The sequence below is a fragment of the Embiotoca jacksoni genome, unplaced genomic scaffold (genome assembly GCF_022577435.1).
Source record: "Embiotoca jacksoni isolate LCO1_2020_lvr unplaced genomic scaffold, fEmbJac1.0.p SCAF_113, whole genome shotgun sequence".
In the NCBI taxonomy this organism is placed as follows: Eukaryota; Metazoa; Chordata; class Actinopteri; family Embiotocidae; genus Embiotoca; species Embiotoca jacksoni.
The window spans coordinates 176,708-310,000 of record NW_027185245.1 but is presented as its reverse complement, the minus strand read 5'-3'; the positions used below and the strand labels follow the sequence as shown (position 1 = coordinate 310,000).

General features: G+C 41.4%; 13 protein-coding genes across 21 annotated transcripts in view; 6 read left to right on the top strand and 7 right to left on the bottom strand.

Annotated features, from left to right (window-relative positions):
* Positions 1-6,173, top strand: part of cbx4 (chromobox homolog 4 (Pc class homolog, Drosophila)) — an 8,018-nt gene extending 1,845 nt beyond the window's left edge. For both annotated transcript variants that reach the window (XM_069143744.1, XM_069143745.1), the window contains 2 exons: positions 1,741-1,807; positions 3,202-6,173. In XM_069143744.1, coding sequence (XP_068999845.1) covers positions 1,741-1,807; positions 3,202-4,614 — 1,480 coding nt within the window. In that variant the 3' untranslated portion in view covers positions 4,615-6,173. The remainder of the gene's footprint in view (positions 1-1,740; positions 1,808-3,201) is intronic.
* A 5,681-nt stretch (positions 6,174-11,854) lies between these two features.
* cbx8a (chromobox homolog 8a (Pc class homolog, Drosophila)) lies at positions 11,855-15,538 on the top strand. 2 transcript variants are annotated; one of them, XM_069143742.1, is made up of 5 exons: positions 11,856-12,072; positions 12,206-12,249; positions 12,742-12,807; positions 13,115-13,181; positions 13,664-15,536. In XM_069143742.1, exons 1-5 carry the CDS (start codon positions 12,004-12,006, stop codon positions 14,522-14,524), a joined length of 1,107 nt encoding a protein of 368 aa, XP_068999843.1. In that variant the 5' UTR covers positions 11,856-12,003; the 3' UTR covers positions 14,525-15,536. The 2 variants fall into 2 exon arrangements, with proteins under 2 accessions (XP_068999844.1, XP_068999843.1); XM_069143743.1 differs by lacking the exon at positions 12,742-12,807 and having other exon boundaries at positions 11,855-12,072; positions 13,664-15,538.
* A 2,190-nt stretch (positions 15,539-17,728) lies between these two features.
* LOC138194745 (meteorin-like protein) lies at positions 17,729-24,947 on the top strand. The gene is made up of 4 exons (XM_069143704.1): positions 17,729-17,823; positions 21,285-21,694; positions 22,987-23,046; positions 23,607-24,947. Exons 1-4 carry the CDS (start codon positions 17,738-17,740, stop codon positions 23,933-23,935), a joined length of 885 nt encoding a protein of 294 aa, XP_068999805.1. The 5' UTR covers positions 17,729-17,737; the 3' UTR covers positions 23,936-24,947.
* A 2,165-nt stretch (positions 24,948-27,112) lies between these two features.
* On the bottom strand, positions 27,113-28,769 carry aqp8b (aquaporin 8b). Its single transcript, XM_069143701.1, has 5 exons — positions 28,513-28,769; positions 28,044-28,170; positions 27,706-27,920; positions 27,279-27,413; positions 27,113-27,163 (listed from the first exon to the last, which is right to left on the bottom strand). Exons 1-5 carry the CDS (start codon positions 28,767-28,769, stop codon positions 27,121-27,123), a joined length of 777 nt encoding a protein of 258 aa, XP_068999802.1. The 3' UTR covers positions 27,113-27,120.
* Positions 28,770-31,049: 2,280 nt separating this feature from the next.
* Positions 31,050-54,633, top strand: arhgap17b (Rho GTPase activating protein 17b). 3 transcript variants are annotated; one of them, XM_069143740.1, is made up of 21 exons: positions 31,051-31,431; positions 35,817-35,856; positions 42,657-42,761; positions 43,411-43,487; positions 43,936-44,047; positions 44,247-44,323; positions 44,462-44,564; positions 44,985-45,053; positions 45,209-45,290; positions 45,791-45,918; positions 46,524-46,635; positions 46,726-46,807; positions 47,016-47,096; positions 47,609-47,722; positions 47,829-47,920; positions 49,252-49,387; positions 50,203-50,487; positions 51,087-51,208; positions 51,293-51,706; positions 52,769-52,820; positions 53,405-53,493. In XM_069143740.1, the coding sequence occupies exons 1-20, from the start codon at positions 31,379-31,381 to the stop codon at positions 52,774-52,776; spliced, it is 2,292 nt and encodes a 763-aa protein (XP_068999841.1). In that variant the 5' UTR covers positions 31,051-31,378; the 3' UTR covers positions 52,777-52,820; positions 53,405-53,493. The 3 variants fall into 3 exon arrangements, with proteins under 3 accessions (XP_068999840.1, XP_068999841.1, XP_068999842.1); XM_069143739.1 differs by lacking the exon at positions 52,769-52,820 and having other exon boundaries at positions 31,050-31,431; positions 53,405-54,633; XM_069143741.1 differs by lacking the exons at positions 50,203-50,487; positions 52,769-52,820 and having other exon boundaries at positions 31,053-31,431; positions 53,405-54,633.
* A 498-nt stretch (positions 54,634-55,131) lies between these two features.
* On the bottom strand, positions 55,132-61,463 carry slc5a11 (solute carrier family 5 member 11). Its single transcript, XM_069143700.1, has 15 exons — positions 61,405-61,463; positions 60,481-60,552; positions 60,107-60,211; positions 59,949-60,008; positions 59,753-59,857; positions 59,465-59,570; positions 59,248-59,328; positions 58,955-59,160; positions 58,130-58,265; positions 57,522-57,629; positions 57,264-57,414; positions 56,528-56,696; positions 56,179-56,394; positions 55,544-55,718; positions 55,132-55,424 (listed from the first exon to the last, which is right to left on the bottom strand). Exons 2-15 carry the CDS (start codon positions 60,547-60,549, stop codon positions 55,192-55,194), a joined length of 1,920 nt encoding a protein of 639 aa, XP_068999801.1. The 5' UTR covers positions 60,550-60,552; positions 61,405-61,463; the 3' UTR covers positions 55,132-55,191.
* Positions 61,464-62,585: 1,122 nt separating this feature from the next.
* Positions 62,586-89,408, bottom strand: grid2ipa (glutamate receptor, ionotropic, delta 2 (Grid2) interacting protein, a). Of its 5 annotated transcripts, none has more exons than XM_069143733.1 (23): positions 88,953-89,408; positions 87,106-87,359; positions 86,675-87,007; positions 86,426-86,580; positions 76,765-77,040; positions 75,801-75,886; positions 75,589-75,658; positions 74,917-75,213; positions 73,493-73,644; positions 73,084-73,254; positions 72,523-72,641; positions 72,263-72,410; positions 71,330-71,658; positions 67,646-70,045; positions 67,406-67,493; positions 66,856-66,945; positions 66,448-66,644; positions 66,187-66,342; positions 65,752-65,838; positions 65,492-65,621; positions 65,193-65,311; positions 64,922-65,086; positions 62,586-64,157 (listed from the first exon to the last, which is right to left on the bottom strand). In XM_069143733.1, exons 1-23 carry the CDS (start codon positions 89,032-89,034, stop codon positions 64,077-64,079), a joined length of 5,985 nt encoding a protein of 1,994 aa, XP_068999834.1. In that variant the 5' UTR covers positions 89,035-89,408; the 3' UTR covers positions 62,586-64,076. The 5 variants fall into 5 exon arrangements, with proteins under 5 accessions (XP_068999834.1, XP_068999836.1, XP_068999835.1 ...); XM_069143735.1 differs by having other exon boundaries at positions 67,646-70,033; XM_069143734.1 differs by having other exon boundaries at positions 72,535-72,641.
* Positions 89,409-90,141: 733 nt separating this feature from the next.
* Positions 90,142-97,844, bottom strand: e4f1 (E4F transcription factor 1). The gene is made up of 14 exons (XM_069143732.1): positions 97,705-97,844; positions 97,301-97,434; positions 96,157-96,241; positions 95,296-95,477; positions 95,090-95,210; positions 94,842-94,994; positions 94,405-94,592; positions 93,953-94,186; positions 93,615-93,726; positions 93,280-93,497; positions 92,961-93,159; positions 92,696-92,859; positions 91,485-91,544; positions 90,142-91,328 (listed from the first exon to the last, which is right to left on the bottom strand). Exons 1-14 carry the CDS (start codon positions 97,799-97,801, stop codon positions 90,954-90,956), a joined length of 2,322 nt encoding a protein of 773 aa, XP_068999833.1. The 5' UTR covers positions 97,802-97,844; the 3' UTR covers positions 90,142-90,953.
* A 1,261-nt stretch (positions 97,845-99,105) lies between these two features.
* On the top strand, positions 99,106-103,224 carry narfl (nuclear prelamin A recognition factor-like). Its single transcript, XM_069143730.1, has 11 exons — positions 99,106-99,182; positions 99,766-99,861; positions 99,953-100,096; positions 100,197-100,326; positions 100,443-100,577; positions 101,074-101,192; positions 101,302-101,431; positions 101,516-101,588; positions 101,693-101,830; positions 102,129-102,286; positions 102,525-103,224. Exons 1-11 carry the CDS (start codon positions 99,117-99,119, stop codon positions 102,764-102,766), a joined length of 1,431 nt encoding a protein of 476 aa, XP_068999831.1. The 5' UTR covers positions 99,106-99,116; the 3' UTR covers positions 102,767-103,224.
* Positions 103,152-107,156, bottom strand: LOC138194766 (hydroxyacylglutathione hydrolase-like protein). The gene is made up of 8 exons (XM_069143731.1): positions 106,651-107,156; positions 105,967-106,031; positions 105,746-105,863; positions 105,487-105,595; positions 105,096-105,199; positions 104,749-104,850; positions 104,476-104,555; positions 103,152-104,144 (listed from the first exon to the last, which is right to left on the bottom strand). Exons 1-8 carry the CDS (start codon positions 106,753-106,755, stop codon positions 103,994-103,996), a joined length of 834 nt encoding a protein of 277 aa, XP_068999832.1. The 5' UTR covers positions 106,756-107,156; the 3' UTR covers positions 103,152-103,993.
* Positions 107,157-108,827: 1,671 nt separating this feature from the next.
* On the bottom strand, positions 108,828-112,954 carry LOC138194763 (hydroxyacylglutathione hydrolase, mitochondrial-like). Its single transcript, XM_069143728.1, has 9 exons — positions 112,841-112,954; positions 112,110-112,294; positions 111,313-111,377; positions 111,035-111,152; positions 110,833-110,941; positions 110,634-110,737; positions 110,267-110,368; positions 110,076-110,155; positions 108,828-109,967 (listed from the first exon to the last, which is right to left on the bottom strand). Exons 1-9 carry the CDS (start codon positions 112,905-112,907, stop codon positions 109,868-109,870), a joined length of 930 nt encoding a protein of 309 aa, XP_068999829.1. The 5' UTR covers positions 112,908-112,954; the 3' UTR covers positions 108,828-109,867.
* A 110-nt stretch (positions 112,955-113,064) lies between these two features.
* fahd1 (fumarylacetoacetate hydrolase domain containing 1) lies at positions 113,065-114,538 on the top strand. Its single transcript, XM_069143729.1, has one exon. The coding sequence runs from the start codon at positions 113,342-113,344 to the stop codon at positions 114,002-114,004; it is 663 nt and encodes a 220-aa protein (XP_068999830.1). The 5' UTR covers positions 113,065-113,341; the 3' UTR covers positions 114,005-114,538.
* A 7,102-nt stretch (positions 114,539-121,640) lies between these two features.
* LOC138194742 (heparan sulfate glucosamine 3-O-sulfotransferase 6-like) overlaps positions 121,641-133,293 on the bottom strand; it is a 13,556-nt gene continuing 1,903 nt past the window's right edge. The window contains exon 2 of the mRNA XM_069143699.1: positions 121,641-123,098. Within this exon, the coding sequence (XP_068999800.1) occupies positions 122,480-123,098 (619 nt within the window). The 3' untranslated portion in view covers positions 121,641-122,479. The remainder of the gene's footprint in view (positions 123,099-133,293) is intronic.

Here is a 133,293-nt window from a genome sequence, read left to right as displayed (position 1 = left end):
AAGCAATATTCCCTTTGTGCGTCAAGCCACTATTATTTGTTTGTAATCATATTTTACAAGTTAATTTGCAACCATGAGGCAGGACAGGTGGTTTTTTTTTAGAAGATGAGAATGCACTAGGGAGTCTTGACTATGTGTCAAGGACACACACTCGTCGGTTTGTTGTGGTTTTACTGAGGAGGCCAAGCTGCTGCCTGATCCGTCACTAACAGCTGGACTTGTATTTCATAGATAAAGAGAAGAGCAGTTTAACACCAGCGGTGTTGACGCGTGCAATTAGCTTCACTTTTTGATTTAATGTCATGGAGATTTTATCTTTGGAACTAATAACCTGTTCTCAATTGTGGGTCAGCATGGGTTTACAAGAGGCCTGGAAAACCATTAGAAACACATGAATGGTCAATCGAGGTGGTTGAGATGTTAATTTTATTCAAATGCCCCTGTCATTATAGCACAACTGCATCCTGTCTGGGTTGCTGGACCCATGAGGCCCGGGAGATGTTCTCTCTCTGTAGGCCAGCAGGCCGCTCATGGGACCCGGATAAAGACATGATGGCTGGGGAAAGGAATTCGCTTTTCTGAAAAGGCTAATTGACACGCAGTGCTCTTCAACGTTTCCAGTGTACCGCTCTCATATTCCCCCGTAGCCCGCCCGCCCGGCTGGCTGGCTGGCTGTTGTGTGTGTGTGTGTGTGTGTGTGTGTGTGTGTGTGTGTGTGTGTGTGTGTGTGTGTGTGTGTGTGTGTGTGTGTGTGTGTGTGGCTGGCTGGCTGGCTGGCTGGCTGGCTGGCTGGCTGGCTGGCTGGCTGTGTGCTGATGGTCATGGAGTGCTGCCTCTGCCGCTGTGTGTGTGGATTCCTCTCTGCTCCCAGTGGATGGGGGAGGGGATTCGACAAGGGAGTCTGTAATTGCCAAATCTTCTGTGAATAGGGGTCACCCCGTTAGACGCTGCTTGAAATCGTACAGATTATAGCAACGTGGACCGTTTATTGTGGCAATTTTCTGGCAGCTCTGATAGTTTCAACATCTGTAGCAAGGGGCCAACAATAGGCAGGGCTTTACGCATGCCTGGTGAAACCTGCCTACAGCTGGCCTTCATCCACCACCGCTGGTTATTTATGAGCCAATGATGAGTCAAGGTTTATATCGGGGAGCAATATTTCACTGGCGGCCCGCTGCTTGGTCTGCACACTGCAACTACAATAACATGTTTCCTTCTCCTCCACGAGATGTTTGTTATCAGTCTGATATTCATCACCCCCGCAGTTTCAAAGTGTGTTTCCCCGAGCCGGTCCACAATGTAGTATTTATCCCATTTCATTTGTACCTCATGACCCTAATTATAAATTGAATGTAAGGAGAGGAAGGCTATGCTGCAGGAGGGAGGAGGTTTGAAAGACAAGGAGAGATTCTCCCTGTTCTTGCCTTAATTGAATTTCTCCAGGATAATGAGAATATGGAATGGGCCGATTACCATGGAGAGCTATGCAAATAAGGACCATAATGCTTTGCAGCGGGCCACGTGGGCATTCATTAGTCTTTCCGAATCGAAATCCCACTTTTGACCTTGAGTAGGTAGAAGAAAATGAATGAATTCTCCCAATGTTAGATCTGTAATTGTATGTGATGTAATTAGATTTTTAATGTAGAAAGGTGTCCGGAAAAGAACGTGTTTTTATAGAAGGTAGATATTGATAAGAGAGTTAATGTAATTAAAAGTAAATATCTTTTGTTTTCACAGAGAAAGGCAGGAGCAGCTGATGGGATATCGCAAACGGGGGCCGAAACCAAAACATCTTTTACTCCAGGTAATTGAATCATCACCCAACATAATCGTTTCTGTAGCAACGTCCAGCTTCTCCAAACCTGTTAGTTTTTGCTCCGAGAGGCCGAAAGGGGAAGTGTGTGAGAGCTGTTGTCATTAGAGTTATTTATAGGCTTCTTTGAGAGAGAGTGCGATGAGGGTAAAAGGCTCTACAGCTGGATTTCTTTCTGCGCTCATCGTGAAACCCGTTTTGTTGCCCGAGGTTATGCAAGTGTCGCTTGAGTGCGCTCCTCTTATCCTCTTACATGTTCATAATTTCCTTATGCTAAATAGCTCTATATGCAAAACTCAGTTTCTTGCTGAGCCTCTGTTATTGTGTTCTTTTGGCTCCTGAGTGAATCTGCATCAGGACACCTTGTTTTCTATCATTTCCCAGTTTGTAAATACAAAAAAAAAAAAAAAAAGCCTGAAAGTAGCACTCCGTCGCGCTCTAACTATCTTAGCTCAGGCATTTACAGGACCATATTCTGAGCCAAAATGTGATTATATATTTTTGAGAGACTCGCAGCTGATTTCTGTGCAGTGTCGGTCTTTAAGAGGCACAGCTCTCTGCTGGAGTCACACGTGGCCGGCAATCAGGGGATGGAGCGTGACATGTCTGGTGGCACCTCGCTGACCTGAGGTCACACCCAGAGTGTCTTGTGCTTTCCGCTGCGGTGCCCGTCTGACGGCCCCGAGGTCAGGTCTGTACAGGGGGGAGGGGATGGAGGGATGGGGGGATGGGGGGGGGGGGTGAGGAGGCCATAAACGGAGTCCTGATTGGATATTTTATTTTTTTATTTCTGCTGGGCTTCAGCATTCTGCAGACTTTAGTTAGAAGTGATGCAGCAGCAGATTTGGGTCGGTCTACTTCATGTCCTCTCTGTGTCTCCGGAACAAGTCTAAGCAAATTCATTCAAAGTTTATTTAAGATTCTTGGTGCCATTTGAGGGCGAGCCTCATTTACAACCGCCCGGAAATTACAAACGCGGGAAAACAAACAATACCAAGCAAACGGCAACAAAGAAACATACATAATCAATCAAGTAAGAGGTTTTTCGAAGGTTAGTCTGAGCACGAGGACTGACCTTGATGATGTAATAGTGATGTCTTCACGGTTTTCTCAGCTTGGACTTCGGCACCACATCTGCAAACATGCATTCAAAATTAGCAGTGTGAAGTTTATCGCCTTTGAGCAACCAACTTTACGGAAGGGGAACAATGAGTCACTTTAAAATACCTCTTATGTTGCCTCATTTTTATTTATATCACACAATTAGTTATAGAGCCTCAAGTTCCAGTCCTGTTTCTCAAACTTTCTTTATTTTGTTTCCGTATTCTTGAGATTTTGATGAATGCAGGCAAACTGCTAACCCTGTGTCTCGTCTCTTCTTCAAGGTGCCCTCATTTGCCCGAAGATCGAGCATTCCTGCAGGTTTTGAGGAAACGTGTCAGGATGCAGAAGGCAGCCTCAAGTCTGAGCCCATCCAGGTGCAGCGCTCGCAGCCTCAACAGTACCAGCTGAACAGCAAAAAGCACCATCAGTACCAGCCCAGCAGCCAGGAGCTGCCCGCTGACAACAGCAAGAAGAAGTTCATCTACCAGCTCAACAGCAAGAAGCACCACCACTATGAGCCCGATCCAAATATGTACGACGCGCAGGCTTCTCGGCTCAAAGAGGTGGTCAAAGTCCAGGAACCGGCCAGTAAACCAGCAAATCCTGGCTGGAACTTGCCTCTGGCCCTGCAGCAGAAATGGGTCCGGGACAAAGACACCGGCTGCTTGAGCAAGGTCAAAGAGCTGGCAGTGGAAGTGAGGAAACCAGCTGTTAAAGAAGCAGAGAGCGAGCACGCCCTCAAACCCAATCCTAAAGATGCAACCCTGCCGAGTGCTATGAGCAGCAAAATGAAGATAATCAAAAACAAAAACAAAAATGGACGTATTGTTATTGTCATGAGCAAATACATGGACAGTAACAAGGTTCATGGAGCGAAGGGTAAACACGGGGAATCGTCAAGAGAAGAGAAGCCCCAAAACACCAAACCGTCGGAAAACAATCCAGCACACATGACCAAAATGGTGGAGCACCCGGAGAACGGTATCCCCAAAGAGATCTGCAGCGGCAGTTCCCTCTCCGCAGCGGAGCATCCCATCAAGTGTTCCCCGAAGGACCGACACTTCTCCAAACCTTCACCGAGCACGGCTGAGGAATACAACACAGAGGTGGCCCGCGGTCAGGCGGATTTACCGGACGACCTGCCCCTCCAGCTGACCGCCAGCTCCCCTCCGACATCTTGGGCGGTTGACACCAACATCCCGACGCCAACGGCCGTCGACCAGATCAGGATCCCTTCCTTCCCCGGCGACCGCAAGCGAAAACTCTCAGACCCTGCGGAGGACAGGAGCGTCGCCAAAGTCTACCTGACTTCGAGGAGCTTCAGTGTGCCCAGCACCGTGGTCACACCGCCTCAGGACAAACCCATGGACCTCCACTGCAGCGGCCCACGCCACAGCAGTACGTGTACATATGAGGAGACGGGCAGCCAAGAGGAGCCGATGGACCTCAGCTGCCCAAAAACTAAGAAGCAGGTCGACGTGGACGTACATCCGGAGCAGGGGCAGGAGCCGGTGCCGGTGCCGGAGCTTCCCGTTAAAGACACACCTCCGGTTTCGGAGGACACGCAAGAACCTACAGAGAAATCTAAAGAAGCACCTGTTAAAAAAATCTCCCCTTTTATGGGAAATATCATCATCACTGACATCACCACAAACAGCCTCACCGTAACCTTCAAGGAATACATCTCTTTCTAAGAATCTGTTTATACAATGGGACTACCTACCGGTGACCGATCGGACGATCATGTTAATATGTGCATATGTAAAAACGTCAAAATTTTGTATATATGGAAATTTATAATTTATCATTCAAATTCAGTATGTTTCTTATAATGTTTTATACTGTAACTCCTCTGTGATGTTGTAGCCAAGAAAGTGCCCTCGAGGATTTGAGCGAATGCATTCAGGTGGAGGTATTCCACAAAAATTTAAAAAAAGAATCCGTTTATTTGTCATATGGAGCTTAATGGGATACTTTTTGCTGTTGTTTCATACTTGTACCAAACTTATAACCTGAGATGTATGAAGGTTTATACATATTTTGTATTAATAATATCACTTATTTTGGTCCTGATAGAAGACAGAGAAAGGTGAGGTGATCAAAGATCGCATTGAAAGCACTTAATTACATTGTCACGTTTGCTTGTGTCATTACTAGTAGAGAAACAGCTAGTCTCTTTAAGTCTTATTTCACAGGTTGTTTGTTGACAGAGCCTCAGACTGAATCGGCATATATTGTTTTGTTTGTGGCTTGCTTTAGAAAACTGATAAGCCATGACATGCACACCTAAAAGGCAGGTGCGTCTGCATACAGTGTAAACACAGTGACCAACGTGGACACATTTGACTGTGTCGACAACCTTAAAGCGGTTTCCGAGCCTTTGTCTTTTGAATGGTTTTCGTCTCCATCTTTCAGATGCGGGACCGTCCGCCACTGCGAAACTGATCTACGAATATATTGCACATGTAGGAAACATTTTAGGGATACAAATGACAGGTATATCCTCAAAGGTCAGCCAAGAAAATGTCGTCATTTATCAAACATGTGACTTCCCGTTACGATGGCGTATTGATTCTTACTATAATTAAGGTTGTGATTTATCACTGTTGACCTCACATACTGCTGTAGTTACTTTAAAATGGAGTCTCCTCTGGTGGCTTACTGACACACAGATTTACAATATTCATCTCATTTCGCTATTAAAGCTCATTATATGATCTGAAGAAAACACGTGAGCACTATTTAGTTTTTCACACACACACACACACACAAAAAAAAAGCTACCAGGGTCATTAATGTTCTAGAGATTAAATGTGAGTTGCGAGGCTGACTTTGTATACTGTTACATGCAATCCAGTGACTGCAAGCTGTTTTAACTATGCTGCTGAAAATTCAAATATCAAAGCTGTTGGATGTAACCTACATTGGAGTCTGAATGGCCTTCTACGCACATTTAATGCAAAACCAGTAAGAATGCTATAATAATAATAATAAAAAATAAAAATTAAGAGTGCATATTTATTGACAGTTACAAATGTTTGCTGCGTCACAGGCTGCATGTGATTCCATTGAACAGTGTCACCTTTTTGAATGAGTTTGTTTTGCGACTTTTTGTTACCTTTCTTTTAGTTCCTCTTTCTTGCACTTGCTTCAAAGTCAAAATGATTGTTATAAAGTATCAGGAGCTGGCTGACTTGTTGTTGTTAGCACAGCTGGTTGGTTGGTATGTTTCACAATAAAGAAAGAGATTTGACCTATTTTGTTGCGTTGATATTTGCAGGGTGGGGGGGTGGGGGGGGGGGGAGAGAGACTGGGAATGTTTGAACATACTTTATTTTACAGGCTAACGTTTCATAGTTTTCTTTAGCGCTCCAGTAAAAGATTTATGTCTCATTGTTCTCGCCCTGCAGCTCCTCTGAAGCCTCTTCGCTGGTGGAAAGAAAGAGTGGAACATTAAACACTAGAAACACTAACTTGGTTGTGAACCATGAATAGGAAAACAGATCAAGTTGCATAATCACAAACGATCCTGCACAAAGGGCCCTCTGTATTGCATAACTGCACCGGTCACTTGTATTATTAAAACCTTACCCATGCATTATTTTTCTATTGCAGCTTGACCCCTGAACAGGAATGTAAACATAACGGCAGAACCTGAGGAGGGCAGGGAAGGGCTCTTGTATAATTGTGTCCAGGGGAAAGGCTTCATGGAGGGTGAGCGCAAGTGTGTATGTACAGTGCAGCACAATGGCAGGGAGGGCTGAGTAATATGACATTTAAATATAATGTGACTGCCAGCAGGCGTACCCGGAACATTGGGTGTGTTGTTATAAAAGGCCTGCCTCACAATGACACTGCAATCCTTCCTACATTATTATCATGCAGTAAAATGTAGATAAACAAGTCCACAAGTACAATGGAGCACATGGGGGGGGAGGGGGCTGCAGATGTGCAATTGTGCGCGGCTCAACTTTTACGAATGAACTTTAAATACTGACCTTTCTTGACACTGCCAAATGTTGTGGGCCTCTTCCAGTCTTTATGTGGACCACCGAGGGGCCTCCAGCCTGGACTGACGGTCTGTGGACTGCAGACGGAAATAGTTTTTCGGTCATACCGGGATCTCGAAGTGATTTGAAAGATGAACTGTTGAATGCTTCGAGATACAGAAAGGCCCGGGAATGGGTGAGGCGAGGTGTCTCTTTTAGTTTGGTCACGGTAGCTGCCTGTCAAAGGATGTGTACTGAGAAAACTGAAACACCTTTAAAAGAGCTGAGAGGAACTGAAAGAAAGTGTGTAGAAAAGAGTTAAAATGAAGGATTGATTTGGAGCTGTTCTATATTTTTCTTAATTCATATCCTAAAAGATGAAATTGACCAAAGTTGATAGTTTTCCAGCGCTTTCTTTTATTTTAAAATGTATAAATCTTCTCTGGGATCTTGTTCATCTTGCCAATTTAGAGTAAACTGACTCTATAGCTCTCTGCCTTGGAAGTGCACGAAATCAACATGAAGAAAATGATTTCTAAATCCTAAAAGACAGTTGGGTGGAACCCGAAGGCACCAGAGGCAACACCATCCAATGCCTTCACAGATTTGTAATCTGTTGCATCTCATGTGTCTGCCATGTATTGGCACTGGGCTACAATTTCAGAGAAATATCTCAAAATCAAATTCGACTCATTCTCGGCCTCTGTCGAAATTTGCACCAATAAAATCGGCCATTTTCTCCTGCTTTTGTTTTTTTTCTCTGAGACTTTGTGTTAGAAATGGTTACTTCTAAAATTGAAGAATTGAGCTTGAAGTTCACCTGACGCTGGCAATTAATTTAATGTTGGAATTCAATTATTAATTGACTGTTGAATTGTTGATGTATTTTCAGTCAATCTGGGTTTTGTGAGCTTCTGAAATCTAACACGGGCAACCAAAAAAAAAAAAACAACAACAACAACAAAATTGAGAACCAATCAATTAATCCGAACAGGCCCAAGGGAGGCTGTCTGAGAGCCAAACCAAACACACATGACCTGAAGCCATTTTCTAAGAACTAAAACTTAGTTGATATCGATAAAACCAGAATTTTTTTAAAAACCCATGAAAACACCGCATGTCTCTCCCTGGTTATCTCTGTAGGCCTTTCATGGCTTTGAACCAAACTATGTGACTCAGTCATGCATCACTATAGGAAACCGAAACACCGTCGAGCAGGGGAACATATTTATAGACCAAGTGTGATGTTTCACATTCCCCCTTTATCATCCTACCAGCAGCCGCAGCAGCAGCAGCAGCAGCTTTGCTGCCCATGCAAGGTTGGTTTCAGATCCGTTCTGTGCAGCCTCGCAGGATCATGTCAGCAGCAGGATCCTTTCTCTAATTTAGATCCCTGCGTGCGATCCGCCGGAGGCCTGTGGTCTCTCAGAAATTGCAGGAATATTTCAGATGAATGAAATGAAACGTCGTTTCAGTTATCAAGACGTTTTTTTGTTGTTGTTGTTTTGTTTTTTTGTGTGGACATTTTCTCGATTCACTTGCCAAATGAACAAAAGTGGAAACAGAATTCTTTGTCGCATTCTCATCAAAGACAACCACACACAGATCACAAATAGATCCAGCCTATAAACTCTAAATAGTAATAAGAAATGAGAGGAGGAGCCGTGGTCGGGCGTCCCGGGGCCGCTGCAAAAGGATGCTTTCTAATTCAGAACATGCACCGAAATATGACAAAGCTGCAGGTCAGAGCCGCACGGCTCCACACCTTCTCTCTGGCGGTTTTGTGTCTGAGCCACCTTGAGCAGAAAATGTCGCCCGGTGAAAGTAGGACAGTGAACAGCGAGCTGTGTGCAGCAGTTGCCCAGAAACCAGAGAGCCAATAATGTTCTCACAGAGCCAGCTCTGTTTATTCATGTGCGGCTGTCGCCATTGCGGCTCCTGCAGACTCACTTTTCACCGAGTCACAGCCAAATATGGAGACGCAGAGCAGCGGCGGCGGCGTCGTGCAGGATACGAGGCTGCCTGCTCTCTTGCACAAACCGTGCAGCTTATAGCCATTCTCGTACCGACAGGAAATGTCGGTCTACAGGCTATGACTATCAAAATGGTGGTTCATATTTCGACGGCAGCCACAACGCATCTTTTGTCCGCGGCGCGCCCGCCTTTGTCTGCGCCACTGCGGGGAGAATTTAAACAAGACAGAAATCAGCAAACATACGAGCCCGATCATTCGTTACGTGCAACACGATCGACATTAAAGACGCGGCGGCTCGCACCTCTCTCCGCAGGACAGGGCTGCCTCTTTCCTCATGCTACGCGTCAATTTGACCCATCTGCAATCTGATCCCGCATCTAATTAACCTTACAAATGATTAAAAAAAATGAATACAAAATCTCCCCGTTTGCTCCCAAAGGTCTCATTTTAGTTTCATTTATGTCCGGATTTTATGCATTTATTGGTTGATTCGACACAACGGAGAACACAGATCAAGATCAAAAACGAGAGAAATTACATTTATAGGTTATATTTTTAAGTCATACTGAAAATATGCGTCAGATAACTTCGACCATTTCTGTATTAATGTCACCTTTTAGGTGTGTCCTACTATAAAAGCTGCAGCGTCGCTAAAAAAAAAAAAAAATTAAAAAAAAAAAATCCCCACAAGGGCCCTAAAAAGGTGTTGGCGGTCAAAGGGAAATATTTGTATACAGAAAGTCAGTCACGGCATCAACTAAAAGCTTTTTCCAGATAACCGGTGAGGAGACTCCACACCTCTTAATTTGCTCAATCATTAAACCCCGTACAGGCCTGCACAGGTTGCGCAGCCTGCGCCTTTTGGTTCTCATTTTAAAACCTGCAAAGTGGATGAAAATAGAAACAAGAAATCTGAAGTCAATATATGTCTAGTATTGGGTCCGTGCTGTGTTATGTTGAGAGCATTTTGGATTATGATTTTTGTTTTTTTTTAATAAATTGTAATCTTTTTGACTTTCCGTTCATTCCAGTGGAAAGAATGTTGTTGATGATGGCCTGGGAGTTTATTCAGTTTATGACTGCGAAGATTGAAATATTCGGATGTTTCTGTGGGACACACGTGTTATTATTATATTTTCATTTGTTCTTTTAAACGAATAGTCGACGGGTGGAGAAAATTGTGCCTGAAGCGTAAAACCACACGCAACCGGAGGTCCTCACACTTGTTTATTTCATGTTTGTGAGCTAAACGTGAGATCAATTTCTAGAGTGAATGTTATACTTCCATATAGAAGATATTTAATATATTACAGAAAAGCCTGACTGAGGGGCAAACATAGGCTTTACCCTAATAATAATAAGAATATTAATAAAAAAATAATAATAGTAATAATAATTATAATAATCATAATAATTGTATACTGTTTTCAGAAATAAAACATGTATGTTAAAGGAGCCCAGTTCATTTTACTTCACAAACAACAAATACAAATATAACAAAAATAATTATTCCTTTACAATTAATCTACTGCCTCGTAAACATTATTTAGGCTTGCATGTTGAAATAACCATGTATACATATGAGAGGAAAGGAAGACAAAGATTAAAAAGACAAGGTTGCATCAAATGAGACGTATGTATAAAATATGTTTTCGTCGGTAATTTCAGACACCGATGGTCTCATCACGCCGTGTGCGTTGTTTTACATTAAATGAGAGAGCGTTCAGCGGGTTTAACTTGCTATTTCACTGCAGCACAAATTACAAATTGTGTTGGCAAAACGCCTGGCGAGGTCTGGTCTCCGCTGAAGATTCACGTTGGCTCATTCTTTTTTTTCTTTTTTTTTCTTCCAAGATTCAAAAGTGATGCAGGCGTCAAGCAGTTTTCTGTCATTTAGAATAAAAACTCATATGAAACCAGCTGTTCAAGATCATTCTGCTTGTTTTTGCGGAGAAAAGTACATTAAAGCGCGAATTTGATATTCAGTATAGTTCCTCTCACAACGGTTTTTCTTTTGTCAGTTAAAGCCCAATAAATCGAAATAAACGTGCTTCCAATTTGGCTGCAGTTCGTGCGCTTTACAGTCAACGTTATGCGTCACAAAATAAATAGCCTCTGAAAAAAATGATTAAAAGGCCACCTACTCAAACGTATTTTTTAAGAACTGACGTATTATTATTTTTTAAATTTTTAACTTCATTGTGTCACCAAAGCAATCTTTATGCTTCTGCAGCTCAGACCAGAGGATGGCTGTCTTCTGTTTCAGGACAGACGCCGTGCAAATCACAATTCAGCAATAATGCGCACACTGACAGGTAAGCGTGGTCAGCGTGGGCCCCTTTGAGATTCAAGTGAACCTCGAGGCTGCTGAAACTAGGTTTACTTAAATGTGTTGTCTCAGATTATAGTAAACAAATCATTTGAAATAACTGACGACGACGCTTTAGGTCATCAAAGTGTGTCTGGGGGGGGTTACTCAGGCCGAATAAGACCTGCGGGGCACACATTTTAAGCAGGCACGCGTGAGCTATTTATGAAGATTTTAAGTTTTAATTGTTTTTCTGAAGCGTTCATGACTCTGTATGTATAATATTTACAGATGTTTTGTATAATTGAGCGGTTTGGGTTTTTTTTGTTTTTGCTTTTTAAATCACGTTTGTCTTTTGTTAAACAAATTCCGTCATTGACTTATTTCGATTTATTTTTTTATTTTTTTTTATGCCAGTGAAATAAAACATGATTTTTTTTTTTTATTTTTTTAAATTTTTTTTTTTGGTAGTAGGGGCTCTTTGGACCCCTTCAGCGATCTCGGGGGTCAGTGGACCCGCTCCGGGAGCCTCTGACTTCGCTTGCTCCCCGGTGCCAGACATTCCTGTACAGCAGCCAGAGCAAGCGGGACTCCTCCCCTCCACTCAGAAACCCGGAGCACGTAGCAACAAACTGAGCCAATGTGCTCCACTGCGATCCGTCCTACCGACTGCGGTGCCTGGCAACAGAAAAAGACGTGATGACGTCCTCTCCAGATTGCGTATTATGGGATGTACGGAATTAAACAACCCGGAGAGGACGAGGGGAAGCCAAAAATAATAAAAGAGACAGAAATAAAGGAGGTGTGAATCATGGAGCTCTCGGCAGTTGGTGAGAGCGTCTTCGCAGCTGAGTCCATCATTAAACGGCGAATCAGACGGGTATTCGCTGCTTCTTTTTTTTTTTTCCACCCACAGGCTGTGTCTTCCACACCTATTACGCAAACATGTGTTTGTGCATGGCCGATAGGCAAACCTCTGATAACCCGAATCTTTCACGGATCTGTTTTTGCAGGGTCGTTGGGAATACCTCGTAAAATGGAAGGGCTGGTCTCAGAAGTGAGTATAATAACCGAGGCAGTGAAGGACAGCGCTCCATCCTGGCTGCTCGTACAACTGCACCACCTCAGAGTCTCTCGTTACGCAGCTTGTGGATGTTTTTTTTTTTTTTTTTTTTTTTGGTATCCCTTTCATGTGCTCTGTGTACGGCCGTGCAGTCCGTTGTGTGTCCGGTGTCTTGTGCGCACCACTCCGATGTTGAAAACGTGTGCGCCTCAGCCCGGTGGGCTGTTTTGTCAGTCCACACTAGCTTTAGCAAGGGCTGGGTTCACCATGCGCCACTGTCCGCTACGTCATCTGCAATTGCAGCTTCGCGCAGCAAGATTGCTTTGATATAAAAAAAAAAAAAAAAAAAAAAAAAGAAAGAAAGAAAGAAAGAAAGAAAGAAAGAAAGAAAAAAAAAAAAGTATTACCGCGTGTGAGCACGCGTTCACGCGTGATCTGCTCAACCTATGGTGCCAAACAGCTGTCCTCTCGGTTGTTGTGACACAGGTATAGCACTTGGGAGCCGGAGGAGAACATTCTGGATGCACGCCTCTTCGCCGCCTTCGAGGAGAGGTGAGGGTTTGACAGCGCAGCGGTAGGCCTTCTCTGCCAAAAAGGAGAAGACACTCTGCATCACAAAATGTCCTTTTAAACAAGTTATTTGGTCGAAATTTTAGTCTTTAAATTGTTTGGATTCTTAATTGAACTTATTTCTTCTTCTTCTTCTAAAAAAAAAATCTATTCAAAACGTGTTCAGTGTCGCCTCGTTGTCTTTGGCCCTGAACACGGAAAATGTGATTTTCCGATTTAATTAAAGACTTAATAAGAAATAATTAAGCTTCGGGTTGTGATGATTCTTTTCATTCTTTTTATTCATCAGGGAGCGAGAAAGGGAGCTGTTTGGACCGAAGAAGAGGGGACCCAAACCAGAGACATTTCTCTTGAAGGTGGGTGAATCTTTTGATTCTCGTTTCTCGGGTTTCTCTTTTTTATTTTCTTGTTTTTCTGAGACGTGCAAGAAATGGTCCAGAACGTGAATCATTTCAGTGATTTGGCAGCTACGGTCTCATACATTTTGAAACCGTTGTACTGTGGTTCAGTTTCACTCAAAACAAGTGGAATGACAACTGTAACCAATAGGAACATTTGTCATTTACCTCTTTGATTCTCATGAGGTAAAGTTGAGCACAGGGCTTGAACATTTTAAGAATCCATAACACGTAGGATAAATGATTACGTATCAGACTTATTTACCTCTTCATATAGCCTTGAAGTCTTTAGAAAAGAAAGCCACTCTATCACGAGGCCTTTGAACACCCCTTTAAACCAAACAAGTGCTTCTCTTCAACCTCTACATTTCCTCAAGAAACGCCTAATTTTCATCTCCGGGGAAACCTCCCCTCTTAAGCATGATTTGCTTTGTCCTCAGGCCAAAGCCAAAGCCAAAGAAAAGACGTATGAATTTAGAAGAGATGCTCCCAGAGGGATCCAGGTTTCCTACCCCATCCCGGAGCCCGTCGTAACACCGAGGGCCCGGGAGGGTTTACGCACCGTGGTTCCCACAATCTTCCCACCGAGCGCGGTCAACAGAGGGGAGAGCGTCCACGTCCGACCACCGGAGCCGGAGAGGATGGCCCGACCGAGTCCACCGGCCGCTCTCACGGCCCAAGAACCCGCGCGGTGCCCCAAAAAGAGAGGGCGCAAACCGAAGGCGCTCTTGCATTACGAAAGAGAGGACGAGGGAAGGTCGGCAGAACCGGACGCCAAACGGAGCAGGGCGCCGGAGGAGCCGGAGTCGCACGGCGTGTCCAAGCTGTCCCGGCACCCGCATCGTCACGGAGAGACGTCAGAACACAGCCTCATCCAGCTGACCAAGAGGTTTCAGGAGAAGACCACGATAACGCCCAAACCCGGCAGCGAGCAGCAGAGACGCGCGGGATTGTCTTACGCCTGCGGGCTCGGTCCAGACGTCCGTAAAGGCGGTCAGCGGGAACACAGGACTAATTGCCTGAGCGGGATGTCCGTTCGGCAGCCCGGTAAGCCGAAGCACCCCGCGGAGCACCGGGGGCCTCGGGCGAAGGAGTGCCGTCCTCCGAGGGAGCGACCCGCCGTCGTCCTCACCTCACGGCCCGAGCCCATCCACGAATCACCCGCGCGACCAGACTCCTCCTGGGCCCCGTGTCTCACCAACCTGGACGCTGTGACCGTGACTGACGTCACCATGAACTTCCTGACCGTCACTATCAGAGAGAGCAGTACGGACAAAGGCTTTTTCACAGATAAGAGATGAGTATTTCACGTGTAGTTCAGAGGTCATTGTTGAACGAGCTACTAACACACAAGCCCACTGTAATACCAGCCTATATTTTTTTCTATGTAACGTGTACATATCTACAAATATTTAATACGCTGCTGAGAAAATAAAAAAAAAAAAAAAAAAAAATGAAAGTCACGTTGTAAGTTTAGGAGGCGGTGTCGTTGATCCTTTTGCTCCTATGTCGTGTTGAGATCGTCCAGACTGTTTTTGTCATCGTTTCCAGAAACTCTTCCAAGTGTGAACAACCTCATCCGATCACTGGCTTTGTGGAATTTACGCCGCAGTCTTCTGTGAGAACGTACTCTGACGGAGGGTCCCAAATAAAACAGGATCTATTATGGGGTTTCATTTATGACAAAGTGAGGATGAAATGTAACACAATTTTCACTTGTCTCTGCGCTCTTCTTCACTGCTGGTGTTGACCAGAAACGCCATGCGTAGAGAGGCTTCGGGGTAAGAGGTTGAAATAATTATATCCATTTTGTTTTTATTTACCAACAATAATTATTAGGCTTTTTAGAAAGCAGGATTATACCAGAAAAGAAAAGTTTCGGAAAGTGATCTGTATGAGAAACCTTCAGCATATTTGCAGGACCTTGCAAAAAAAAAAAAAAAAAAAAAAAAAGATTTTGTATGCATTTCTTTTTGCATCTCATTTAAGACTAGTCTAAGGCCTAATCCTTTTTATGCTTGATGGAACATTTCATTACATGTTTTTGTAGCCGTTGGAAACCTGCGGGAGACGGGCTTTACAAGTTTCTCTGCAGAACTCCCATTAAAAAAAAAAGTGGTCACAATTTCCTTCTGGAAGTTTTAATCTGCATTACTTATTCTACAACAATTAAAGGAACAGAAGGGCATCGTGCAGGAGAAAAACAAGAACGCTTCAAAAATGTTTATCATTTTTTTTTAAATAGACTATTTCATATTAACTATATTTTTTTTAGGGCAGCACTTTTGCCCACACATACACTTAAACTTTTTTTTTTTACTTGACAAAAAGTGAAATGTTTCCGTGACCCCTCCGCTTCATTTCAAGCACTTGAAGGACTGATCTCAACCTGAAGAGACACTGAAATGTATTTTACTTTTACAATAATTGGAATTAAAAGCAGGAATTTCAGTCGGTGGAATACATCTCATGAGAATTAAAACAGAACTTTGGAGCTTTAGTGAACCTAATAACAATATAAAACCAACATTTTCTTTTTGTTTCCTTACCAGCGCTATTATCTTCTTCATCGTCACCATCACTAACGCGCAGTGACTCCAAAAGGTCGCGTCAGGCCCTTAAAGCTGATAGCGAGTCTATAGCGCAGTTAGTTTTAACAGTTTTTTATATATTTTTTTTTATAATTATTACGCAACCAAAACGCACTAAATGAATGTAAAAGGATTACTTAATTGTCACTACTAAGCCATTTAGCTGTTTTACTATCAGAGTACAGAGCCCGCGGGCTGAACCGCAGAGTGCGACCCCGTGTCCTTTTGGCTGAAGGCGTGTTTAATAAAAACCCAGCAAATCAGAGACCCAGCAATAATTTAATTTCCCCTTTTTTTAATGCGTCAAACTGTGTTTTTAGAGGACACTTTAAGATCACAAAGAGACCATGATTTTTTCCACTTAATGACATGCATCACTTTGGTCCATTAGGCCTACTGTAGCTATATGAAGGATCCAGGCTCAATAAGAGGCCGTTTCTTTCAGGTACAAAGCCTCCATTCATTTCACTTTGCTTTGTCCCCCAGTGACACATGACCCAATCTGACCGTCCGGTAAAAGGACTCTGTTTAGTTGTTTTTTTTTTTAGCTCGCAAACGGTCATTTTAATTTGAAAGGAAGCTGTTTACAGACTAATGTCCATACGGGAAATAAAAGTGACGCACAATTTTCTAGAAACGTATTTAAAAAAAAAAGAAGAAGAAAAAAAAAAGAGACAAACAAATAGACTACTTTACAATTAGTGCCTCATACACTTAATCAAATTGTCAGTAATCAGTACTCGGTGCAATTCCAGTCTCGTGATGACAAATGTGATTAGATTTGCCCATATTTTCAGATGTTATGTCTCCAGCAGCTGAGAAAACATCTGGCCGGATTCTCCATATGAGTGCAATTTACTCAACGACATACGCATCCAAAACCTCCACCCTCTGATCGGCCCCACGGGGCCGTTATAATCTAACCGTGAGAGAGAGGCTGCCACCAGCCCTCAGAGGTCTGCACTGTTCCGCTCCACAGGGTTCACCTCCACAAGATGTCGCCACCAGCAAGACCTTGAAAAGGTGCCAAATTATTTTCCCGCACAAAGACCCTGCAGGTAAAAAATTAAGCCAAACTGCTCATCCTTAGAGGATTAATCATCGATGAAAGCCAGTGACGCATTGAGTCTTTGTACACACGCACCATAGTAAAGGTCGCCGAGTTACACATTGTGACCAACACCAAGTTGGGTTACTTCGGCACACGAGAGCCTGCAGCAGAATTTGCCTTCCAGATGTGAGGAGGCTGTGCGTTGCCATCGTACTGCCACTAGATGAAGCTCAAGAACCGAAACACTATTTTTACTCCTTCGTTTTTTTAAATTTTTTTTAAATTTTCATCTCATTTTAGAAATCATGTTCTTCTTAACGCAATCCGTGATATGACATGAGGCGTTTCCCACTTGATGATTTTTTTGTAATTTTAAAGAAAAACAAACAAACAATTTAAAGAAATTTAAACTGTAAGGGATGAAGAGCCGAGTATAGTTCAATGATTCCAGTAAATGTTAAATAATAAACCCCGGTCGGTCTTTAGGAGGGAGTGAATTACTGAGCAGAAAAGGCGCACTGATGTCAACAGATGGCTGAATTCTTTCAACGTGATTTGTCTCTTTAGAGAGCAAAGACAAAGAACTGCAGAGGCCAGCAGTCCCCAACAACTGGATCAGCCCTAATTAGAGCCTGAGAGAGTGTGTGGAGTGTGTGTCTGCGTATGCGTGTGTGTGTGTGTGTGTGTGTGTCAGAGAGAGAGAGAGAGAGAGAGAGAGAGAGAGAGGCGTCTTTCCCTTTCAGAAGCATCAGTCACATTAAACCGAGCTGCAGCAGGACGCGTGTACTCTGGTTCTTCGCGGACAAGGTCATACTCTGTAGCTATGCTCTGCGTTCCGCTTCTTTTGGGATTCTCGCTCTTGTGTGTGCGAGATGTTGCCAAATGTGATTCTCTGGGTGTGTTTTGTGGCTCTTCGGTTTCACCACTGCGCCGCTGATCTGTGCAGCTGGACCGGAGGGTAAGAAGCTTTTCTCATTTCAGCATCGTCTAGGCAACTTTTCGACAGGTAAATTATTGATTTAAAAGTGGTATTTTTGAGGGGTTTAAAGCTGTGACTATAACGGATGTAAATGTTTAATGAATTCATTTCAGCCTACACGCTTTATAGACCAATTAAAAAATTATATTAAATAGGTTACAGGTTGTACCTTTGTACTCGCTTCTTTTTAAATATATATATATATATATATATATATAAAAAAGAAGTGCAGATAATTTAGACGTAAATCGAGTCATTAGGGCCCGAGCACCTAATGGTGCGATAGCCCTTATGACGATTTAAAGAATTCAAGGAATTCTTGTTCCCTATTATTCTCGTTCCTTAAGCTTAATCGCCTTTTTGGAGGCTTTAACATACGAAAAAATGTCTCCTCGGGGATTAATAAAGTAACTCCCTAACCTAACCTAACCTACTTAAAAACTCATGACACTTTGAACCCGCGTCAGTCATAGCGAAAATTGACTTACAGTAGTGGTTTAGAGACTGGGCGTGGCCAAATGGCTCACTAGCGCCCCCTAAACTGCAGGTACGGCACCTAGTTTCACCTTCATGCATGAAATTCGGTGGTCATTTAGATCATACCTACATCTAAAAAAAAAAAAGTCTCCTGGCACTAAGACTTAACCCTCCTGTTGTCCTCGGGTCAAAATGACCCGCGGCTGTGTTCAACCAAGTTCTATTTTATTTTCATATTTTTTGGGATCATTGGTGACAAGGAGGCTGTGAGGGTTTCTTTAAAGAATGATGACCAATGATCTCAAAAAAATATAAAAATATAGAAATAAAATAGAACTTGGTTGAACACAGCTGCGGGTCATTTTGACCCGAGGACAACAGGAGGGTTAAACGTAACATGAAGTCCGCCATTTTTAATTTAGTCGCCATTTTTGGCGATTCGCACGTCACACTTTTATTTCATATTTGTGACGACATGCTATAGTATAACTTTTTTTTTAATCATATTTCGGACGCCCCCTATCGAGTACTTCCTGACTGTGAGATGACAACGCTAACAACTGCAAAATTGTGCTGCCTTTCAATTCCCGCCTGGGACATTCTATGTGGAATTTGCATGTTCCTGCATAAGTAAAAACCTAAAAGTAAAATACGGATGACTAACTTATGCATGTAGTCCATGATGTAAAATAAATATCACGTATGTAGTCGTAAACATGACAAAGTCACACTACAAGCAAGAACATGCAATCCTCCACAGACAGAGTTCCAAGCCCCTTATCGAACCGAGTACTTCCTGATCGTGAGATGACAATGCTGTCTTGGAACTGCACCATTTTGCTGCCTTTATTGCATGTTTGTCTGACTTATATAACTTTTAAATATATTATTGAAGACAGCATGGTGGTGTAGTGGTTAGCGTTGCTGACTCCCAGTCAGAAGGTTCCAGGTTTGATTCTTGCCCTTGATGTGGCTTTTCATCTTAGATGTTAATGTCATCCTTTCCAGGGCGAGTCGCGAACCTGGAATTTTCTGACTGGGAGGCAACAACTCTAACCACTGCACCATTGAGCGCTCTTCCACAACATGTTTAAAAGTCATATAAGTCAGACAAACATGCAATAAAGGCAGCAAAATGGTGCAGTTCCAAGCCAGCGTTGTCATCTCATAATCAGGAGGTTCTGGGTTTGATAGGGGGCCTGGAACTTTGTGTGTGGAGGATTGCATGTTCCTGCTTGAATGTAATGTTTCACATTATGGACTACATGCATAAGTTAGTCATCCATATTATGGACGACAACCTTTACTTTTAGGTTATTAGTTTTGTAGGAACATGCAAATTCTACATAGACAGCCCCAGGCGGGAATCGAACACTGTACCTTTAGACTGCGAGACGACAACACTGACAACTGCACAACTATGCTGGCTTCCATAACTTGAACGAAAGTCAAAATTATAGCATGTCGTCAGAAATAGCACAAAAAAGTCATACTTCTTTAATGTCGTCCAAAATGTGCTAAAAAAAAAAGTCATACATGGCATGTTGTCCAAAGTATGACTTTTTTTCACATTTGGTATGACATCAAAATCATTACAGTTCTCCTCCTCTCATCTCCTTACTAAAACAAACTGTGCACTGGAGCAAACCAGAACCAGCAGAAATACCATAAGTGGCAGGGTTTGCGGAAAACGTGGCCTTCACAATAAAACTTTCTAATTAAATGTTCTTAACCAATGGAAGTGATTACATATTACTGTATGCTACAGAAAATGTATACATATGTCAAGTTGTAAGAGACTGCACTTTGTTTTTGTGAATAAAGTAGGCCTGTGTGTTGAATTAACTCGAATTAAACATCATCTAAAGCTCTTATTTTGACAGCTGATGTAGTCTTATTCTATTTTAACAGTCCCAGACTAGGTGCATTCAACTTTATGTGGCACAGGGCTGACTTAAAGTGATGCATTTTGGACTTACAACATTGCATGATGTGTGTGAATAGACCCATTAGAATGCTTTAAATGGACCAATCAGACAGCAGGATAGAATAGACAAATTTAAATGCTAATTTAAATAGATCAATCAGATAGCATAATAGAATAGACCAATAGGAAAGCATGATAGAATGGACCAATTAGAATGCTAGTTAAAATAGACCAATCAGATAGTAGGGTAGAATAGACCCATCAGAATGCTAGTTTAAATAGACCAATCAGACAGAAGGATAGAATAGACCAATTAGATAGCAGGATATAATAGACCAGTAGGAAAGAAAGGTAGAATACACCAACTGTATTTTACACATCTAGACCACATTGGTCCTGGTCCAGATCTAAAACTACTGTACATGGACGGGTCGAACCTGGACTAGATTATCATAAACTGTGTAGCTCAGAGCTCAAAATCATTAACCTTAACCTGCCCCTTAAACACAGAATTGAAAGCTAGGAATGAGAAACTGACTTCTTTCCTTGATTTTTTTACGATTACCGCCTGGACACATTCGTTTTTAATGGTTGTAACCCATACTGTCATAGAAGCATCGCAAATTCAAATAGTAACATCTAAAAATATCCATAACACTACAGCCTCAACCACAGCACAGCAGCAGTTAAAGTCCAAACAACAACTAATATAACCCCAGCTTCACCGGCAGCAGACAGAGTAGCTGAAGCTCTGTTCTGAGACTAGAAGCTGAATACTGTCAGGGATAGGCCTTTTAACATGAATGAGAACTAAATGTTTTAACTTGTCACATCCTCTTTAATTCCAGGAGTATCTGAGTTTACATCAAATTACATCGAAATTTTTGAGAAAATCCACCAAAAAAATCAAGCATTTTTTTACATAACAATAAAAAAAACAAAAAATCCTCGCAATCCTGGAGAGATTGATTAGTAACGATACTATCCATGTCATAATTCAAATTTCCGAAATCATCATTTATCTCGTTGGGTCCAGCGGTTTTGCAGCTGGCCTGGACTCCAGGATTGTGCTCCAGGTGCGGCTCCGGTGCACAGAGGGCTCGGTGAGGTGGGTCTACCCGGGTCAGGCCCTCAGGGTGGTACTGGAGCCAAACCTGTCCTCCTCCCAGCGCACCACCGCCTGCATCAAACCATCTCCCTCCTTCGGTGGAGCCAGCGTCTTCATTGAACGAGCCGGGCGGCTGGAGCTGCTGGTGACGGGGGACGGGCGTCCCGAGCAGCAGAAGCTATTCTGTTTCCGGGTAGATGGACCGCACAGGCCCGCGATCTACATCCAGGCGAGCCCACAGATTGACGGACACTGGAGCAGACGCACGATGGGCTTCAGATATGAACTGCTGGGCAACAGCAGTGCTGCACCCAACCATGGCCACGGCGGCCTGCAGAGTGAGCAAACTCTTTTTGGTACATCAATCACCACTTGTCAGCTAAATATATGGTGGAGTAAAAAACACTTTTACTACTGCACCACATTTCAAAGTTGTACAGTATAAAGCAGCGTAAAATGCGAATAGCTTCTAAATCAAGCGTAATACATTTGTAAGTGCAGCACTTGTTTCTTTCCATGACTCGCTACAAGCTTTAACAAGACCAACTTTTGGACTTTTAGGTCTCGAAAAATCGCTTTGACTCATTGGATGATATAACCTCTTTGTTCTTATGATTTACAATTGATCTACAAGCTTTAGTAAATCATTTATCAACCATTAATAAATATATTAGTAACAAATTATACAAACGGGGTGTTTGATCAGAAAATGTCACCAAAAAGTTTAAAAGCCATGTGTTGCAAAAACTGTTCTTTTTGCAGGCAGTTCAAACTGCTGATTCAGCGATGTGTTATAAAGACTTGCTGACCACTAAAAATCTTTAAAAAGTGGAGGTTATTTTATTACGGACTCCTGTCTTGCTGACTGGAGCATGCAGCTGCTGGTCAGTCTTGTGTTTTGTCTGGTTGTCTGGTCTCCATCAGCAGACAAAGCAGAGGGGACGGAGCAGATCACAGGGTGGCTGGAGGGCACCAGGCCAAGGGGCCTGAATTGAGACTGCAAATACTTCGCAGATTCCACAAATGCCTTATCATTGTGCGTGTCTGTTTATTAGGATTTATCCATGTGTGCGGGCCTCTCCCAATGTGATGATGTCATTATGTGTCCATAATAGACAGCTGCTGGTTTATCTTTTCTGCATTGGCAGTCTGGTAAAGTATTTGACTCCTGCAATGTCCCGCGTTGGCACTGGGTCATTCAATTAGGTAGATACAATACGAGTCAAACACGGGGTCAAGACTAGTCCGGGTTTTGGTCTGTAGGCGGTGTGGTGGATAGAACACTTAAAAGGAGCACAAACACAGGGGCAGCATTCCTTCATCTCACCCCCGGTTCCTTCAGTCTGTGTTGTGAGGAGAGATGAACTGCGCTGGTATGCGCATGGGTCAGACTTTAGGTGAGTGAAGTGGTGGGGAGGAAGAGTGTCAGTCACTGTCAGCCATACTTTGCATCATGCACGGTTTGAGAGCGATAGTTAACTATTGAGGACATGATTGATGCAGAAAAGTGGGTTAGGTAAAAAAAAACAAAAAACATCAGATTAGAGATATGAATCAGGATTTCATCTCTAATAATAAACTACATGGAAAACAACAACTTCCTAATTTTCTGTTCTGATTTTCTCCACAGATTCATGCCGACCCTGCAATGACACTGAACTTCTCATGGCCATCTGCAACAGTGACTTTGGTGGGTATATATAATTTAACTCTACAACAGGGCTATTAAAACTCAATAGCAAGAGGGCCGGATAGGAAGATCACAGGGGGCTAGAGGACCCCCAAACAGGCATCTTCCTGCAATAGAAAATTACAAACAGGCAGAGATTGAATAGCCCTGCTCTACAAGCTACTACCATATTAATCATATTCTTTCTGACTTTTGCGAAGCTCCCGCTGCTGCTACAGTACTTAAATATTAATGAGTCACAAACAAACTGATTTTTCAGCAGCTCAGTGTAGAGGAATTCAAACAAATGTCAAAGATCTGCTTAATGGTTGGGACCTGTTGTTTTGACTTGTTGACAGCAGCAGAGCAGAAGCTTTTAAGTTTGATACCAGCGCTTTCGTGTCAAAGGCCATTTTAAGAGGGAATGCAGATGAACAGCATATAAATGGCACGAGAGAGAAAAGTAAAGGACATGTTGGAAAAGTTCAAAGATTTCATGAGAATTTCTCAACAAAACAGTTTTCATGTGATTTTCTTAATGCTTAGTGTACAGATGTGTTTCTGCTTCCTTGTTCTTTCAGTGGTTCGAGGCTACATCAAGAACGTGTCCCACAACTCTAAACGTCAGACATCATTGGTGGAGGTGTCGGCAGGGAGGGTGTACTGGCAGCGCAGTGGAGTGTTTGAACAACAAGTGGGTCCACCTCGGTCATCTCTGTCCTGGTCGGGACACATCCACACACTCCTGCAGTGCCATGTGAAGCCTGGGGATGGGGAGTTCCTCTTCACAGGCTCGGAGCACTTCGGGGAAGCCTGGTTAGGGTGTGCCCCGCGGTACAAAAACTTCCTGTCTGTCTACCACGACGCCCGGACGGCTCGTCGGAACTCCTGCGACTTCCCTTTGGACTGAGGGCGTGTTTCGGTCTGGCAGTAATGAGCTCAACAGGCAGCAACTGTGGGATCTCTGTAATGCTGTCATGTGCCAGCGAGGGGTGGCATCCACCGCCACCAGCAGGGGCGAAGGGACTGAAAATGCTGGTGGTGAAAAACAGGTTTGGAGGAGCAGAGCGGGGGCAAACAGCAGGGCCTCCTGCACTGAGGCTCAGAGAGGGCCAGCCTTTGTCTCTCTCCCATCACTGCCCTCGCTCCTGGGAGACTAGGGAGGGGTTGGGTTGCTGCTCTCTTTTTGTGCCTCTCCCTGCATCGACTGTTGTTCACTTTGCTGGCTCTGTGTGACAATTGCCCTCTGAACTGAGGTGGGAGGGAAGACTGAAGCACAGCCATTTATTATCACCACTTTGTCTTGGTGAATAGACTAGAAAATAGAAAATTTCAAAAATATTAGGTTTGTATAATTTGTATGTGTTGCAAACTGTACGAGGCATTTGAACTCTACTTCTTTGTTTCCAATTCAGTATTAAAATGCTTATAATTCAAAATAATTTGTTGGACATACTGAAAAGTCCACTGTAGTGATCACATTTATTGCCACTGGAAAATGTGGCTGCATGAAATCTTTTAGTAACAGACTTTTTGGTAAAAACATAGCTTAGCTTTGATTGGACAAAATAAATCAAATAGTCTACATGTCTCTCTTGCGCTCTTTCATCAGCTTGACTCAATATTTTAACCCTCTCAGCTAAACAAGAAGAAGGTAACATGTACAAGGCAAACTTCTAGTCCATTTTGATGTCCTCATTTGTCTTTTCTTTTGCTTGCCCTAATAAACTCCAAACAAACTCCAAAGATGTGGTTTGAGGAATCGGATTTCTTCACAAATTTACTGTTCATAATATGTTCAAATACTGTTATATAAATGTTTTGTATTTTCTATTTTGTGGTCAGTTCATAGCTGTGTGATATTGAACTGATTAGAACTGAACTGATCTGAATGAACACTGAATAAAACGAATATGATCTTGGCCCCTTTAAGACTCTGTCCTCTTTTTGATCGGTGGCTTTGTCATGGCTTAAATGAATTCACGCCCCCGTTTCTCGTCATATGCATCATAATCTCTGGTTTTCGAGGAGAAAGGGATTTAATGCTGAAGAGTTCTACAAGCATACTTCGTCCTTGTTCATCACATCTTTTCCTCAGTAATCAGACTCTTATGATGATAAAACAGCCCTTCCACAAAATGAAAATCCGAATTTCCTTAGATGGAAACAGCTCTGAGCAAACTGAATCACTTGTGAGTTGTGTGGCCTCTGCATCACGGCCCAAGAAGATGAATGGACAGATGCCAGGCCCCTAAAGCCCGGGGATCCTCCCCCTCAGCCCCTACCAAGAGAAGGGAACAATTAATTGACTTTTAAAGCAACTGCTTTCTGAGCCCTTTCCACACTTCTCCTTGGCTGAGCAGGGCTCACAAATTGGTGTGTTGAACTTTTTATGAGGACTAAATAGCTGCCAATGAAAGTGTAAATGACTGTGTGGTGAATGGGGCTCACACAATGGCCCCGCAGTGACAAGGCCTCTGGCAGACATAATGACCATTGTCACGGCTGCTGTCATCTAGAAACCATCAGGGCTCATGAATCCAAGACGCCAGAGGAGGGCAGATTTTTACTCTTAACTCCATCCACAAATTCTTTTCTCGTATTTCTGCTGTTTCACATCATAGTTCGCATTTCTTTTAATCACTACTGTTGGATCTGCTTCAGATAAAACATGTTTTCAGACAAGCAACTTAGATTTAACGTGTGCTCAGACTCAAAAAATGTATCCGTGACACAATGAGGATACATTTTGTTGATCTTATGTGTATTTTTAGCCACAAATAATTATTCTTCTGCTGGCACAGTTTTAGACCAATGGAAAAAGTACGAAAATATTTTTTCAAATAAAAAGCATTTCCTGCCAGTGTATGAAACACATGGTTAAAGGTTATAAAAAATGTAGTATTTTGAAAATCGTTGCTAAAAAAAAAAAAAAAATTCAAGCAGTCCACAAATGTTTCTCCAGCTTGAACTCTCCTCCCTCAACATTGTCCCAGGGGGCCACCATGTCAAATTTCCAAGCAAAATATATAGTCTCTCTGCAGGCTTTGAGAACACACAATCCTCATCTCTGGCTATTTCAACAGGCTCTCATGGGGATCCAGCGCTAGGAGGGCTCGGCCCCGAGCTGCTGCATGGTGCACCGGCAGGAGTCCACCCAGACTGGGGGGTAATTGGTTTATCCCACCGCCTGGCCTGCTTTCCCATGTGGGCCACTGCTGCGGGGAGGCCCAGGGGTACAATATGGAAACAGCATGATACCCTCCAGTGTTGAGCAGGCATTCACTGCTCCTGCTATAGAGACCAGGGACAGCGGAGCTGGAGCACAAAGCTGAGGCAGAGATGTCTCCTGGTTTTGAAAAGGTTGCCATTTGGTCTCCTTTTAAAAGTGGGCAGCATTTGTGGTTGCAAATGTGAAGTAATTGAATTTTGACTAAAGCCTTTAAAAAAAAAAAAGAAGAAAAAAAAAAAGAAGAAAAATATTCCTCTCAATTCTAAAGGTGGGGTGTTTGAGAGCTTTTCTAAAGGTCTACTTGTAATTGTCATCAGTCCTGCACCTGCCTGAACATTAGATTTGTATAATGTCCTTGTTGTTTTAAATGACACACAGAATCAAGGTATTACAATGACATGAGAAGAATGTATTCCTCTGAATGAGAAAGTGAAAAGTTCAACATACAAATCAATGCCTGATCTCCAGACAAACAACTTGTCCTACTTTTAGATTTCTTTCCTCGTTTGGACAGAGAGACGAGTTAACTCAGTTTAGTAATCACCTAAGACTCTGTTTGACTTTAACTTTAGTGACAGTACCAGTATGATATTGAATTAACCTGTAAGCTTTCAGCATAATTTTGTATTTTAAGTTTTGTTTTATATTCATCAAACTGCAACATTTGCAGAGAATTAAAAAAAAAAAACAAGTTACACAGAATATGGCGACAAAAAAAACAAGAATCTTTGATTGTATAAAAACTAGAATTTTATTGTATTTAACAAAATCTAATCGCACATGAAAATATTGTGGTGGCATTAAAGAAGGAAGATATTACTTAAGGAGATGCAGACACTGTGATTTATGATGTACTTGTAATCTTATGTCAAAATGAGTCGAATCTTTCTGTCTCCAAGAAGAAATCTAAAAAAAAACAACAGGTTAGTGTTTTCAGTCAGTAATGAATCTTTAATATGTATACATTCAATCAATACTTCGATTACTGCATTCGTATTGTAAATTTAGATGTTACACTCACCGAACCAATGAAGCTGCTATTAAAGCTCCTATAATGGGCCCGACCCAGCAGACCCAGTGATAAATCCAGTAGTTGCTCACTAAAGCTGGACCGAAGGCTCTGGCTGGGTTCAGGCAAGCGCCCGATATACCCCCTCTGATAAAACAGGATGTTTCCATTATTAGTGAAGAAAATGATGCTATAAATGTGAAAAGAAATAATCTTTTATAGTTTTCAGGAGGGAATCTGCTACAGATAAACAACATCCAATGATCCTATCCGAGATCAAATTGGAAATGTGATGAACGATTTTAAAACATACATTTGAACAAACATGTAAAATGCCATGAATGCATCTACAGTAAATTATGTCATCCAAATAAAGAATTTTACACAAAAATGTCCCTCATACCAAAAACCGTTGCACTTCATTGTAAAAATGACTCACCCAGCGAGGATGATGCTGATAACAGTGCAGCCCACCATAAAAGGCACCATGGGGTTTCTGGTCTTGGGGTTCAGAGCTCCCAGCAGCACCACCATGGTGACCAGGCACGTCATGGCGATCTCTCCAAACACAGCGCGTCCTATTTGACTGTCTGACTGCAGCAGATCAAACGCAGCACCATGGACCTTTGCGTAGTTTTCACTGGAGGTCATCAACTGTTGGCAGCAGTCACGCATATAAATCAGCTGGGAAGAGGGGTAACTTATGTACAAAGATGACAGACAAAGATTTGTTTAAAAAAAAAATAAAAAAATAACACACAAATGTGACAGGTTCACCTTTGCCATAGCAGCTCCGAGCACCCCTCCAACCAGCTGACATGCCAGATACGGAGCCACCATATTCAGCTCCATGCCTCCACACAGATAGATGGCCAGGGTGAATGCAGGGTTGAAATGGGAGCCGCTGAGGAGGCAAAAAAATAAAAAATAAAAAAAAATAGAGAAAACTTAAAACAATATTGTCTCCAAACTTGAAACTTTTATAACAGTGATACAAAATTCACAGATCTGGGACTTTATTCACAGCCCAGGAGTAGTTTAACCAACTGAATCCTATAATTAGTCATGAGTGATTTATTTACTATAACCCTGGCTATAAAAGGGTTTATATTATGTGGCACTGGTTAGTAACATTGCCCGAAAAAGACTTTATTTGTACATCCAACAAACAGGAGAAAATTCTACTCATGGCAGATAAAACTGTGCATATTTCATTTTTCAAAAGGACATTAAAGATGATCCTCACCTGATTTCAGCCATGCAAGCCACAATGACAGCCACAGCCAGGCCGTGCACCAGAGCGGGCTGAAGCCTCCCCGCTGACTCATTCTCTATGACCGACACGCACCCGATGAACACAAAGAAGGTAGTTCCCACCAACTCGCCCAGACAGGGCTGATATAACCTCTCAAATTTGTTTGGAGGTCTGGCTGGAAGCTGCTTAGACTCTGAAGTCATCAGAGTGACCCCAGCCTCAGTCATCTCCATCTTCTCATCAGCCATGATGAGTCTTCAGTGACACTGACTGCGCTCACAAATATCTCCATGACGGTGAATCTCATCTGCAGCGGTGTGCAGGGTTAAAGTCTGCTCCTCTGACCACTCATGGACTCCTTTTTCTCATTAATCAAAGACATCACCGCATGCCTTCTCACGACAGGAGGGCACTCGGTAAATATTTCATGTGTTCGCAGAAAAAGTTTGAAACTAGTTCAAAGATCAGCAAGTTTTAGTCAATGATTGAGATAAGGTACTGCGAGGTTACATTAACATGTTTTCATAAGCTACCTTTCCATGACACAGAGCAGGGTCCACGGCACCGAATATGAAGGCTACTTGTTAGTTATAAGAACAGAAAACAGCAAATTTAGTAACTTAAAAACAGCCTGGCGAAGGATACATACGAGAATGGTTGCTAAATGTTTACCTCAGATTACTAAAGTTAAAATGCATAATTTCATGATACAGCAGATTTCACGCATTTATTAATCACTCTTACAAAAAAAAAAAAAAAAAACATTATTTAAGAATTGCTACTGCTCACATGAGAGTAATTCTGTAGTACAAAGAACAGATTGTGAGGTTGGGTGGAGATATTGACAAATACTCACCAACTCCTTTCATTGCTACAGGGAACATAAACACTGAATTTAATGGAGCAAAGGATGACTTTAAGGCAAAGCGAGCTTATTTGTATAACACACAACAAGGCAATTCAAAGTGCTTCGCATAAAACCGTTAAAAGCATCAAAACATAAGCCAAAAGAAATCTGCATCCTGCTCCTCTGTTTGCAGAATGAAAATCCTCCTCTTTATTGTTTCCACAGTGCATAGATGTCCACTTTCCCGGAATAAACCAGCGCACAACTAAGAGCGCGACATGTAAAACTACTTTTCCTTGTCGTTTTAAGGCGGTTTGGCGTCCAGTCTCAAGGTGCATCGCGGCCTCCTACGACATACAAACATTTAGCGCCAAACCAGGTCAAAAACCAACTTTAACCTTCCGGGGTCAAACCACCTGACAGCCGTGAGCTTCCTACCTTTATACCTGGGCAACACATTAGTACAGCTACACCCAACGAAAAAAATAGTGAATAACAATTCAATTCTGCTTATTTCAGCAACGCATAGGCTCCTGCAGGTAAATCGGAGCTGTGCCCTTTCACTGGAAAATAGATTATTACAACAGATTACAGGCCTATATGACTATTATAAATGTTACGAACTCTATAACAAGATATACAAGATCTGGAATCGTAGTCTTTTAAAGTACTTAAAAGACTCTACAAAAAAACAAAAAAATCTGTCCATCTGCAGTATACAAATTATAGTTGTGGAAATAAGATAACTTCGGCAGATAAAAGTCCAGTCAGTTTATTAATAAAACAACATACTTTGACCAAAGAGCTGCACAACTTCAGACAGAATTAAAACACACTCGACAGATTTAAAACAAGTTAGACCATCAAAAACACAAAATAAAAGTTTACTAAAGACACACACACACACACAAAAAACCGATTTAAAACCAAAACAACAAACAAAGGTAGCCTGTATGAGTAGTCATTAATACTGTAAAAAAAAATAAAAAAATAAAAAATGAAATATTAAAAAAAGAAAACAATTCTGCCCGGAGACGAGGCTGTGAAGAGTGAAGAAGGCTTTGTTGGTGTCTTCATTATCCTGATGATAAAATGATTCAGTTCAGCGAAGAAAGAAACTGGTGAGCAGAATCCGTCATCAACGAGCAGCGGACACAAGGTGGCAGCAGATCTCCGCGCAACAGCGTGGAGTTGGGTAACCAACTGATCTCCAATCAGTCAGGGAGTCAGAGACCCTACGGCTGATGCGATCCAGACTGACCCCGGATCAGTATTCACGGAGTCATTGTTGCTGCTTTGTTGGTTACAATTTTTTTTTATTTTTTTATTATAGGCTCCAACGTGCTTAAAACAGCTTTCTGGAGACACGTAGTCAGTGTAGCCTAATTTGTTATATATATATATTTTTTTTTTCACATTTCCGCATTTACTATTAGTAGGCAGTTGTTTACTTTAAGATAGGCTAATTAGAGAAAGTAAAAACTTTGATGTGATTTTTTTTTTTTTTTTTTTTTTTTTTTTTAAAGCGTTTAGCCATTTCATGTAGAAGCCTATGGCCATGACGGACCAATAGCTAAGTCTGAGAGGGTTTTTTTTTTTTCTTTTCTTTTCTTTTTTTTTGGTGCCAAGGTATCACATGTCACCCCCGGGCCATGCTTCTTACAGTCGGGAAGTAAAGGCACTTCCTTCTTCCTACCACACTGGTTGTTCTTGAGAGCAGTCGGTCTCACAGACGCGTCTTGACGCCGGGGACCAAATGTGGACCCGGGGGCCGGTCGGGGTTTTGTTCCCTCTGACTTCTCTGCTCGTCTGAGGCGTCTGACAAGCCGCGGCGGATGACAACGGGTTCGGTCAGGAGTAGCGTTTCAGCTGTAGTGATATAAAAGTGGTCGGAGTGTGCAGCCCTCTTTCTGCCACAATGGCTGCGACGTAGCGCAACTTTTCTTTGGATCGGTGGTGCCGTTATAACTTTTCCAGACTTGTTGGAGACGCCGAGAGAGACGCGCAGACATGAAGAAGCAGTTCAATCGCATGAAGCAGCTCGCCAACCAGACTGTTGGAAGGTGGGTGTTTTAGTTTGACAACAGCACTGTTGCGAGCTGATATTACAGAACAGGCCAACCGTATGTTGTTTCTATTTAGTGTCATCTGTCTTCTTGTTGTGGGCGGTGTCGGAAGGGCTGGGCCACGGTTTTCTCTTTTAAAAAAAAAAAAATAAATAAAAAAAATACCTGGACAGTTGATTAAGTTTTTCGGAAAGTAAATCATCAGTTTGCAGTAAAATAACGTCAACACGACACTAAACTTCCCCATATGTCACAAGGACTTTCATCTACATGATTTTTTTTTTTTTTTTTTTTTCCCTTAACACTGCAGGGAGTTGAATGATGTTCCAGATGTGTTTTAACTGAGTATTTTCTCTCATTATGAAAAATAACTTTTAAACTCTCCTATTATCTCAAGACTTAGAAGTGTCTGTGCGAGCAGTAACTGTCATTAGATTTAAGTCTTCAGCTAAAGCTTTTTTTTTTTTTTTTTCTAAATTATAATTGAATCATCTGTCAACTAGTTTTTAGCTGAATTGATTGTTTACTCTTGAACATATATGTATTGATACACAACTGAGAAAAGCAGGAAGTCGTAGCATTTATTATTCCAATTATTTGAGACAAACTATTTATTTACTGTCACAGTAGTTAATTGGTTAATTGCATTAGCTTCTATTATAGGAATTTAATTTACTCGGTGCCTGTAGACAGCAATCATGAGCCCACCGCTCTCTCCCCCCAGCTCCTCTTTAATAACATGGGCCCCACCTTTGACTACACACGACCAAGATGGTGTTTCTCCAGTTGTAGACGTGTGCACAAACGCATGTTTCCTGATGTATGATGATACAGGCAATAATCCGTAAACCATCCTGTCCCGTAGTCTCGGTCCCAGCAGACCTCTCCAGCCTCATCCTTTCATCAGCAGTCACACAACGTCTCCAGTTGTTACTGTATTAATGAATCAATCAATCCACAGATATGGGGGGGGGCTGATAATGTTCCTTTAAAAGGACTTGTGGGCACTGGCCTTGGATTCCTCACATACATTGCTCCACATGTTGTGTAAGAGCTGTAAAACTCAACAGAGCTGAATGACAGCTGACTTACTGATTGGCAAAGTTTGTTGGCTCACACACGGCCTCTCTGGATTACTTTTGTTTCACTGCTTGCCTAAAAGAAAATGGGAGTTAGAAAATAAATGGATGAGATTAGTGTGTTTTGATAAAAGATTTGATAAAGCTGTCCAGTTAGGGATCGTAAGAAACAACCTCTAAGGTCGAATCACGGTCAGATTCAATGTTTGTTCCAGTCATTTGAATTAAATATAGCTTTGATTACATGTAATTAACCATAATTATAACGGTGCAGATGAGACCTTCTAACTTTATGATTGATATTTTACGTAAACATAAGTTCACACGGGTCTATTTTCCACCACGTCCAAGGCTTTCTGTTATGTGTGTCATTGTCTCATGAACTTTCAAATCAATGATTAATATGTTGCCAACAAATACACTACACAGACTTATCACCTGATTTGTGACAGAGACAATCTGGTTCACACAGCATGTGAATCTGTGTTTCACCCAGTTTGTGATGATTTGTGGTTTTCTGTTTGGCACAGGAAGGGCCAGGCACACAGGGTTTTTTTGTGGACTAAGCATTTCCATGGTTGTTGACTGGGGACAAACACAGCAGAGGGCCGGGGGACGTCACACAGCCACAGAGGGGTGGTTTTTATAACAAAGAGGAAGCCAATTCGATTTGCATGAGATTAATAAGAGGAAGCAGTTGGTTTTACATGTGACAATGTGATAAAAGAAATCAAGGGAGCAATGTCAGTCAATCTGTGGCGCACTCTGGAGGATAAACGTACACATTTGACCAAAACTTAGACAGTGGGGCGTCCGATAATACATGAATTTGAACAGATTTTTTATATTTTTGGATTGCGTGTCATTGATCGGTTTTCATACAGGCTTAATAGTTAAAAGTCTGTGCACTGCACACACTCGATTTGTGCATGTTGTACTTTTTCTTCTTCTGCTTTCTGTGAAGTTTTCTTCCAGAGTCTGGGCTCCAGCATTGTGGGAGTCTATTCTTGGAACAATAGCTGCCGGCCAGAGTCGAGCTGTACTCCAGTCAAATCAATGCTAATTCAGTATTGATAAGAACCTAAAGATTGCTCATGTGGCTTTTTCCTTCAGAGACAAAGTGAGCCAATAAAGCCTAATGTGTAACGTGATCATGCAGCTCAGTGTGCAGGTATTCATGTCTGCAGATCGTATATCTAAAACAAATGGCTTATTTGCTCTATTTCTACATGACACTGATTTATTTGTATGCATTTTTGTATTTTCTGTTTTAAGTTCATTTTAATCTGCTAAGGGAAGAAAATCCTTTGGTGTGCAGGACATGATGCTAAAGAAATCGTAGAAATCAAGAAGCCACGGTACACAGTCGGCTCAGGAGAGCTTTTATTGTTTATGAATTTTTGGTACCAATGCTGAAACAGTACCTGGGTTTTTGGTAACAATATCTTAACAAAAATTTTTTTAAGCACATTTCTATGAGAAGCAAAACCAGAACTTAGACAAAACAAAAAAGCAGAGCAGTCTAAACACACAAGGCTTTGATAAAGTAGCCTAAAATTAGCAAAATTTCATGTGAAATCTGAAACGCCAGTGTGTGTGATCAAAGAATAAGTGCACAAGACCACGAATCCAACCCGACTTTGATGTTGACTAAGTGCTGGCATCTCTGCAGAAAATTCAATTTCAACAGATCTCATAAAAGACATCTCAAAAATGTCGTGTTTTTTTCTGACCAACGATAAAAAATATAGACATTTTCAATTTGAAAAACTACAGAAAACTAAAAAAATACTTTCATTTAAGAAACTTGCACCAGTACATTTGTGATATAAAATAAAAAAAAAAAAAAAAAAAATATTTGCACGATTAAATGATCATCAGAGTAGTCGCTGCTTACTTTGGAGTTTATTGAAAAATTGTTTCAGCTCTTTAAGCGTTTGATTCGTGACCCTTTATTATAGTTGGTGCAACAGACATTGAGTTTTTGGTTAATACCAAAAAAAGTGTCATCAAAATTAAGCTTTGATGCCCAGGCCTGATACTGATAACGTCACTACAGTAAGTTTGACCTGTACTTATACTGAGTGTCCAAAAGCAGAGTTATTGATCAGCTCCTACTGAAAACTGTTTTTAAAATCATAAAAAAAAAACCACCAAAAAACAAGACTCCCATGACTTATCATTGATTTTCAGCTTTTGCAGAGATTTCAAAACATCTGCTGGCAACTCAAATATCTGACCTGCTGAATTAAAATCTGCGCTCATGGTCCGAGCCGGAGACGGCAGATGTCAGCCTGAGGCGTTTTCATCATTTCATTTATCAGTGAGGATATTTCAGGCATGAGTGAGTTAAGCCTGCGCTGCATGTGGAGGGTGTAACATGAAGATCTTATTTTGGAGTCTTACAACAGCATTAGGTAACAACTCCTGCGTGGGAGAGGGCTAATTGATCCCTGCGAGATTCAGATCTATAGTGTGGGCCTCGGGGATTTGTGTGCGGAGACATAATGCGCGTGTGCGTCGGTGGGTTTGTTAGATATTGATAGGGTGCGTGATGACCTCCGTTTGTTGATCTCGCAAGATTCAAAACCCAAGAACCGCCGAGCTGCGACTGCCCTCTTTTCCAGAGGGAGCCCGAGGTCGCATAAAGAAGCGAATGTGTGTAATGGTTCGGACGTTTTGGAGGTCATTTTGTTAGCGTTTCCTAAGGGTTTTGGAGTGATGTCACCGTGATATTTTCCGCAGACTCTGCTACAATGTGCAGTGTGTTTGGTGTGTTTTAGGCATCAACAAGCCACTTGGCAACTCCCACCCTGCTCTACACAAACACGCACACCTTCCTCTGTTGCCATAACAAAGAAGGTTCAGATGACACAACAGGAAGTGTGTTTTTTTGTACAGGGTGGAGGAATCCCAACAGGTTCAACATGGCATTTCTGTAAACATGTTGAATGTGTTGGCACAAATAGTGGCCAGTAATTCACAATATATTCTCATATTCTTCCCGATACATGCGTCATATTGTTTTATTGTGGATTTGAGCATCTTTTGGACTGTGTAATTTGCTACAGGTTCACACAGTGTAAGCTGCAGAGAGGTTGAGCTGGTCTGCTTTAGTCTGCGCAAAACCTGTTTTTGTACAGCAATTTGGGTCACGGACGGCAATCAATAATAGTACAAAAAAAAAAAAATATGGCAATAAATGCCGTACATACACCCATATACATAAATATAAGTGCACAGGTTAACAGCAACATGACTGTTGCCATTGTCACATATGTCCTTTTGTGTTTCTCCCCGCAGAGCTGAGAAAACCGAGGTGCTGAGCGATGACCTCCTACAGGTAAATATCACTTTCTCCTTTCATTTAAGGTCCATGCACATCAATCGTCAGACGTTGATCGTATCCGGTGTCACGGTGTTGACAGTATTCTGGGATGACACTGAATGGTCATGCCATTTCTGGGTTGTAAAGAAACATTTTAGCTCAACATTTGGTTAAAAAACACACACAACAGTATGTGTTGTTGAAGGAATACTAAATCTCGGTTATTCTTAAAAACGGACCCGTGAGTTTTGTTGTCAGATTGTCGGTGTTCTTTTTCCAGTCCTTGCATTTCGACTGCCGAGTGCTTAAAAAGCTTTTCTTCTGTTAACCGTCTTTGCATTCACAAATCTCACTTCACTTTGTGACATAAAACTGAAAGCAACTTTCAGCACATTTATTTTGTACGTGTGGGTTTGTCGTGAACTAATGTGTTGGTGAAATGGGACATTTAATAGGGTCAGACTTTTGCTTTTTACAGACGGTTTGTAGAGCTTAGTATTTATACTTTACATCGATCAACAGTCAGTTCGCTGGCAGTCAATTTTGATAATCATTTCAAGTAACATGCTTAATATTTCTGGGCCCCAAATTCTCAAACATAATGATTTGAAGATTTTCTTTGTCTATGTGGTCGTCAGCTGAATGTATTTGGAAAGGGGCAACGAGAAAAGACTGTTTACACCAATTTTTTCCACCAAAGTAGAAAAAGTAAGAACATTTTAATGTCACACTGCGATTTTGTATGAAATTAACCATGTATTGTTGCCGCTAATACGTTGCCTGCAAGAGAGTTTATAAAATGTTTATTGGTTCGTGTTAGTGATATAGTGTCTGTGACACATGAAGGGTGTTATGTCCTGTTCTCTGCCCCAACACCATCTTATTTTAAACTGATGTGTGTGCATGTTAAACCAGCTCGTTTAGATCTCTTTTTCTGGAAGAGTAAAATGCGGAAGTTATCAGAGGACTTCGAAGTTCCCCTCGAATGCTCTGTTAAAGCCATCATGCTGGAGCAGCTTGTTGATGCCAAGTCTCTCTGCAGCTCTGCTGGAGTACAACTGCTGGGCATTAAAACACCACTGGGTAGTTTTTCATTCAGTAATGCCTCACCAGCTCAAGTGTCTCCTGGTTTTCTACTCAAGGCAAACTCTGGCAATGTTCTGTTATCTGGAAATCACACTGCACGTGTGTGTGTGTGTGTGTGTGTGTGTGTGTGTGTGTGTGTGTGTGTGAGTGTGAGTGTGAGTGTTGGGGGATGGGAACACCCTTGCTGGTAAAACTGTGAGATCACTTAGGAATAGAATGTGGAGGATAAATATGACAGAAACTGAGAGAGACAGAGCATGTTTCAGAGAAGAAAGGAGCTTTTGTGGGAGGAAGGTGAAGGAAGGAAGGGAAAAGCTTTCAACAATCCTCATTCAGTCGTGGAAGTCAAAGTTTTATGGCGTGCAGTGGTGAACTATGAACCTTGTGTGCTTTACACACATGCAACACAAACACTTAGTGCAGAGGAAAATCAATATTCCTTATTGAATATGAATAAATACACAGACGCTTGTTTTGCTGCATCTAACTCAAACAGCTTTTCTCTTGAACAGTACTAATAGTTCAATTTCGACCATTGTCCATGAAGCACAGAGCGCACACTGACCCAACCCTTCCACTGAATGCGTTTTCTCGTCTTTGGTCACGAATGACCCGAGCTTTGTGCTGCGTTGGACATTCCTGAAGCTCCGGCTCTCGGTGAGGAATGTGATTGTCAGGATGTCTTTTGGCCCTTCAGCTTCAGGTTGCCTGTCAGAATCTGTGACAAAAAGACGTCGGTCAGGATGTATGGCGCGTGCATAGTTTTAAAGATCTGCTGCCTGATTACAGTCATCTCTGTGCAATGTTCAGCTTCCAGTTTCCTGATTCACAGACCAGTGAATCCGTATCAGCGTTGTAATTTAATCACGCTGCCTGGAGATGTTTTTTTTTTCCCCCCTCTTTTTTTTTTAAAAAACATGAGCAGAGAAAGAATGATTTTTCCTATCCCCCTCTCCACAAGCTGCTACAGCCCCCTTCTATGAACAGTCCAACTTGAAATTTGACTCGATGATTTCTGTGGTGCTGTAGTAGTCTTTTCCATTTTTCCATAGTCTTTTGCATTGGGTAAGGCATTTATCTTGTTTGGACACGTCCCGCCTCGGTGGGAGAGTTGAGGAGACTGTCAGACTGGATTACATTTTTCTGCCTGGTGGGTCTAACACTGGCGAGAGTCAGACTGGAACTAGTCCCATATCTCAGTACTCGAATACAAGTGAGGATAAGATGGACCGTTATTGTGGGAGACACTGGACTATGTATGTCATGCTGTATGTTAAGCAGGTGTCTGAGCCAAACAAAACTTGTTGAGTGTGAGTTGGGATTGACACCTCTCTCATGTCTGTACACCAGCAAGAGTTAGCAGATAGTTATCTTAGCATAAATTTGAAAAGGGGGAAATGACTTTAATTCTGTCTATCCACCATCCTCTCTAAAGTTAAACTTTATACCTTGTTTGTTTAAGTGTAAGAATTTTTTTTTTTTTTTTTTTTTTTTTTTTTTTTTTTAACGACAGGTTATGACAACTTTTAGTTTTATTGATTTGGGATTGAGGTGCGTATGTGCAAATGGTGTTGCCAAGTATCACTCGCATATCTGAATTGGTTGCTCCACCAAAACAATTTTATTGAATTGTTTTGACCTTTATTGCTGATGAAAGCTGTGTGCTATATGAGAGGAAAAATAACAAGGATTTTCTATCACTTCTGACTTTCTCACTGAGTGATAATTGTACATGTAAATAAAGCCTAAAATGCAGCACAGCCATTGTCTGTAAATTATGTGTTTGGGGATTTTTCTCAGACCACATTGTGATGATAAAATCCGAATTTTTAGCAGTGCAGAGCAGCAGCTTAGAAGTGACCGCTGGAATAGATGAGCTTTGTTTCAGTCATTTTTTTTTCATACTCGTGTTGTCGTCTCGCAACAGAAACTGAAAATATGTAAATAAGCACAGCTTAGCTGTATTAAAAATAAATTGTATGTGAGCACAGTGCGATGTAAAGGCCTGACTTCATTTATCACAACAGAGAAAATGTGACTAGATGACACATTAGAGTTGGAGGGCAGAGTCTGTCACCTTCAGACAGATGTAGTTGTTTACTCCTGTCTCCAGTCTCTCTGCTCAGCGAAGCCGAGAGGTAGCAATCTTTTCACCCTCGCAGAAAATGTGAAACTAGTCCTTTAAACAAACATGACTCTTTGGACTACATTTGGATCGTGTTTCTGCTCTGTCATCAGCTAGTCAGGCAGTTAACCGTCCTGCCAACAAGGTCAGCCAGCTAGTCATCTGCCAGTGAGCCAGCCGTCAGTTAACCAGCGACTCAGTCAGCTGAAGCAGCTCCAAGCCAAAAAAACAAAACTGTATCCACCCGCCCGGTTCCTCTGTGACTCACTAAATGTTCCATATTTTTTTCTGCGCCAGGTCAGGTTGCTCTGCTCACTGTTTTCATTGCTTTCTGCAAAAAAAAAAATGCTGGCAATAACTGGCCTGTAAACCTTTGGACAGCTTTGTAACGGGAGGGTGGAAGGGATCGTCTCTGTTCTGCTAATGGTCAAAGTGTGTGTGGGCTTGTGTGTGCGCAAGACTCTGTTTCCTTAATTGAGCTTCTCTCAGAGGAAATTATCTCTTGTGAGCACAGTAAATCCTGCAGACTAACTGAAGGCTGAAGATCATTGGACTTATGTTATTAGTTATTATGTTATGTTTGATACACAGACATACAAATCAGATTTTCAGAATAACAATTAGCTGGCAATCTTTGAAAAACCCTGAGACTTGTTTGACTGCACTTCCTGCTTTTCTGAAGGTGTTTCCTCTCGAAGCATTTGGAAAATATCCCAATAGTGTGAAGTCAAAACAGACTCACGTCCTTGCTCTTTTTGTGAAAATATAAAAAAAAAAATAAAAAAAAAAAAATGAAATGAAGGTAAGAAACATCCTCATATAATAATAAGTAATTTCCTGCTGCCATCTTTGTTTGAAATAGGAAAAAGTGTTAATCATCTGTTCAACCCTGTGAATTGAATGTGTTGGGAGGCACAAACTCTGTTAAATGTACATCAATCACATAAAGACAAGCACAGAAATGAAAGGCTATTTAAACTTTGAATTATTTTAGATGTGGATTATGCAAAAGAATCTGTGATTCAGTACATGATGATTTGTGTATTTAGCGTGTGTCCTTTTGGTGTACTCTCACAAAAAAACAAAAAACAAAACCTTTTTATCGACCCAGACAATGTTATTACCGAGCGTCCACCGTGCCGCCCACGCTGCAGTCGCTCGGGCTTCTTTCTTCCCGTCTTGGCATCAAGTGTTGGAAGTCTGGTTTCAATCGAGCCGTCACCAGATAGAGTTAGGCTTCCATGCATTAATCAGAGCGGCGGATCAGCTGAATGGCGAACAAATCAATTGGATCCATGCGAGGAAGCCAAGTCCAGCTGTGGTCTGGCATGGCACAACCGCTGCAGGAAAGAGGGAGGAGGAAAACTGTCTGAGAGGGAATCTGACGGCGTAAAGGGAGCAGTGAATTAGTGAGGATAAAAGTAAAGGAAGAAAGATGGGATCAGACGACAAATAAAAGGCCCTCAGATGTAGTTGTGCAGCTGGATGTTTACACTGAAACAGGAAGAGGAAGTCAATACTTACGACAGGCAGCTACATGTGTTCAAAATCAGCACATCACAACTTGTAAAGACAGAACGTAAGTGATTTAAATTCATGGTGTTTATAAATATCTCATTCAAATACCTTCATTTTTTGAAAACTAATACACACTTTTCCTTTTTTCTACATTTTCTACATTTTGACCATATTAGTGATGTTGTACGCAAATTAAATATACATATTTTACTTTACATTACTGCTGACCATTTTCCAAAGCGTAATCATTAGACCTTGTAAACCCACTGCCTTCACTTCATTTTAATATCTATGGAAGGAGGATTGAAACTGGAGATGTTAATGTGACATGGTCATGAAATTATGAGCAGGGATTGGAAACTCTTGGTCGTGGTGCGTTCAAGGAAAAGCTGACATTTGGGAGCACAAAATTAGATACCAAATGACAAGATTTTCCATTCAAAAAACTGCAAAATTCAATTTTAACTTTTAGCGTTTTTCATTACGGATCTGCTAACTGTGTCACTTATTGCTGCAGTGGTCATTTAATATATAGTACATCGTTTGTAAATGATCTGTTGTATTATCACAATAGTTTTACATGTATACACAATTGCCACAATTATCCTAAAGCCAAGTCATTATAATTTCCACACGTCATCAAAGGTTCAAAAATTCTAAAGTAAAATCTCTGGTGCTGGACTGCAGAGCTCAGTTATATCATATATTCTGTTTTTAGACCATGAGACCAACAGAGATTCTGTCATACTGTTAATATAACAAGAGATATAGATGGGAATCTATATCTCTTGTTATATTATGGCAAATCAATTAATATATTGCAATATGGAAGCTTTAAGTGATTTGATGGTTTTTGAATTTGTTTTGTACTGTCCAAAAACTCTGCACTTTTCTTATTTTATCCATGAACCTTTTCTAAACTGACTTTCCAGAAAGTGTAACTCATGTAAGTAAGTCAAGTAAAATTAATGACAAAATTGTAATTGTACAGGTTAAGCTATTTAAAGCATTGCTGAAATAGTAGATACTGATCTTGTTAAGCAGTTTAAGTATCGGTCACAAACAAATTCAGTTTATGTGTTCATGAAAATACACAACTTATTGTTTATACTTTAATTTGCATAAACTCCCGTACAGCAATCAGTTCCTGCTGTGAGGTACAGTCGATGTTATTCACATTTTAAATTTGGGGAAAAGTAAAGTGAACCTTTAGATCTAGACGCACTGTAAGCTTAGAAAACATGTGAAAACAGACTGAACACAAGGAAACATTTTCACCAATTTGACAACACGTGCAGCATTAAGAAAACAATGTTTGTTGTTGCCTTGGTGACTTGTGAAGTTACGAGTAGATTAGCCCACGTGGTTTTGGAAAATGACTTAAAAAAAGTAATTAGTTGTTTGTTTGATCACATGATTCAGATAATATTCCACATATCTGCAGGAAATCCTTCAGCCTTTCTGTCTTTAACTGTGTTTTCTGTATTTGGAGCCAGTTTCAGTGTATATTCTGCTCTGGAAAAACAGGCTGTGGTGCTGTGAAGTGTACTGCAAAGTGTGCAGTTAAGAGGTTATACATGCAAAACCACCAGTGAGGTGCTTATAATACCTGCTCATCAAGTATAATCAGTAGATCAGGCCTGCGTTCCGAACGGTTCATCCATCTTCCTTGATCGTGTCTCTTCATATCTCACGACCAAAAGCTTTCCCTGTTCTCAGTAAAGATCGTAATCCAGTCTGTGGTACTTATCACCACCGACTCCTTCCATCTGGCTGTTAGCACTACCTGTTGTACCGAGCTACACAAACAGCGCCTACATCCTCCATCACCTTTCAATAACAAGAGCAGAATGGAAATTTTGGAGATGCATGTGTGCTCGTGCAGCATCTGTGTTTTGATTTGTAGGCCTCACCTGCGTTGTTTCTGTTGAACGGGAAGATGTGTGTGTTGAGAGGATGAAACTGCTGTTACACTATTTCCTTTATCCCGGTTTATATCAGTCATCTGGACTCTTCCTACACCAGGCAGGTTTTGTTTGAACTGATGTTATAACAATGCACTTTTGTGTGTTATGTGCATACGCAGATCGAGAGGCGGATGGAGCTGGTACGTTTGGTGTCACACAACACGCACAAGAGGCTCGTGACATGTCTGCAGGGTCAGCTGGGCACAGACACAGAGAAGAGACATGTAAGAAGCACTGTATCACCCTCTGCTTTTACTCTCTCCTTCGTTCTTCCTCTCAGCAGCTGAACTTTGAACTGGCCAGTCATAACCCAATTTCATCATCATCTTAGCAACTTGTCACATTTTTGCTCTCTGTAGCGTATAACTCCTACACAAATGAAATAATGGTGAATCACTGTGACACAGCTGTGCGGTAAGTGCTAGCAAGGACCTGCTATCTTGTGCTGTGAACACGTAGCATCTTTTCTTATATAACACATAGATACGAGCGAGACTCAGGAGAAAAATATTCAGCTTTGGCCTCCTGCCAGCTTCACTATCCCTGAGCAGCAAATCCAGCCCACATGGCCAATAAAACTGACAAAACTCAGAGGGAATCACTGTCACATTACTTTGTCATACATTTCATTAATTTTCAACCTAAATCATCTGGACAGCGCATTGTTTGACACATGGAATAAATTGTTAAAGTTATATAAATAAGCCAGCAGCTCATGGTAGTTAAGGAAAATTTTGTCCGACTCCGTCTTAGATGTTGATCGTTGTGTTGTCTTTTAGCCTTTTTGTGAACCAAAGTTGAATCGGATCCAAATCAGAAAAAAACACCGTTTTTTTCAATAAGATTAATGTTTATTTTCTGGTATTCTTGCAGAAAAAGCTGCCTCTGACAGCTCTGTCCCAGACCATGCAGGAGGGAGGCGGTCAGCTCGGAGACGAAAGTCTGATTGGGTGAAAATTTATTACATACACGACTAATTTAAGCATCATTTAACATTTAGAATGAAATGGAATCACATTGATCCTAATAATTGAAGTTAAACATGGAATATGATTACAATCATGATAACAGGGGAACTCATTGTTTCGGTGTATATATGTCTATATTTGTTTCTTTCTTTCTTGGCTGTATATATATATCTATTTATGTTTTATATGTCTATTTTTGTCTGTCTGTTTTTGTTTTTGCACACTGAGAGAACAACTTACAACCGGAGTCAAATTCCTTGTGTGTATTAACATACTTGGCCAATAAAGCTGATTCTGATTCAGATTTTCATGTGTCTCTTTGTGTTATATTTACTAGAAAATGTTAGTAATTGTGAGAAAAGTAGTGATAACTGTCATATTTGCCATTATTCCTCTCTGTGTGTGTGCGTGCGTGCGTGTGTGCGAGCAGCAAGATGATGGATGTGTGTGGGGAGGCAGAAAGCAGGTTAGCCACTGAACTGATGCAGCATGAAATGCAGCTCGAGAGAGACATTCTGGATCCTCTCAACCAGGTGGCAGAGGTAAAAATCGAATTGCAATTTCTTTATTTAGGTTGTACATTTTGGTATTTGTTGTGTAGGACTTATCTATTTTAAATAGTTTGAGTGGGATTCATGGTTTTTTGTTCTTTATAATTCACATTGACAGAAATGTTCTTACAGGAAAGTTACTGTATGTGTACTCGTGCATTTTTAATGATCCTCACTGTTTCTCTCGCAGGTGGAGATTCCCAACATACTAAAACAGAGGAAGCAACTCGCCAAACTGGTCCTCGACTATGATTCAGCAAAGACAAGGTGCATTTGGATTTAAGTCTAAATACTTTTCTGCACTTTTAGGATTTTGAGAACAAGTGTGACTGTTACCATGGATCTCACACTTTGTGTGCTTACTGTAGACATACCTAAGTGTCTAAATAATTTCTCGGCCTGCAGGTGGTACCAGGCAACAAAGTCCAACAACATGGCCATGGCAGCTAAGGTCGATTCTCTCAAAGACGAGATGGACGAAGCGCTCAATAAAGTAGAAATATGCAAGGTAGATTTTGTTTTAAATCTCTCCGTCAGTGCAGAGTTTTTAGATTTACCACTCAAAACAGACTGTATAGTGGTATGACATAATGGTGCTATAACAATCCCAGTGGTTTATGTATGCTGTATATACAGAATTTAATGGAGGCATGTCTAAACTAATAGCTGTACATTCTGGTCAGGGCCTCTGTATAAGGTCGGGATCATATCTAATGAACAGGCTGAACAAAGGGAGCCCTGTAACAGGATTGGATCAGGACAAACATACCTATACACATTATTAGGACCATGTAATTAAAGGTCATTGCTTTGTCATCTGGAGTTCATCTGTGTCTTAATGAAGAGTTTATTGGTAAAGCCCAGCAGAGGGTTTAAGGTTGCCGTCAGGCTTGCCAAGTATGGAAAAATATGTTTTTTCATCTCACAGGACCAGCTCTCTGCGGACATGTATAACTTTGCTTCCAAAGAGGGAGACTACGCACGCTACTATGTCATGGTGAGAACACCTCGGTTTAGTGGTAATGGTTTGGAACTAAAATGGAAATGTGATGCAAATATGGTCCGATCTTCTATAACAGTCTTAATACCTGCTTCATATATGCCAGAGTTTTGTATACGTGATCTGTGTTTATGTTTGTGTGTTCATACTAGTTATTAGAGGCCCAGGCAGACTACCACAGGAGGTCTCTGGTTGCTCTGGAGGCAGCTATACCAACCATCCAAATACAGCAAGGTAAACAACAGAACATAAAAAAGACATTTATTAAATATGCAAACAATATAAAAACACAACCTGTGCATTTTTCCTTGTGGTACAGTTGTATTGTAAAACCCAGAAATGACTCTGAGCTGCTGTTATACTGGTCGACAGTGTAAATTATAATGCAGCTTTCTCAAAAGAAGCAGAACATTTCACACTGTGGATGTTTATTTACTGAAACCTAGAGCAGTGTGGAGGTACCAAAAAGCAATAGCCAGCAGTTTGTGGTTCTTTTTTGTGTGCATGCATGTGCTTAACAAAGAAAGTATCACAGTGACATCTGAGCAGAAGGATGTAAAGTGAAAGTCTGACAAAGACAGAAGAAAAGTAGTTCTTACAACGTTGATTTTCAAGCTGAACATTTTGAAATGTAGGAATATTTGCTGTTAGATACAGAACTAAAGAAGAATGGTTGACAGACATGACATAGAGATAAAAACTGAGAGGACAGGGATGATGCTCCTCTCACCTAGACTCCTGGATGGAGAAGCCGGCGTTCGGCACGGCGCTGGAGGAGCACCTGAAGAGGAGTAACCGTGAGATCGCTCTACCCTTGGAGGCCTGCGTCATGATGCTGCTGGAGACTGGCATGAGGGAGGAGGTATGGATGTACTGATAGAGAAGGAGATACATCGCTAAAGTAGGGCAAAGTTGAGGGTTAATTGAGCAGAATTTGGACATGAATTTGTAGTCATAAAACTTTCCCGCTCCTCTCTGTTTGAGCTGGAAGGAGATGTGGGTCATGTGGACTGCTCTCTACAAATGATGGCATGTACAATCTGGAAACAGCTGTGGCCAACTTGTGGTCAGCTAGTCTTGGGCCTGCGGGAATAAGAAGTGTGTGTGTGTGTGTGTGTGTGTGTGTGTGCGTGTGTGCGTGTGCAGGCAGGCATCTGTTAACCATTAGCATGTTCGCTGTTGCACTCTTTAAATTTAACAATCTGACTAGACTCTCCGTTGAGTCCGACCTAAGACATTTTCATGAACGGACACAAGGCTCTTTGTCTGTTTGGTGCTCATCCTGAAAGAAACACATCTCTGTTAGTAAGAAAGCAAAATCCTCTTATAACATTCTCAAACATTTAGTGGATGGTTTACTTTACTTCTCCTTTCCTGCTACTGACCCGGACTCACTTCTTTAGTTTGAGGATGCAAATCGGTCCCTTGTACTGATATGTACTCACTCTCTCCATATCTTCCTTTCAGGGTCTCTTCAGAATAGCAGCTGGAGCTTCCAAACTGAAGAAGCTAAAAGCAGCGCTGGACTGCTCCACCTCGCAGCTCGAGGAGTTCTACTCTGATCCCCACGCAGTCGCTGGTACAACCTCCTCTACAAATCCATTTAAAGTGATACCATCTGCTTCAGATCGTTTTCTCAGAGCATTTTGTTTTTTTTCTTCATACACAGGAGCCCTGAAGTCCTACCTCCGGGAACTTCCTGAACCTTTAATGACTTTTGGCCTGTACGACGAGTGGTTACAGGCCTGCAAGTAAGTCAGCACGTACACGTCTCTTAATATCCTGTAAAAAAAAAAAAAAAAGAACAAAAAAGAACATGGTTACCAACACAGAGCTAATAAACTTTAAACACACACCTGAAGTTGTCTGTTTTCTTGTAGTCATGTAACAGGCAAATGTATCTGTGTGTGTGTGTGTGTGTGTGTGTGTGTGTGTGTGTGTGTGTGTGTGTGGTTTCAGTGTGTCTGACCCTGACAAGAGGCTTCAGGCCTTATGGGTGACATGTGACCGTTTGCCAAAGACTCACAAAGCCAACCTCAGGTATGAGCATCTTCACCTCGGTTTTACTCTCCTGTATTCTATTCTGTACATGTTGTATATAAAGCTCTTAAGAGTTTATTTATGTTCCATTTCTCACTTTGATTAATACAATTAATACAGCGTTTAACAAATTGTTAAATAGATATAGATAAGGCATTTTGATGCCTTATGGAACATCTCATTAGAGCACTAACTTCCCCAAAAGTGGGGGTCATGACCCCACAAGCGTTTCCAAGATAAATATGAGGGGTCAAAGATAATTAAAGAGAAAGGGTGATTTGTTTTCTTTGTGAAATACTTTTAGTAACCTGCATCTAACGATCCTTCAAGTAAAGGTCACGCTGGTTAAAGCACCTGGAGGTCACGTCCACATCAAGCTCATTATTTTTGCTTGAAGGGGTCAGAGGCCTAAAGATTGAGAGCCACTGCCTAAACATTTTTGTTAACAAGTGTTAAACAACAACAACAGCATTTTTATGGAGGTTCTAAAGCAGTTTGAGTCTCTGTTGCAGGTATCTGGTGAAGTTCCTGTCTAAACTGGCTCAGGACAGTGACGTCAATAAAATGACTCCCAGCAACGTTGCCATAGTCCTGGGACCCAACCTGCTCTGGGCAAAAACTGAAGGGTGAGCATCTTTTACACTGTTCACCTCATCTTTATGTTTTTCTTGTAACCAGAACGAGCAGAGATGATTAAGCTAACCTTGTCTGCATTTCTTTGTTCGTACTCAGGACGCTGGCAGAGATGGCTGCAGCTACCTCTGTCCATGTCGTGGCCATCATTGAGCCCATTATCCAGCATGCTGATTGGTTCTTCCCTGAAGGTAAACATCTCTGCCTGTTGTATTTGTAACAACACTTCTTCTCTCCATCTTAACTAATTCAGTAGAACTGAAAAGAAAATGCATTATTGGTAATGTACTCTGCACGTTGTTTGGCATGCATATTTCTGATGATAACTGTCTAAACATAGACAGTGTGCTGTTGTATCAATGTCCATTGAATGCAGCTGTAACAGAAATATTTGGAGAACATTGATTTGGGATGTTTGGTCTTTGGTCTTGTCTAAAGAAAAAAGGTCCTTCTTCCTCTGCTCTCCTGATTGCTCTTTCTCTGACAACATATATAATACATAAGCTCAGGATCATCCTCTGTAGGTTGCCAGTGGGCATTTGGAGAAATGCTGGAAGTCAATGAAGGACGTAAAAGTCACAGAGACAGAGAAGAGACAGACCGTAGACCATATCAACAATTCAAACAGCTGCATTCCACTGCTTCCGGCTACATTTTGTTGCAGCTGCGACACGGCTGCTAAAGCTGATCGGAGCCACTTTAGACAATACTATTCCACCAGGAGCCCAACGATGCATTTCAGAAACAGCCCAGAGGCAGATCTCCACTCCACTGAAAATACGTGGCGAGTGTATTTCGTATTTAGTAGTATTTTTGATGGAGTCAAGCTGCACAGAGCAAATCAGCCTGGCACCCAAAAACACCCTGTGCAGACTCCCCATCGCGCATCTTGGTCTTTGGTCTTTTAAGTAGGAGAAGAAATGCGTTCTACTCTTACTAACAAGCGCTGTATGTGAAATATAAATATGAAATGATTATGAGAATGCATTTTTAATAAATAAAACACAGCCACCTGAATTAACTTTGTCTGAAGGGCTGCGTAACAACAAACTCGGCAATATCAACGATAAACTGAAAGAAAACCATTTAACTACATAGCGGACTAACCCACATTAGAAGCACAAAAATCTAAGAAAAGTGGCCAAATCGGCAAGTCAGTAAAATTCGACACTCGGATTCTGAAACGCTCCAATGAGGTCATGACGACGGGCAGGGTACGAAACAAAACGGCATCGCAGGAATGACACCATAGACCCGTGTCCAGAGAAATCCGAGGGCAAGAGTCGAGACCCACGCTGGCTGCTCTCGGGCTGTGCTCAGGCATGACGGTGCTTTGAGCACATTACCATTCAAGGACATTGTAGTCACAATGACAATGTTATCATGTTGACGTCTGCAAGTATAATGTTTATAGTGTGTGTGTGTGTGGGGGGGGGGGGGCAGTCAGCAGGGGATAGGCTCCAGCTTGTACAATTATAATCTTCACCATTTCTTATCTATCTGCTTCTCCTCCTTGCTCCAGAGGTGGACTTCAACGTTTCAGGCATGTTCGCTATGCCCACCCATCCAGCCACCCCAGACCCCGAACCTGGCCTGGACAGGAAACGCCCCGGCAGCCTGGGGCAGGACGGGGACAGTCACACCCCCCGTAAAGACAGGTACCTGTCTCGCCCCAACCTCAGCCTCAGCCTGCCCCTCACCCTCCCGTCCCGTCCCAAGACACTGAGCAGGCAGGAGTCACGGGGCCCAGCTGTGTCGGCCCTTTATGTAGTGGCCGACGAGTCCATCACAGTCACTGAAACGCCCACTGAAGATCTGCCCAGTCCAGACTTCAAAGCTGTGCCTTAGTCCCATGAATCCAGTTATTAATAAGTAAAAGAAGGGAATAATGTCTTGTGTTATTTGTGCACCACATTTGTTTTATGTCGAGGTAATTTCATCACAAGCTAATCAGTTATGTTTTCTTCAAGGATGGTACAGAACATGATGAAAAAGTCGTTTTCTTTCAGATATCTTTATGGAACACAAATCATTTTCAGCAATGTTGGGACACCATTTTGTCCAGTTTTATTTCTCTTGTGCTACTGTTGTGTACTCTTGTGTTATCTCCTTAATTTCCAATTAAAGCCTAGGTCTCACTCTAGGTTGCTGGTTTTATGTTTTGTGTGGGCTTCCTGTGTTGCATTTTGTCTGGATGGTGTGGCATCTGTTTCCTCTGTCCCTGCAGTGGCATTGCAGTTCAAAGTTGGTCTGTTCAAAAGGTCACTGTCACGTGGTCTGATGTCCTCTTTGGGTTCTTTCTGAACTGGTTTCGCTGAACTCAGGAAGTCGCGTCTCTTTCTGTCTCTCGCAACATTTCTCACTGCTCTCGCTGGTTTTATTTTTTGTCTCTCTCTCTGTCTCTTGCTCCTTCACTCTGTCTGATGGCGTGTGGTTTGCTCTCCTGAACTCTCTCCCCTCTCCCCCTTCCTAGCACTGTTAACAAACAGCCGGAGCCCATTCCACGCAGAGCCACCACTGTAAATAGAAAGCAGTCACAGCTAACCTCACCTACCTTCCAAACCCCATTGCCCCCTCTGGAAGCCGGGGGTCCTACCCAGCTTGAGCCGCAGCCCCAGGCTTGGTCCCTGGCTGCAGAGGCTGAGCTGCCTGGCCTGAGTGGTGCTGGTATTGGTGGTGTTGGTGGTCTGGGTGGTGGGGTCCAGGTAGCCACAGTGCAGCCTCAGGTTGTAACCCAGCTCGGCGCAGAGGAGAGCAGGTAAGGAGCGAGCTGAGGTAGCAACAATACTCCACCGTCTGCTCGCAGCCAATCAGCCAATCCGGAGCTCGCCCACCCTTTATGTTTGTCGTGTGTTTAATTTTTTTTTAATTTGAGTTTACGGTTCCCATACTGAAATTCATAAAACAGAAAATCATGGGAATAACAATGTCTATAATGTCTCGCTTTCGATTTGGCTTCATTAATACAGAACGTGATGCAGTGAAGATCATGTTATGCTTTGTTCCCTCTCCTCTGCTTGTGATGATTGACAAAATGTTCCTATTTTTAATGACATATTCTCCTTCCTCCCTGCCTGCTTGTCAGCGTGTTTGTCTGGGTGTTTGATTACTGTGTGGCATTATCTGAGTTTGCATGCAACACATTACAGAACACTTGTTCAGTCTCTTGATTTTGCATCCTCGTCCCTGTTCTTGTTGTTCTTCACGTGATAACCTTCATCAATGAATGGAAAGACGTGCAGTTTGTTTTGTATACTATGCATGGATTCTTTCACCGGTGTAGCACCTGGTCATTGAATGTAGAGAGCAGATGGCACGTAAATGGTTTAACATTTTGAACCTGTTGTATTTCTACAGCCCAGCCCGTGAGCTGATGTCCACCCCCCCGCCCCAGAGGAATGGTTCAGTCCATCTTACAGTAGGAACCCCACACACTCAGGGCGGATCTAGAGGACCGAGTCCCCACACGGTCCGCAGAGGTGAGAGAATGTACATTTCTATTGTGATTATTTAATAACGGTAATATTGTAAATTACACTGAGTAATTATGTTCTCTTCTGAAGGCACCAAGAAGCAGGCGCCAGCTCCGCCCAAACAGGCCAGCCCCTTCGCCTCGCAGCTCAGTAACACCCACATCCCCGGTTCCCCTCATCACCCACCCATCACACCCCGCCGTCACCCCAGCAAAGAGGGCCTCATCCATGCCCCGAGTCATCCCCCACCGCAGCCACCTCAACCCCACCAGGCCCAGGGGGAGTCAGAGCCCTCTCCCCCTAGGACCCCCACCCCTCCTGACACTCCGCCTCATGATGGATTGCACTCCAACCCGCTCTCTTCCTACCACTCTGGGTCTCTCCCCCGCCCCTCTAGGCCTGCTCCGAGGCCACGGCCCCGACCCAGCATGCCGCCGCCCCCACAACCTGCAGCAAATGACGACGGTAATGGCATCTGCAGCTCGGCCTCCAAGATCATAACAGGTAAACCGTCTGTCCCGTGTGCCTCGCAAACACTGTTTTTCTATATTTGTTTTGTAAAATGATAAATTTATATCGTAAATGCAGAAATCAAGAAAGCTTAGTCATATGTTAGTGTAATTATGCTGTAACAAAAACATTATTGGAAGAAGTTGTTCTATGTTTGTATGTGTGTGCAACACGTGTGCTGAATGATCACGGTTATCTAGTGGAAATTTTCATCAAGCTCCAAATAGAGCAGGTTCTTCAGTCGATACTGTCAGTGGTGGTGTAGTTAAATAAAAACTAGCCACACTGTAATTTAAAAAGGTACAGTCAAAGTCACACGTTCAAAACCCTACTTTAGTAAATATACAGAAGTGGTAAGAGCATCATGCACTTTTGAAATGAAAATATAGTATTAAATTATTACTGTATTATTGTTATTACAGATTCGTGGAATACTTAAAAGGTCCTTCATACATGAATTACCCTATAATTGTACATGTATTTTTTTTTTTTAATTAGATTTTGTATTATTAATCTGCAATTGCAATGTAACTGCAGCTGTTACATAAAAGTGCACAAAGTACAATATTATCATGGATGATTATAATGATGTCAATTTTAAAGTAGCAAAAAGTGGAAAACAAACTACAGAACTTGAGCAAATACACTCGGGACCACACACCTCTTAAATACAGCGGAGTACTTACTCTGGAGTATTAAGAGGCATAAAATTGAAATAGTCAAGTAGTGACATTCTACCACTGAAGATACTCAACAGTGAAAGAGTTTATCGTTTGTACAGGTGGGTTTTTGAAACCATTTTTATAAAAAGATTTTGCAATTCAAGATGTAATGAAGAACACGTCATCTTCCGTGATGTTTAGGCGTTGCATCGACTGAAATCACTCGCTGTCCGTCTTCTGATACTGTATGCACTTCAGTATTGAGCGATTTCAGTTTCCTCTCAGGGCGCTGCTATATTTAGCTCCTCGGCTTTTGGTTTCACTGCCTCATAGTCGCACTCTAAATGGAACTGTGGTGATCTGAAGCATGACAGGAAATGTGTAAATATTACAGATGTCTGAGCTGCCGGCCTGTCTGTAAGATGAGCTTTGAAAGGCAGGCAATGGTAAGGACCTGATTGGCTGATGTGCTGGGCTTGCTTTCGTGTCCGTTGCATGTTTGAGTCTGTGTGGGGAAACCAGACCTGCAGGCTTTTTTTTCTCCTTTTAGTGTAAGATCGCATACTGTATACTGAATAGTTATGTCTAATGGGATGTGTTTTTGCTGCACTTTAACGGCTTTCCAACAACACTCACATGTTCATGATTCCCCAGTGTTGAGGTTCAGTGGCTTTTGGTTGCTAACAGTTTTCTGTGATAACTAACCTGCCCCTAAAACAAACTTGTTATTCTGTATGTGCGTTCTCTTTTTCTTGCACCGATTTGTCTAGAAGTTCTGTTGCATTTAAAGATTAACACACCAAGGAAACTCTTTTAATAACTGCATCCGCCTCTAAAAAAAAAAAGTTACTTAACTGATATTATATATGCAGAATTGACCAGATTTAATTTCGAGAGCAATCCTTGGTGTCTTACTGAGTGTGGAAAGGTGGCACGTGTGTGTGCTGCCAAGTTTGAAACTGTGTGTATGCAGCTTAGCTTTGGTGTATTGACTTGTTTGCTGACTGGTCCCTCTAACTATCCTGTGCAGATGGAGGCCTGGTCCTGAAGGGGTTCGCAAGAGCTATCATCCCCGAGGTGATTACAGACCAACAAGGGGAGAGCTCTGCTGGTCACGAGCCTGCCACCACCCCAGACACAGAGCAGGCAGAGAGCACTGCTCTGTGAAGAGAGAGGGATCCTCCTACACGCAGCAGGTCCAAATTTGAATGTTTAGAATCAAATTTCAGACAGGTAACCCAAAGTGCACCAGTGCATTCCAGCTCTTGACGGCTCCACTCACATGATGCCAAAAACAAAAGGTGCCTTTTCACAGACTCAAACCAGAAACCTCATCTCACAGTGGTGGTCCAGACCACAGCTCTCCTGTCCAGCTGTCAACTTTCTATATTATTCCATAATATTTCACACTGAACTCTTTCCGCTCCACATACTGCTGGGTATTTTCAAATTGGACTGCAGAGGCAGTGCCTTGCTAGGCACAAAGCTAATTAAACATAGAACCTCAATAACATAGCAGCTCAACTCGAAGAGTGCTGGTTAAGCTGCAACGCTTTCTTGTGCCTTTTAAAAACAAATCTTGCTGTCAATACTAAAGATTCAATGATACGAATTCTTTTGGAGACAAAACTGTAAATCTGGTTTTAGCAACAGGTTTTTACCACATAGACTCTTTAATTAGTATTTTTTTTTCTGCAGCACAGTGTTGAGATATTTGAGTTTTAAGAAGCCAATGATTATCTATTTATCATGATGTTCTTTTTTTTTTTTTTCCCAATTTAACACTTTCAACTGGCTAAATGTGATGTCCAGCTTCGACGGGCTTTGTGTCACACTTCAACAGCATACCAAAGGGCCAAAGCAATTTTAGCTCAAATTTAGAGCTGTTCGGCTTATGTTGTGGTTGCTAATGACCAAATATTTTTGGCAAGAGTGCAATATAAAGTGCAGTCGTCTTCCAGTGGTGTCCCCAGCACGTAGGCTGCCCTCTTTGGTAATTTGGGCAGTTTTACTTCATTATATCTAGTAATCTAGTGAGTTGGAATTAAATGTTTTCCCTCCTGAATTTTATTTGATTTCCACTGACCTGATTGACAAAACTGAAAAATTAATTTGATGCTCAAAAAAGTGATTTTATCATTAAAAGAGATTTTTTTTTTTCTTACCAAAAAGATTATAGCTGTTGTAACTGATCTCAAACTCAAAGCAATGACCAAAACACAACCAAATAAAAATGTCTTTGTGTATAATTTCACAAGCTTTGCCTTGTAAGGGTATTTTTTTTTAATTATTATTTCTCAGCATTTATATGGTGTTTTTTCTGCACATAATGCATCATACAATGCATCATTACTCTTGATAATTAAAGATTGTTAAAATGTTAAACAGTGTTTTAGCTTTTTTTTTTTCATTTTCATGTCATTTAGCAATATTTTGCCATAAAAATCTTCAAACTAAGCTGTACAAAAAAAACCCCACCCGCAGTCAGTCATCATAGTAGGCTTGAATATATAAAATTAGATATTATAAAAAATTTTGACCACTATTTTTCAATGCACCTCAAAAAGATTAGAAAATTACAAAAGAATTATAAAAGACTAGATTTTACAGACTGTTGTATAGAAGTTGTAAAGAAGTCTTCAGGTTAGTTGAATTTAAGGATTTATTTCACTCATAAAAGATGGTCAACATCTGTGTATTTTAAAGGACTGGACATTTCATTGTCTACATAGTGAAAAAGAAAACATTCAATTCTGTACACAACCTTTTCCACCGCCCATACACCACGTGTCCATTTAGAGTGTCATAACTTGCCCGTCAAGCCCAGTAACTGATGATAAAGACGGTTACAGAGAGGCTAATGAGGAGGTTTACGTTTACAATGATTCGTAGCCTTGGCTTTTCCTCCAGAGAGCAGATAGCATGTTCAGGTTCAGGAGGAATCACAGGATCGTCATCTCCCTCCTTGCGTCGCTCCATCCCACACAGCCAGTAGAGGGCAGACATCAGCCTTGACTGACTGTGGACGCTGGACACGGATGATGCAGAGTCTGGAGAATTTAACGAGAGAGACAAAAAATACATTGAATAGTTTTGTGGGTGGGTATGGTCATTCACCGGCAAGCATGACAAATGGAAAAGAGTCGTGAAAAGCAGGACACGGACCCACCTGTCCTGTGATGGCGTGCGTTTCCATTGCTGTGCTCCTGCTCAACGTCCACAACTCCCATCTCATCCGTCTGACTAGAAATCCCCTGTAAGGTCGTCATGCTCCGCTCCACTGTTAACACCTGCTCTTTGGGCTTCACCGGGTCAAACCTGGTGAACCACGTCAGACGACTAATCTGTATAATAAAACGTGCAAGAAATTAACCTTCCAAGAACTAAGAAAATGTATTATTTGATCTTTTTTTTTTTTTTTTAGACATTTCAGATGTGACTAGATAATGAATGGGCTGGAATCAAAAAATAGGTTAACACTTTTTTTTGCAGACCTCAAATGAGGGCATTTTTGGCCAGAGTTGTAAATCAGTGTATTAAAAAGTCGTTTACCTTAAAATATACCTGAGGTGTTATTACTGGTACCAATAAGCACATCCTTGTATTGCTTGTATTATGTGTAGTGGCATTAATGTGATATGTAATGTTGTTTTCTAAAGTAAGATATGTATTTAGGTTTGCGGTGAGAAACACTACACAAAAAAAAACAAAAAACAAAAAACAATTGAATAGACTGCAAAAAAAAATTCAAGCAACCGAGAAATTTTGCCTACAACGTCTTAATGGACCCGACAGTGGCTTCACCTGCTCTGGTTTAGGCTCCTCTGTAGCCAGGCTGACGACGACCACCACAGCCAGGGTGATGATGGACAGCAACATGGAGAAGTAGAGGTAATGGACGTATTTCAACACCCCTGGCCTGTCATCCTCTTCATAGCACAGAGGAGTAGGGTAGATGAAATCCAACAACATGCGAATGCAGCCCACCGTGAGACCGATAGCCAGGCCCCAGAATGCACCCTGCAGGACGGAGGGAGTCAAACACCAAGTGGTGTACACAGTGCGTTGTCAGAGTGTCATCAGAGTACTGTACATACAGTTACTTGCATTACATCATCTCCAATGTCTCGATCAGTCCTAAACACCACCTCACCTTCTCATTAGCTCTCCTCCAGAAGCAGCCAGCGAGGAAGATGATGGAAACGGGCGGCTGAAGGTAGGTGCTGATGGACTGGATGTAGATGAAGAGCTGGCCACCCTGACTGGCCTGAACAACAGGAATCCACAGCACAGATACCACAACGAGCACAAGCACGAACACCCTGCAGCGCACACATTAAACATCAGATGTGCATTAAATGCAACAATATACAGTGCAGTTCTGCAAAGACGCTCTTTACTGATAATCTGATTGCAGGACGTTGCCAGAGAATGGAAAACTGAAGGCAGTAAACTCTGAACAGCACCATACCTTGGGTAATGAAACAGTATGTGTGTGTCAAGGTTGGAAGATACAATCTGGAAAAGTCATCACTTAGGAATTATGTGGAAAGAGGGATTCTGGTTTGGGTGCAGATGACAGAAAAATGTAAAACTTGGAACATGCAATTTGGTGGATGATTTCATCTGAAGTGCATTATAATGCCATACGTGGTTACTTTTCAAATGTAATCTATCCAAGTGGGAATGAAATACTAGTCATTGTATAAGCCTTTAACTAAAGACCTGTGGAAAAAGCTGACAGCAGGGTGGACTACTGCAGAGAAGCTTTTCACAAAATGAAATTTTATGAGTCCAAAAATGCAAAACTTTTCACAGTTGTTACTCTCTGCAGGCTTAAACTGGTGTATCAGTATATGTTATACATGATGCGTGTTGTGCTCGCATACCTGCCCACAATCATGAGCTCCCATTCAGAAGCGTGGGATCTGAAACTCTTCCACATGTCCATGGTAAAAATGGTGCTGGCACTGTTGAAGATGGATGTCATAGAGGACATGAGAGCAGCGATCATCACAGCCATCATTAAGCCACGCAGTCCTGGGAGGGAAAAGCACACAGATGGCCATAAAAGAGATCGTATCTGTGTGTGTATCAATGAAGCAAAAGGCAGGACAGGAGGTGAAACAACAGAAAAAGTCTCTCACCTGCAGGCAGCAGCTCCATGACCAGTTTGACATAGGCGATGTCTGAACAACCCACCGGGTTGCCACAAATCTGTTGGCACAGCTCAGGCTCCGCACACGCTACTTCATCTATACACAAAAAAAAACACGTCACTCATGCTGAGATATCAACAATACTCTCTTCACCTGCCACGGGATAAATTAAAAAAAAAAATTAATATTAAATCCCAAAGAACCAGCATTACCTGAGTGCAACCATACGGTATGTTATGTGACATTAAGATATGTATATTGTCATATGCACAGTAAAAACACAGGCAGTTACACCATACAATGAGGTTCTTACTTTGCTAGTCCCTCTTTCTTTTATATAAAAAAAAATATATATATATATTTAAAACTTTAAAGAAATATGTAAAATAAAAGAATATGAGAAGAAATAGTTCAATAAAAATGTACAGTATTGTACACATGTAAAAATTTTAATTATACATTGATCTTTCATAGATGAAAGACATCTTGCCCTGTTAATGAGGTTAATGTAAATTCTATAATATGTTATATCTTTATTTCAAGGACATTTTAAAGCAGCACCCTGGATTGATAAAAGTATGACTTTTACACTGTACCTGTGTAGAGTATCCTGCTGATCATGCCAGGAAGCATGATGGCAAAGAAAGGCAGAATCTTCAGGTAGGCGGCCATCAGGGAGCCTCCTTTGGCGTGGGTCAGAGTCTTGGCAGCCAGGGAGCGTTGCACAATCACCTGCAGACAATCCCAGCCAAACTCAACTCTCAGTTAACTCCCAGTGGGTGTTGGTTAATGAGTAATTAAGACATACAGCAGTATGAAACTACAATTTGATAGGGGTTAATCAAGTGGTTACTGTTATCACTCAGGAATCTGTTATGTATCAGGGCTAAAAGTTTTATCTGCCTAAATAGATACAATTGCTACACTGATAAGACAGTTAATCCTCATTAAAAGTTCCCATGCCTTCAGGTTGGCTGACTACCAGCCTGATATAAAAGGAATATTTAAACTCTCTGCAGAGCAAAATATACCAATTTCTGAAGATAGAGATCTTCAGATGAAGACTCAGAACCTAACTTCACAGATAAGTGTAGAGCACCATAAACAACATGGAAACGCTAAATTATACTTTGATCTTTCATAGATGAAAGACCTCTTGCATTTTTTGAAGTAAATTAAGTTTAAATATATATATTTTATATCCACTTAAGCCACTCAGGGCACTGTGGAAACCAGAAGTCAGGCTTGCCCATACATCATTTGAGAGTTTTTTTTTTCTTTTTTCTCATAACTTGATTTGTGATATCTGCTTTTGCTTACTTTTCTCTTATTCTGTCTTTTTTATTCACTGTATCACTTCTATATACCTTCCATTTTCTCCTGTATGAAAGGTGCTACACAAATGATTTTTACTGTAGTACCTGATCAGAGCACCAGTACCACATGGAGGGGATGGACATGCCGATGATGACACCAGGCCAAGGCAGGTCAGAGTTAACCGGGTCTCTGAATATGTGGAAAGCGTCGTCTCGGGGGATGCCACAGGTGGAGTTAGGCACGCGGATAGAGGGGATGGCGTTGGCGTAACCCTCCATCAGAGCGTTCCAGCCTCCAACTTCCGCAAAACCTCAACGTGGAGACTACAGGGTCAGATAAACTGGAGCATAAAGTGCTGCAGATGGGAGGGTGTCACGTTTAGTAACATGTGACTTACTGAAGCCCATGAGGGTGAGAGCTCCTGCCAGCATGATGGCAGTTTGAACTGCATCCGTGTAGATAACTGCAGCCAGACCACCTAGGACACAACATACAACATGTAATGTGCTTCTAACTGCCAGTGCAAGACAGAACAAGCAACAAGCAGGACTTTAGGATAACTGCAATGTCAAAGCAAAGGTTTTTAAAAATGGTGACAGAAGGAGAAGAGTCACCTGTTACAGTGTAGAGAGCAGTGATTGACAGCAGCAGCACCACAGCCAGGTAGATATTCCATTGTAAAGCGAGTTGAATGAACACTGCACCTGCGTACATGTCCACCTGGTCAGAAACACACACAACGGATGAGATGTGTCGCTTGCAGTGCGAACTTCAGAGAGGAAAAGTGATTAAAACAAAATGCAAAAGATTCATAAACAGGCACACATACATGCAGGGATGTGGTTATATTTCAAAACATGACATTTAAATTCCTCAAGAATTAATGTGGATTCGTATCATACCGATATTTTTGTGAATATGTAAATAAATAAGGACAAGACAGCAATAAATAACTGCGTTCTTCTACCACCAAAGCGCTTCTGTAAATATTCTGGCATTGTCGTCACCTGTAGAGGAAAGAGATCAAAGATGATTGTCAGGGATTAAATATATGAGATCATGCATGAGTTCAAGTGTGAACCTGTGTAGGAAACTCACCCCAGAAGCGATATAAATTGGGAGGAAGAGCCATCCCAGCAGCAGCACCATCAGCATCCCCTGTTCATTAACAAACATCTTCACTTTAAAAATGACCAATTCTTCATATCAAACTAATTTTTATATTAATATGTTATAGATTATATTCAGTCTCTTACATTCCATTCATAAGCAATTGCCCCAATTCCTGCTGCAGCTCCTGACCCTGCCAGACCGATGAAATGCCCACTGCCAATGTTGCTGGCAAACAGTGAAGCGCCCACCTAAATATAGATGAAAGAGTCTGAATCAGGATCAACTTGGTTTATACTGCTTTGAACCACAGAATATTTCGTCTCCTTCTGAGTTTATTAGTGTGAATTATTAGAAATAGATTTTCCATTCTGGTCTTGTTGGAGTTACTGTGGCTTCCTACAAGTCTGACAGCAATAAACACATATTTGATTTGAAAATGTGTTTTTGTTATGATTAGGCAGTCAGTCAGTGTGGATGTTATTTTATTTGACATAAGTTGTTATGGTGTTTGACTCACTGGCCACCAGGTCATGCTTTTCCCAGCCAAGAAGTATCCATCCACAGTGCTGCGCTTCGTCCTCCACATAGACTGGTAAAAATAAGGGAAACATTAAAGAAGCTCTTAAAGGTAAAAGTGAAGAAGAAATGTCCACTGCAGGAGAGGGAATTTATCATCAGGAATCCTATTTGTGTTAAAGAAAAGCTCAGTCAAACTCCTGGTACTGTAGCAAGTTTGTCTGATTTTCTATTGTTTAATCAAAGTTGTTGAATAGTTGTTTGAGTTAATACAGAATCAAACCTTTGTGTAAATAAACCACAAACTCCAACCTTCTTGCTGTGAGGTGACCAGTGCACCTCTGTACCACTCCTAATACATTTTAACATGAATGTAAAAGGCATTTTCCTTGTTTTGTCATGAGGCAAATGGCACGTTGATTCTACATCACAGAAAATAAACAGTAAAATATAATATTCTGCTTCGCATCTGGTCAGGTTGCTGCACGTCTGTGTTTTGTCTCATCAATAATATCGTTTCTTTCGTTACGATAATCAAATTCCTTCCCTATTTAACAGAATCATCATATTTTCTCCTTAAGTTCTGATTGTTCATACAACATGGAGAGAAGTTGCATTACAGAATGATCAATATAGGTTATCAAAAACTGGGAGGAGGGAGAGAAAGGGCAAAAGATGAGAAAGTGGAATGTTCTTCTGAAAAAGCTTGTATGAAACAGTCCATTTCTGTTCTTGTTGAAGGATATTTATAGTAAGGAGGCAAAAAGGACAGAGCAGCAATGATGTGTGCAAATTTCCACCCAGAATATTTTATATTTCAAGCCATTACATCTCAGTTAATAGAAGCATATTGACTGCTTTTTTAATTTATCTGACAGAAAATAGCTTACTGTGTAAAACTTCTGGTATCAGTATCTGTACTTACCCAGAAGCCAACAGCCAGCACCAGTAGGAAGTAGACTACCAGCACCACTATATCCACAGTGACCAGAGTACCTTTAACCCCTGGAGAGGGAGACGGAAATGGGGTCATGCTGGCCCCGTGGTTGCCTGCTGCTAGGTCAAAGGTCATCTAGAATTCAATCCAAATTAAAATGGTTTCTGTTTGTAGTTTGCAGAGTGATGCTTAGTATGCATTTAAACAGTTGATTCAACTATTAAATGTTTAAGCTTCTTTCTACAACTTGATTACATTTGACAGTTTCATAATTACTTTTCATGAACACACGTTGTTAAGACATGAATCAACATGAAAAAATTGTGAATCCATGTTTAAGAAAATTTTGCTAAAAATACTTTTGTACTTTGTATTAATATAAAATACAGGATGGACGATTTCTTTTTTTAGATAGCAGTGACTCTGTTTTTTCCTGTCTTTAGGCTATGTGTTGGACAGTATTCTATGGATAAAACAAACTCACCTTTCAGTAAGTAGTCACAGTCTGTTTACTTCCAGCTGGTCTGCCAGGAGCTGACTTCTCTGGCCCAAACAATACAGCATGTCACCAACTCCCTGGAAACAATCCCATGTTCCTCACAAAGCTTCTTCCGCACTCCGGAGGATCAAACTCCACTTCCACCGTGTGTACGACAAGGTTTAGTTAAATTGTAAGGGATTTATTACTTTCACGTATTCATAACACATGCCGTTTACAGAGCACACCCCTTCTGCCAGTAAAACAGTTAAATGATTGCAGAGTGAGTTGTAAAGTCATCTTAATTACATAAAGGAAGTTGGCAGTGATAAGATCATATTAAAGCAAGAAAAAGGGAATGTTTGTCTGTGTCTGTGTGTGTTTATGTCCAGAACAGAGACATCCAGATACAGGCTTATTTCTCAACAAACAAATTGTCATGTGAGATTATGCTGCAACATGGCAGATAAACTGGTTACAGCAAGAGCAGGTAGTTGTAAGCAGGCTGGGAAGACGTGTGATTTTATTTACAAAATAGAAAGCTGGAGGAAATGCAGACACAAGTGTAGGAGGCCTTTGATGTTATCCCCCTTGTACTGTCAGTGCATCCGGTGTTATTTCTGCATAAGACATTTCTATTATTTTTTTTCATCAGAAGGCTTAAAATCAAAAAAATTCAGGCAAACGTGGGTCTCATACAACTCTTTATATTTGTCAGAATTAGGTTACAATAAAAAATACAGACTTAACACTTTATAGGCCTTGAATGGGAAGCAATGCTTTAGAGGTTTATATTCTGTAATTTAAGCAGGAAAAAAATAACTTACAGTACACTATCAGGCTGCAGAACATTACTCTTACCATGATAATTTGACTTATAATTTAAAAAATATCACTTAAAGCCTTAGTTTGTACACAGCATATCTGAGAAGCTGGTATGCCGCATTATTAGTTGTTTGAAAATTATGTAAAATGCTGCATCTGCTACTCTAAACCCAATGACGCTGTTGTCTGCTTCTGAGTGGTATAACGCTACGATCAATCCATACAACACATTCAAGAGAAATACTTGGGTAATATATTAAAGTAACAAAGTGCTTCATAAACTGTAGCATATGCTTTCTTTATATTATATTATTCTGCATAGTCCACACACACACAATATATCACATTTACACTTTTAACACCTAACAGTGGAAGACAGCTAAACATTCAGGTATTGCACAGTGCCCGCTGTAAGGTCCACATCATCACGTTCCTGCAGTCTGTTATTAGTGTCTTACTGACTGGAGCCAACTTTAAAAAATAAAAATAAAAATAACTAAAACAGGTATTTTTTTCTTTTATAAAAACAAACAGTAAGTACTAACTCGCACTGACAATGTCTCGTATATAAAAGTTGGATTAAAAGTTTCATACAAGAGTAAATGGCTTAAAAAAAAAAAAAGATAATAGGGCTACAAGTGGCATGGTACCAATTTGGAAAACTCCGCTGACATTGAGGCATAGATACAATGCAGTAAATGAAACACAACCTGTCATCAGGACAGCTGATGTCATTAAGTATTTAAGTGATCCTTAGTAAATAATTTATGTTACATTCAGTGTGGTGGGTGCCTTACAAAAGTAAAGAACATGTAAACTAATCGGAAACTGCTTTTAGGGTTTCTTCTGAACCACCAAGTTTATGTGAATATCTATTTCAGGATAAAACGTTTAAATCTATGTCTTATTTGTGGATATGTCACAAAAGATATTATTTTGTAATTGTCATAGCGCCCTACGCAGGTGTTCAATGACCTAAATTCGGTCTTAAGAGAAATATAACTTAAACTACAGGATGTTACTGATTAACTATCATTCAAACAGTAGAGATACATAATCTTGACAGTCAAACATGGTTGTGTTCTGCTGACTGGTCTTAACCATTTTAGCCTTCAATACAAGAAGATATATATAGTACAACACTGGTATAAAGCTAAATTATCCATCGTGGATGCAAAAGACTTGAATATTTTATTCCAAAGTTTGTCCTTCTTCCAAAAAAACCTTTGTTTTTTTCTTAATATTGTACACTGAGTTGTGTGGTTGTGTTTGAACATGTTACATTGTTTGTGCCTGTGTACATGTGTATATACTGTATGAACTGCTGTATGGGGTCATCTCCGATGGTGGATGTGTGTTACCAGGCCAGCGGGGAGGCCATTCGTGGACTCCGGGGGCTCTTCGGGTTTTCTGCAGCTTGCTTGTCACCAAGAGCTCTCTGTGGTAAACAAACCAAAAGGTTTTGAGGATATTTCTTCTTTTTCATTACTCCAGTTTGTGAATAATACTTTTTTGCTGTGTATATTTATATTAATGGTATATTTTAGATTCAGTGTTGTTTTTTAGGTTTGGGTATTTACATTTTATACCTTGGCCGAAATTGCCATTATTTTAAGAATGATTAGAAAGAACATTAAAAACTTCAGTTGATTAAATTTCTTTTCTGATTGATGAATAATTACAACTGATTTCAAGCAAAACACAGATGCCTTTAATTTTAAGTCCATTTACTTTTCAAAACAAGGAAGTATGTCTGTGAATCCTGCTCTCTTTAATCAGACTTGGCTTCTGCAGAAAAAAAAAACATCCAGACTCAAGGGCCTGGCAGGCTGCGTCATGCTACCAGATACTGACTATCATCTCGGTATCTTACAGTATGATCTTGCTGGTGTACATGATGTAGCTCATTATTAGCACAGTACTCCAGCAGATAGTTTTCTCTTTTTGACCTAAAGCTGGTTGTGCTCATTACTTAACAAACTGCAAGGGCATTCATAAAAACAAAACAGAGGCAGAGCAGAAAATGTAGCGAATAATGAGGTCGTCATCAGTTTATCTGCAGTTAATTAGATTACACATCACAAGGAGCAGAGAAAGAAAAAAATAATGTTGGCAGATAGACTTGAAATGCAGATAGACTTGACTGTACATGTGAGAGGAGGTATCATTTGGCTAAGGAAGGGCTGGATCTTACTTGCTCACCTCAAACTTGGTCATGAAATCTGAAAAGATGCCAAAGAAGGCCTCAGTGTTGGTGGCCTTGCTGTCCTCTCCGAAGTAAGTGGCAGTTTTGCTATACTCTTCCATGGCTCTCTGCTGCAGAGAGTCCAGAGACTGGATTGCTGGATGAGTATTTTCCAGAAAGTTCTGCAAACCTTAAAGTCAAGGGACAACAGACGTTTCACCTCATCTGCTACATCGTATTTCTCTGTGCTCTGTTCTGCTATTTGGCTACTTTTTGTTTGAAGGATACACTCATGACGACAGCAAAACGGTCCTCAGCCGTCGCCTGCATCTTCTGACAGGCTGAGCGAATGTCCTGGATGGTTGTATGAAGGTCATTCAGGTCTGACGTAATAGTCCTCTGATTGACTAAAAGACAGGTGTGTGTGTGTGTGTGTGAGAGAGAAAGAGAGAGAGAGAGAGAGAGAGAGAGAGAGAGAGAGAGAGAGAGAGAGAGAGAGGAAAGCAGAGGTAAGAGGAAAAGGATAAATAATGTCAAAAATAAATATGACATTTTTAAAGGGGCAAAAGTCAAATGTATCTACCTACCTTTTGCTGCAAGAGGAACCATGGTAAGATCTTTGGAAAAATCCAACACATCAGGAAAGTGTTGACACAATGACTTGACCAGAATATGCAGAAATGTGGACTTCCCATCCACTGTTTTAGTTGTGCTCAGCTGTCGAGGACACAGTGGAGTTTTTCAATGCATAAGCATAATACGATGAGACAGAAAACAAAGATTTCATTGAAATACACAAACATCTGGTCATATGTTTAAATATCTATCTATCTATTGTATGACGTACCTCTGTAAGGAAGTTGATCTTGAAGCCTGTAGTCTTGTTGGTTTTAGGCTGGCTGTTATTCAAATAGTTTCCCATTGCCAACACAAACTAAAGGAAGATAAAATGCAATACGCAGAACTACATCACTACCTTAGCAGTAATTCATCTTTAAACTTCTTCTTCGGCAATCAAAGTCAAAAACGCAAAAAAAAAAAATGAAGATCTGGTAAACTGTGCCCAGTTCTAATTCATGGAAAAAACATAATTCTCTGTTCCTCAAATGCGATTACGAAAAACCTCTCCCACAGTGCAGGTGATTGATGTTTTTTCTGTCCAAGTGTCTCAGTATGACAGAGAGTTGTGAAAGAAAACACTTCAACACCATCATTATAATATATTAAAATGAACCGTAAATAACATTTTCATTTTTAATCATTTTTCAGAACAGCAGGTTACCTCTAGTATCTTAGCCAGCTTCTTGCTGGTCTTCAGCTCCATGGAGGCCTTGTAGATGCAGTCGTACGCTCCCCTCAGCTCCTCTGTCTTCTCCTGAAGAGAACACTTGAAGAGGAGGCTCTGCAGACGTGTCTTGTACTCCGGTACTGATAACATCTGATGAATAGGTAAATAAGCAAAATACAATAAACTCAATACAATAGGACAAGGTGTAAGATCACACAAAGAAGGATTCGTATTCATGTGAAAAAAAACCTATACCTGCAACACAAACTGGTCCGGCTCGCTGAGTTTGCTGGGGTCCTGTCTGTACGTGTCATATTTTTTTACCTCCTCTGCATCAGGGGCGTACAGCAACAGCTGTTTGATGTGAGTTGGCTCCAGCCTATCTGTGACCATGTTCAACAATATCTGACGGAGCTCCCCAGGAGATAGCTTCAGGTGGGCTATCAGGATGGCTAGAGGTTGAACACCACAAAGAAAAAAGAAAAATGCTTCATTCTGAAACAAAAGCGAGCCTATAAATGAAGGATATCAGAGAAAAATAGCTCTTTATTGATATAATTTTCATCTTGACATTTTAATTTTTGATAATATTTCAAAGAAGGAATACTATATATATATATATGGCAACAAACACATGCAGCAACAATAAGAAATCTTACTTACAGGCATTGTAAGCCTTCTTATGGGACAGAATTTCTATAACATCTTTCTTCTTGAAGGTTTCTAGTTGGAAGGATGGTTCTGGAGCAGGCACTAAAAATTCAATCAGTTTTGAATGTCAAATTATATGGAGGTACGTGTAAGAGGCTGGGCAAACAAAGGGAGAAACACATTTAGTATATATTTTCAATTGATTTCTTAAAAGCAAATTAAGAGGAGTACGACAGGGAGTTAAACTGAAATCCTAAAATTACAGTCCAAAACAGTGAGTTCAGGGTTGAAATACATTCAATGATTAAATAATTACACATCAAGGATGAATTTATCAAAGAATCTGGATATGATGTTCAAAAATTTTATGATGTAAATGTTTCTGTCAAATCAACCAAATTAAGTATCTGCCATATACTGCATAAATAGGTCTTACTCTCAGATTAATCTATAATTCTTAACACAATAGTTTATGGTCTTTATCTGTGCTTCCATTTGCAGATATTCATACAGATGTCAGTACACTTGTACATGTACAATTCTGACATACACATGTACTCACTGGAGCCCTTCTGTGTCCCAAAGTGCAGCTCCAGATCCAGATACTTCACCATGTCATGCAGTTTTTCATAGTCAGAATTTGCTCCCAACTACCGAAGACATGCAAAAATGTGAAAACTAAATGTCTGGATTCTATAGTTAAAAAAACAAAAAAACATTTTTAACTTAGAATTCAAAATGTGAAGTCTGTTGCATTTTTTTTTTTTTTTAAAAGCCTTTGTCCTAACCTCACACAACTCACCTGTCCCCATATAGTCCCCTCTGAGTTTTCCACCTGCTCCCAGCGCAGCCTCTTCACGCTCATGTGGTTGGAGTCCATTCTGGTGAAACGGCCTCTTGGCAATGGTGGAGGGGAGCAGGGTGGGGGCAGGGGTGGAGGTGGAGGTGGAGGGGGTTCAATATGCTCCGTGGGATCCGAGAGAGAGTGTGGGAGGGACTGGGGCTGGCCCTGGTTGTGGGACTGTTTGTGGTGGGACTGGGATTGTGACTGGTGCTGAGACTGCAGCAGGTGATGTGAGGGCTGCGACTGCGGACGGGCGGTTTGGGTGGAGGACTGGACTTGGTGCTGGGACTGGTGGTGCTGGGGCAGGGGCTGGAAGATGGAGTGGGTGGGCTGGTGCGGCTGGAGGGGCTGAAATGTGGAGAGGAGCGGCTGGGGCCTGTGGGGCTGCTGGGGAGGATGGATGACGTGAATCTGGTGCTGGTAGTCCTGAGGAGGAGGCTGCGGGGTCATGTGGTGGATATGGTGGATCTGGGGGGTGCCCGAGTGTTGGTGGGTGTGCTGGATAGAGTGGGGTCTCTGGGGAGAGGGTTTGGTGGGCTGGGGGTGATGGGTTTGGTGCATCTGCTGCTCTTGGTGTCTCCCCTGCAGTGACACCTCAGTTTGATGATGACCTTTAAGACTTCTCCGGCTCTGATGGGAGTGGCTGTCCCGGGTCAGCTGAACTGGGAGGGAGGCGGGCTCTTGCGGGGATTGATGCAGAAGCTCTGTGGAGGAGTGATGGGGCTTGGGTTGGTGCATCTGATGGGCTTGATGGAGAAGCTCTGTAGAGGAGTGGTGGGCCTGGGGTTTGTGTATCTGCAGGAGGAGCTCAGTGGACGAATGGTGGGGTTGACCCCGATGCATCTGTTGAGCTTGATGGAGAAGTTCAGTTGAGGAGTGGTGAGGCTGCATTTGGGCCACCTGGTTCAGCAGCTCTGTTGAAGAATGATGGGCCTTGGATTTGTGCATTTGGTTCAGCATTTCTGATGAAGAGTAGTGGGAACTGGCTTGCTGCATCTGCTGGAGCACCTCAGCGGATGAGTGGTGGGCTTGGGTTTGCTGCAACTGGTGGAGCATCTCAGCAGAGGAATGATGCGCTGGGGCTTGGTGCATCTGGTGGAGCATCTCTGCTGAGGAGTGGTGGGGTTGGGTTCTTGTGCCCTGATGACTTTGATAGATGGCCTCAGTATACTGACCTTGTTGGTTGGGGTGGACTGTTGGTTGGGGTGATGGTTGGTGAGGAGGAGGAGCTGAACGAGACAGACGTCGGTGATGATGACTCTGGTGGGTCTGCTGCTGCTGTGCTTGGCGCATCATATAAAGAGGGTGGTTAGCGCTGGGATGGGCGGAGTCCGGAGAAGGGAGTGGCGGTAAGGACTGGTGTAGCTGTTGGACAGGCAGAGGCGAATGGGCTTTCTGCTGTGTTGGCTGGGCAGGCATCGAGTGGTGGCTCTGGTAGATCTGCTGCAACTGTTGCTCTTGATACACTTGCTGCTGCTCCTCGTAGGCTTGACGTTCCTCGAAAGCTTTTTGCTCCTCATAAGCTTTACGCTCCTCAAAGGCCTTTTGTTCCTGGTAAGCTTGAAGCTCCTCAAATGCTTTCTGTTCCTTGTAGGCTTGACGCTGCTCATATGCTTTTTGTTCCTGGTAGGCTTGACGCTGCTCGTACGCTTGTCTTTCTTGGTAGACTTGCTGCTCTTGGTATATTTGTTGCTCTTCAAAGGCTTTTTGATCCTCATATGCTTTCTGCTCCTCATAAGACTGTCTCTCTTTGAAAAGTTTCTCCTGATAGGCCTGCTGCTCTTGGAAAAGTTGTTGTTCTTCATAGGCTTTCTGCTCTTCATACACCTGCCTCTCCTTGTACGCTTGCTGCTCCTCATAGGCTTGTCTTTCCTGGTAGGCTTGTTGTTCTTGGTAGACTTTTAGCTCTTGTATGGTAGCATGGACCTGAAGGTCTTCCCTCGAAGGGACAACTTTATGCAAGGAGTGGCGTTTAGGTGGTGGATTACTGCGGGGAGGAGGGGGCGGAGGAGGGCCAGACTTCCGGCGGATGGGCACGTATGCTCTTGGGGAGTGTTCGGGAGTATAGATAAGTTGTTGCTGCTGAGGTTGAGTCTGAGCAGGTGCTGGAGGGGGAGGAGGCGGGTCATTGAACTGAACGGGTGGGGGCGGGGGAGGCGTCATGGGGGGCGGGGGAATGTGATCAGAGGAAGAGGAGTAGGTGAGGGAGGAGGCATTCTCTTCGCCGCTGCTGCTTTGAACGTCACTCGGGCTGCTGAGCTCTGGAGCCACAAATCCTCCGTTTTCATCCTCGTCCACCCCCAAATCGTCTTCATTATCCTCATCATCGTCATCTGGAAAACCCATCTGCACAATATCCTGGCATTAACACCAATTACACTTAATTAGACCTTTAATGTCAAATTGAAACTTGTGACATTCTTTTGGTAAACATGTCAAGCTATATGAGGTGGTTAAAAATATGTTTACTTTTTTTTTTTAAATGGCAACAATAGGAGTTTTTTTAAACTTTAATTCTAATCCAAACTCTTGATGCTTAAAATACTCGTAGGTGTGCAAAGTTCTGCAGAAACACATGAATATATTTCACTGCCAAAGCCGTACTAACCGTTAAAAGGCAATCCTTTGCAAACTCTTTAAAACACAGGTTTAAGTACAGGTTTACTAGTGAGATGAGTATTCCCTCTATAACCCAGATTATTCCATAAAGACTTTGAATATTAAAAGTGGGTAACAGGAGTGAGTGATACATTGTGTATGAAACAAAATTTCTTACAGTTGTTGTCATAGCCAGTGTGTTCAAGCTATTAATAAATATTGGGACTGACAGCTGGTTTTAATGGTGCTTTGAATTTCGAGGGGGGATTGTTTGAGGTTGAAATGATGAACCTCAAAACAATCAATCAATCAATCAGGGAAACAAACTCTGCAGGTCAACGAAAATCTGTTGTATCTTTTGGAGTGACATCCTTTGCTTTTTGCAATTTTACACAAAATATTTGCTTTTGAACCCAAATGTCTTGTAAATGTGAAGTTTTATTGTAATTTCATTCTAAATGTGAAGTTGTATTTGCTCATTTTACAGGAAAGTACAGTATGTCCTGTACCCCTTCTGTATGAGTATGTGTGTCAAATGGCTGTGTCCTATTTCACATTTGGACACGGGGCTTACATTAGTGCACAAGAGGGAGTCAGTGCACCATGTGGAATTGACCTACAATCACCAGAACCTATGGAATCATGGGAAGTTTCAAGAGAAACAACACAATGAGATGTTCACTTTGACTCCTCTCTGTGTGTATGTAGGATGACCAGAACCTTCCTTCGACTCAGAACAAGTTACAATTTCTTCTATACACAATATTCATGACGCTTAAAAAAAAAAGTAATTAAAAGGTATTTTTTGTGATGTGTACACCAAAAAAAAAAGCAACTTCTACATTAAAATTTTCGTAATGTGCAATGTTTATGGTCACAAATGTGTTAACAGGCTGTTTGAAATCTAATTGTTTCAGTGCTGAAGGTTTCCTGTTGCTACAGGAATAACATTTATCTATTACAAAGTTATTAGCTGATGATGCAGAGCTATTTCATATCACTGAATCCTTTTTTTTTCAAAGTGCAGTGTTGATGTGACTTTACCTCCTCATAGTCATTTTCAGGAGTCAAGAAGTCATCGACGATGGCCACCCTCTGTCCCAGCTGCTCACTCAAGGCGTCCAGAAAGCGGTCTGTGTCTTCTGAACGAGGCGGTTTGGAGAAGGTGTAACGCCGCTTGCCGCTGCGGGCGGGGGGACTAGATGGGTAGTCAGGGGGCTCTGGAGGAGAAGGAGGGGGGCTGTCCAGGCTGATGTAAGGGTTGGACTCCCCACTGGTCTGGCTCGTCAACCCTGATGGGTAGAACTGTGATGGAGGGGGACTGGGGAGGGGATCTGGCAAGAAGGCATGGGATGGGTGGCCTTTACGGCTACCTGAGAGGATAAGGAGATACGTATATAGTTATATAATGATAACTAAATCTTAGCTACATAATCATTTTAGGTGCAGTACTTGATAAAAATGTCTCTCTACTGACACCCAGAGGTCTATAAAGAAACATAACAAACACAAGAGTTTCCAGTCTGACGTTAAATGACTCAGTTAAGTGTGATCAGGTCTTTTGCTCATACAAATCCAATCCAGGGGTATATTACTGTCCATAAAAGAAAACAGACTTTTGATTGAGGGGTGTCTTTAATGGTGTGTTTTCTAGTTCCACTTCCACCATCACCATATTCTTATGTAGGTCACTGTTTGAGACAGAAAACAGAGGGTTGCTTCAAAACTCCTCAAATCGGTTGAGTCAGAAATGGTAACTAATCCATTTCTGACTTTGACCTTTATGATTCTCGCTCTGCAGCATTTTTTTTAAAAAACATTTCGTTATCCTCCTTCCCTCATACAATTCCACTAAAAAAAACACATCCACTCATCGATGCACACAATAGATCAGATAGGAATTTTTTTTTTAAAGTGCATTACTTATGTTTAATCCGAGGTGCTATGAATTTAGTGTAAATGTATACTTTAAGCTACCTGTGTTAGCATGTATTGTAGGAGATGCTGTGCGTGAAGGAGGTTCCAGATCCAGTAAACTCTCAGGGGCAGGAGGAGGGCGACTCTTCAAGGACTTGGACCTCTTGGTTGAATACATGTTCTCCAGTTCAGCATACACGGCTGACAGCTAGTGTGGTGGAAACATAAAAATAAAATAAAATAAAATGAAGTGAGAGTTTTTCTCCTAAATCTGTGAATAATGATGAATTCTACTATGATATTTTATCTTGAAAACAGACCTGGATACATACATTGGTGAGATTGTTGGGGGTCTCAGGGAGAGAGGTACCATCTCCTGACTGTCTCTCTCCTGGAGCCAACCTCATCCCTGTCTCCAGTACTGTCTCTGTACGAAGGCCTGTGGGAACACACCCATTAGAATTAAACTAAACTTAAGCACAACTTGGGTAGCTGAGTTAGCTGACTGGACCATATTTTCGTTTGCCAAGGTATTTAGGGTGTAGGTTTGGTTAGTAGAGTCTGGCCTTAGATCAGCAGCGAGGCGTACTGGATTTAATCTAGTATTAGGCCAAGCAATTTTGGCTACACGAGAATGCGTTAACTATAATTCAATGTATAAATAAGTATGTTCTTTGTCAGCCACACCAGTAATGTAAAAGAAGTTGGTAACTGGAAGCAAAAGTGAGTTATTACAGAACATCTAACTGGACTGTGTTCACAATCTCAACAAAAAATGTGGTGTGTGAATGGTAAAAGAAGTCAAGGGGAGCTGTTGTGGTCGACATGTTACGGCTGCTAGTGATGGCGACGACGACGACGGAAGTAATGAAGCTCAGTACCCATGCCCAAGTGTGTGCCGATGACCAGGTCATCAGAGCTACGTCCCCTCACACTGCTCCTGTACGTGGTCCCTGTCACCCTCATGGAGCTGCTACGGCGGTGGGGCTCAGGGGCAACCTCAGGCTCCGGAGGAGGGGGAGGTGGTGGTGGTGGTGGTGGTGGTGGTGGAACTGGAAGACACACACATACTAGCAGTGCAGAGGAAGAGGCACAAGGAGTGTGAAGGGCTGCAGCACCCGAGCTGATTGTATTTCAGTGAGCTGGGAATTTAAATTTAGATCCCCACAATCATCTGTGGCATTCAGAGTCCATCTCATGCACAAACCCATTTTCATTCAACACACAGGCCTCAAACGTCACATACAAACAAATGTCAGAGAATGCTGAAGAACAAGTGTGAGCACACACCTGGTGCTTTGTATCCAAGAAAACGTGAAATCTTGCTCTGGCAGTGTTCCTGCTCTTCGTACGTCAGCAGCTGGTAAACGAACTGCCAGATCATCTGTTTGGCTGGAGTATCCAGCACCGGGAACACATCCACGATCAGAGTGTCAACATTCCTGTTGCCATGGAAACACAGGTAAGATGACAGAGATCGCCTGGTTGTCCAATCAAAAGTCACAGGAATTAGTCGTAAAAGCAAAGTGGAGCTTGGGTGTATGACCAACCATGTATACAGGTGATGAAACAAAAACGTGTGTTCATAAATTTATTCACAGAATTCTTTCTTTTTTTTTTTTCTGAATAAAAAAGTTTTGATTTGTGTATTTCTTTTCTCATAGGAGACAATTTGTTCCCTCAATCACAAGTACCGACTGTGACCAGTGCATACCTAATGAGCTGATTTTAAGGTGTTTATATTGTACCTCTACAAGAACAGAACATAAATTGCGAGAAATTGTCTGGGTCAAATTTCTTTTCCCAGAGTGAAAAATTGTCTTTACCTAAGTAACACCAGAACATGGAAGATATAAATAAGGTACATATAAAACAAGAAATCAGTAACTTAAGTAAAAAAAAAATATTACAGATACAAGGAATAAAACATTAAAAACAAAACTGTGGACAAAGCACCCTACAGCAATATTTAACTGTACTGTCTACAGTACAGGAGGTTCTTTTTTGGTTGCAGTTTGTTTGTCTGTTAGGAGGATTACAAAAAATCTACTGGCCCCATTTCCATGAAGTGTGGTGGAAGAGTGTAGAATGGGCCAATGAAGGACCCATTACATTTTGATCCACAAGTCATTTTTCAATTTTATTAACATTGTGAGAAAGAGCATTAGGCCTACTAAATATCATACCTGCTATGGTAGAAAACTTTAAAAAAGACAAAACAATGCAAGTTTAGAAATACAGTGACTCCATATCACAATCCACATTCACAGGCACCAGTAATCCTCTGGGATACACATGTACTTGCCCAACTTAACACAGCAAGCAGTCGTTATTGAGCACTCAGGGACACAGGTTTCATATGGCCGAACTGGAACCAGTACAATAGCTGAGATGTGAAGCTTCAGCTGGGCACAAGCATATCATTTCAATAGTTTCAGAAATATATCCACACATATATAGTGGTTGCACTTGCAGATTTGCAATCATTGAAGAGTGGACTATAGGCCTTAGTGGAAATCTGCACTCTCCAAGTGCCCTTCTTTTTTTCAATGTAATATGTAAAGCCACTTTATAGCACCTTCATTTGCCCCAAATCTCAACAAAATACAACAACACTAATTTATTCTTTTCAATAATTTTTTTTATCACTGCACATTCATCTTCTGACTCCACCCATGCACTCCCTCCTTCTCCTCTCCTTGCCCCTTGCCCACCTGTGCTGGAAGAAGTTCTCCAAAGCCTTGCAGATGGTGTACCTCTCCTGGATGGTCAGCAGGTGCTCCAGCTGTTGTCCAAAGGTGCGACCCTGAACCCTGATACTGGGAGGCAGAATCTCAGCTACCCACTGTAGGGAGCTGAACATAGGAGAGCGAGCACGCTCTGTGGGAACGCCGCTCCCCACAAGGTCCTGCTCCGACAGGGAGAAAGTAGGCGGACCATCCTCCACTACCAGGGTGGGCATGGCACCGCTTCCCTGCAGCATGGACACCACCTTTTCATGGGAGGAGGTCCTACAGGCAGACACATTGTATGCAAGGTGACATAAGCAGATACATTTTGCAGGAAAGCTTTTTAGCAGTGGGTACTTATGCTGGTTATTTGGTCAAAAAGAAGCTACATCCCAAAAACTAAATTTCTATGATGTACTCACTGTGCTCACTCATGTGAAATGACACTTTTACTTGCTTCATTAACTGTGAGCTCAACAAACAACAAAACGTTTTCAACAGCGGAACCATATTAACATATTTATTTTTACTGGAAATCTCTTTTCCATCTAGTTTCTGTTTCTTTTTGGGCAATTTAGTTTAGACACTGCATAGTTTTACGTAGAGCTTGAGTACAAACATGAATATTTGCAAATGTAATGCGGGTGGGAGTTCAACCTCATGTCCAGTCCATTGAGAAACAGGATGCGGTCTCCTGGTTTCAGACTGGCCTTGTCTGCAGGGCTCCCTGCAGAGCAGAGAATAAGTGACAGAAAGAGATTCTGATTTGACCATTGCCCCATTAAAGGAAGACTTAATTTCTATAAAGATATTATTGAGTTCTGTTAACTTTTATTGCAGTGTAAAAACTGAACATGTACTTAACTTACCGGGGATCACAGAGTCAATCCACACTGGAGCATGTCCCCTAAGAGTGAAGCCAAAACTCATGTTGCCCTTGCACACTCTCACTGTCCTAAAGAGACAAGTTTAGACTTTAATTAATGATTAACTGATTGAAAACCAGAAGCTCTCTAATGTAAAAGAAAAGCAGGCCTTCAAAAATACACTATCACAAATAATTCCAAAACTAACATGGTTAATGTATAATTATGAGCATGTTTATAATGTGCCACAATAAAGTAAGATATGGATTGTGATTAAAAACAGCCATGAAAAGACCAAAAAAACCGTAATTGAAACGCAAATTGTACTCAACTAAATGAGGTAGAATTCATTGATCACAGCTCATTGAACAGTTTTATAACCGTGATCATCAAACAGACCTAACTGAAAGGTTCTACTGCTCATTCTGAAGGAAACTGGGCTCTCCAATAGATTTTCATATTGAGCAGACTATTTTAAATTCACATCCTGCATGAACAAGCTTACTTAAATATGGACAGCGTATCCCCAGGGAGCTGTACAATATTTTCATAAACCAGAGGAATAGCAGAGATTAGTAGTTTTTTGGGCCCTTTACTTGTATAACTTCAGGAGATGGTGATAGGATGTTTATAATCAAGTTGTTTATGTGTATTTTGAATATATTTCCATGATAAATGTATTCAGGACTTTAACATGTAAGCAGAGAAGCAGCCGACATCAATTCATGACAAGAAACAACGTCAGAGCAGAAGAAGAGAGCAGGAGAACAGGCGTGACTGTCTAAATAGGTTTATGTTTCCCATTGGCTTCACCACTGAAGGTCTCAGAGACAGATAAAGGACGAGCAGACAAAATGCTGTCAAATCAAAATCTCTTCTTTTCTGCAGATATGTGTGACCTGTGCTCCTCCCTCTCTTTGCCTCAAACTAATTTAAAAATTACAGATCACTGTTGCATAACACAGACCTGCAGTTGGTGGTGGTGCCACTGGAGTGGCCGGCTATCAGAGAGGTGGTCTTGCGCATGCCTCTGGCAGGGGGGGCCACTCCTTCCTCTGCGTGGGTGCGTGGCACTGAGCTGGCGCGGGTGGAGACAAGGAGGCGTTCGGGGTGATCCTCGCTTCGACTACGGCGGAGGCGATTACGGCTGGGGTCACTGAAGCTCCGACCCTTGAGCCGGCTCATCAGGCTCTGGGAAACCACCTCGTCAAAACGCTCCCGGTGCTTCTTGGGAATGAAGATCCTGGCAAACATTGTGGAATCAGACACAACCTCAGATTGACCAGCAAAGCTCAATAGGAAAGCAGAGGTGGAGAGATTTCCTGTGCAGTTTCTCTCCTGTGATCAGTGAAAAGAGATTTCTACAATATCATATACAAGAAAACAAAATCACAGCAAAGCAACATTTCAGCCCAAATCCCCCAAAACTTTAGTGTCTTTGACATGATCTGTCAAAGCATCCGTCGTCCAAAGTAGCCAAAAAAAAACCAACAGGGATTCTTGTTCTGATTTTGTATTATTCCAGCAGCAGGATCCACTTAATTGGTTCGAAAATAGTTCAGTCCATATCGTCTCCTGGGAGGGTAGAGGCAGGTAGAAGGGATTGGTCCAACATTAAGTGTGTGCTTTTGCAAGGGTTTGCATGTGTGCGAGAGAATGAAAGAGATGAGGGATGAGCTTTGTTGTGTGATCCTGTCACGTTAGCAGCTGCAGGTAAGAATGTTCAGTATCAGTGACAGCTCACAGCTAATAATACAAAAAAAGAGGAAGCTCAGTGCCAGAGACACCTCTGGGAGAAAGCACTCCACTCCACTCCCCCTTTACTAGAGTTATTTCCCCCTCCCATTACCAACCACCAATGTTTCGTCTTCTTAAAGGAAAAACCCAGCATACTCTTTCATTTTTGTTTGTGATATTTAGTGTGTTCCAAAGTGTTATTATGAGTGTAGTGCACCTACAATAACCTAGTCTGTTGTGAGGGCTGCATCCATGTAGATGAAAAATTAGTGTCAAGTCAAAAGAAGTCAAGAGAGAAATAGAATTAGTGAGAATTGTCTTATATTTTAGATGCACACTCTCTTTGAGGCTCAGTGTACAAAATATTATTGCTCCCTTCTATGACAGATTTCTACCTGTAAGACGATTCAACATCAGCACACAAGGAAGATAGAAACCTTTTCTGTCTGTTTGTGAGGACCTAACACTCAAACCTAAGATTTACCACTGATGTTTTAAACTGCTTGAAATGTCTGCTCCCATTAAACACCCTTGTAGTTACGCTGTCTGCTGCATGTGGTTTATATTTGGCCAATTATCTGTAAGAACAAGAAAAATACTTAACAAACTAACGGAGATGACCCAGAAACAGAAGAAGCATTGCCAGTAACTGTTTTGAAAAGTCTTTTAGGGTGTTTTTTCTTTAAATATAGGGTGCTTAAGCTTTCTCTCTCTCTGTGTCTCTCTCTCTCTCATACATATACACACACACACACACACACACACACACACACACACACACACGCCTAATTTGTCCTTTTTCTCTTTTGCATATCTTCCTCCCGATCCTACCTACAAAATGATACTGCCTCGATCCTCAACACAACTTTCTCTATTTCTCTGTGTTCAACATGAATCTCCTGGGTACTTCCACTGTGCAGAGAAGAAAAGAGTGCTTTAGTTTTTCAGAGTGCACCAGTTCCAGTGCGCCTTGATATACACAGCACAACTCCATATTTGAATGCCACTGTTGAGAATAAGGCGCCGGGGTGCAGTTTAGTTTTTAAAGCTGTCACAGTGACTTTACAGGTACATTTGGAAACATTGTTAGGAGGCGAGGATTAAATGATTCTAAATTCGGTAGTTTCCTAAAAACATGCAGCAACTATTGGATATGAATCAAAAATGACACATAAGATGAGCTGCCTGCAAACTAATATCTTAGAATGCAAAGTTGAGCGAAGCGAACAGATATTTCGCGTTTGGAGATTTCTTACAAAGACAAAATTCGGACTCGGTAAAGGTCAGCCAGACACCTCAAACTGATCCAATAAAAACTTGACTGTATCAATATCCATTCTGTGTATGGGTATAACAAACAAATCTGAGACTGTAACCTTTATAAATCAGGACATGGAGTCAGGTCATTTAAACCACTCCCAACATCTGGGGCTCATCATACATAAAGATAATAAATTCAATCCAGTCTGTGTAACGTTAGTCCCATGAGAGTCTTACGAAACACATTGTTCATTGCCCTGGTAATGATCTTACACTTCATCAATACAATTATTTAGATTCCTTACCAGTTATCACCTGCAACTGATGATAAAAAGAGTATAAATATGACACGGCAGATTTTGGCCTCTGGACCCTATTTTAGCACAACACACTTGCAATGTATTTGCAGCAGTATATTGCAATCTTAATTGTTCCCAAACAATATAAAATCAATAGGTCTGCAGCAACAGAACAGTTTGTCCCTTCGACAATTTCTTGGTCTACCATCCTGTGGAGTTATACGCACACATCCCAATTACACAATGGGAATCCTGAACTAAACGTGTCACAGCGAGTCACAGCGTGTATGTTTTGCCACATGATTAGAACCAAATGTTTGTCATGGCTTTACAGCGCTGGACAAGATCAGATAATGTCACAAAAAAGTCAAATAATGTAATCAATTCCACCATTAAAAATGTTGTAATTAAATTTCTTCTTTTAAAAAGCACAAACTAGATGCTCATGATCCCAGTAAATCAAGATTTAATCCATATCATTACTAATCTCAGCTATCTTCAAAAAGGTAATGACCAACTCTGTAATCACTGGACAACATTTGCCCTAATTTGATTATGTTAAAATGGATTAAAATCTCACACAGCAGGCACAGCCCTCATTTGAATGATCAGTGATTGTATACTGATAGTATTTTTCGTGTTTCGTCGAGTTCATAAATTCACTCAGAATTCTCAATTGCATCTTGAGAAAGCATGGAAAACTGGACTCTGCAGTGGTACGTACATTGTTTCAACAACTATCTACAGTGTAGAGTGATGTAATGACTTTTTCATGTCAAAAACAGTTATAATACTATGTATGGTGTTCCCCAAGGCTCAATCATGGGCCCACTTATATTTAATCTGAGGTAACACAGTAATACAATTTAATCTCTTTTGATGTGGAAAATCTTAGTCCTGTTAATGCACATTAATATAAAATTGATGTGTCTACTATTGCACAATGAGAAAAAATGTAGTGAGTTTGGTGCACGTGAAAAAAACACTCAAATGAAAAAAAGTGTGCAGCCTTTCTTTGCTAAAGACGGACAGATTGTTGGAAAATGTTTTGTGTTGGTCCAACCAATAGTGTGTAGTGTGAGCTTTCTGGGACAACCCTGGTCACTGCTCAATATTGTCATCAATGAAATGACAATCTCTTTCAAAGGTACAATTTCATGTGCTTATAGCCGAAACATTCTTATAAATGATAAACCAAGGGGGATAGCGTATGCAGGTGACAGTGATTAAGGGCATGGTGTATTTGTGCAGTAAGTCAACAGTTCCCCGCAGGGCTGAGGTGTGCTTATCTTTGACACCAGGCTGCTTTATACTGCTTTATTGAGGGCAAGTTTTGTATAGCAAGAGGAGAACGATAATGATTTAGCTACAGACGTAACGAACAACATTGAATAACAGAAAGTAGTCAATAACCCTAGCCAGTAGGAAGCCAGAGTGACTGACAGAGAGAGAAAGAGTCAGAAGTACAGTGTAAGTGAAAGACAGACATGCAGTAGGAGTAGATGAATTGAATACAGAAGAATAGCAGAGAAAGCAGAGGAAGATATGGAGACATTAGTGGTACAATCTGACAGTGAGAGTAAAAAAAGAGAGAACAGGAGCTCTTTCTAGGCCAGGGTCATGTAACTATTGGGAATAAGCTGTGTAGTCTGTGCTTACAGTCTATGTAGGCCACACAACTTTCCCCAAAAATGTCACCATGGTTGCTTGGACAAACGGCAGATAGGGAAAACGAAACAAAACACAATGAGGCCATGTATGTTGTTTTTAATACAGTCTCTGGGTCTATATCATCCTAACAACTACTGATTTATATTGTTGCCATCACCTGCAACAACCAGCAACAACCAGCTTCTTGAAACTCTGCTGTCATGGTCTGACAACAGTCGAAGAAAATTTCACCTGTAAAATCTTGTAACCTGACAAAAACATGTGAAAAGAAACTTCACAGCTTTCCTCCAGTGAAGTTGGATGTAGGCCTTGGGACGCCCTCAATTATAAGGAGGGCGAGAGGAGTCTATAATTAGGTCTGAAGGAGGGGTGGATCAAGGACATGATGCACAGAGGGATGAATGACAACTGCAATCAGCTGGAAAACTCATTGCAAGAACCATTATTATCAGACCCACTTCTGATTAGCCAATTTGACAGCTGGGCCAAGTATGAATTTGCAAACACGAAGCACAACTTGAGACACGGAGGGATAAAATTACAGAGTGGATTTAAAAAGCTACAACCATCTACAACCATAAATAAATAAAAAGCATCAGTAGTAGTTCTGAGACGAGTTTTGATAAAATACAGTGGTTTTCTAGGAATGTTTTGCATGATGGAATAAAATTTATAGGCAGTATAGATTTTCATGTTTTCACATGCAAACAAAGTGTAAAATTATCATCAATACAAACCTTAATAAAAAAAAAACACAGAAAGCAGTTGCACAATAACGCTTCAGCAACTTCAAATACAATTCAGCACAAACAATACAAAGCACAGTGAACGCTGCTGAGATCAAAAGAAAAGTGCCATACCGAAAGTGTCTGGAAAGGCTCCTATCCCTTCCCATGGCTCTTCGGGGCTTTGAGGAAGTGCCTGAGCTCACTTAAGCAATGCAAATGCCTCCTTTCTATCTCGGTGAGTCCCCATCTAGTTTGAACAAACAACTCTCCCGGACAAAGGACAAAGAAGAGAAAGATGAGAAATAGGAAGGTGTCCTGGATCTCAAAAGCACTTGCTGCAGGCTCAGAGAGCAGCCAGTTTAAGTAAGAGAGAAAATGAGCGCGAGGGAGGGAGCAAACTACAAGAGTGGCTGTGGTTTACATCCCTCCACACCTCCAAAACATCCTCAGGCAGCAGCATCAGCTGTTCTCCAACTTCATGTTTGGGGCAGCACACTTTATGCGTTCCCATCTTTTATCCCCTTCTTCCTCAGGTACCAAAGAGACAAAGGGCCAGGGTAAACACAGGGTAGTCTTCTTAGTCACGGTTAAAGAATAATCCTTATCATTGAGTTGTCCATCATTCGGCGGTAAAAGGTAGTGAGTGACAAATCTTGTCTTCCCTCGGTGGAGGAAGGAAAGAATGAGATGAACAGAGGAGTAAGTGAGGAGGGAGAGAGGAGAGAAGTGGAGGAGAGAGGAGAGCCCCAGTGGAATTGAATAGGCAGGTCAGCACAATGGCTACATGTGTGCACTAAATAGTAATGTGAAATGTGCAGGTACTTTTGAGAGTTGTGTTCGCGCGAGTTGTGTTCACTGGCAGCGCTCATATTTCTCATTTCTACGTAAATGTTAACAACTATCCAAGTATCTACTGACACCCTCCACCAATAACAATTCATAAAACAGAAACATTATGGTGTTCAAACACCAAAGAAAATGACAAAACAACTATACTGCATCTTTAATCCTGGGTTGGGAATCAGTCTAATTAATTCACATCTTTGAAGTCTATATCCAGATACAGTATGAGACAAAGGCCTTGAGGTCTCTATAATTTCAGTGAATCATCACAACAAAACAGAAACCACATGCACAAACGAGCTAATAGGTGTTCCGAGACCGTCTCTAAAGACTCTCCTCATGTACAATCTTTTCCATAACTTTAAAGCATTTAAGCACTTGCTGACCCTTGGGCCTTATTGCCGTTTAAGAAATGACACCGGCAAGTGCGTCAGGAAACAAAGAGAGAATTTATTAAAAGAAGTAGGCTGCTTAAAAATAGAACACATCCAGTAGGAGGGTGAAACAAATCGGCGAGGGGACAGAGGCAGATTGAACAGAGCGTGGCTCTGCAAGTTGTTCAGGTCTTACAAGACGTACAGAAGAAGTAACTTCAAAAGCTGTTACGTACACCCTCCCTCCCCCCCCCGTCCTCTGATACAAGACTTCTAATTATCAGAGCGAGATAGGGTGGGTGGAGAGTTTTCCCATTTGTTTGCGCATGCACGTGTGAGAGCGCGGCTGTCACAGGAAGTGACAGTGATTGAGGTAAAGAGACTGACAGCCTAGGCGGCAGAAGAAGGAGGAGGAGGAGGAGGCGATAGCGAGTAAATAAAAGAGAGAGATCCAGTTTCAGGGGGCAGGCACATCAATTCTCCACATCCAAAACAGCAACACTGGCACCCAGCTCCGGATAAAGCACACAAATCATCTCGTTGTTGTCTGTTTTTCTTAATTTCTTCGTCAGTGGCTTGCGTTTCTGCTGCAACGCTCTGCACACATCTGTTCAGATCACTGTGATTAGGTGCGATAGGACAACCAGTATATATTCAATCAGGCAAAACCAGAAATCAATATCAACATATTTAGACTGGCACTAACTCTGTCTTGACACAGCTAACAGCTACATGAGGCTGCACTTGGGTACAGCCGTGCTTTGAACTAAATGTTAATGTTACCATTGGCAACGTGCTCACAATGACAATGCTGACATCCTGATCTTTAGTGTGTTTAATTTTCACCATGTTTCCCATCTTAATTTAGCATGTTAGCATGCTAGCGCACGCTAATTAGAACCAAACTTAAAATACAGCTAAAGTTGATGTGAATGTCACTTATAAAAAGTTGAATATACAACAATTCATCCTGAGGGGAACATGAATGTGAGCACCAAATTTTATTAAAATCCATCAAATGGTTGTCAAGATATTTGCAATGTAAACCTCATGGTGGCACAAGAGGAAAAGTACAAGGATCGCCAACCATTTGGATTCATTATGTGGGCACCATGGAGGTTTTGTACCAAAATGTATGCAAATTTGTTAAGTAGTTGTTGAGATATTTCTCAAGATAAGTAAAAGGTTGACCTGCTAGTGGCGCTAAATCAAAAGTCAGGAAATAACTACAATCAGAGGACCGACGGACCATCAGGCCACACTGCTATTCCTAAACTAAAAAAAAAGCAGCCTTGAATCATGATTATTAAATATATCATCAGCCCCAAGAATGCCAGAGTACGTCTACGTTAAACATTTCCCCAGATGCCGGAGAGATCTCATTGTCAGCAGAAATCTTTTACACGAACAGCGCTTTGAGGCAAAGCTCGTGGACAAACTGGCAGCACAACTCTGCAATATTCCTGAAGCAGATTATCCCAAGATTCTGCTAAATACATTCAGGGCTATTCTAAATGTAGAATATAAAAATATGACTTTCCTTGAGAATACAAAGTCAATAATACCGTATAAAAGAAAATGTAAAGCAAAACTATAAACAGTGCTGATAATGACAACATTGTAGGCAGAGAAACAACACAATGAGCAAAAACATGAAATCCTGTCAAGGCCACAACGCACCTGAACTAAACACCACCAGTATGGAATTATGGGTAACTGCAGTTATCTAAAGATAGAGTTTATTTTTCTAAGGTACGACTCCGTCTCTAATTAGAAGAGTTGCAGTACTTTCTCACAGTCTAAAGGTGAGCAAAACAGCTCAGTCCTCCGTGGGTACAGCTAATGCATAATTAATGGGACTCCTGTGCAAAACAAACATTACAAAGCATTTTTACAGTCAGCTTTCTAAGAAGGGAAGAGTGCTTTCAAAGCTGTAATACAGATGGCTGTGATCAGAGGAAACTGCGAAGGCTGGACAGCAGCTTTGTTTTTTAGCTGCAGGGAGAATAGCTTACTCACCAAAGACATGAGCCATGGAGAAAAACTCAATGTAATTGATTGTAACAAGTCTGCTGTTGTAAAATGCTTCAACAGCACGACAGCTTCCTTAATGACCAATCATAAATTGCCACGTTTGACAGACACCAAGGAACGCTTTGACAGCAAACTTGAGGACCGGTTACATGCAACTTCGGTAAGGGAATCAGAAAATGAACCATGCCACTCGGTTTCTCAGTACTCACCTGAGGCAGCAGTTCATAATTTCCTCCAGCATGGAACTTCAATGCATCGACTGTGTGCATGTGTATGTTAGAAACAGCGCCGTGTGCGTGGAGATTAAGCATCTGCATGTTTCTCTGTGTTTGCATGTGTGCATATCTCGACCACCAGCAGCAAACTGGCTGTAGCAGCTGAGAGCTGCATGCAGAGGAGGGAATAAAGAGCATCCAGTGATGTGATCCACGAAACAAATTGGTGCGTGTATCAAAGAGTGCATCACAGCTGACAAGAGAGAAATGGGAAACAAAGACACCAACTGAGAAAAAAGTAAACGGAAAAGATAGAGAGAGATAGAGGGGAACTGTGTGTGCAGCGGTATTGTGTCTGGGGTTTTGATTTTCTGATCAATGCTGAGGAGGAAGAAATGCAATATTCGGCGGGGAGTTTATAACCATACCCTACCACCCAAGGGCAGCAGTCAGTGCCTGATATTAGATCAAAATCGTATTCACGTGTGCTCTTGATGTACGCTCACACAGTTCAAAGTAAAATGTTCCACAGAAGGGGGCTCTAAAATATTGATTTCATAGGGTAATTAATGTGTTTTTGCTCCCTAACTCTGCTCCTATTGTTAGGTAAGCCTACACTGTGCAGTAAACCCTACATCTGAACAGTTTATATGACAATAGAGTACGAGGCCCCCAGTGCACAAGCAATCTCAAAAACAGCTTTTTTTGTGAGTATTGATTTTCTCAGTAAGCAAACAAGAATCAAATATGGATGTGATTGAATGCCTCTGGATTTAGTTTGATTGACAGTTCATGGGCATTTTTATGTTTCAAAAAAGGTTGATCATTTATTCAGACACACAGTATGGATTACTTGGTATTTGTCACATGGCTGTTAATAAGCTGTGCTTGTTGTGTTTTATCCCCGAGTGGCAAATATTCGGTTATTTACTAAAAGTTTTAGCACTACTCTTGTAAAAAAAAAAAAAAGAAGTGCATTCCAAACAAAACTAACAAAGCCCAGAGGCGTTTCAGTTGTTTGGTCATTAAACCTCCCTCAAAATAAACATCTCAGTTACGTGCCAACAATACACGACGGGACGTAATGCAACTCTAAATTTTACACACCCTTTAAGATTTTAGACTGAAAACTGCCCTGCATTGGCTAAAACATAAATGCATTGCTCTGATTGCAATGAAATCAGATGTAAAGTCATGACTGCAGCAGAGTTTTGTTGCACAGTGAGTCTCCCCTGATTGGTATTGCAGAGAAATCTGTTTAAGTCTGGGAGGAAGGAGCGAATAAACAGTTTTAAGAAGCTCTCTCGTATCTGAGAAAGCTTCTTTAATCACGACACGAAAGGACTATAACACTGGTTGATCACTGCAGTTGACCTTGCAGACTCAACAAGCATTCACTTATGTGCTCAGACGATCATTACCTGTAAGTGTGCCTCTGAATGCGCATGTGAGCGAATGATTGGCTACCTGACACTGTCAATCAGCTGCTGATGCTCCTCTGTGAACAGAATGTCGGGCAGGGCCTCGGCCAGATTCTCCACATCCCTCTCAGCAGCGTACTGCTTCAGCACCTCGAACAGCTGTTCCTTCACATCTGGCTCCTCTCCTAGTACTTCCTCCACCTGATGCACAGACATCAATATAAAAAATGTGATTAAAAAAACCCGATAAAAATAGATCAAAATTACTTTGAGAAATAAATAATTTCACACTCACCTTTTTATTGAACTCCATGGCCTTGTGTGCACGACTCTCCCTGATGCTGTCACCGCTCTGTGACAGCACCCTCATGCTGCTGCTGAGCCGCTTGGGCCGACGAGCCATACTGAGTACGCCCAGACGCAGAGGTCGACCCTGAGCCGCTTTGATCATGGTCGCTGCAGTTTCATGATGCTTCACTGGGATGCCGTTGACCTCCATGACGTAGTCCCCGGCCTTGAGGCCACTGCGACCGGCCGGACCGGTGGGCATGCAGTCGTCAACCATCAGCGGGCTGTCTCCCACAATGGTGAAGCCAAAACGGCCATCTGGGCCTGGGGTGATGTCAATCTGAGGAGGGGGGGAAAAAAAAAAAAGAGAGTGCAGAGCTGTTTTCATCATTGTAGAGCTGAGTGGGTGCGTTTTACCGTTTTTATCCACCAGCTGACCTGTTCGATCCGTGACACCACCCCAATGCTGGGTGGCACTGTCTTGAGGGTCTGAGCGAGTGCAATCAGCGCTGGCGTGCTGAGGTTGGTCACATCCTGGCCCTCAATGTCCACCACTTGGTCCCCAGGCTGCAGGCCGGCCAGATAGGCACTGCTGCCCTCCACCACTGACAGGATGTAGCTGGGCCCAGTGCCTCCCAAGCGGAAGCCAAACGCCTCTGGCCAGTTCTGGTTGGTGGCTGGGAGGCCGAGGACTGGATGACACACACAGATAGATAGATAGATAGATGGCATGTTTCTATGAAGACATTAATACACTGCCAAAGCACAGGCTAAGCGTGAAAAGGCAGCCAAGTTACTAAATCAGTTCACAATTCAATAAAGGAGCTAGCGCTCTTTAATGAGAAGGTGAAATCTACCACCACGTCTGCTTTACTGCTTGCGGGTTATGTATGAGAGGGCTGTGAGGTGTAAAATGGAGGTCGAATGGTCCATTGGTTTAAATAGGGCATCTAAGTGATGGAGCTGGATAACTGTAGCAGCAGGTACACTGGTCTATTTAATGAAGCCACAAAATGTCAAGCCACAGATGTTACGTGAAAATGACCAATATCTAGGTACATTTATTTAAAAAAAATTGTATTTGACCGAATCACAGTAACAGGATAAAAATAAATAGACTGACGGAGGTTGGTGTGTGGCCCATATGTTGAACCGCTGGCCTTCCCTTGGTCACTGGCCTCATTCTACTGCTGCAAACAGTGTCCCAACAGACTCACTTGACTTCATCTCCACTCAGCCATCTGGATACATCAAATATAGATGTAGGACAATATATATATATTGATTAAAGCAGTTTATTATTATTTTTTGTTCGAAAACTGGATACACTGGAAATCTTTGTCTTGATTATTATTATATTTTATCACAATATTTTTTTTTTTTTTTTTTTTAAACTCTTATTTCTTTGCCCTGCCCTCTTGTACTTTGCGTTGTTTATGTTAGGGTTACTTATAAATATGGCAGACTACAGTTCAATAAATCGAGTTTATATTTGTGCCAGAATCATGAGAATAACAGCAGCAAATACCTGAAATGAGTAATTTAACAAAACATTTTTGTCTAAAATCAAGACAGCACCGCCTCAATCAGTGATTTTGTCAAATGACACAATTATCACAAGGTGCAAAACTGGTAAGAAAAACATATAAATGCAATAGACAATACTTGTAGGAAACGGTATAAAACTGCAGTCCTCCATCAAACCATCAGCAGCACCAAACCATTTTTTTTTTCCTTTTTGAAACTGATCAGAGGTAGAAAGATGGAAACAGACGGAAAAAGACAAAATTTGAGACAAGAAATAAAACTCACCAAAAAAATGCATGAGAAGTGAAAAAGAAAAAAGTCTGTACAAGATTTTGTAAAGAAATGCAGAAATTTCAGATTCGCTTCCATGCAGAAAAAACAAGAAATCAGATCTTACTGGAGCACAGGACCTAATGTTCAGATGTGGGTGAGAAAATAAAACATATCTCAAAGTCGAGGACTCAAAGAGTCACAGAACTTGGTGTCAGACTGAAAAGAAACATCAAACTGTAACTGATTATTGATCTAAAATAGACTGGGAAATCACCGAAATGGAGCCGTGAATCATAATCTTTTCACCCTACCAGAATACAAGCAGCACAGTCAAGACTTCTTTCTGTCCTATTCTCTCCAGCTTGCGACCCAGATACTCATCTAAGCTCTGGCTCCTTTTAGCTTCCCTCCTTATCTTACCTCCAGCAGACGAAGCAGTTCAGGAACATCATGGAAAAATGATTATTTCAAACAAAGACACTTACAGAAATCTTTGGAAGCACTCCGGGTCCCAGACTTGCTTTGGCGCAGGGAGAAGCGGCCCTTTCTGCTCAGGAAACGCCTCATCCTTGCCCGGCTTGCGGCAGGGCAAGTTCCAGCCAGCCTATCTTCGCCCCCCGGCCCCGGGGGTCGATGCAGCCAAAGAGTGTCGTAGGACACTCTCGTGCTGCTCCTCACCTGAACTCACTGTATCCAAAAGCCTCTACCCAAGCTAAGCAAATCAAGCACACCTATAAGGTCACATCTGTACGTTACATAGGCCAGTGCCTCCCCCTGTTCTCAATCAGAAAACCAGCAGTCTGGAGCTGAGCAGAGGGAGGCCGGAGGAGAGGGGAGAGCGCCTGAAAGTCGGGCTCTCCATCCTGGGTAAGGCAGTCCAGCCTCAGCCCAAACCCTGTGGCTGAGCGATGATCACAAAACTGGGACACACTCACTTGGTCCTGAAATGGTTCTTTGCGAGAAAAGGTACTGCGAAGCCCCATTTTTCTATAAATACCTTTCCCTCTCTCTCACTCCCACCCTCTCACTCTGTCTCCCTCTGTTGCTCGTGTGGATGAGGCCCTCTCAGAGGGCTGAGGAATGACCCAGAAACTGTGTGGTGTACCAGCCAGGGACACTTCTCTGATTATAGCGTCTATGTTAACCTCAGTACAGAAGCCCAAGTTACAGAGACGTAGCCTGCAGATAAGCTCAAGGTTACACGCATCAAATGCAGCAATGTTTCAGCTAAGCCAGTCAGCTGTAGTAAATTTAGCACAGGAAAACCAATAATACCACAAGGTTAACAGATTTAGTTCTCTGCGTTTCAATTATTCCAAGTGTAACGGAGCTTTCATGTGTCCAGGAGGGAATTGGAGCTGTGGATGCTGTGCTTTACCTGGCGGGTGTGTGTGCTCTCAAAGCAGGTGGTATTCACCTGACATGGTAGAGGACATTCACTCGACAGCCACACACCTCTAAAACAAAGAAATGACATTAAATGCATTGTAAGAAAACTTCACATAGTCACTGACAACACGACATGATCTTAGTATAGCAACAAAGGACATAAATGGGTAGATATTCAGGTTGTTTTCCACTGACGTCGGGGCAACTATGGAGGAGTACCTCAGGAGATGGAAACAATTAAGTTATCAACTGGACACATCAGACCGAATAAACTGAAGGCAGATGTGTAAGAAAATAGCATTTATTTAATTGAAACTCTGCATGGGTAATCGGAGAATATTTCAACACTTGTGGACTGGTGTATCTGTCATGCTTAAAGATGCACTACGATTGACCAGCGAAGAACTGTAACACTCTATCACGGATGGCCTCGCACAGGCAGGCACGCACACACACACACACACGCGCGCGCACACACACACACACACACACACACACACACACACACACACACACACACACACACACACACACACACCGTTTTGGATCGGTCAGCCTTTAAAGGGTATCTCATTTCCAACTTGAGATGAAACTTGACTGTAGCCGACCAAAACACAAGAGAGCAGAAGGGAAAACTGCAAGGAAATGATGCTATTTTGGGTAGTAAACAAAAAGACGGGCTTTTACTTGTCGGCAGCAGTAGAGAAAAGAGATGAGGCCACGACAAATGAAGGCAAAGAGTTAGTTGTTTAGTAAGCAGGCCTTCGAAACAAAAATCTTAAAAAATTAATCAATAATTATTTTAAGCTTTATGCATCTTAAAAGTTCACAAATTAGCTAGCATATTGATTGCAGTGATGCATTTTAGTAAATCCATCGAAGAAAATCAAACACGTGATAGAACACATGCACACTTTATATTTCATACAGAATTTTCTTTGTAAATTGTTCTATTTCTGTAACTATAAACCTTAAAAGCACATCAGCTTTACTTTCATAACTGAATCACCCGCACATGAAGCTCGCGCAAATTCTACAGTATTTGGCTACGCAGCGACAGTCGAAGCCACTCAGTCCATAGTTAGTATCCTCTTTGATCATACGATGACAGTCTGAACCTCCACTTCCTCTGGGGAGGTGATGACGTATTCCTCTTGCTGCTGCACCACCTGTATTCCCTCCTCCACGGCTTCCTCTGTGGTAACCATGGTAACTGTTCCCTCTGCCGTCTCCACGGTACCCGCCGTGGCCAGTAGCGTGCCGTCGCTGATGGCGGAGGCCAGCGTCATGGCGACCTGCTCCGTCAGGCTCTCGGGTGTCGCGATGGTGATGGTGTCACCGCAGTCGGAGATGGACGGGCCTTCCTCGTTCAGCCCCACATTTCGCACGATAATCTGGTGGCTGCCCGTCCCGCCGGCACCGTGGGACTGGCTGACAATTTGCTGCACCACTTTCATGATGTGGTTTCCCATCTGGGAAGGAGAGGTTTTATATAAGTGTTAGGGCTGGAGTTGTAGGATAATGCAGTTAAAATGACTTTCAAATCCTTTCATCCAACAATTAGACGGTGACATGACGTATAGAATATACATGTGTTTCCATTTGTGCCGCTGTCTGTTCATACCGACCTCATTTTGGCTATCTTGAATAAGTGTAACTTCTTCCTGCATTTCCTCCTCTGTTTGAGTCTGGAGGACAAGAGAAAAGCAAAGCAAATCCACAACTTAGTTATGATGTTTGTGCAGAAACCCTTGGGAATGACTAAATTCCTGCATTAAATTCCTATAAAATACTTTGTGTGATAATGAATTGTCTTTTTGTACTATTACAATTCACGAACAGTTTTTCAAAAAGCTATTTAAATGCTGTTTAAGTTCAATTTTTACTTTAGGGTTGATAAATAGTTGAACCCTCTGTAGGATCCATAACCTTCAACCCATTGTTTCCTGTAGCCAGAAAAGATTTATTATGGACCATTTGTCTTCACAGCCGGAGGTGTTTTTTTTAGTTTGTTTTTTTAACAGAGACAGAGTTTTGGTATCCTTTCATGAAACTCAATTCTGGTCAGTGATTTTCATTCTGTGCCTCATAGATACAATTTGCAAGAACAAGAACATGCCTGTAATTTCAGGTGATGCTTCTACAGATTTATCTACTCACATTCATCCGTTTCATAAATGTACATGTACGGTAGACTTTTGTATGCCTTTCCATCCTCTTCTTTCCTGAACTTATCTTTCCATCACAGCCCACAAAAATTTAAAACATATCTTCAATAAAAAAAACTATTATTTTGCCTGTGTTTTTAGATTTGGTTTATCTGGTATGACTAAATTGAAGCTCATAATTTGGCAACATTAAACTAAAATATTTCTACTAAATACTTCCCCCACAGCTCTAGTTTCTACACACCGTATCAGCAGCACTTTTGAATAATAAGTTCATACTGACAAATGAGACGTTAATTGCGACTACCGGCAGTTATGCGTCCCTCCTTTTAATGACTGAAATGTAGCGATCTACGCAAGAGCTCTTTGTATTTAGCCAAGAAAGGTGCCGAGTGTTCGGTTCTAATCAGTTCCCTGCAGATGTGGTCATTTTGTCGGATGTGAAGAGTGAAATCGTGCACTTTAGGTTTCACTTCATTCCGTGCTGTAACAGCAAGTACTTTGCTGTTGACTGCTGATGGTGAATACCTGCTGCGACTTCACTGATTGGCGCGTGGACTGATGTGCAACATGCTTCAAAGTTTGAACATGAGCAACAGCACATCAGCAGCTTCGTCGGTGTTATTTTTTTTTTGCCCATTCTGTTAAGCCCGCGTCCCTGTCGCGCTCACCTTGATGATGTACTCCTGTGTGTCTGCCACCACTGAGGAGAACTCCACCAGGACGGCATGAGGATCCTCCGACATGATGGCTGCTGTGGCGAGGCTGTCCGCTGATTCCTGCTCTTCTGTAACACCACCTTCCTGCTCACAGGAAGTTTCCTTATGGCAGCCTCCTTGTGGTAAAAAAAAAAAAAAAACTTGTGTTAGTAGATCGGCTTCTATCACTGCTGCCAATGCTTGCTTTGTTTTCCTTTGCCCTGTCCACCGCCCTGACCTTTAGCACGCATATGCCGATTTAGAGTCCCGTGCTCAGCAAAGCCCCGCGCGCATCTTGGGCACTTGAAAGGCTTCTCTCCAGTGTGGTGACGGATATGTCGTACCAGAGAGCCTTTCTCTCTGAAGCCTCTCAAGCAGAACTGACACACGTAGGGTTTCTCATCACCATGAGTCCGCTGGTGCACTTGCAAAGCATTCTTGAGCATGATAAAGAGAAATGTTAGGGACGGCAGTGAAATAAATGTATATCTGCAAAGTCCAATCCGACACAAACGCTAACGTCTTCTGTTAGTACTGCTAAATTACACCTAAATCACCTTGGTCTTGTATCCTTTGTTGCATCGGTTACAGCGGTAGGGTCTCTCATCTGAGTGGGCCCTCATGTGTTCACGTACATGGCCGATGGTCCTGTACAGTTTGCCGCACTCGCCACACTTGTATCTCCTCTCACTGACATGGACCTCCATGTGTTTCTTCAGCAGGTAACCAGTCAGAAACTCTTTTTGACACAGTGTACACTTAAAGGGCTTATAACCTGAATAAAGAAGAAAGGACACGCTGAGGAAAGGAAACATGACCTAGAAGGAAGATTAGAAGGAGGTGTACAGTGATACCACTGATGAAATCTCATCAGTGCTGGATGTGGACTTACCCAAGTGGCCTTTGACGTGAAAACGGAAATAATTCAAGCCTTTGAAGGAGCGGTTACAGTGTGGACATGTGTGCAGTTTTGATGATGTCCGATCATCCCCATCACCGGTTTCCTGCACACAAATATACACAAAAAAACACACACACACGCACAACAAACAGATGAGAAACGGCTACTTGAAAATGTGTGTTAAAAACAGACAACATGCAACAGTGGATTATGACTACAGATCGAGGCAGAGTTCAACTAAGCCTAACTTTAACAATTGAATTAATCATTTTTCATGGCTTCTGAAAGCACATGCTGGTCAATCCCCATTCCAGCCCTCTTAAACCTACCTCCTCCATCTCTACAAACTCCTCTTTAACTTGGATCTCAATGACGCTCTCGGCAGCATCAGCACGGTCAGAAACCATTTTATCCAACTCCTCAGTTGCCTGTGAAGTCTCCTCAACCACTGTTTCCTCTGTCCCCAGTGCAATACCAGAGTTGATGATGGCCTGGCAGATTAGATTGTCGCCTGCAGCTGCAGCAGCAGCCAGAGCCTCCGCCTGAGACTGTTCCACCACCACCTGGTCAGAGGCAGAGCAACGGGTCAACACAACAGATTGGATGAGAACTACAGGCAAAACTATCTAACATTAAAACCGTCCGACTCAACTTTTTTTTTCTCTCACATTCTCTGCAAAGATTTACCAAAATCATTTTAGGGAAATGAATGAGTGTGTATTATGTGTGTATTAGGATTCATAATGCAGTAAATACAGGACTGAAAATATGCATCCCCCACCTGTTGCTCCTGTGTTGTTCCATCTACCTCCATTGTGAAGTGCACCTGATGGAGGACCTCTTGGGAACCAGCCTCTACCACACTGACGACAGCAGTCTGGGCCTCCACCATCTCCTGCTCCTCTGGCTGCTGCTCCACAACGACAACCTCCTGTTGGCCAACCACTGCAGCTTGATCATCTTCGACCCCTGAAAGATTCACACAAACTCGATGGATCATTCTTTTTTTTAGTTTTTCTAAATTTACTTGTAAACCTAGTTCTCCAAAGATTTTCGTTTTGCACTTTGTAAATTAAAACAATATGATACCTAATTATGAGTATATAACACTTGGATTAATTCAACAGCTACAGTTCATTTGCTTTAGTAAGTTAGTTTCTTCAGCACAGACACACATAATAACAGCTGCTGCAGATTTCTTCATAAAAAAAACCTGACCTTTCTGCACTCCATCTTTGCTGACCAGGATTTCCTTGTACTGAACAAACCGGATCTTTTCAGTGCACGGTGTGAGAGCTTTAAGATGTCTGGTGAGAGCACCGGACTCTCTGAAGGACTGGCCACATAGGGTACACCGATACGGCCGCTCATCTGCAACAAAAAAAAGAAAAATCAGAATCATCGTGATGTAAAGATGTATGCAAGAATATCCGATTGAAACTTTGACTTCGGCTCGTTCTCCGCACCAGTGTGACGACGGTTGTGACGAATCAATGAACCTTTAGTACGAAACGAGGTCCCACACAGGTCACAGGAGAAGTTCTTGTGGTCACTGTGAGTTTTCATGTGAGTTCTCAAGATGTTAGTCTGTTGAGTAACAAAACTACATATTAGAGAGACATCCGTAACCCAATCTAACACACATACACACAAATGAAAATGTGTGACCCACCGTTTTAAATGTCTTTTCACAAAGTTGGCAAATGTAACGGCCCTCCTGGTTGACTTTGTAAATAAGCTTGTCACTGTCAGCACTGTCAGCATTGTCAGATATGGATCCTTCAGTCCTATCAGTGACTTTCAGTGAAGCAATTTTCTTCCTGCGACCTCGACCCATCATACCACAGCTGTCATCTGTGGGGGAAACAGACACAACATCTAGATCTGAGATCTAATTTATAGGCAGTTCAAATGATTAGTTGACTGAAAAAAAAGATTTGTCTCTTCCTCGTTTGCATTTGTGGCTCCGGAAAGTCTCTTGTTTTCAAGTGATTCCTTTTGTTTTACTTTCCGCATCTAATTGACGACTCCCTTGTGTCCTTATCTTGTGGCCTACAACCAATTCTGTATTACCATACGAAAGCAGATACAAAGGGAACGGGGTTGATTGTCAACTGTTTGTCACACTGTGTAAAAGCTGCCCTACGGGGGAGTGGGGTGGGCCTTTTTGCTGGACACCTCTCTTTGAGGGTACATGTATGTGTTCCTTCTTGCAAGAATAAATGCCCGATGTGTTTGATTTTGAACCAAGCCTCTGAGTAATTTTTCCAACATTAGTCAATCGGCAAAAATAATCATCAGCTATTTTTACTGAACATTTGGTCAACTCAGCTTCTTTAATGTATACATTTTATAATTTGCGAACATATATGGCAGTAAAGTGAATGTGTTGGGTTTTGGACTAAAAAAAAAAAAAAAGGCTTATAATAAACAAGCAGTTGGCAGAAGTCACCTCTTCACCTGCAGGAAATGTGTCAAACATTTTATGGACTAAACAGTGTAATCATGCAAACAACTAATGTTGCTGACCCACCGTTCGCGGTCTTCATTGGTTCTTCTGAACATCCAACTTCAGCTGTTTTCACCTCTGGGGAAGAGCTTCCGTTGGCTTCAGAAACCTGCAAAAAAGGTTGATATCAACATTTGTTCTACCGCTGTAAGCCTGCTGTTTAAAGAGGTTTCTACATATCACTGGTGGAATGTAACCAAGGAATGTTTTTCCAAGAACTGTACTTCAGGACATATTCAAGGTACTTGCACTTTATTTTATGCTACTTTATACTTTCACTCCACCACATTTCAGAAGCAAATATTCCACTTTGTACTCGACCACATTTATCTGACAGATTTAGTTACTTTTCATAATATAATTGTTAACACCTTTCCAATCCAGTGAACAAAGCATCTCTAAATTGGGTGATTTTGAATTAAAAAATTTCTGATAGTCTCAAGGATTAAATTCTTATTAAACAATTTAAAATCCTACATGATTCAGCTGGAAAATGACTCGTTACAAAGCTGAAAACAGGACGGTTTCGCTGAGCTTGTACAGTTTTTAGAGATAAAGTGTTCTTAAAGGACAGCAACACTACAAATACTGATTTGACAGAATATGACGCATAACTATAGCTCAACAATGTAAAGTAGTTCAAATGAGCAAAACCTTAATTTAATTCAACCCTTTATTACAGACTCAGGGTCCAGATAAAAGACATCACATGAAACAAAAGATATATTAGTGTCCCACTAAGAGACAGCCGTACCCGTGCAGCCACAACTGCCATTGGTAACGTTTAGCACGAAACCAAATGTCATTTTCTGAGTAATTTCGTGAACAAATAAACGTATACATGAGTTTCATGAGCACAGATTGTATTGACACTTAACATTTCACACACAACACAACGTCTTGCTCTCTTAAATACTAACAGCAGCAAATTGCAATTTACAAAACGAAAGCGGCAGTAACATTAATCCAAATGCATTGTACGCGCGTACTTATACTATCCGATACTTTGGAAACACTTTGTTGATAATGCTGGAGGATACCTTTACTTCAGCAGTGTTTTGAATGCACGACTTTAAAGCTCCAGTGGCGTGTTTTCACAGTGTGGCTATCCTGAATGCTTCTTTCGTTAATGCCGGATATATAAGCCCCCACTCATCACGGTCCATACCTGCTGGCTGACATCCTGGCTGCTCGCCTGTCGCGTCTCTGCACGCTTGCAGCCGTGCTGCAGCTTGTGCTGGATGAAAGCTTCCAGCGTAGAAAACTCGCACCGACAGCGTCCACACTTGTGCACATCTTCATCTAAAAGCAAGAGAGACAAACCCTTTCAGGATAAAAACAAAAAAAAACAAAACAAAAAAAAAAGCCGCGTTAAGTGTTTGCGCTGCGAGCTGCCACCTCGCCGGTGTGAACTTGGGCCAGGCAAGTCCGGAGGAAAAGCTCAAACAAAGCTAAATGCTGCTAATGGCTGCTGGCAGCATTTCACGACGGGAGGAAGTCAGCTAGGCCCAAACGCAACAAAAACCGATAAAACGTTTCGAAGTTTTGTTTTTAGCTGCCGAGCGGACTAACCTTCGTCTCCCAATGTAGTTTGAATGGTGATAGTTTCGCTGCCGTCGTTCGTTTGCTTCCTCTCTGTTTCTGCCGTATGATTATTTTCTACATTCATGTCGTTTGAATTCTCCGTCCCTGTCGCAACGCTGCAACGCGGAGGCAAAACATGGCGGATTTACGACCCCGTAGTCATAACAACAAAGGGAGGGAGGGAGGGGGGGGGGGGGTCCGTGCGTGTCTTGTCCTCCTCGGCTGAAAACAACACAACGTGTTGATCTGATTATGTGCGCAAATCAGGTGACAATCATTTACAAATGTCTCAAATACATTTGCACGCATGCAAATTCTATAGACAGCTCGTATTTGCCCTATTTTTCCAATATCTTTGGACGCTTAATGCGCAGGCTGCTGTTTTGCTCTCACACCTGTAAGGAGGATGAGTCATACATTACGTGGAGATGTTCATTTTTATTTTTATTTATTTATTTTATTTTTAAAAAAATATTGCACTCCTGTCCAGAATAAAGATTTCAATCTATTCAAGCACTCCCTGGATTATCCCAGTGGACATAGTGCAGATCTGGTTCTTCACGTTATCACGGGTCCCTAAAGAACACGTGAAAAGAGTTTTATACGTGGCGATCAAGTGTAAAACGCATAAACAAAAAGAAAACACAGATATTAAAAACGTGTTTTCCCAAAGTGCAAAACACAAAAAGAAAACAACATCGAATCAAGAGCAAGCAGGCCTGTGTTTTTAGTCTTATTTTTGTCTTTTGCACCCTTTGCGGCACTGTAGTTTCTCTCCTTAAAATATGTCCCACCCAGATTTGACACGTGTATGTCCTTAAAATAGATCCTATAGTTTGAATAAATATTTGTGTCTTGATATATTTTTTTTCTTCCACAAACAACTTTCAATTATCTCTTTAAAATTGCACATACTTCTTCATCCCTCGTTTACTGTAAAGTCCATTGTTTGTCCAGTCCAGTGTTTGTTGTCACTGTGGGGAAAAACATGTTTTTGAATGGAGGGAGAAGTTTCAAGGATCGTCTTCTAGGGTGATAAAAAAAAAAAAAAAAAATTGTTTTACTGTCCAAATGGCTCTTACACTGACCCTTGAAAATGACCCATGACACAGCAGTTTTTGTGGACAGAGTTCAATCATTGTAATGTCTATTTTTTTTTTTTATGGGCTTCCTTTAATTAATCTACTGAGGGGAAAAACATTACAAGGATGTTTAACCTATACTTCCTGTTTATATCTGACCATCTGAACCTCTTCCTCTCCTCCAGTCCCCCCTTTTCTCCCTTCTTAAGTGAACACGACCGCTTTCCACACTGTTAGACAGTAAGTCTACGCTGGAGTTGAATCACGCTATTCACGACACAAAAGTAAACAACAACAAAATACTTTACGGCAGTGAATATGGCCTCTCACTTCAGCGGCGTGTTGCAGTTGACGGATCTCGATGATTTTATCACTCCCTCCCAGGTAGGTTAGAGAAACTATTGTAACATGTTATAAAATGAGAGTTACTCCAGAAGGATTTGGTTAAAGTTAATGATTCGCGTCTTCTGTTAAAACAGCTGATGTTAATAGCGGAAACATCCTAACATGCTTACTTAACTGATCTCATCAGTGACGTCGTGTGAGTGAACAACCTAAAAAAAAATATAACCGCGACATTAAATCCTTCTTCACTAAAACTCACCTTAATATGATTTTAACTGAGTGTTTCTAATGTTACGAATCACAACGTGTCTGCCCAGTTAGCTCGCTGCTAATGATAGCGATGATGTAACAACGATGAAATAGTGATAATAGGTAATAACTTCAGTTATAGTCCAATGATTTGTTCGTTTCTTTTCTATTTTCTTTTATTTACTTCCTTACTCTTTCTCCTTCCTTTGTTGCTCTTACTCCTTTCTCTCAGTTGCCCCTTATTGCTGTTTTTTTTTAATTTTATTTTTTTAATATAAATTGCTGTGTTATCTAGGTTATAAACTTTTATTTAAGACAAAATAATTAGGAGTATTTCGTAGTTTGGTTTACACGTGTCGTCTGTATTTCGCAGGAATGTGTCAAACCTGTCAAAGTAGAGAAGAAACAGGGTAAATCTGTCGCCAAAATCCAGATAGAAGATGACGGCAGTTATGTCCAAGTCAACCAGGTGGGTATCAAGACTTTAATCCAAAATCGGTGTGTGAATTATCCAAATTTAAGCAGCATTTGCCTCAAATTAACCTGCGCTGTGTTTGTAGGATGGTGGGAAGCAGAAGCTGGAGAGAGCAAAGATCACACTGAATGACTGTCTGGCCTGCAGCGGCTGTATCACCTCAGCCGAGAGCGTCCTCATCACGCAGCAGAGCCACGAGGAGCTCTTTAAAGTGCTGCGTAACAACAAGGTACACATGTGATACTTGTGTATCATGCGCCTGGTTTGTAATGTGAAGAGTAATTGCGTCATTGGATTAACGTTTGCGTCTTTTTGGACTCCCAACACAGGCCGATGCGACAGAGCAGAAGGTTGTGGTGGTGTCGGTGTCGCCACAGTCCAGAGCCTCCCTTGCAGCACACTTTGACCTCAGCAGTAGTGAGGCAGGCAGGAGACTTACTTCTTTCTTTAAAGGCCTCGGTAAGTACGAATATGATTTTTTTTTTTCTTTTTCTTTTCTGTTTATTTAATGTAAATCATACATCACGAACATGGGTTGATTTAGGCAGACTTGGTAACCTCAATTATGATTGCAGGAGTTCATCATGTATTTGACACAAGCTTTAGTCGGACCTTCAGCCTGCTGGAGAGTCAGAGAGAGTTTGTGCAGCGTTTCCAGAGGAAGGAACAGGACGGCAAAGCCCTGCCCATGCTAACATCTGCGTGCCCAGGTATTCCTTTAAAAAACTCGTATGGGCTAAAAGTGAAATGTATTATGCTGGAGTGTCGTTACTGTGCTATGCAGCTCTCATTTCCTGTCCAGCACTCTACTGTCTGCTGTATAATAAGTGCAAAAATGCTCCACCCCAACAATGAATGTACAATATAGCTACTTCGGGAGAGAAGAAAACATTGTTAATTTTTTTTGAGCACGTATTATATTAGTTAAATATTGTTTTCGTATTTCCAAAAAATAAATTGACAAACATATTTCAAAACTCCGATGTGAAATTCCAGCCTGTAAAAGCACAATATAACATAATTGACTTCATTTGTATGTAGTTGTGTTAAGAGGGGAACCTGATAGTGGACCATTAACTGATATGCTTAATGAATGGCAAAAGATAATTAGTTTCTCTAGTTTAATAACATCTGTGTTTCTTGTATTTTTGATGTTATGTATAAAGACTATGAGTAAGTAAGATCCTGTAAGTGTGTTTTATTCAGGTTGGATCTGCTATGCAGAGAAGACCCACGGAGAATATGTTCTTCCATATATTAGTACCACTCGCTCCCCCCAGCAGATGATGGGTTCTCTGGTGAAAGGCTACTTTGCTGAACAACAGGTATGGCTTGAGTTTATGCATGTGGTTGATAAATGTATGTAGATGTATAGTTTTCAAAAAACAGACACTGATGAGTTGTCATTAAAGTATGTGTTGTGTGTGTCTTTAGGGGCTGAGTCCACAGCAGATCTACCATGTGGCAGTAATGCCTTGTTTCGACAAGAAACTCGAGGCCTCGCGCTCAGACTTCTACATGAGCAAAGCTGAGACCCGAGAAGTGGATTGTGTCATCACTTCTGGTACAGTAACTGCTCTTTCAGTGCCCTTTGTGTATATGAATATACAGCATCCTTTGTCTTATAAGCTTTTCTGGTGATTATCAGGAGAAGTTCAGAAAATGCTGGAGGAAAAAAATGTGTCTCTTAATGATGTGGAGCCTGCAGCCCCAGATGCAATGTAAGTTACGTGCCAGTTTTCTGGGTAATTTCTACCCTTACAAATAATTATAAAATTCCAGTTGAACAGGTGAACTCGCATGATATACATTGTTCTTCGCCCAGGTTCAGCAGTGTGTGTGGGGATGAGTTTCTGAGCCATGCTGGGAGTGGGTCTGGGGGTTACCTCCATAATGTCTTTACCTACGCTGCCAAGCAGCTGTTTGGAGAGCAGGTGAAGGAGCTCACCTACAAGATCCTCAGGTGAGCTTGTCTTCATTTCTTCAACCAGCAAAAGTGCTTCAGGCTCATTATACCCCCTGGGACAGTTAAGGTTGAATTCATCATGAACCAGGACAGGTTCTGCTCATGAAGTACATTAAAAGCAGTTTGATTTCTTTAAAATTACTTTCCTCATAAGATACAGTGATTTAGAATGTCACATTATCTGATCAGGATGTTGTTGCTTTATTTTTTCAGACCTACAGATGCAGTGCTAAACTTTTGTGTAAGAATGCTTAATTGCACCTGCTTATATGTCTTCTCCTACTTGATGCCACAGAAATAAAGACTTCCAGGAGGTGAGTCTCGAGAAAGATGGCGTCGTCCTGTTGTGCTTTGCTTCAACATATGGCTTCCGCAACATTCAGAACCTAGTGCAGAAACTCAAGAGGGGAAAGTCCCCTTACCACTTTGTGGAGGTTATGGCCTGTCCATCAGGTAAGGTGAAGTACACAGATGTCAACATTTACAAAAACCTTTTCTTTTATGTGAACCGTTGCAGTTTTGACATGTTGGTACAGCACGTTTGCCACATCAGATACATAGAGTTTTAATCCCGAGTCTTTTTTGCAAAACATACCACTGGCATGCTTTGAGTTATCAAAGGAGTAACTGCAAGCAGAATAATATTCCTTGGCTAATTTAATGTTTCCCTGTACCACTTGTTTCTATTCAGGCTGTCTAAACGGTGGTGGGCAGGTGAAGCCCTCAAATGGTCAGAACCCGAAGGACGTTCTACAGAAAGTGGAGGAGCTCTACAAGGCAGAGCAATCTCTGTCGCCAGAAGATGACACTCGTGTCGCCGAGTTGTACCAGTCCTGGCTTCACAGTGTAGGAGAGGAGAGAGCCAAAGAGCTGCTGCACACACAGTACCACACAGTGGAGAAGATGACCAACGGGCTCACAATGAAGTGGTGATGAATGTCATCGTTCGGGCCCCCCCCCCAACTATATTTGTGCATATTTCAGCAGACACTGACTACAAAGCCGTCCAATTAAATGTGACCATTTTCGTCTTATCTTCAAAGACGAGAGATTTGTGGGCAAAGCCGAATATGAGAAGTTCTGATGTTTGCCAATATACCTTTAAACCACTTTTCTCTTTGTCTAAAAGCTGCATGCTTTCCAAGGCGGAAGACCAGCTCAAAAACAATCCCTGAGCGAAGCCAAATTCTCTGTACGACCTGATAATTTGCCTTTACACTGCTGATCGTCCTTTCACACATATAATTAACAAATAATTCATTTTTGTGTGGCACCTGTTACACTCTGGAAATGTGAGTTGAAATGATTCAAAGCAAAATATAATCATTCCTTGTTTATTTAATGATTTTAGATATATGCATTTTGAAAAATAAACACATTATTTAATTATATCTATATGTTTGTATTTTTGAAACCTAAAGGACATGTCCAGAATATAGATTCAGACTGATACGTTTTATTGAATGATCTTCCCTCTGATGAACAGTTATGCCTCTTGTACAATGTGGATGGAAAATTTAGGATGAAAAGCAGAGATTTATATTCATAGTGAAGTACATTGCAATGTGTTTTCTACCATTGTGGTATAGTTTGTAACATACTGGATATCTATCCCAAAATACTGAGTATAATGTGCAGTCGTGGCAGACACATTTACTTAAATTGTACTTGATGGTAAATTATATCTGAAGCTTTCATCTGCAGAAATAAGAAAGAAAAGAGCAACTGGAAAATATGTATAGTTTCTATACTTAAACTACTTAGAATTAAATGAGTCTAATACAAATAATAGACATTAAGGGTTTTTTTGTTTTTGTTTTTGTTTTTTTATCCCCAAACCACTTATTTTAAGCAATAAATACACAAAACCCTTTGTAATCTCATCAGTGTTTTTCAGTGGAAATTGGTATTAGCAGATAATACCTGTGCAGTTACTGTGTGCATAAGAGACTGGGTGATCAGCCTTTAAATTAAATTTACATTGAAGGAATATTTAATTGAAGCAGCTTTACACTGGCCTTTTTATGCAGGTTTTATAACAACTCGTACCACTTGAGGGCCAGCCTGGCACCCAGTCAAACTTAAGAGTGAAAGCAACAAACACCAAACACAGCAGTTTTGTGTCCTGCTACATTCAGTCATTCACCTGATCCCTGGACGTCAAGGTCGGAGCAGCCCCCACTCCAAAGCCAACATGGCATGAGGAGGAAGTCTCTCCTTGGGCTTCTTAAATTTGTCTTTTTCCTTTCGCAGGACTCTCAGCACCTCTATAGGATCCGTCTTCCCTGTGAACTTTTGCACTCCTTCCTCACTGCGGTGAAGAGAATTAGAAAGAAAGATTAACAACTCAGACAAAGTGTAACAGAAACTTGTGGCGTGAAATGTCCTGGTCCTTCTCTACACACACAAGCTCCCCAGAACGGTCAGTTTTACAAACCTGTCCGACAGACGAATAATTTACATTTCTGATACACAGAAAGCCAACCGAGTACATACACAAGATACGTGTACTATATACACTATATTTGTCAATAATAGCTACAACAGTCGGACTGACTAAAATCCTAAAGGTCTCAGAGAAAGATAAACTCACTCATCCTTTTCACGTTCCATACATACTGTGTATAAATATCTAAACTTACGAGAGGCGAAGAAAAGGGTTGTATTCAAATTCCTCCATGAGGGTAGATGGCACTGTGGGTTTGTCATCATCATCTCTCGCCTGCAGACACAACAAAGACTGTAAAGAACCTGAGGAAAATTAATTTTGCTTATTTAAATTTAAGAGAAAGACTAAAGATTTTTGTAGGATGAAATGGACTTGTAGCAACGGGGAAGAAGATTTTATAGTTGACCATAACAAAATCCGAGAATATTGCAAGTTTTATTTCAGTAGTTTTCAGTATAACGCTCACCCTGGCCCAGCTCAGCATCTCTTTAACCTTTTCATTCTCTGGCTCCACCAGCAAGGCAAACTTCAGGTTCTTAATGGTGTACTCGTGTCCGCAGAACACCTTCTACACATAAACAAAGCCTCATTTAAAGAGATTAGATCACATCATAGCTTCACTATTGTAGTCATTCTGGGCTTTGTGCCTCTCTTAAGATGTTTTGTACTATGAAGTGATGCTGGACTCAATCCCCTCATTGTATGTGTGTGGATTTGTCACTGTGACTCAGTTTTATCCGAGGTCATGTCAGCTGTTTTTAACCCTGTGAATGCTGCGCACGACCAGGACAAATATTTCTTATTGCCACTCACCGTGTCTTGAGGCAGAGAACCAAGCACCTGGGTGAGGTTGTGGTACATCTGTTCTGCTGTGCCCTCAAGAAACCGTCCGCATCCACCAATAAACAACGTATCCCCTGGCAACCAAAAGAAAAGACAAAGGGATGTCTCAGAGGGCAGAGGTCAGTCCCTGTCACCACACACAACAAGAACAATTGATAGTGCGCTATTCAGCAATGTTTCATATCTCTAGCCACTCCAATTTGAGTTATTTAAAATAGGACACACAACTGATGCCGCACAAAGTGAGGCTTTTTGGCCTTTTATACACTGAGTGTTTTGTACTAAGGTATAAGCTGTATGGAGAAATCTGTGTCTTTGATTTTAACTGGTTCACCGGCTCGTTATGTTTACAGACAAAGACCTGTGAACACAGCAGGGGCGTCAGTGCACTCATCCTCCCAAACAAAGTAGCACATGTGACCAGAGGTATGGCAGGGAGTAAACAGGCACCTCACATTGATGGAGCTAAACTGCAAGTGGAGAAAAGACAATATCAAACGACAATATGGCAAAGACACAACAAGACAAACTGTATTGTTTCAGAATTTAGACACGTAAATCTTAACTAGGCATTGTCTTCAAGTAAAGACATTTTTTTTTTCCTGTTACTTTGTGGGCACCTTGAGCTCCTGAGCATTTGTGACTTTATCTGTGAGACCCCCGATCCGATCATCTCCCCCGTACACCCTCAGGCCAGGAACCTCCTTCAGCAGAGCCTCATTCCCTCGAGCGTGGTCCCTAATAAATTTGAAAAAGTTAGTTATTTCTTTAGCAGTGACTTATTTTAGTGATGTACTTCAGTTCTTGCCCACCGCCGTCTAATATCAAACACTCCTCTTACCAGTGATGGTGTGTTGTGAGAACAGCGATCAGATTCAAGCCTTCTCTCTTCACTATTTCTAGTAGCTGTCAAAAAAAAAAAAAAAAAATCAACAAACTGAAGCTATAAATTATGAAGACTTGCTACTTTTTTTTTATTCTGTGATGTTAAATGAGATATTTTTATGGTGAAAACATGTGATTTCATTGCATCCGTTTGACTTTAGAAAGTTGTAACAGGCATTTTTTACATTTTGACATAATATGCAACAAATAAAGAATTTAAGTGTCAGATTATGGAATAAGGAAAATCAGCATTTGTGGCAGCCCCATATCTGAAAGATTTATTGTCATTGCATATAATTATTCCTTTACCTATTTTTGTCTTATGTAATGCTTACACAGCTTTTTTTTTTTAATTATTATTATTTTTGTCATTTACTTCTTCATTCATCAAATCATGCTTAGATGTTATTTTTTTGTGTGTGTGTGAAATGACTTTATAAGATAATTTTTGGTTTTTTTCCCCCCTTTAATCCAGCCATCACAGTCCTTTTATTTAAATCCACTGTGCTGTGTTTTCTTGTTTTCGTACATGAACAAAAATATAGGACCAGAAAAATACTTATATTTGCTATACTTTGATGAAGTACAGCAAACGTGCATCACAAACACTTGAGTGTGTCCAATAATACGAGTCTCTCACCCGGTGCGGTACGGCAGGGTCCACAGCTACGGCCTGTTTACTCTGCTCCTCTATCACCAGGTACATGTAGTTGTCCTCCAGGATGGAGATCACCTTTACCTTCATGGCACCCACCCACACACACACACACACATGCGCAAACACAGTGCGCGACGCTTCAGGAAGAGATTTGACAAGTCAACGTTGCACACTGTGTCGACGATTATCCAGCTGTTTTCGGCACAAGTTGTTAACGCACTTCTAGTACTGTGTTCGGCATTAAAGCACGAGAGCTGCAAACTACGACGGTGTCACGAAGCTGAACACTTTCTGCAGCCCTAACATGAAGATGAAATATAAACGGTGCGATAAAACAAAAGGCTGTAACCGGGTCCGATTTTAGCGGATTATTCCTGTCCGTGACTGTGATTCTCTCAAAAATGATTATTCCACATTTCTGCATCCAGAGTAGGAAACTAGAGCGGCATCGTCGAGCCAAAGTGTCAAAACCAAGATATTTTAATCGAGCCGGAAACATTCAACTCTGCCTTTCAGTCCGAAACAGAGGTCTTCAACAGGGGGTCCGCGACCCCTGGGGGGTCCGCAGAGGTACTGCAGGGGGGTCCGTGAAGTCTTCGGTTGATTAAACAATTTGTTTTCCAAATTTTTTTCCCCACAAATTTAAATATCTTTAAATACACATTAACATGAATCCAACATATTGTAGCGAATGGATGAATGGAGGCAGAAGATGTTATTGTTATATTTCAGTCAGAAATGCACACATTCAGCGACACACAGGAGCTCTCTCAAACTGGGCACCGGTTCACTCAGCGCAGGACTAGCCTGGACCTGTCCCTCCAAGCCTCCTGCACTCCTCCAGTTTAATATAAAACACAATTTTATACAATATATATAGTAGGGGGTCCCTGCTCCATCTCTCTATCAGTTTGGGGGGTCTTTGGCCTGAAAAACGTTGAAGACCCCTGGTCTAAAATATATTTAGGGCCCGAGCACCGATGGTGCGAAAGCCCTATTGTTCTTCAATTAATTATTACCCTGCGTTATTATTATTCTCTGTAAACAGCTGCAGTTTTGGAGTGAAAAATGAAAGTTGGTACACGTGTCTCTCCCGGTGAAAAATTTAGTATTTTAGTGGAGTAGCGAGTTCGTTGTGACAAATCTTTGGCTCACTGCAACCTATAACTCCACAGTCCACAAATATTCATTCAAATGCGACCAACATTGCCACAGACATTCTTTGCATAGTAGATATCATGTTTTCAAGGGGGTCTGCAGTGATATTAAATATCTTCCTGTAATGTGTAGTGTATGCAAAACTTTTTCCAATTTCTCCAAACGTATTAACTTTACTAAAAGTTGAATCACCATCAACAGACCAAGGTGGAATCTGAACCATTAATATCAACCTTGGTGAAGTAGAATCTTTTACCTGTTGAGTTAACCAGACTGTCGGTTGAGTCGATGGAAAGCTCTGAGTGAACTCCGTGAAACACTTTCTCCGCTGCACCTCATTCATTAGCGCCGAAGATAGTCCAGCCGAATGCCGCTTCGGAACAATGACCTCAAGAGGACGCGGGTTCGAGCCCCGCTCAAGGTAATACACATGGTTCACGGAGGGCGAGTCTCCCTAAGGGTATGCCACATGGGTTCAGGTCATACTAATACCAAACCAAAGTTCAACAACATAATAATAAATAACTTATTACAAAATATCTTCCAAATCTTATTGGATTTCTGTCCAAACTACCACAAACTGTATCCCTCAAAATCCCATTAATACATTATAATGTATGAGTTCTGCTCCAAACAGTGATTAAAAAAAAAGGCATACCCAAAAGTCACTTTTGTATATAGTATATTGTATATAGTATAGCCAGGGTGATGTGGCTAAGTTTGACGTTTCGCCGTGACGGGGAGTTGATGTTTAAAGTCAAACGATGCTCCAAACCTCCTGAAACTTTGCACATGCGTCAGGCACCAACTTCCATGAGTTTTTGAAGATGTTAAAGCTGCCAAAAAAAGCCAATTATTTTTTTTGTAAGAATAAGGAACGAGAGCGAGAAAAAAATGTAAACTGCAAGCGGGAATATGCGTGCTGCACGTCGGGGAGCCGGCGGCCCCGACCCGCTGGATTTTCTGTAAAACACTTAAATGGGAAGCTCTGATTACTTACGTAAGTAAAGGAATTTATTTATTTCCATGTACAATTTCGAGATACTCAGTATTTTTTCATTTAGTTATTACTTTGCAAAAATTTGTATATCATACATTATGATGATCAAATGTTTGACATATGATGTGTTGATTTAGACTGAACAACCCAACAGTGTAGAAAGTAGTCACAGGCCCTACATACCAATGACATATGGTTATACTTCCCTAATTTCATTTTAATAGTTCAATGACATCACATGTATAAAAACTCAATGACCTGATTCGGCACAAGTATCTTCTATTTTTGATACTTGAACAGTTTTGCTTTTACTTACCACTAAATGACTGAGATGTTTTATTGCTTTTTGCAAAGAACTTAATGCAATATTCTTTGTCAGATTGTACTTCACCAGCAAAAGAGCATTTATGACATCTGATAATTAATGCTAAAACTAACAAGTAGACAATGCTGTGCTCACTGAATGCTTTTAAATGAAATTAGAAATAAAAATGACACCGCTGGATTTTACATATAATCAACCAAACTAAAGAGCTTTTAAGCGAATATGAAAATAGATGACATGAAGAAACATTCACGGTCAGAAGAAAACATGGATACAAATCTTTACCTCTGTAAATTCGTACTCGTTACCGAATCAGTTCACAGAAATTTCAGCCATATTTTGATTACATGTTTCAAAGTTAAACAATGAATGACAGCAGTTTGTACATCAACATTTTCAACAGAATACTAAATAGGCTCTAAAACTCTCAATCATTTACAGATTAACAAAGTCAAATTTATCATTTTAAAGCATTCACTTCATGGCCATAGTATTGCTTAAGATTACCAGACCAACATCTAACAAACAAAGCAAATACAATTAAAGGAATGGCAGATAACTTCAAAGCCCTATCACTACTGAACCTAGTGATAAAATGTGTGTACCTTCAGTGAGTGAATGTAGTGGATCTATTAAGATGAATTGCAGGTATCTAGTATATCAATGACAGCTTGCGGTGTTGTAAGCCGTTGAAACGGTCACGAGTGCACAGAACTTCACTCCTTGGGCACCCGGAAGCCATCTTTTTCTTTCCGGAGACTTCTCATGGTTTCAACTGGGTCCGACTGCTTTACATGGTCCTGAACGGACTTCTCTCTAAATTAAACATTAAAAACACAAGTGAAAGTCAGGCAGCACTTTAAATGAAATTAGCTCTGAACAAACTACAATCATCCGGAGTTACTAGTAGTAAGATGAACATACTTTACTCTCATAAAGGGGTTAAAAGTAAATTCATCTGCCAAAGTAGATGGAATAGTTGGTTCTCCGTTGCTGCACTTCTCCTACAGAAATATAAACACAGAAGTATTTTTTTTTTTTTTACTCAGTGGTTTCGATGGTTGATCTTCTGATTGAGGCGACGTCTGCTTGGATGGGACATGTCAATCACATACCTTCGCCCATGCTAGCTTCTTCTGAATGACTTCATTGTCTGGTTCCACATGACGTGCAAATTTCAGGTTGCTGACAGTGTACTCATGGCCGCAGTAAACACGCTAAAACACAAACGCACCACAGTTAGTAAGTCACGCAAATTAAACATACTTTGTCTGTACAGAACATTTCCAAAAGAACAAAATGAAGAACCAACCTCAAACTAAATACAGAGTTTTCTCCCATCTGATAATGTACAAAAATTAAGATTTACGTTCTCATTTTTGAGTCTTGAATTTTCTTTTGCTTAAGAATTATTCATGTCTTCATATTACATTTAGACTATGTGACGGCTTTTGAACTAACATCCAGAGTATGTATATTTACCGTTTCAGGAGGCAGCCGTCCCAGAATTTCTATCAAGGCTTTGTACATCTGCTCCGCTGTGCCCTCGAAAAATTTACCACAACCAGCCACAAACAGTGTATCCCCTACATGGGAAAAAAAAAAAAAGAAGAGAGTCCTTGACACATGATAAGAGTGCTGACTTCCATCATGTGGTGATGGTTAAAGGGATTGGAAGTACCTGTGAAGACAGCTGGTGGCTCAGAGCTGTTTTCTTTTGTCACATAGTAGCAGATGTGACCAGTCGTGTGACAAGGCGTGAACAGGCATTTGACATTGAGTGATCCAAGCTTAAAAAAAAATTAAAATAAAAAGCACCGTTAAGCTAACGCGAGTCATTTGGGGGCTTATATTTGAATTGTCAAAAATGTTGATGGTCTCACTTTGAAACTGTTCGAATGAGAAACTTTCTTTGTAAGAGCATCAACTCTGTCGTCTCCGCCGTAAACCCTCAGTCCTGGCATTATCTTCACCATCTTCTCATTTCCACTGGCATGATCCCTAAAACAGAAAATGGTCAGTTTATCATGGCTATACTTTGGTCCAGCAGAAGGCTGGTTTCATGGAGCATTTTTGTTGTCTGGAGGCTGGTGTGCGAGTACAGTATGCCTTTGCCAGCCGCTATAAATTTGCGAATGATAAAACATAACGTGCATCTTACCAGTGGTGATGGGTGGTCAGAATTGTTGTGAGTTTTACGCCATGTTTTCGGACAGCTTCCACGACCTGTTGAAAGGGGTCGGACTGAGGTTGATTAGTCGATCACAGCAAATCACCAACAATAATTAAGTCGTTTAAGTCGTTTATCAAAGAGAGCAAAGTTGTTGGTTCCAGCTTTTATTATGCGAGGGTTTGCCATTTTTTTCCGTATCATTATAAACTGATTTTGGACTGAGGAGAATACTTTGAGTAAAGAGAACGTAAATAAAATGTAATCATTCAATACAGCAATAAACTAAAGGATTGACACGCTATAATATAGTACTACAAAGGGCAATCAAAAAGTTCTAAATTTTGCTCTTATCGCACACGAACAGTACACAGCAATGTGACATGCACAGAGCTGGTGGGAAGCTTCAACCTTCATGAGAAAGTATATCAAGTAACATCGCTTGATCAACATCAGCACCCGAGTTACATACATTTTGTGACCGCTGGTATGTGGGCATATGCAGGTAGAGAGAGAGATCTAATCTGCAAAATGCATTTAAAGGAGAGCAGAGAGGCCTCTCCAAGAATGATATTAAATCCTATTTATATAGCATTATTGTTGGATTACTATTTTTGATGCATTTACTTGAATTGTAGTTTTACAATACCCCTCGTCTTGTAAACTTAATGCATTTTTTTTGCAGCTCCATCACAGCTTTTAGGGGCATTCTGGGATATCTTGAGGCATTTTTTTTTTTTTTTTTAATTTTTTTCCCCCCTTTAATATGATATAATATCCGCACAGACCTTTATCGGCTCAACGGGGTCAACAATAGCCGCTTCTCTGGAGTCCACGTCGATCAGCAGGTACATGTAGTTGTCACTGAGTGCAGGGACGAGTTCAATCCTCATGTTTGCTTGTTCCACCACAGAAGATTTCCTCACTGCGCCGTGAAGGAGAGCAGCCGCCTGCGCCTGGACTTCCACAGGTGCTTCACGAGAAGAAACAAAAACAAAAACAAAAACAAAAAAAACACGGCAGACTGACATGAAGACACGATCAGGTCATCTTAATAACTTTTTATTTCTATATACATTAAAAAAAAAAAAATATATATATATATATATAAATAAATGTCTGTAACATAGTTCTCAGGTATATGAAATGCCTCAAACACGAGGAAACTTCACACACAACCCCGCAGCCTGTCAACCGGTCAGCTGACTATGTAGCTTAAATGCTAACTGTAAAAAAAACAAAAACACATTAGCGTCATTTTTTTTTTTTTGACGTGGCAGCCACAGCTTTACTCCAACAGGACCGTGACAGGAGGAGATTACGCAAAGACGAGTCTCTTCTCAGACGAGGCCAGCTTGGGTTCATCTCCAGCTCCCGTCTCGAGCCGACGAAAGATAAAACAACATCCAGTAACTCACCTAAACATCCAGGTTAACACGCGCTAATAATAATAATAATAATAATAATAACAATAAAAAAAAAAAGCGTGCGAAAGGAGGTTAACCGCGAGCGGACATACCTAATTTGAAGGCGGTGACAGCTCCCACTAGAGAGCAGGCACTCCCCACGAGTGACCTGAAAAACATCACCACGGCGGCTGCAGTCTTATCACGTTTGGACAAACCAGAAAAGTTTGGTTGTGGTTCAGCTCTGACTCCGCCCTCTTTTAAACTTTACCCTCTCAGACTCAACCAATCGAGCCCGGAGGAGCAGATCGCGGATAAGTGTTTTAAAAAACAACAACAACAACAACAACAACCGGGTTGTTGTTTTATTTATTACAACTGCGCCGGTGTTGACGACGATTTCTTGATAAACTCCTGAAGTACGTCGATATAATAGGAATTGATTTTTATTTTTATTTTATTTTTTTTATTTTTTTACTTGAGTTTTTGTCCATTCAGGCTTTCCGTAGGTTGATAATACAGTGTCATTGGTATTGTCGGTCAAAGTTTAGTGAAACTAGTCCTGGCTGCTCCGGAGCGGCGAAACCACACATAGTCTCACATTTCTCTCCACGATGACGGCACGGAATATATCTCGGTTTTGGGAGTGGGGGAGAAAGATCATTTGTGTCGGGAGAAACTATGCAGACCACGCAAAAGAGCTGAAAAATGCGATTCCTACGGAGCCCGTGTTGTTCCTGAAGCCCCCGTCTGCATATGTAACAGAGGGCTCCCCCATCCTGGTGCCTCTGTACACCAGTAACCTGCACCATGAAGTGGAGTTGGGGGTGGTCATCGGGAAAGGGGGGACGGCCATCCCGCAGTCCGCTGCTATGGAGCATGTGGCGGGTTACGCTCTGTGCTTGGACATGACAGCCCGGGACATCCAGGACGAGCTGAAGTCCAAAGGGTTGCCCTGGACCCTGGCCAAAGCTTTCAACACCTCCTGCCCCGTCAGTGAGTTCATCCCCAAAGAGCGCATCGCTGACCCGGGAAACGTCAAGCTGTGGCTCAAGGTGAACGATCAGCTGCGGCAGAGCGGCTGCACCGCTCAGATGATATTCTCCATCCCTTTCCTCATCAGCTACATCAGCGACTTCATCACCCTGGAGGAGGGAGATCTCATCCTGACCGGGACCCCGAAAGGAGTCTCCGCCGTGCAGGAGCACGATGAGCTACAGGCTGGGATAGAGGACGTTGTCACCATGAGCTTCAGAGTGGACAGACAAGAACGATAGTGAAACAGAAGAGACTTGAGAGGCACAAGAAACGCGGGTTGAATCTGTCTTTTAAATTCTTGTTCCAATACCTGTAAGGATCAGCAGATGGCAGTGCTGGACCATCAAGACCACGTTTCTCTCGTGGTTTCTCGTGACTTTTCGCAGCCTTGCACAGTATTTGAGAAGGACGGGAGTTTGCAGCACATTGACTGATCTCAGCAACGTCAAAGGTGCTTATGATCTGTTTTAGTGGACCTCTTACTCAAACCAGGGATGTGAAAAATTGTTCATTTACCAAATTCTCACTGTCTTCACAAGTAAATTTTTCAAACACCAACACCAAACATTCTCTGGTTCCAGCTGCTCATTTGTGAGGATTTGATAGTAAAATCAGAATTGTTTCTGACCAAGCAAAACCTTTGAGGACATCACGTTTGTTCTCAGGAAATTGTGAAAACCGCTCTTTTCTGATCAAGATCAAATGATTGAGATAATAACCAGCAAATTCATTGTTCATTAAAATGATATATAAATGCATAATAAAGTACTTCTACAGACAAAATGTCCGGCCTTGTCAATTTTTCTAAAACAGTACAGTACATCTGTATGATTATTTTGTATTAATGCATTAAGGTGTTCGCCTTTTAATATTGTAGCTGGTTGGGGTGAAGGAGTTGAGTTATTATACCTTTTCTGTTGTATACTGAGGAAAATATATAAAAAGTGTCATTTTTTCCCAGTAGTGGAGTAGATTCGTCTTGAATGGAAATACTGAAATACAACTACTTCATAATTTCAGTTAAATCCAGTACACAATACTTGGAGTCCACCACAGCAGATGATTCGTTGCAAAAAGCAATAAATACATCTTTGATAGTGGAGCTATCATTGACACAATAACTTCCAAATGATGCTTTTATTAAACAATAAAACCATACAGTATAACACCAGACCCCAAATGTAAAGATAACAGTGCCCTATAGGTACAGTAAATATATTCCATTTAAAGGATAATATGTATAGAGGACCGTCTATAGCATTTGCACACCAAAGAATTTCCTGTATTTTTCCAACTTTTGTACTTGTGACATCGTGCTATTTCAAATAAGAGGATATACATTCACTTTAATGACACAGGCTGAAATGATGTGGTATTTCCATCGGAAGTTAAATAGAGTTTACACTGGATGAGTACAAGTTAAGAAAATAGTCATATCAGTGAGGGAGTTTAGAGGACAGACGGTTTGGCACCGTCTATCTGTGGTTGTGGTTAAATTTGGAACATATTTAGCTGCTTGTTGGATTAGCCGAGATGTGTTTTCTTCCGAAAGTTTGATGGGGTCACACTCAAATACTACATTTCTGCTGTAAAACTATTTGGAAAAAAAGGTTTGATAGAATTTTTTTTAACTGCACAGTGAGATCTGTGTTTGCTCTCTAGCTTTTAACAGTCTAATACACATAAAAGATTTCCCTTGGCCAACAACATTTAATACAACTTTATCAACTGTGGCATTTCTGCTTATCCAGTGTAATTTTGACTTCCATGCTGTTTACGTTCACCACAACCTGGACTGTTTAACTTCTGCTCCAGGTTCAGTTTCAATTCTCCCACAGGCCTCTCTGTTTTCAGGATCAATTAGAGCCTCCATCAACCTGTCCCAGGCCAGTCTGCTGTAACCCGAGTCTGTGTACATCATCCTGCCCACACCTGTAGGGCGTGTTATCTCCAAGACTCGCAGTACCAAGCCCTGGCCCTCGGGGGGACTCTGGGGTTATATGTGTCCATCATTAGAACAGTTATGACAGATTCAATTAGATTTGGGAGCTGGGAAATGTTGTCAAGGCCTGTTTTTTCCCCCCATCGCAGGGTTAGAGCCGTGCACAGCATGGCGTGTGCGTCAAGGTGTCGTCTTTTATGAGATATGAATCACACTATTCATTGTCCCTGTGTGACTGAAGGTATTACACCCCCACAGGCTTCAACAATGGCTTCAAAGCTTCAGCTCAGCTCTGGTTTAACGTTCACTACATTAAACGGCGCGTTTTCATCGAGCAAGAGCCTGAGAAGGTGTATTTGACACTTGCGAGGGAGAGAGAGGGGATTAAATGGACGCCACAGTCTTCCCATCTAGCACACACTAACAGTGATGTCACTCATAACATGAAATCAAGCCAGGTGGTAACTGAGCCAAACAGTAGAGCTTTAAAGGGGAATGCTCATGTAAAAAGATTAGAGCACAGCTTCACAAGAGCCACTGTTTTCTTCTTACACAGTACAGAGCTGCTTTCAAAAATAATATCATGAACAGTTTTTGATTTCATACAAATTGCAGGCCATCTTTAGCCTTAAAAACAGCAGCGATTCTCCTACAGGATGTACACATGCACAGTTTCAAAGTCCTCGGCTGGAACCTGCTGCAGTTCTTCTGTGGATTTAGGTTCTCTCAAAGTCCTCTGTTTCTTCATGTAAACCTCTAAAGTGCCTAAACCTCTGTCACACTTTCACAGTTTGCATCTAGAGATCGTCCTAATGCAAGAAAACATAAATGAAAGCAGAGGTGCACATTTAGACCATAAGGTAGGCAAGATATGAGCAGCTGAATCTGAGACATGTCTTACATCTACTGAAACATGCAATTTGTGACATATTACAACAGACATGTTACAACATCTGTTAGTAGCCATCAGTTCATCACTCGGTTTGGTGCCGAGGTATCTGTGTTGCTCAAGGTGATTGGGTCAAAACTCTCAGGTTCACATGGAAAACAACTTCAACATGAATACAAGCTTGAACATGTATCCATTTTTCAAATGGCTCATGAAGGGAAGATGAATTGTCTGGCCTTTACTTTTACAGTAAAGTCCTGTTAGGTTAGTTTTTTTGTAAAGAAACATTTAATGTCAGTTCAAATATTTTTGATTATAAAATGCTCTTTATGAGATTGAAAGGTACCTAAAAATTTCAAAAGATTTTATTCTGTTCAGTTTTGGCAAAATAAAGCATTATCCTTTGATGCAATAAGGTCCAACATGTGAAAGTGTTCAACAGCTTGGCCATGTGTGTCCGTGTGTTCAGAAAATAACCATCCATGATGCCTGGCTTTGCGTGCTGCTGTATGTCACCAGACGGGACTGTGGTACAGTTATTTTTAGAGAAAAAAAAAACGCCAACACGCACAACCATTGGAACGACTTAGTCAGAGAGGATGCATTTGTCATACTGCCTCAAAGAGACACACACTCACATGGCCAGGAAATTGATTTTCTTTCACTTTTGGAAAGGCCGAAGGGCTTTTCTGTGTGTAAGTTTACATACTTGGACATCAACCCAGTTCTTAAAGTGAATATATCTTTTTCCCCTATGACCTAAATTGTTTACAAGTTTTTAATTGACTCCCCTGCATGTAAACAATGACAGTGCATTGCATTAATCATAAATAAGAACTAATGCATGATATTTTAGTAGGCCAAACTATAGAGCTGTAATTCAATCTCACACTAATAAATTAAGTTTTTGACTAATGAAAAAAAACAAAAAACAAAACATGTATGAAACCCAGGTGCAAACCGCCCTCATTCAGTGATTGACTGCACAGAGTGTGTTAACATTTTGTTTGAAGCTGCAGGTGGAGGGCAAAGTGGGCAAACTGTAGAGTTTAACACGTAAACTCAAAGCATTTTTGGCACGCTGCTCCATACAGATGTGGACTCGGCCAAATAAAAATGAATACTCCTTGAAAAGGCTTTCCACAAGAGTTGAATGTAATTAAATTTTTGTGTGAAAGCTTTCCATCCATTTGGCAACAGTGTCTCAGTTTGTACCTCATCAACTAAGTGCAAGCTACTCTATAAACTTTGATTGTTCAAGTTTTCCAATCAAGGCCCAATAAGCAGACTGGAGCTGGTATTTTGTAGGTTAAAATGGCGGTGGAGGCATGTGCTGAAATGTGTCCAGAAAAACAATGTTATAAAATCTAATTGCAAAATTCTTAATCCCATCTCCCTAAAAATAAAAAATAAAAAGTTCCACAATTTACACTGAGCTACCATTACCATTTGAAAATCTCTGCCGCAAATTTCTTTCTGATCAATTAAAGCTGGAGTCACAATTTAACGTGATGTTGTGAGGCCTAACCACAGAGGAGGGAGAAAATCCCAGAGCATTACTTCCCTGAATGGATAGAGACTGCAGTGTGGGTGGAAAATGTGTGTAGTCCTTAGTATGAACCGTCTTCATTTGTGGCTGCTTAAAGGGAAACCACTTTTACACTCTAATCCTACTTCTAATCTCTAATGTAGAAATCAGCCTCCTTTTCCCTCAGCGCAGCCTTCATAGTGGTTCGTCGTTCCTTCCAAGTGTTTCTGATTAGTTTGGCATGCGCCCATTGTTCAAAATTAAGATTCACCACACAAATAGACATCCTTCATCACGCCTAATCTCAAATAGTCACAGTGGTCTGTAACTGAATCCACATTGGGTCATTTTTCACTCATGCAAACAAATCTACAATGTTAGGAATTGATGGCATGCATTAAATTGTGGGCTCAAATCAGTGGAAGCTGCATGCCAGCCAAAGCTAAACAAATTACTGTTCCCATGACAAGAGAAGATTTAGAGGTTTATGAACCCGTAATTCATTGTCTTTGCCCTTTCGTTGTTTTGAGCAGTTATAACACACAGTATCCTGCATTTCAAACAATTTAAGGGAAAATATATCGACAGTCCAACATCTGGATTTGGTGCGAGTGTTATGACATCAATTGTTTTAAATTTTTAACTCTTGCAGTTTGAGCCTCAATGCGAAAAGGAGATATCAAAAATCCTTTTACTGAATTATCAACAGCACAATATGTTAAACCCGACACTGAGGAGCCAGTGTAGTTCAACAACGCGTCGCAATATGTTGCGATGTAACATTCAACGATGCAGCCATAACTCATTTGATAGTGTGTGCAATGAGTGCATGTTTTTCGTATGGTTTGTGTCGTCATTAGCTGAACTAAAGGTTTGTTTTGATTTGTCCTGACAAGGTCAGTACACCTGGTTTGTTTGCAGCATAAAACTGCCTGTTTGGTAGAAAGCTAAATGATGAGCTTTTGAGCTCGTCACATACAGCTATTCAAACTGGTCTAAACGCGCATATGAGCAAACAACTAACTTAGAAAACATTTTGACGCTGTTAACTACTTTATATGATTAGCTACCTCTCTAACTTCTCGATCTATTAACAGCTGTTTACTTACCAGTCATAGAAGAAACGTCACCAGGTCAGCATTAAACTTCATTCCTTTACTTCCAGCAGTGGAAAGCAACGCCAATTGTTAACTTTTGTTTTGCTTCTATTTTGCCAAGAGTGTCAGTGAGTGAGTTTACTGTTCTGCTCATATTTACAAGAGGTTAGAATACACCTGTTCTTCTTCCTCTCCTGCTGGACTGAGAGCAGACGAGAACCTAACAGTGACTCACTGTTGCCTCTTGAGGTGCCGGGTGGTATTACAAGACGTGACGGGTCGAGGCTCGCTGGTGACCAGGCTAAACTCAGTAGATATCTCTGCAACACAATACACAGGCGTCTAACAAAACTTATATCTTCACCGTCTGTTCCGTTCTGATAATTTCAATTAATATTTGAATGTTTTATAACAAATATTAATGGGCCTTTAAATCACAAGGGTTGTATAAAGTTCTACTTTAGTAAATGTGCAGTAGATCATAGTAGGCTACATCTTCACATCCCACTTTAATGGGAACGCACTCTCACTCACTCCTCCATTATTTTTTTGCCAGTTGTTACTTCACCTCAATTTGATTTCTCACATCATTACCAATGTTTAGCAACAGCTGTAGATTATGCTGAATGTCTTGCTGATTTAATGAAACTTAACGACTGGGGTACTCCCATGAACACTGATACTAACATCTTTCCCAGATGGCAGAATGGGATATCAGTTATCTTTTAACGCCTGCTGTTGGGCTGGCACAGCAAAACGGCAGGGCTCGATCAGTATGCCCGTTAATGCAGAGTAATGCAAGTTGGCACGGATGAAGTGAGCCAGCATGTTTAAAATTTTAGTGTGGGCCGCTTAAAACTAATGCCAGACACATAAAACAGAGGGGGAAATGTGACAGAAATACTGGCTGAAATTACAGGAGGCAAGATGTATGGAGGGAGCCAAAGCAGTGTGTGTGTGTGTGTGTGTGCAGTCAAACTTGTGTAAATACACACACCGGCTCATGCTCATGCAAGCAGCTAACTATTTCATTCACAAACCACTGACATTTCCACAAACAAAGCTCAATCTTAATTGATTTGATGTAATTTTGTTGGTTTAATCATCCAAAGTACTGGTCGGGCATATTTCCATGCCTTATTTGCAACAACAAAAATCTCAGCTCCTTTTTTGTTTTTTGTTTTTTTCCACCAGAGCAGATTTTGTTTTTCATACAGGATAGTACACCATGAAAGAGAAGAGCTCTGCTGTTAATTCTGAGCCCGGAGAGGAAGGAGGGGGTTTTCTGAGCGAGGCTGACATCTTTCATAATTAAAGGCCACAACACATGCAGGCCTCAGACTGTACATGTGGTTGCACTGTGGGGAAGCGGTATGGGACAAGCAGTGTGAGAGCGACTGGCTAAGAGAGAGAAGACAGAATGAGATTTCTCTTGAGTAATGGGCGTGGAGAAAATAAAGTTCGAGCTTGTAAGGGAGCTAAAGCTGGAGAGCATAAATAAAGGAGTGAGAACAGCTACACCGACTGACAGCCTGCCAGCGTTATGAGCAGCTCACCTTGAACTACCGCTACGTTAGCCCAAATAAGATGTAGTTAACATTGTGTGTGAAGCAAAGCATTGACAACTTGCTAACTTTAATAGTTCACACAATACCAATAACTGTAACATTTTTGGATATGAAAATTTTGACGATGTTAATGTAAAGTTAGGAACTGCTGTTTTGAAGCTTCCAATCCAGCATGTCAGCCATCTCCATCTTGTTTTTGGTTTTTTTGGAGCTAGAAGTGACCATATTTGGACAACTGGGGAGGAGCGAGCAGTGAATTTGACTCGATCTGACTGGGAACCAACGGATAGTATGCCCCGCCCATGTGTGGCAGAAAGACGCCACCAAACATACCGCTTTTTGAGGCCTGGTATCTAATTAGTGATGGAATTATTTTCAGATGGACCCCCAGAAAACTAATCAGAAAGTCCGAATTTAGCAAATAACACCATGATGACTCATGACATTTTTTGGTGATTTTTTTTTTTTTCTCCATGAGCGAATAATGCAATGACCATCCTGGATCATGCCGAGCACTTGGAACGTGAAAAAGAATGAAGCAAAAGAAACGCATATGAGCGAAGGCTGGACGACGCCCAGCTGACCATGTACCAAGCCCTGACAGGACGCGGAGACGGCCAGTCTGGAGGACGAGGCAATCGTGGAAAGGGAAGGGTCAGAGGAGGTCAACGAAGTCCGTACAGCCCATATGTCTGCCGTAGTTGTGGCCAGAGTGGACACTGGCGCGAAGACTGCCCAAATGCTCCGGGCATTTGGGAGATGACAGGTCATTTTGAGGGTCGGATTGAGAGCGGGGGGGAGATGGAGCGGACTTCAGTGACAGACAAAACTTTACTTCACAACACAGAGAATCAGAGTCAGATACGTTTTTTTTATACACGCCACTGTGCTTTGTACACTTTACATATTATAGACTTTTAATGGTTGAAAATAATCACAGATCAAAATAGTAATTTATTGACAGCTGATACAGTTGGTACTGTCCAGGGCAGTTTAAATATAAAATATGATTCAGCTTTGAAGGGAGAAATATTAACAAATACCTACAATTGGAATGTGTGTATGTGTGGTTTCAATTTCATATTTACAGATGAGGTATCATTGGTATATCAACGGCAATGTACAGAGAAATATCCTGCAACATCAAACTAAGATATGTAGCATCCCAAAGGCCTTTTGGAAACAATAAATGAAATAAAAATTATGTATGACATTATCCCAAATGTCCTGTCAGTTAACATGTTAGTTTTATGTCTTGCCTTGTCATATAATAAATACGTTTCTTTCATAAAAAAAACAACAACCTGTAACTGTTGTATTTCATGTCAACAGAAACTATAAATATCAGCTTATTTTATAAACAAAATAAAGAAAGTCAGAAATGATATCCAAAGGGAACAGAACATAAGCAAGAGATGTTGCTTATATTTAATGGTTTAATAACTAAGCCATTTACTACGGCTTAACGTAACTTGCATATTAGCAGCACTGTGTCCACGCCAGCGTCTTTTCTACGACAAAACAGGGACAGTTCATGAGTGCTGCATGTCATGTTGGTTCCACCGACGCAGAATGGACTTTGTCTCTAACCCCTCCCTGAGAACGTTAGCCCTGTGGAAACAGTAAATGAACACCAAATCTCTCCAGAGAGTAAGACTCTTGCTTGTATGTGGGCCACGACAGCACCCTCTTAGTCCCAGCCAAAGTCCTGTCCGCTCATCTGGTAGAAGCGGTGGTTGAAGGGCCTGTAAAAGTCTCTGAGCCTCTGCAGTACCTCAGAGGGGATCTGGGGATGAGGTCTGCCCTTGGACTTTCCAAGGCAGCGAGGTCTGCTGCTCCCCTCCGGCTTCTTCAAGCAGGGAAAGCCTTTGGTCTGGTTGAAGTAGAAGTGCTTGTCTGAAACAACCCTTTTCAGACCCAGGAAGTCCTGAACCCGACCCATCTCCCCAGCCGGATCAGACACGAGCCGTTCACCACTAACGAACAGAAAATCAGACAAAAGGAAGTGCTGAAGCCAATTCTCCAGGTGCTTGGCGTAGAGGCCGATGCGCACGGCGCTCCACGTGGTATCAATCAGACCTGTAGAAGAGTTTTTCAAAGCAAGGCTCTGGAAAGATGGAAGGCCTGGGTTCTTGGACAGTGTCTGGGTGTAGTCAGACACAGCCCGTGTAACGGGATCCCTGACCACCACAATTAGCTTGGCTTGGCAGTTCATAGTGCAGACACGGCTAGGAGCCTCCTTTGTCACAAAATAGCTGGGTGTCTTCTCCATGGTGATCTGGCCGTCCAGTGTCCGAGGCATCAGATTCCTGAATGAAAAGAAGAAACTGTCAGATAAAGACTTCTGATTCATCACAGACTTTATGGTGGAGACTGTTTCAGTACACCCAACCGGTCCGAAGCCTCATAGTTGTGCCTTCGACTGTAAGTTTTGTTTTAGCTGTATTAATTGAATTTCTGTCCACTTGGGGGCAAAGATGGTGAATGGTCTGCATCTTTCTGGCCATCTTTGGAATGTTAGTCCTTTTAGCTCTGTTTTGGTCCTGAGCAGCTCCTGTGTCAAATATCTGAATAATTAGCCTAACTAACTAACTAACTAACTTTAATCCATCATGATGAGCTAAAAGATGCTAAAACATAATCCGTAGAGCTTCGTGGAGTCTTTATGGATTTGTCACATTACATACACTTAAATCATACATTTCACCCATATAATTGACCTTTAGATGTTGAATAATTTATCTTCGGTCCCTTCACAATTTTTTTTAAAAATTGTACCATTTGCTTTTGGGATGTCATATTAAAGTTGAAAAATTTGACCTTCAAGCCAGTATAATTTTTAATGTTTCTAAACCAGATGGACCGGTAGTCCTAATTAACAATTCAATCACACACTAACCTCAGTGAAAACAACATCAAGAGATAATGTACACACATCACATACTCTGACCAGAAATGGTGTGATCAAAGCTTCAGACACTCGACTGTGTTAATGTACGAGGGCCCCAGGAAGCCCCTCCGAGTCTCATTGTATGGTCTGCAGAACAGGACCATTCACTCACTATGGACCTGATGAATCAAAACCACAAAGCCTCAAGAAACACTTAACAGCAATTTCCTACAGATTTCCACCCCCTCTTCTTCCTGCAAGAGCAAAGTGCCCACCCCTCCCACCATCACCTCCCCTACGGGCTCCTACAAGGACTCAAACAGACCAAAGTCTGCAGGAAGTGTGACCAGGATGGCAAGCTGCTGAGCTCAGCTAGTGTGTTAAACATATGGCTGCAATGAGGAGAGATGCTGTGCAGAATATGGCAGTGGAAGGTTGTGTTGTAAATTATGTTACTATACTGGAGAGATACATTTTGCATCATAATCAAATATATATTAAAATATTTCTTCTTTACTTTACAAACTACATATGGGCATCTGCTAAAATGTTTGAGGTTGGATTTGATTCAACATCATCTCCGCACAGATGAATATAGGTCCTGCCTGATACACAGACTACTTTTATTTCAACAATATTTGGCCAACAGGCATTGTGGGTAACATGGTATTTGACAGATCCGGCGTTTGTTCGTGTGTTTACATTTGACATTGACAGACTGTGTGAGCCAGATTGTGCGGTGGATTTGGATTTCAGAAACAAACTGTTTTGCATGACAAACGGATGATGAGCAATGTTTAATGCACCAAATGAAGTGTCTGCATTTAATTTACTCCACACATCTTTTAGTCTGTTACTGGAAACGGAGGATATTCACAGGGCTTTCCATAAAATACACGAGCAATGAAGCATATGTGCTTTATTTATTTCAGATTGGAAGTCTGCATGAAGTCCAAATGTCCATGACAAAAGACCATTCAAAACGTTTGATGGCCTCTGAGGAAAGTGTATTTTCATTTGCTCAATGATTTTACTGAGATTGTCTGTGTTTAAACTTTGATGATTAATAAAAGCAAACCATACTATTCGTAAGTAACGGTGTGTTATGTTACAGTTTGCTTTCACAAGTTGGTACAAAAATGACAACTGGCAGCTTCTAACATGAAACAATCAGCAGTAAAAGCAACACAAAAATGCTTTTAATCAATTTGGGCACTTAAAAATGAACACTTTGCAATGGAGAAAATAAAACTTCACTCTAGTATTGAGTGTTGTCTGCCCACATTATTTTATGTTTTTCTTCTTTCATCTCAGAGAACTAAAGTTAAGTAAAGCCGTAATGTGTAAGTGAAACGTAACTTGGCAATCCAGTAGTTGTAAAATATGTATATATTTATATTATATTAATATCTTGATATGAAACTATATATCATTTTAGGCTTTGGATATGGTAAAATATTGAGTAAGTGTTGTCTTTCCCTGGTTTTAAATGCTGCATTCCAGTAAAGGGATGTGTTTCTCTGAACCAGACTGTTCTGGCAATTCTGTTGTTTGCCTTTGCCCAAGTCTATATTTTCACATTGCTGTGATGTCATCACTGATGATTATTTATCAAAAGTCTCATTGCGCAAATATTTTGTGAAAGTACCAATACCCATCCTACAATATCACTGCAATATCAATATCAAGGTATTTAGTAAAAAATATCATGATAATTGATTGCGTCCATATCGGCCCGCCCCATTTCAATGTACACAAAGCAGCACTGACGGTGGTCCAAAGCAGCAGTCAGGAGTCAAAGTCCAGGTTTATTAAACTCACTCTTGCTCTACTCAAATACAGCACAGTGTCTTTCAAACTCTTTACAGATACCTAATATGTCAAAATGATTATGGAGAAAATAGGTATAAAATTATACACTGAAATTGAGCATATTTTCATTTAAAGAATTGGTGCGGACGTCTTGGGATTGAATATTTCACTCAGCCTAAACATCTTAGAGCTTAATTGAAGAGCTGGAACAAGGACATGTATAATATACTGTAATGTATAAAGGGACAAGTTCACATTAAAGGGTTAATTCCAAGTATATTGCAAGAAACTCATGGTGAGCTATAATAAGAAGAAACTTCTCCTCAAAGTTCATGACTGTGAGTGTGAAGGAAACTTCTCCAGAGTTGTTCCTCGGTAAGTTTCAAGTCCTCCTTTTTGAAGTTAAGTCATTTCAATCCACCCCCATTAAATGATCCCCATAATAAAAGACCATTAATTGATTACTATCCAATTGCACAGGCTGCAAATGGCCTATCGCTGCCTGCCTGTCCCCTGTTTATCTGTGTCTGATCAATACGTCTGTCTCTATATGACAGATTGTTCTCAGTGTGTGTGTGTGAGTGTGCTGTTGCACATCCACATACACACATTTGAGCACAGAGGTGCCAGTGTTTACTGATGAGAATCCGAGCGCCTGTCTCCCTCTCCTGTCGTCTCTTTTCTCATCCATACTCTTGGATTTGTCCTTCACTCCTTCACATAAGTGACACTTCAGTAATTGACCATAAGTCATCTCTCCATATTCATGAATAGTTAATGAATTGTGGCTTCCCCCCTCTCTGCTCGGGTCCCTATCTCCCTCATCACAATCAGTCTCATTATCAGGGGATCAATAATGGCCATTTTCTATCATAAATCTGTCTGTATGTGGTGTGTAGGTGCCAGGACAAACTGTAACATATCCAGGACGATTAATGTAAAATAATATGTTCTCCATACACCTCTTTCATTTAGCTAACTTAAGAAAAATGCCTTCTGGTCCTTTATTGTTGTATCTAAATGTGCAAAGAGAGGAACTCAGGACACAAACATGCTTTCTATTTAGACGTATTGGAAAGCATTGCTGACTCGCCACACTAGTCTGGAACTCCCTGCTGTTAAAAAGGATGTAGTGCTTTTCCTCCCTGAAGTGCTACAGAGCTGATTACACTACTGATATGTTCTAGGCAGTCTGGATCAGAAGATTAAATAAAAACCCTGGCAACAAGGATGTGGCCTAGAGACTTCCTGCCCTCAAGATTATGGGTTCTCCCGCTGAAGTGGTGCAGCTACATCCCCTGTAGCGTCCTAAAAAAATTCATTCTGCAATGAAAGTGGAGCCGATTGCAGAGAAAAAAGATCCTTAAAATCCAATTATCATGTAAGTTTCTCAAGCAGAAACAGATCTGAAATTCCACGGGTTATTATAGTCATTTACTGCACCACCTACGCTAAACACTGATATGCCGAAGGAGACTTCTGCCTTGGCAGGCGTCTCTGCATTGAAGGGCTTTCTTAGCTGAGACTCAATATAAGAGATGGTGGAAAATCAAGGCTATAAAAATGAGAAAGCGCACAAATGATAAACTGAGGGAAACATTTGCAGCAGTGTTGTTGTTCTCAGAGGGTGACAGAAGCAGCCTCAAGGCCATGGACAGCCTGTCAGCCTGACAGGATGAGCGTGGGAATCTCAATTTACGTCTCCATGTCTCGATAAAACATGTTGCTATTCCCCTCTGGCCAGAATAACAATAAAAACAAAAACAAACAAAAACAAAAGAAAGATTGTAGCAAAATAGTTTTCTGTAACGGATTACGGTAGAATTTGAGGAAAATATGCTTTTTAGTTTTCATGCCAGGACTAAATTGTCCACTGTACGGAACTTTTCTCCCTATATTAAAAAAAAAAAAAAAAAAAAAAAAAAAAAATTCTGTCCTTTACGTGATCAGTCATGATTTCTGTGCGCTCGAGAACGCAGAAATGACTAATACAGATCTGTTAAATGACAACAAACTATCAAACACGCATGCTAGGTCAGTAGGTTGTGCTGAAGTCAACACCAGTCTGCACTTAGAAGGGATTTTTAGTCCTTTTTTTGGACCTAAGACAAAGTTTGCAAGTACATGAGAGGCCAAAACAGAGAAAATGTTCTGCAAACCAGCTGGATTTACAAGGCCTTAAAAGAGAAGAAATATCTGCTGGTTGCCTGGTAACCTCATGATGATGACAAGACGTAACCCAACAAAATTATTTACCATGTTAGTTTGTTGTGCTTATCACAAATCCAGGATTTGGTATATGTGAACTTTTGTTAACTTTCGACCAAGCCAGGAGAGCTGTTTCCCTGTTTCCAGTCTAAGTTACACTAAACTAGCCACTAGCTGATAGTAGTTTCATATTCAAAGTACAGACAGTAAAACTCTCTGCAAGAAAACTAATAAATTTGTTTACTAAAGTGATAAACTCTACGTATTAGGAGTGTGCATTACAGTGACAAAGCATTAGGATTCACGGTGAGAGCACATGAACACGCCCGTGACATTGTTGATGTGATACCACGAAAGACCCCGCACACACAAGAGGAGCCATCATTGTCTGTGGGATACTGAAGGCGAATATTGCCATGCTGTCTCCATATTCTTTGTCTAAACAGAAACCTGAGCAAGCGTCGAGGCCTCACAGTGTCAAACACCAAAGAAGGAGAAAAACACAAATTAATTCATCAATGAATGAAGCCAAACTCTGCCTGAGGTTGGGTTGAGCGGCAACATCATAAACAATATTTTGTGTGTGTGTGTGTGTGTGTGTGAGAGTGAGTGTTCTCAAGTAATATTCAACTGGCACACAAACACACTCCCCACCAATGCGAGTGTTAGTCTGGAGGTGAGTGGTTGGTTTGGATCCTTCTGGGAAACCGACTGAGAGAGAGTGTTGCCGCCCACAGATTTTAAATACTTTAGATGATTTTTTTTTTTCCCCTCCTCTGAATAATGATGCAGTAATGGAGTTAGTGAAGGGTTTTCTCAACAGGAGGTTAGCCGAAGTGCTGTACTTCCACAGAGACCCCCACTGCAATGAGTATGAATGTGTATGTGTGTGTGTGTGTGTGTGTGTGTGTGTGTGTGTGTGTGTGTGTGTGTGTGTGTGTGTGTGTGTGTGTGTGTGTGTGTGTGTGTGAAAGTAAGAAGCAGAGCGTGTGGGTGGGAAGAGCGTAAAATGACACATGTTTTTGTGTGCATGCGTGGGGGCGGGGGGGGGGGGGTGGATTGTCTTTAAAGAAATGAAGTACTATATGTTGGTCGATGCCTAACTAGTAACTAGTGTGTCCAGTTATAATTAGGAGTCTTGACAGGAGGTCCACAAGGCTTCACTGAGAGCTTCAGTGTGATTGAAAATGTTCTACACCAGAGCTGCTGCTACTACTAACTTACTGCTACTAACCTGCTATCAGCATGGATTATTATAAAAATGCTAGCAGGTTTCCATTCGCGTTTAGCTCAGAGCACTGTTGTGCCTAAAGGTTCAGTCACATATCTGTACACAAAGCTAAAATACTCTGTAAATCTATCTATTTATATATTTAGTAATTTGCCAAGAAGACTAGAATATGATCAAATATTTGAAAACAAATTATAATATTTGCAAGTTTTTGATGATGAAAGCACATTTTGATCCCAAAAAGTATGTTTGATGACGTTCAATGAACCCCAGAGCTGATAGGAAAATCATTGTGTCTTTCTCGGGCATGGATTACAATTATGAGAATCAGAAACCGATTTGTTCTTTTATAGATCTGGAAGGTAATTGTTGACTATGTGTGATGAAACAATAGTTTTTCTTAATTTCTAAGGAACAATTGCATGGTATTTACATTGGACACTCCCATCTGTTTCCAGGCTCATGTTATTCTTTTCTGGACATGGCAGCAAACTGAGCATGACTACCAAGAATCTCAAACATTTCATTTTGGCCAACTGAAACAAAACCATTATTCTTCGCACAGTATTTTTCTCACTAGCGCAGAGCTAAAACGACATGACTGAAACCTTCCCAAGACTTTACAGGCGCCCCAAAATGGACCACAATGCACCTCAAATTATTATAATTCCCACCATATGGGGTGTGACTATGGGCCTTTTTCAAACTTTATAACACCATCTCGACCCAACTCCAGCCAAAACCCACCGCCATTAAAACACACTACAACTCAACACTGCAAAGACCACTTCCTGGTCTGTTATACCAATCAGCCGTATTCAGCCTCTATCTCTAATGGCCTCAGGGCTGGACACAGAATGAAGTGTCAGGAAAATCACCCGAGATCTGGAAAATGGTACCCCATGTGCACTGGAGTCCACTTTAACCATTTCACCTGTCAAAAATATGCAGACTGACACGATAAGTGTTTTAATCTGTCCTCCTGGAAAAGACTGAAATTGAACATGCACAGAAGCAGCGCTGCAGCAGAATGATTTTAAGGTCAGACACAGAGCAGTCTCATCAAATTGATGGAACAAACAAATTTCACCACCTCGCAATGGAAGTAAAACAAGTCATTTTGTTCCATCACCACTAAGAAGGAGAAATAATATTTGGGATATCATTAAATCTTTAAATACTGTTCACTCAACTCTGTCACAACTATATACGATAGCAAAGATGGAAAAACGTACTGCACAGTGGAGTAATAAAACTGCCGAACAGTGATATGTTGAAACAATAAATGACAGTAAACATATCTAATACCATATATTGTTGTAATCTGCAAAATAATAATTTAAAATGTGCAATCAAATTCATTTAAAATGTTTTAGTTGGAGAAATGCAGGTGGTCAAACTTTTGTTCATATTGATATGTCCATTCTTTGTATTTTGTAACAGATTCCCAAAAAACTGAAAAGGTTACTGTTTATCAGTCAGATTTGGATTTATATTAAAAAAAAATATATATATACAGTAGGTGAACTAGTAAAAGGATGGAGACGGTACTATGGCTATATTTTGAAAGAGCATCCCCTTTCTGATGTAACAAAACTGATTAAACCAAATCATATATTGTAAAGAAGCTCCTAAAGACTAACATACATCGTTCTGAATTTCACCTGTTGTCATCACTTTGCATCTTCATTTACATAAATCGATGTCTTTTTCAGAGCTGATGTAATTTTCAGCAGCGCTGGCATTTCTGCTTGCCCTTGTGCTGCTGCCCTGAAAGGATTTATACTATATTTTAATAGCAATCCAATCAGCCATAGCCTCTGGTGTCAACACTGTAGGTCAGCCAATTGATAAGCCTTCAAAATATTGATGAGAGTTGAGAACTGGAGTTTTTCCTTAAATAGAAATTCGGCAATGATCTTTTCATCAATTAGATATATAGAGGTTATTTTGGCTCTTGGATCCAAAGCCATGCAAGCACAGCATTCGTTTCTCTTCAAATGACAGCTGACTGTGCTGCAGGAGAACAAAAGCTAATTTGTTCATTTTAACGTCATCAACTGAATATGCAAAACAAAACAACAAAAAAAGACAGGGTTTACTCATTACTCATTGCAGGCTGCGTCATAGTGACAAAGCTGTGACAATCAGACCATTGTGCCATGGAAAGCTGAGGTTTTTCAGTTTTCTGCGGTGGCTCTCAAGTCCCATATGAAACCCATCACTCCATGAAGTCCCCTTAAAGCCATAAAACAACACAGAAAATCATTAAATCTTTGCTTCATTTTCAATGCACTATTTGTGGCTTTTCCATTCCCGTAATGGGCTCATATGCACACATGCAAACGAGAGGCTGGGACGGAGAGGCAGACCGGGCAGAGGGGGAAAGAGAGAGGAGACTGACTTGATCACTCAGATAAAAGCAATGGAAAACACACATGAATGAGGTCTGAGTCCATCTCATAGAAGACAATGCTGTTGGAGCAGCACGCACGGGAGTGTACCGCTGAGTCTGTGAAGTGTCTCCAGCAGGCAGATCCAACATCTGACAGCAAACACTCAGTGTATGACAGCAATCGACTCTCATCCATCAGCTGCAATCGCCCACAGATCGTGCTTGTTTCTCCATCCAAGACATGTGGAACCAAGCGGTCTATGACAATATACAACTAGTAAAGATATGCTGATATGAGACAGTTTGTCTCATGAGACTGTGACTCATCAACAATATTATGATATAGAATTTGAATACGTTTTTTAAAATATTGATTATGGCAGATATACAGTACAAGCATGCAAAGGTCATACCTGTCCGAAAGGGAAACTCAATCAAGTAATTTGACAATAAGGATTAATAAGTGCTGTGCTGTGATTGAATTTATGATGCAGTGAAATATCTATATCCACAGGTTCCATATCTAATGAGCTAAAACAGAAAACTTCAGCAAGATGAAATACCAAAGCACAAGTGGCTTTTTCTGAGCCGACACACTGTAATGTTGTGCTGCTTCAAGTGTATGTGTGTGTATGTGTGTGTGTGTATGTGTGTGTATTGTGTGTGTGTGTGTGTGTGTGTGTGTGTGTGTGTTTGCTGCCAGATGTGACAGTGACATGACCCTCTGTTCACTGACAGTCAGATGAGAAGGTCTTGGTTGTTCCACATGGATAAGTTCTTTCTGTCACTGACACACAAAAACACACACACACACACACACACACACACACACACACACACACACACACACACACACACACACACACACACACACACACACACACACACACTGCTGCTCTCTGTGACTTCCAGCAGCTTCTCTGTGGGTCACTGCAGATGACAGCAAACAGATTTCCCCAATTTCTGAGATTCAGTGACAACAGATGAATCATCTTTCAGTGGTTTCACAGAGGATCACATTGCTGTTGTCTCCCCTTATTGTTGCTTTAATCCTTCCAACTCTCTTCCACCTTAATTTTCAGAAAAGTTCATTTCTGAGAAGAATCTCCACGACTAAAAATCAGCATAATGCCAGTATTAATATTCAGTTATAACCATTATGAATGATTCAAGAAGATCACTTGTCTGTTTGTTAGATCTGTAACAGAATACCGGCAGCCATGGATCAATAAAACCAAAAGCGTAATAAAAACGTGGAAATGCTGCTTATACGTTGTAGATTTGCAAGAGCAAAATGACCATTTGGAAAGGAGGATACTGCACAATGCAATCCACCGAAGAATGAATAGCCCTTTTGAATGGATTTCTATTACATCTGCAACTCCCATGTAAAACACCTAAACATAATCAACACTTAAATTACTTTAATTATGACTTTAAACTTGCATTTTTGACATAATTTGCAGTCATAGCACGACTTCTTGTCGAATGTGGAGACTATGTTTTGTTGTTTTGGAAATACTGCTGCATGACAGATCTAACTTTTACAGGCAATGTTAGAGGTGCTGTTGTGTTACAGCACTAACAAAAGAAAAGCATTAAAGCACAACAGCTTTACAGCAGCAGTCAGCCCAATTAAAACACAGAAAAACACATAAAAACATGCCCCGGAAACAGCAGGTCTGCCACAGGTATTTCCACATAAGGATTCTTTACTCTAAATGAGGAGAAGCTATAGAGAGAAGAAAGTGTGGAAAAAAGTGGTGAGGAGATTGAATACACTGAGAGAGAGGAATGTGGGAAGAAGGATGAGTTGTGAATGTGGTATGGAAAGACAGAGGAGAAGCAAAGTGTAAAAGAGGAGTAGTATATAAGAGGGTAAAATACTAACATGGTTCATGTGTGTGTTTGTGTGTGCAAAGAGAGAAAGAGAGAGGATAAAATTATCAGTGGTGAAACTGTTTCCAT

Coding starts and splice junctions, on each gene's coding strand:
- cbx8a (XM_069143742.1), top strand. CDS start 12,004: ATGGAGCTCTCGGCAGTTGGTGAGAGCGTCTTCGCAGCTGAGTCCATC. Junction 12,073..12,205: donor TTAAACGGCGAATCAGACGG/GTATTCGCTGCT, acceptor CTGTTTTTGCAG/GGTCGTTGGGAATACCTCGT. Junction 12,250..12,741: donor TGGAAGGGCTGGTCTCAGAA/GTGAGTATAATA, acceptor GTTGTGACACAG/GTATAGCACTTGGGAGCCGG.
- LOC138194745 (XM_069143704.1), top strand. CDS start 17,738: ATGTTGCCAAATGTGATTCTCTGGGTGTGTTTTGTGGCTCTTCGGTTT. Junction 17,824..21,284: donor CTGTGCAGCTGGACCGGAGG/GTAAGAAGCTTT, acceptor CGTTGGGTCCAG/CGGTTTTGCAGCTGGCCTGG. Junction 23,047..23,606: donor CATCTGCAACAGTGACTTTG/GTGGGTATATAT, acceptor TTGTTCTTTCAG/TGGTTCGAGGCTACATCAAG.
- aqp8b (XM_069143701.1), bottom strand. CDS start 28,769: ATGGCTGATGAGAAGATGGAGATGACTGAGGCTGGGGTCACTCTGATG. Junction 27,921..28,043: donor TCGGAGCTGCTATGGCAAAG/GTGAACCTGTCA, acceptor TGCTGCCAACAG/TTGATGACCTCCAGTGAAAA. Junction 27,414..27,705: donor ATCAGCATCATCCTCGCTGG/GTGAGTCATTTT, acceptor CTGTTTTATCAG/AGGGGGTATATCGGGCGCTT.
- arhgap17b (XM_069143739.1), top strand. CDS start 31,379: ATGAAGAAGCAGTTCAATCGCATGAAGCAGCTCGCCAACCAGACTGTT. Junction 51,209..51,292: donor TCCCCACACGGTCCGCAGAG/GTGAGAGAATGT, acceptor TCTCTTCTGAAG/GCACCAAGAAGCAGGCGCCA. Junction 51,707..53,404: donor GGCCTCCAAGATCATAACAG/GTAAACCGTCTG, acceptor TATCCTGTGCAG/ATGGAGGCCTGGTCCTGAAG.
- slc5a11 (XM_069143700.1), bottom strand. CDS start 60,549: ATGTGGAGGACGAAGCGCAGCACTGTGGATGGATACTTCTTGGCTGGG. Junction 57,630..58,129: donor CAGCAGGATACTCTACACAG/GTACAGTGTAAA, acceptor TTTTGTGTATAG/ATGAAGTAGCGTGTGCGGAG. Junction 57,415..57,521: donor CATGGAGCTGCTGCCTGCAG/GTGAGAGACTTT, acceptor TTTCCCTCCCAG/GACTGCGTGGCTTAATGATG.
- grid2ipa (XM_069143733.1), bottom strand. CDS start 89,034: ATGAGGCGTTTCCTGAGCAGAAAGGGCCGCTTCTCCCTGCGCCAAAGC. Junction 75,214..75,588: donor CTCAATGGACTGGACATGAG/GTTGAACTCCCA, acceptor GTCTGCCTGTAG/GACCTCCTCCCATGAAAAGG. Junction 65,087..65,192: donor GTTTTGCTGTCGTCATGAGT/GTATCCTTCAAA, acceptor TAAGGTTTGCAG/AACTTTCTGGAAAATACTCA.
- e4f1 (XM_069143732.1), bottom strand. CDS start 97,801: ATGAATGTAGAAAATAATCATACGGCAGAAACAGAGAGGAAGCAAACG. Junction 94,187..94,404: donor GAACAACACAGGAGCAACAG/GTGGGGGATGCA, acceptor GCCTCTGACCAG/GTGGTGGTGGAACAGTCTCA. Junction 92,860..92,960: donor TCGGCATATGCGTGCTAAAG/GTCAGGGCGGTG, acceptor TTTTACCACAAG/GAGGCTGCCATAAGGAAACT.
- narfl (XM_069143730.1), top strand. CDS start 99,117: ATGGCCTCTCACTTCAGCGGCGTGTTGCAGTTGACGGATCTCGATGAT. Junction 100,097..100,196: donor AAGTGCTGCGTAACAACAAG/GTACACATGTGA, acceptor CTCCCAACACAG/GCCGATGCGACAGAGCAGAA. Junction 101,432..101,515: donor GGATTGTGTCATCACTTCTG/GTACAGTAACTG, acceptor GGTGATTATCAG/GAGAAGTTCAGAAAATGCTG.
- LOC138194766 (XM_069143731.1), bottom strand. CDS start 106,755: ATGAAGGTAAAGGTGATCTCCATCCTGGAGGACAACTACATGTACCTG. Junction 106,032..106,650: donor ACCCTGCCGTACCGCACCGG/GTGAGAGACTCG, acceptor TTTTTTTGACAG/CTACTAGAAATAGTGAAGAG. Junction 104,556..104,748: donor AGATGCTGAGCTGGGCCAGG/GTGAGCGTTATA, acceptor TTGTGTCTGCAG/GCGAGAGATGATGATGACAA.
- LOC138194763 (XM_069143728.1), bottom strand. CDS start 112,907: ATGTTTTTCAGGTCACTCGTGGGGAGTGCCTGCTCTCTAGTGGGAGCT. Junction 112,295..112,840: donor TGTCACCGCCTTCAAATTAG/GTATGTCCGCTC, acceptor CTTCTCGTGAAG/CACCTGTGGAAGTCCAGGCG. Junction 110,942..111,034: donor CTCATTCGAACAGTTTCAAA/GTGAGACCATCA, acceptor TTTTTTTTTAAG/CTTGGATCACTCAATGTCAA.
- fahd1 (XM_069143729.1), top strand. CDS start 113,342: ATGACGGCACGGAATATATCTCGGTTTTGGGAGTGGGGGAGAAAGATC.